The sequence below is a fragment of the Hevea brasiliensis genome, chromosome 7, assembly GCF_030052815.1.
Source record: "Hevea brasiliensis isolate MT/VB/25A 57/8 chromosome 7, ASM3005281v1, whole genome shotgun sequence".
Lineage (NCBI taxonomy): Eukaryota > Viridiplantae > Streptophyta > Magnoliopsida > Malpighiales > Euphorbiaceae > Hevea > Hevea brasiliensis.
Genome location: NC_079499.1, coordinates 90,017,017 through 90,161,195, shown reverse-complemented (window position 1 = coordinate 90,161,195; position 144,179 = coordinate 90,017,017). Strand labels below are relative to the sequence as shown.

Genomic DNA, 144,179 nt, shown 5'->3' with positions numbered 1-144,179 from the left:
AATAAATAAAACTTAATGTTTATCCATAATAATGATTATAAGCATTACTCTCCAAAATTCCAGAATATGAAAACTACTCACTCATGAGTTTAGCAAACATCATGATAAAAAGGTAAAGATAGTAAAAAGAAACCATATAGAAGAAATAAAACAATAAAAATCTATTTAAGGAGATAGAATGAAGGAACCGAAGAGAGTTTGCAGCTTTGATCTTGTGGAACTTCAACTGGAAAACTCCTCTTGATACTGATATTCTTCTCCTCTAAACGGCTGGAGAGAGTGCAGAATGCGAGTTTCTTTAAAACTCCTAAAAATTGCTGTCAAAGGATCCCCTCCCCTTATTTGATGTTTTCTGCTTCTATTTATAACAGCTGTTCTAAGGTTAGGTCATTTTGAGTCCAAAAAGCTTTAGGAGTCTGATTTAAATGTGCAAACAAGAGCAGGAACTCGAGTTTAAAAACTGATTGCCGCATGGTACATGGCCTGTGTGTCACTACATGGCTCCAGGCCATGTAACTTACTGGAGTGGAATTGCAGAGTCTTGCATTAGCACAGAGACTTACACGGGTTTGCGCTGGCTATATGGGCCTGGTTACACGAGCCGTGTACTTTTGTTCTCAGAAAGTTCTTCAAGCTTGTGCCCGCAGAGACTTACACGACGAGTCCTTGCAGATTACACAGGTCCAATTACACGACCCGTGTACTTGTGTTTCTCCATTGGCTCTCTATCTTTCATCTGGCAGAAGTTTACACGGGTCTGTGGCTTTGCTTACACGGCCCGTGTACTTTGTATCAACAGAAATTTTGAGTCTTTTGACCTCTCCAAGCTTCCCTTTTTCATTCCTATACTATGGGGCTTCACCCAAACACCTGAAATGATGCAGAAAACATAGAATTAAGGGTTTGAAAATAGAAATTACAAAAAGTAATGAAATCAACTACTATGCATAAGATTACTTACCTAAATGCTATGAGATAGTATACAAATATGCTTAAAAACATCTATACAATTCAAGTGTATCAGTTCTGAATGTCGTCTTAGGTACATCAGACTCCTTTACCCTCGGTTGATGATACCCCAATCTAAGGTCAATCTTGGAGAAAATACCTACTCCCTTTAGCTGATCAAACAAGTCATCAATCCTGGGTAAAAGATATCTATTCTTCACAGTCACCTTATTTAATTATCTACAATCCACACACAGTCTAAGTGTCCCATCCTTCTTTTTTACAAATAATACTGGTGCTTCCCATGACGACACACTAGGGCGTATAAACCCTTTATCCAGTAACTCCTGCAACTAAATTTTTAACTCCTTCAATTCTATGGGTGCCATCCTATAAGGAGTAATGGACACTGGTGTTATACCAGGCATAACCTTTATAGCAAACTCTACTTCCCTCTCTGGTGGTAAACCAGGCAACTCCTTAGGGAAAACATCTAGAAAATCACATACAATGGGTATGTCATGAAGGTCAGGCCTAGCCTTCCTAGTATCAATCACATGTGCTAGGTAAACTTCATAACCCTTTCTTATCAACCTCCTTATAGTAGTGGCTGATATAAAATTAAACAAATAATTCATCCTTTCCCCCATAATAGTGATCTCCTCATTATCAGTAGTCATCAATGTGATTTTCTTTAAACAGCAATCCATCATAGCTTGGTGATGTAACAACTAATCCATCCCAATATCACATTAAACTCGTAAAAGGGTAGCTCAATAAGGTCTGCAAAAAACTCATACTCCTGAATCCTCAAGGGACAACCCCTATAAACCTTATTCACTGTCACACTATGGCCTAAAGAATTGGTGACTAGGACATCCTACTCAATGGTTTCAACCCTTAAACTCCTCTCTATTAGGATGGCAGTGCACATGTAAGAATGAGTTGAACCTGGGTCTATCAATGCATGCACCACGGAGTCAAAGACAGAAAATGTACCAACTATGACATCAGGTGTGTTTTGTTCCTCTTTGGCTCAAATGACATATGCATGGGCTAGCACTCTAGTATATGGTCTCTCCACTGTCTCAGATGCAGGCCTCACAGTGCCCCCAACTGCCTCAGATCTCCCAAGCTTCCTACCCCTCTGTGCAGTAGGAGCTAACATCTCTGTCTATGCTGAGGGGATAGTTCTCCTAGGATAGTCCCTTTGGAAGTGGTTAGTGGCCCCACATCTATAACAAGCTCTAGTCAATCCCCAACATTCTCCTCCATGCCTTCTCCCATAGTGTGTACATGCTGCTGGTACTGGACCTCTCACTGCTGGTATTGGTGTGCTAGCCACTGATGTTGCCAACTGGCCTTTCTTAAATGTGAACCTGGACCCCTGTTCTGGCCTCTGAGTCATTGCCTGACTATACTGCCCCCTGGGCCTCTTACTGGCTGTGAATATGGAGTTAGACTAGCCAAAGCCTCTCTTCTGCTATTGACCCCTCCTATTCTGCTCACTAGCTCAAACTCTCTCCACATTCATAGCTGCTGCCACCAGTTAAGTGAAATCTATAAGCGGCAATCCCATAATATGAAGTCTGATACTATCATTGAGGCCTTCCTTGAACCTCCTGCATCTCTCTGCCTCTGTGGGAATGATCTCCCTAGTGTACCTACTCAGCCGGATAAATTTCCGCTCATATTCAGCCACCGTCAGTTATCTCTGCCTCAGAGTAATAAACTCTCTCCTCTTATCCTCCAAGTAAATATGGCTAAAGTACTTTTTGAACTCTGCTAGGAAAAAATCCCAATTCACCACAACTGGTTGTACTACCCTGATCACTGTGTCCAACCACTGGTAGGCAGCCTCCTGCAATAGTGAGACTACACACTCCAAACTCTGATCCAATGTGCAATGCAACTACTAAAAAACTCTCTCAATCCTCTCTAGCCAATACTCTATAGTAACTAGGTCATCCTCCCTTTTTCCTCTAAAATCCATAGCCCTATACTTTCGGAGCTTCTCCAAAGGTGATTTTTGTGCAAGTTGCATCTAAGCTCCCATCACTTGTCTGAGTAAATTGACTATCTGCTAAAAAAACTGCTATTGAGATTCTACAGGCAGCTCAATAGCTACTTGTGCTACAGAATCTCTCATGCCTCTAACATTACTGCTTTCTGGGGTGTGACTCTCCACTTCCTCTTCAATAACCCGAGGAGCATTAGGATCCATTCTACCAACCTAAAATAGACAAGAGAGTAGATCTACATAAGAGACACCTCCATCCCTGGTAGATGCAATGCATGTTCACACACATATATTATAACTTATTATTTAGGTCTAGGAATGCCTAAACCTTGCTCTGATACCACTAAATGTGACACCCCCTTTCCTAGCCTATAGTGAAACCGAGAAGGAGATATTACATTCAGTGCACAGAGCATCTATCTCTGTACCATTATTTATTATCCTTCAATTTCTTATAAATTTATTTACAATAATTTATCTGTTTTTGTTAAATGGAGAAACTGTAGGAGTTTCTCCTAAATTTTAACAATTCACTTATTAAAATATTATTCATACCTGTTAAACCTCAATTTCCATATCATTTCCATCACATAATAATCATCAAATTTCATCAACATCAATTGTTCACCCAAGTTGCATATGCACCTGAAATATCTTTAATTTACAATTTTATTAACCAACTCATGTGGCTAAATTAAACTTACATACTTATGATTACAGTCTCTAAAATAAAGTCTACATAATACTTATTACAACTTAATTTCACACACACACATGAGTAAAAATATACAATGAGGATGATTATGATGAATCTATCCAAAAGTCCGAGGTAAGGTGACTCTGGACTTTTCTACAGATCCAATCCACCTTCTGTCAGCCAAAATCTACTCTTTCTCTATTATACTTGTGTGAGCAAATAAATCTTCATGCTAAGTAAAATAGCTTAGTGGTGCACTCTTAATTTAAAACAAGATAATTTTCACATTAACACATAATATGCTCATAATATTCATACAAGAGTATTTAAAAATTTAAGAGTAATTTTATAACATCATGATATAAATATAGGTTAATAAATCCATACTTGTTAATTCTACCATTTAATGATGTTAAATGCACTTTATTAACTCAACAATCCTTTAGGTTCACCAGTCAGCATTTATCCTAAGACAGACAGTATATAGACTGGATAATGGGACTCACAGCGCTGACCACTCGGTGGTTTTGATTGGTACAACATAGGCTTACATTCTCGATCGACCACTCGGTGGCTCATTTGGTATAACACCGCTTTCATTCTCAGATCGACCACACAAAGGCCCCGTAGTAGCATGCCCACTTATCCAATCTTATACTCACTGTCTAGGCTTACTTGGGCTCAGCTTTCTTAATAATATTAGTTCAACATTCTTTGTTCCCATAATTATCAAGATATGTGTGCCAACATCCTCATGTCATTTCCATATATGCATAGACTTTGCATTCAAGTATACCAAATACATGTACAACTAGCATTAGTGAAGAACATGGAAAAATCTTGCAAATTCCTAAATGTATATACTATTTTCCATCAAAAATAAGACCAAGTAAATACAAGAATTAGCTTATACTTTCTTCATAAGATTTTTAGATTTATATCTTAACTTTCATCTGAATTTGAATCACTTAATTCTGATTTATAGATCACAAGTTATGACCAAATAAGTATGATCTGTTTGTGATCTGGTCATATCTACCTTTTTCTTCTAGAATACAGGGTAAATTATGGATAGATTTTAGAACTCAATTTCAGTCAAGTTTTAGTCATAATTTGTTAAATTAGTCTCATAAAAGTTATTTCTCTATGTCTTAGCTTTCCAACAAGGTAAGATTCACCTCATTTGGAATTTTATACAGTGAGTTATGTCCAAATAAGCAGAATATGTTCATATGCACTTTATCCAGATTTTAGGTTTTGTGACCTAAAATCTAGCAATTATTGAAGGTGTTTACACACAAAATTAGAGTAACTTGTCTTCATGAAAGTTTTGGCATTATATCTTAACTTTAATTTGCCATAAGTTTTAGGTCATCTGGAATTATAGAACTCAAGATATGGATTAAAAAGTCCAGTCTGGTCAATTCGACTAGACTGCTTAACATGTCTATTCACTATGCATACTTCAACATGTACCAAGAAACATGATTCCCAATAGGCACTATATCATTTACACACACTAAGCATCATTTTTCTATCTATAAAATAGACATTTACATTCAATTTAGCTAAAACCCCTAAATGGCATGAAAACCCTAAGTAATAAATTAAGGAGATATTAAGAGTGCACATACCAAAATTAGGCTTTTAATCTTTACTTAGCTCTTTAAATTTACTTCTAACCTTATTGTCCTTTCTTTTTTCCTTATTAGCTTGGACCAAACTTCCTCCTTGAAGAAATTCAAAAAGTTCTCATCTCAAATCATATTTATGCCATGATTATAATATGATAACATAAATTCATGCTTGCTAAGCTCAATTTTCCCTTACCTTGAACTTTTCTCCAAATTGATTACTTGGTAACCTTTCTAAATCCTTCAAATTTCTTGCTTAAAAGATGTGTTTTCTCTAAATTGAAGCTTAATTATGCTATTGAAGTGATGGGGGTTAAGAAATTGGTAAGAATTCAAGCTTGGAAGAAAGAACATTGGTGGAACGGTGATGATGAAGTGTTCGGCCAACCAAGAAGATGAGGAAGAAGATGGTGATTTGTCCCTAGCAACTAGCAAGAGATATTTGTATTATTTTAAATTAAAAATGGCAAACTTATAAATATTGTGAATAGCAAACTTGTAAATATTTATAAATTCCTAATCATTAAGCTTGACTTTTTAACTAATTATGCTTAATTTTCCTAATCATGATTAATTAAATTAATCCAACTTCATTAACTTAATTAATCACATCTTTAGTCAATGTTTGACTTTTAAACTTAATTGACCATATTTTTCTCTTATCGATTTACTATTCATCTTTTCCATAATGCTCGATAAGTCCATAACTCCGTTTTTCACCTTGGTTTTTAATCTACTTATTTGAACTTATTTCCAAGTCATATTTAATCCTCAAATTTTCTTTGAATAACACTATTTACAAGCCAATATTAGTACTCTCTAAGGCTAGGGATTATAGGAAGTTATAATTCTTTCCCTCTAAAAATAAATTTTATCCCCGAAATTTACTTGATTCAAATAACTATAGATATTATTGTCTCATGATCTCTTCGCTTTCCCACGTTGCTTCCTCCTTTTTGTGGTTCCTCTAAAGCACTTTCACCAATGGAATTTTCTTATTTCTCAGTTCCTTGATTTCTCGTGCTAAAATCTTTACTGGTTACTTCTCATACGTCAAATCAGGTTGTTTGTTAATGGTCTTCTCTGATAAGACATGTGAGGGGTCTTATCTGTATTTCTTTAATATCAAGACATGGAATACATTATGAATCTTATCCAACTCAGGTGGTGAAGTTAGCCTGTAGTCTACCAGACCCATACGCTCAAGAATCTTGTATGGACCGATAAACCTAGGACTTAACTTGCCCTTCTTCTCAAATCTAAGAACATTTTTCCATGATGACACCTTCAAGAAGAATTTATCGCCAACCTCGTACTTAATATCTGTTAGTAGTATGCCCTAGAGCATATCATTTAGTATGTATCTTATACATGTTTTTATTAATAAAAGGCATTTTCACTTTTCCGTTTACATAATATATTTATGTGTAATAGAAAAGGTCCATTGATATTTTGTTAGAAATTATATTCTTAAGTTGTTAAGAATATGAGTGACAGTATTTCTAGCACAAAGTATCATAAATTGGTTCTTAATCAAAGATATTTCACACAGGACATGACTTATCCAGAAAGATTGTATTCATGTTAGTTCCCAATGTATTTACATGAGATATAAATAAGATAGAATAGTGAGTCTCGTGCCATATAATAAACATGATAGGCACTTATACATGATAATTAGGTCGAACCAGTGACATTTATGACAAGCACATGGAGTTTACTCTTGTTAATGCATTGTCATAAATCATATCAGTGCATATAATCTTTAGACCTGAGATAGCACAGTTATCTTGTATATAGGTGGTTTGAGTTTGATACTGCTTTCATACTTGTACTGTGTATGGGTATATGGGCATGTGTTGGCTCATACTAGTTATATATGGAGGTAGGTGTTGATCAAGATGGAATCTGTTACCCTAAGTAAATAGGGATAAAATCCTATGTTCATTTAATTGTTCTTGATATTTCAAGTTCTTGGCCAGGACAGATAGATTTAATCAGAAAAGAGTTTTTGATGAGAAAATCTTTTTAATCAAGAGCTAGAATTAAAAGAGAACATAATATTCATAGCAAATGGGGTTTGACATAAACCATAACTCTAGCTCGAATTGGGATTTTATAACAGAGAGATTCTAGTGCATGGTAACATATGATTATAGGTTCATTTAAGGTAAACCTTATTACTGATTGGGTGGCTATGACATGCTATACTAGTTGTTAACCATAGCCTATGAGCTGCATAAAATGATTTAGAGAAATCATTTATGGTAAGAAAGAGTTATGATGACATTAAGAGTTGATATCATATCTCATTGCCAATTAGTGACGAGACTAGTAAGTCACACACATACACAAGTAATCACCAAGTTAAATATGATTTAATTAATTAATTAAAGAGTTTAATTGATTAATTAAATAGGTTTGGTTTGTAATTAGATTGCAAAGTCCCTAGCATGGCTTAAAACCAAATCTAGGTTATTGGATTTATAGTATAAGTTAAATTTATATTTAAAGTATTTAAATATGAATTTAATTATGAGAAATTAATTAATATAGATTAATTAATTAATTTATATTTGATATAAATTGATTAGAAGAAGAGAAATAATTATTTTGGGTTGAGAACTCAAAATTAAGACATAAGGGTATTTTGGTCATTTCACAGGGTGACATGTGGCACCATGAGATGGTGACACATGGCACTACACATAAGCTTGCCAATTGTCTTTTAATCATATAAGATGATCAAAGTCAAGATTAAATCTGAGTTTGACACTTGGCACAATGTGATTAGGTCAATTAAACTAAGAGTCAATCAGAAGGTGACATGTGGCAAGGGTTTTAAGTGGTGACCTAGCTACATAAGGGAAAGGATGAAAAAAACAAATAATAATCTACTATTTCTTCCAAAGGTGCCACCACCCTTGGCTTGTTCTTTCTCTCTTCTTTTCATCTCTCATTAATTCAAAGAGAATTGCCAACATTCTCTTGAATTAAAAATACTAGAAATCGTTTCTAGTGTCCTATATGCATCTGTAGCATCTCTAAAGGCAAAACCAAAATTTCTAATTGATTCAAAAGGCTTGAGAAGCTATTCAAGGGGCTGCCATTGGTGATCTTGGTGTGGACAAGCTAGAGGGACAACATATGGTGTCCTAGGCACATCCCAAAGGTGCCAAACACAACTACAATGCTTCAAAAGGTTAGTGCACTTGTTCTTGATCTAATCTAGGATTCTAATGAATTAATTTGTTAATTCTAAAATCTTATATGGCAAATGTAGATCCAAAAATATATTAAAAGAGTTTTAATATATTTTTTATCATTGAAATCAAATAGATAAAAATAAATCTTGAGTGATGCATGAGACCCTAGGAGAAAAAATTTTGAATTCAATGATCTAAACTTATGTTTTTCATGCTTCCGCTCCTTCAATATCTTTCCTCTTTAAATCTACATAGGACTTCTATCTATCTACAGTGGCTTTCAAACTATCCTTGATGATCTTTACCTTCTTCTCAATTTCCCTCACCAAGTCTGGTCCTATTAATTTATCCTCACTAAGTTCAGTCCAACACAGAGGTGTTCTACATTTTCTTCCATACAAAGCCTCATATGGTGCCATCTTTATGCTTGATTGATAACTATTATTGTAGGCAAATTCTATCAATGAAAGATACCAATCTCAACTTCCTTCAAACTCAATAATGCAACTCCTAAGCAAATCTTCAAGTATCTAGATCACTCTTTTCTAACTGACCATCTGTTTAAGGGTGGAAAGCAGTACTGAAATGCAGCTGAGTGTCTAAAGCTTCTTACAACTTCTTCCAAAATCGCAATGTAAACCTTGGATCTTTGTAAAAAATGATTGATGCAGGCACTCCATGTAACTGAACTATCTCATTAATGTATAACTCAACTAATCTCTACAATGAGTAGTTGGTCTTAACATATAGAAAATGGATATACTTAATCAATCTGTCAACTATCACCCATACAGCATCATGCTTCTTTTGTGCAAGAGGGAGACCAATAATAAATTCCATGGTGATGTGATCCCATTTCCACTCTGATATCGATATTGGTTACAGCAATCCTAATGAAACTTAATGCTCTGCCTTAACTTGCTGACATATTAGGCATTTAATCACATAATCTGCAATGTCCCTCTTCATACCAGGCCACCAATAATGAGTTTTTAAATCTTGATACATCTTTGTGCTCCCTAAATGCATGGCAAAAAAACTACTGTGTGCTTCCTTGAGAATGCTCTTCTTAATTCCCTCATCATCAGGTACACATATTCTTCCTTTATAATACAAATAACTATCTCCCTTGATCTTATATTCATTCTCCTTCCCCTCTTGAATTTGCCTTATGATGGTTGCTAGCTTTTCATCCTGTTTCTGGGCCTCTTGCACTTGTTGTAGCAAACTAGGCTTCACTTACAACTCGGCTATAATAGCTCCATCTATTGCTAAAGTCAAGTGGGCATTCAAAGATCTTAAGGCTGTTATGGACTTTCTGCTTAAAGCATCTACTACTACATTCGCCTTCCCGAAGTGGTAATCAATAATATAATCATAGTCCTTTAAAAACTCTATCCACCTTCTCTGTCTCAAATTTAACTCCTAAGTTGGCAAGTATTTAAGACTCTGGTAATCTATATATATATAACACTTCTCACCATATAATGCAAACACAATTGCTACTAGTTTCAAATCATGTGTGGGGTAATTCTTCTCATGTGGCTTAAGTTACCTAGAAGCATAAGCAACTACCTTCCCTTCCTGCATCAATACACATCCTAATCCATTCTGAGAGGCATCACTATAGATCACAAAGTCTCTCCTCGATAATGGTTGTGTAAGGATAGGAGCCTCTGTAAGCATCGCTTTTAGCTTTTCAAAGCTTGCTTGAAATTTATCATCCCACTAAAATTTAATATTCTTGTGCAAAAATTTAGTCAATGGTGATACTATGAGAGAGATCTCCTGTATAGCCAGCTAACCCTAAGAAACTTCTAATTTCTATCGCATTCTTCAGTGGTTTTCAATTTACAGTAGCTTGTATCTTTTTGGGATCTACCCTAATCCCATCAACTGACACAATATAGCCTAGAAAGGTAATCTCATGCAGCTAAAACTCACATTTAAACAACTTAGCATATAGCTGCTTCTCCATCAAGGTCTGCAATATAGTCCTTAAATGCTCTTCATGCTCTTTCTGGTCTCTAGAATACACCAGTATATTGTCAATAAAGACCACCACAAACCTATCTAAATAAGGATGGAAGGTACGGTTCATCAGGTCCATAAATGCTGCTGGTGCATTGGTTAGCCCAAATGGCATAACCAAAAACTCATAATGTCCATACTGGGTTCTGAATGTCATCTTAGGTACATCAGACTCTTTCACCCTCAGCTGATGATACCTCGATTTGAGGTCAATCTTGGAGAAAACACCTGTTCCCTTCAGCTGATCAAACAAGTCATCAATCCTGGGTAAAGGATATCTATTCTTCATAGTCACCTTATTCAACTATCTGTAATCCACACACAGTCTAAGTGTCTCATCCTTCTTCTTTATAAATAATACCGGTGCTCCCCATGGTGACACACTAAGGCATATATCTAGCAACTCCTACAACGGGATTTTTAACTCCTTTAATTCTGTGGGTGCCATCCTATAAGGAGTAATGGACACTGGTGCTGTACCAGGCATAACCTTTATAGCAAACTCTACTTCTCTCTCTGGTAGTAAACCAGACAACTCTTTAAGGAAAACATCTGGAAAATCACATACAATGGGTATGTCATGAAGGTCAGGCCTAGCCTTCCTAGTATTAACCACATGTGCTAGGTAAGCTTCACAATCCTTTCTTATCAACCTCTTTGTAGTAGCGGCTAATATAACATTAGACAGATATTTCATCCTTTCCCCCACAACAATGATCTTCTCAATATCAGGAGTCCTTAATCTGATTCTCTTTAAACAATAATCCATCATAGCTTGGTGATGTGATAGCCAATCCATCCCCAAGAACACATCAAACTCTTAAAAAGGTAGCTCAATATGGTCTACCAAAAACTCATACTCTTGAATCCTCAAGGGACAACCCCTATAAACCTTATTCACCATCACACTATGACCTAAAGGGTTGGTAACTAGGATGTCCTGCTCAATGGTTTCAACCCTTAAATCCCTTTCTACAGGGATGGCAGTGAATAAGTAAGAATGAGTTGAACCTGTGTCTATCAATGCATGCACCATGGAGTTAAAGAGAGAAAATATACCAACTATGACATCAGGTGCATCTTGCTTCTCTCTGGCTCGAATGGCATATGCACTGGCTGGCACTCTAGTATCTGGTCTCTCCACTGTCTCAGATGCAGGCCTCACAGTGCCTCCGGCTACCTTAGATCTCCCAGGCTTCCTACCCCTCTGTGCAGTAGGAGCTGACCTCTCTGTCTATACTGGGGGGATAGTTCTCCTAAGGCAGTCCCTCTGGAAGTGGTTAGTGGCCCCACATCTATAACAAGCTCCAATCAATCCCTAACTTTCTCCTCCATGCCTTCTCCCATAGTGTGTGCATGCTGCTGGGACTAGACCTATCACTGCTGGTCCTGATGTGCTAGCCACTGATGCTGTTGGCTAGCCTCTCCTAAATGTGGACCTGGACTCATGTTTTAGCCTCTGAGTCAATGCCTGACTAAACTACCGCCTAGACCTTTTATTGGCTATGAATGTGGAGCTAGATTGGCCAAAGCGTCTCTTCTACTGTTCACCCCTCCTACTCTGCTCACTAGCTCGAACTCTCTCCACATTCATAGCTGCTGCCACCAGCTGAGTGAAATCTATAAGCTACAATGCCATAATATGAAGTTTGATACTATCATTGAGGCCTTCCTTGAACCTCCTGCATCTCTCTGCCTCTGTAGGAACAATCTCCCTAGTGTACCAACTCAGTCGAATAAATTCCCGCTCATATTCAACCCATGTCAGTTGTCTCTACCTCAAAGCAATAAACTCTCTCCTCCTGTCCTCCAAGTAAATATGGCTGATGTACTTCTTTTTGAACTCCACTAGAAAGAAATCCCAATTCACTATAACTGGCTATACTACCCTGATCACTGTGTCCCACCACTGGTAGGCAGCTTCCTAAAATAATGACACTGCGCACTCCAAATTATGATCCTGTGTGCAGTGTAACTACCGAAGAACTCTCTCAGTCCTCTCCAGCTAATACTCTGCAGCTGTTGGGTCATCCACTCTTTTTCCTCTAAAATTCATAGTCCCATACTTTCAGAGCTTCTCCAAAGGTGATTTTATGTGCGGGCTGCATCTGAGCTCCCATCACCTGTCTGAGTAAATCGACTATATGTTGAAAAAACTACTGCTGAGGTTCTGTAGACTACTCAGCAGCTACCTGTGCTACAGAATCTCTGACACCTCTAACACTACTGCTCTCTGGGACGTGACTCTCCACTTCCTCTTCAATAACCCGAGAAGCATTAGGATCCATTCTACCAACCTAAAATAAACAGGAGAATAGATCTATATAAGAGACACCTCCTTCCCTAGTAGATGCAATGTATGTTAACACACATATGTTATAACTTATTATTTAGGTCTAGGAATGCCTAAACCTTGCTTTGATACCACTAAATGTGACACTCCCTTTCCCAGTCTACAGTGAAACCGAGAAGGATATGTTACATTTAGTGCACAAAGTACCTATCTTTGTGCCATTATTTATTATCCTTTAATTTCTTACAAATTTATTTACTATAATTTATCTATTTTTGTTAAATGGAGAAGCTGCAAGAGTTTCTCCTAAATTTTAACAATTCATATGTTAAAATATTATTCATTTCCTGTTAAATCCTCAATTTCCTGTTAAATCCTCAATTTCCATGTCATTTCCATCACATAATAATTATCAAATTTCATCAACAAAAATTCTTCACCCAAACTGCATATACACCTGAAATATCTTTAATTTACAATTTTATTAACTAACTCATGTGGCTAAATTAAACTTACATACTTATGATTACAATCTCGAAAATAAAGTTTACATAATATTTATTACAACATAATTGCACACACACATATGAGTAAAAATATACAATAAGGATAATGATTGTATCTATCCAAAAGTCCAAGGTAAGGTGACTCTGGACTTTTCTGCAGATCCAGTCCACCTCCTATCAGCCAAAATCTATTTTTTGTCTATTACACCTACGCGAGGAAATAAATCTTTGTGCTAAGATGAATAGCTTAGTAGTGCACTCTTAATTTAAAACAAGATAATTTTCATTATGCACATTAACACATAATATGCTCATAATATTCATACAAGAGTATTTAAAAATTTAAGAGTAATTAAATAACATCATAATGTAGGTCAATAAATCCATACTTATTAATCATACCATTTAATGATGTTAAATGCACTTTATTAACTCAACAATCCTTTAGGTTCACCAGTCAGCCTTTATCTTAAGACAGATGGTATATAGACTGGATAATGAGACTCATTACGCTGACCACTCGGTGGTTCTGGTAGGTACAACACAGGCTTACATTCTTAGTATTGACCACTCTGTGGCTCTGACTGGTATAAAACTGGCTTTCATTCTTGGTACTGACCACTCAGTGACCTTGACTAGTAGCATGCCCACTTATCTAATCCTATACTCACTGTCTAGACTTACTTGGGCTCAACTTTCTTAATTAACATTAGTTCAACATTCTTTGTTTCCATAATTGTCAAGATATGTGTGCCAACATCCTCATGTCATTTTCATATATGCATAGCCTTTGCATTCAAGCATACCAAATATGTGTACAACTCGCATTAGTGAAGAACATGGCAAAATCTTGCAAATTCCTGAATGTATATATTATTTTCCATCAGAAATAAGACTAAGTAAATGCAAGAATTACCTTATGCTTTCTTCATAAGATTTTTAGATTTATGTCTTAACTTTGATTTGGTTTTTGAATCACTTGATTCTGATTTATAGATCACAAGTTATGATCAAATAAGCAAAATCTGGTCATATCTGCCTTTTTCTTCGAGAATACAGGACAGATTCTGAACAGGTTTTAGAACTCAATTTCAGTCAAGTTTCAATCATAATTTGTTAAATTGGTATTCATGAAAGTTGTTTCTCTATGTCTTAGCTTTCCCACAAGGTAAGATTCACCTCATTTGGAATTTTATACAGTGAGTTACAGCCAAATAAGTAGGATATGTTCATATGCACTTTATCCAGATTTCAGGTTTTGTGACCCAATTTCTAGCAATTATTCAAGGTATTTACACACAGAATTAGAGCAATTTGTCTTCATGAAAGTTTTAGCATTATATCTTAACTTTAATTTGCCACAAGTTTTAAGTCATCTGAAATTATAGAACTCAAGATATGGATTAAAAAGTTTATTCTAATCAGATTCGGCCAAATTGCTTAACATGTCTATTCATAATGCATACTTCAACACATACCAAGCAACATGATTCCCAATAGGCACTACATTATTTACACACACTAAGCATCATTTTTCTATCTATAAATTAGACATTTACATTCAATTTAGCCAAAATCCCTAAATGACATGAAAACCCTAAGTAACAAATTAAGGAGATATTAAGAGTACACATACCAAAATTAGGCTTCTAATCTTTGCTTAGCTCTTCAAATTCACCTCTAATAAACCTTATTGTCTTTCCTTTATTCCTTGTTGGCTTGGACCGAACTTCCTCCTTGGAGAAATTCAAAAAGTTCTCATCACAAATCATATTTATGCCATGATTATAATATGATAACATAAATTCATGCTTGCTAAGCTCAATTTTCCCTTACCTTGAGCTTTTTTCCAATTTGATTACTTGGTAACCTTCCTAAATCCTTCGAATTTCTTGCTTAAAAGATGTGCTTTCACTAAATTGCAGCTTAATTATGCTATTTGAAGTGATGAGGGTTAAGAAATTGGTGAGAATTCAAGCTTGGAAGAAAGAACAATGGTGGAAGGGTGATGATGAAGGATTCGGCCAACCAAGAAGATGAGGAAGAATATGGTGATTTATCCATATCAAGAGATATTTATATTATTTTAAATTCAAAATGGCAAACTTGTAAATATTGTGAATTGCAAACTTGTAAATATTTAGAAATTCCTAATCATTAAGCTTAACATTTTAACTAATTATGTTAATTTTTCTAATCATGATTAATTGAATTAATCCAACTTCATTAACTTAATTAATCACATCTTTGGTCAATATTTGACCTTTAAACTTAATTAACCAAATTTTTCTCTTACCAGTTTACTATTCATCTTTTTCATAATGCCCGATAAATTCATAACTCCGTTTTTTACCTTGTTTTTTAATCTGCTTATTTGAATTTATTTCCAGGTCATATTTAATCCTCAAATTTTCTTTGAATAATACTATTCACAGGCCGATATTAGTACTATCTAAGGCCAGGGATTATGGGAAGTTTTAGCGTCTGCCACCACATTTGCTTTTCCAGGGTGGTACTGGATGGTGTAGCCATAGTCCTTTAGAAGCTCTATCCATCTCCTCTACCTCAAATTTAAATCCCTCTGTTGAAAGATATACTATAAAATTTTATGGTCAGTGTATATCTCACACACTTCACCATACAGCTAATGCCTTCAGATTTTTAGAGCGAAGACTACAGCTGTCATTTCCATATCATGAGTGGGGTAGTTCTATTTGTACTTCTTCGACTGCCTCGAAGCATAGGCCACCACTTTACCATGCTGCATCAAAACACACCCTAACCCAACTCTAGAAGCATCATAGTACACTGTATATCCTTTTCCACTCACAGGTAAAGTCAACTCAGGGGCTGTAGTTAAACAGTCTTTAAGCTTCTAGAAGCTTTCCTCACACTCATCTGATTAGAAGAGCGGGACATGCTTTCGAGTCAACCGTGTCAGAGGAGCTGCTATCCTAGAGAAATTCAGCACAAAGCACCTATAATAACCTACTAGGCCTAGAAAACTCTGCACCTCGATAATGGTGGTGGGCCTAAGCCAATCAGTTACTACCTCAATTTTCTTGGGATCCAACTGAATACCTTCACTAGAGACCACATGTTCCAAGAATGAAATACTCTCTAGCCAGAACTCACACTTCAAAATTTAGCATATAGTCGATGCTCCCTCAAGGTCTACAACACCATCCTTAAGTGCTAAACATGTTCCTCTTCGGTCTGAGAATACACAAAATTGTCATCTATGAAGACAATGACAAAGTGATCCAGGAATGGCCTAAACACCCTATTTATTAGATCCATAAAGACTGCTGGTGCATTAGTGAGTCCAAAAGACATCACTAAGAACTCATAATGACCATATCTAGTACTAAATGCTATTTTTAGCACATCCTTACTCCTGATCCTTAGCTGGTGATAGCCCAATCGTAGGTCTATTTTTGAGAAGTACCTTGCCTCCTTATAACTGATCAAATAGGTCATCAATCCAAGGGAGAGGATATTTATTCTTAATTATTACCTTGTCTAGCTGTCTATAGTCAATACATAACCTCAATGACCCATCTTTCTTCCTCATAAACAAAATGAGAGCACCCTAAGGTGATGTACTTGGTCAAACGAATCCCTTATCCAGAAGCTCTTGCAGTTGCTCCTTTAGTTCTTTTAGCTCTACTGGTGCCATCCTATAATAGGGGTGAGCAGATTTCAGTTCAAACCAAAAAATCAAATCGAACCGAATCAATTCGATTCAATCGGTTCGGTTTTAAAATTTAATCGGTTCAGTTTTTTATTATAAAAATTTTGGTTATTTTGGTTTGGTTTGGTTTTGAAGAGAAAAAAATTGATTAAATCAAACCGAATCAAATAGTAATTTTATATATTCAAATCGAACCAAATCGAATCAAATCGATTTTTGAATTGATTTATTTTTATGTGACATTTATGAATTATATTTAATTATATATATATAAATTGTTTAATTTCATTGATTAATGGTTATTAGGTTCAAATCAAAGTCAAAATTAGACCAAATAACTTAAATATCAAGTCTAAATTAAAAAATCAATCAAAAATCAAAATCGATCGGTTTGAACCAAACTGAATCAAAACAGAGCAATTTGATTCGATTCGATTTTTTATCCATTTCGGTTCAGTTCGGTTTCTAAAAAATGTAATTCGGTTTTCATAATTTAATTTGATTTGGTTTGGTTTAAACCGAATACTCACCCCTATCCTGTAGAGTGGCATAGAAATGGGATTTGTACTTGGCACAATATCTATGCAAAACTCTATCTCCCTATCCGAAGGCAACCCAGAAAGCTCCTCAGGAAATACATCCACAAATTTCCTAATAACAGGTATATTTTCCACACCTTCAATAGTTATTTCTCTCACTAGCGCCAAATACCCTTGATAACCATGCCTCAATATTCTAGAACTAATGGTTGAAACTAGGTTGTGTGGAGCTAGTGGAGCTACACTTCTGTTGCCATCAAAGCTAAATTTTTCTACCTCAAGAATATAAAAATACAGCTTCTTATTTCTGTAATCCAAGGTGACATAATGAGTTGACAACTAATCCATGCCCAAGATCACATAAAAATCCATCATTGGTAAGGGAACTAAATCTATCAGGAGGATCTTTCCATCAATTACCACTGGACTGTCCGAAAGAACCATATCTACATTGATATTATCACTAAGAGGGAAAGCTATAGATAGGGGACACTCTAAAGTGGTAAGATTTTTACCCAATCTCAGAGTGAACACAAGGGAAATAAACAAGTGCATAGCACTCGAGTCTAGTAAAACACATGCCTCAAAAGAACAGACTAGAAGAATACCTGCTACCACTACATTTGAAGCCTAAGCATCATGGTGTGTCAAGGTGAAAACCTAAGCCTGACCTCTGCCCTAAGATGCAGAACCCTAAAATTGACTCCTTCCACTAGATCTGCTTCCCAAACTATGTCCTCCCTGACCATGGCCCTGCTGGCCACTAAACTAGCTGCCTGCCATACTAGAAGTACTAGGGAGTAGCTGGCCCAGTGCATTAGCAACAAAACCCTAACACCCCATTTGATGCTCACTAAACATAGGGCACTCTCTAGTAAAGTGACCCAGTTGGCCACATCTGAAGCATCCTCCTGAACTCATTAAGTAAGGTCCTGAATGTACTCTCCCACATTATGTACAAGGGCATAAAATAGGACCCTGAACTAGATCCAAAACTACTGTAGCCCGAGCTCTACCCACTGCTAGAACCATACCCCGATCTGAACCCCTGAGATTTATGTCTGAGCCCACCTTTCTTATTACCTATGGTTTTGCCACTGTAGTGACTCTGGCTGCCACTACCCATAGTACTCATATAAGGCATACCAAATGACCCTTTAGCTTTGTTCTTCTTTGTTCTACCTTGATTATCACCTGTATAGTTGATCTCTTTTTGTCGGGACCTATTTACCACCACATCAAAAGGTTAGTCCAATAGCATAGCCAAGTTTGCATATCTCCTATCCAGTCTTTTCAAAAATCTCTTCAACTTCATATTTTTAGTGGCCACAGTAGTTGGAGGATACCTACTCAATTTCAGAAACTTAGAGGCATACTCATCTAATGATCTACCATTCTATCTCAATGCTTTTAAGGCCCACTGTTTCTTATCCTTGAAGCTCTCTGGCACAAACCTATTTATAAACAGCTCTATAAACTGTGCCCAAGATAACCCTTCAATTTGAGGGAGTACATAATCAGTCATCCACTGCCTCAGCACTAGGCCCAAAACATGTTATACACATTCAATCAGTCTCCTATCTGACAACTATAGCTCTACCCTCGCCTATTTGCAATAGTCCGAAAATTTATATGCATCCTCTATAATGTCATAAACCCTAGGCACTAACTTTTTAAAATTAATTTTCTGCCTATATGGTTCAGTTCTCTAAACTGGGGGCTGTTATTGAGGAGGGTGAGCCATATATAGGGCCACCATATTTATAGTCCTCTGCAGACCTGCCAAGGTGGCTGCCATCAGATCTATAGGGCCCTAGGCCATAAATGACTATTCTTGAGGTTGTGGCTACTCTTCCACCTGAGCAGCCCTTGGTCTCCTCCCATGCCTTTTTGGGGCTGGTGCCTCATCCTATACCAATATCTCATTTGGCACTTCTGGCTCTGATGCCATGGCAACTCTCCTACATCTATGCATTCTTCTTGAAATTCAGCTGTATTAGCCCATAAAATCAAAACAAAATACTATACATGTCTGTATATTCATGAACACATGCAAATGCATAAAGTAAAAACTAGATGCAAGGATAACAAATCAAGGACAATTATGGACCCTATACTCCACATGTGACCTCTTAAAAGACTCTATTTTAAAATCTTAGATGTACACTTTCCCATAAATCTAGAGCCTAAGCTCTGATACCAACTTTTCACTACCCGAACTTTAGGCCAGATAGGCATTAAGACTTGAGTTAGGATAAGGCCCCCCGAAGCCCATAGTAAGCCTAACAATTCCTAGCCTAATTAAAAAGCCCATAAATATTATTCAATTTTAAGAAAACAAACAGACAGAGTTTGACTATAAATTAGACCATCCAACGGGGAGCATTAGTTCGCCCAACCTGTAAGCACAAAATATCAAAATCTAGGGAGCTCAACTCACCCTCACAATCCTCCAAGTAAATACATAATAAAATGTGAGCTCAGCTCCCTCATCCAAAGAAAAACTCATCTCATGCATCCAAGAACACCCACATAATAATTTTACAACACCCAAAAGATTAAGTTATTACAATCCCAGACAAGATTAATATACTACTGGTACATGCGGAGTTCTATAAGATGAAGTAAGAAAAATAAAATACAAATAAGTTGCTGGTGGTAAACCTGCGAGAAAAAAAGTAGGAAATTCTCAAAAAGTCCACTGTCACCTGAGGAAAAATAGTTAAACAGAGGTGAGCATTCAATTCATAAAATAAGATATTGATTTTAAATACAATTTTTATAACTATTTAAACCTAATGCATTCCTATATATGAAATGTAACATACACACATATTTCTAAACAATTCAAATAATATTCACATAAAAGATAATTTGGAGTACTCACACACCCATGTGTCACATCAATACACATATATATGGGAGTTGATACCCTATATAGATTTCTTAATTCCAACACCTACCAGAGAGATCAATTCGAATCGAACTTTCTCTTAATAATCCAAATGTGGGGGTCAACGAGATTAACTCAAAGCCTTACTCACCCCGACTTATCAACATATAAGGATCGGGTCCTAGTGAGTCAAGCTTCAGCCGCGACTACCCATCCTACCCATATCCATAATCACAGCACACGCACGCCAACGTGTGCACAGAGCTCTAAATTATCCTAAGGCGATATCCACAATAAATTCATTAAATAAATATGTAATACAAAGTGTTCCTAGTAATTAACTATATACATATATTTATAAGTGAATGTATGGGCATGCCTTTAATATATAATAATATTGAAATTATAAATAAAATCAATATCTACTCACTGATCAACCAGAGATGACTGTGGCAACTGAGCAGAAGAGAAGGGTTGACTCTAATCACCTAAACAATTTTATTCATGAAGTTTTATTAGTATAAACACAAAACAAGAATTTAAAGAGTCAAGGACATTCTATTTTAAGTCGAAAATCTGACAGAGTTTTCCTTGTATAAGGACCTACACAACCTGCAAAGTAACTCAAACAACACTTCTAAATCCAAAGGCCTCAGGCCCACATCACAACAATATCATACCAGACAACTCTTGAGCCTGCCAAACCAGACAATTCTCAAGTAACTACACAATTTAGCTATAAAGCTTAAAACTAACATTTTGCAAAAACCATGCAAATAAATTTTAAAAATTCTATAAACATGCCCCGCAATCCTTAGTAATGCTATTATGCTATTGCAAAAGGAATTACAGTTTTCTGGCTACCCACAAATATTTTATGAATTTTTATCCTAAACTCAACATTAGGCAAAAAGGGCAATATGGAGTTCGAGTTTACCTATGTTAATTCTGACATTTGGAATGTGTCTCAGGCATCTGAAAATGGTGGAATGCACTATAATATTGACCCACTTCTGAAGTGAGTCCGGCAACGCACCTGTTCAACCCAAAAATGTAGTATCAATCGCCGATGAAATTTTCTCAAAACGAGAACACCTACGCAAAACCCACAACACTAGAAGTTAGAATATATTTTTTATTTAGTTAAACAGACTCATTAAAGACCTGAAAAAAATACTATAAAGTTCGTGGGACTCACCAAAATTTCGATATTAGAAAAATTCTAAATTGGTGTCACTGTGAAGCTCTCACCGAGTGGAGTGTACAGGTGGCCTCGAAATCTTTGTGGGGTTCACGATTTGGGAGAAATCTAGCCCAAAAATCAAAATAGGCTAAAACTTCCTAGACTTGATTCGCACAAATCGCCCAATGAATATTAGTGACATAGGTGTCTATGGAAAGCTCTCAAAGAGTAGAACACGAAGGGGACTATATCCGATCCAATTAGTGGTTGGATCAGCCGAAATCAGCCTAGGAAGATGAAGCATTCCGTGGAGGAGAGAGAAAGTTCTAGGCGCATTTCTGGTCAAACGATGGTTCAGTGGCGGTGGGGGAGACCAGTCGAAGGTGCGCTAGGGAAGGGGGAGCAAAGGGAGGTGGCCGGCCGATGGTGGCGGAAGGAGGAGAAAGAGAAAAAGAAGAGAAAAGAAAGGGAGGGCATGACGCGCGAGAAGAAGAGGGGAGGGGAAAAAGAGACCAGTCCGATTCGGTCCAGTTTGATTCAGCCAGTTCGATATAAGGTACTCGAAATTTAATTTTTTTTACTCTGTCTTAGGACCCAAAATGAGACCAAAAAATTCCAAAAGAATTACAAAAAAATTAAAAAAAATTTGTGGAGTCCAAATATTTTTTTAAAACTTGCCACGTGATCTTTAAATTAATTTTTAAAAATTGTTAAAATTAATTGCCTTGAAAAATAAAAACCCAATTTTGAAAACTCATAAAATTCAAATTAATTATCATAATATTTAATACATTAAAATTTATAATTTATACATAAAATAATTATTTATGGTTCAAGTCGGTCACATAGACCAAGTGTTTAAATTTTGTTTTTATGGTTCAGCAATAATTATTTGTTTAATTAATGCATATATTATTAATTTGATGAATTTTTCAAGTCGGTCACATAGATCAAGTGTTTCAAAATCCTACATAAAAGAAAATGGCATTATGAAATTTTTAAGAAGCAAATGCAAGACTCTATTGAAATAAACTACTGGCAAAGAAAAACCCTATGAAGCTCCATATTTGTTTGAAAACTTCCTTTAAAAGAAGTAAAAAAAAAAGATCATAAAACATATCAATTCAATAAACAATTTGAGCAAATTACCAATTTGCTTTAAAATGTGTTAGCAAATCCATCAGCTATCTAACCTAAAACCATTACTATAGTAGCATCTCTATAAAATAAATTGAATAGGATATAAGCCTACCAGAATGTGCATGCGTGTCTATGTGTTATAGTGAAAGAAACCATTTATAAAGTAACACTTTATTTAAAAAATTTTTGCTACATTTTAGGTAAAAAAAAAAAAAAACTTCATCACAAATGACAACAAAACAAGTGGACTACTGATCAGTAAAGAAATATACCTTGGGGACAATCCAATATCTATTAAAAACAATAACAAATAAGTAAACCATTGTAGATACCATATTTTGGACAAGCTTTAAATGCATAACTTACCAAGTCGATATCCCATTTTAATGTTTTATTCGATCCCCGCCGATTGCCTGACGCTAAGTCATTTTCTCTGCAGTGGTAATGATCTGAAGATAGGCAATAAATTTGATCTCATGAATCCCAAAGTGTTTTTCGATCTCTCCATCAACCAGATTTGTTTTGATTTAACCTTTAGACCTTCGAACCATCTTTATATTTTTATTTTCTAATCTCTTGGCATTCAAAACTCTGAATTGCGGGAAGCTTCGCTATTAAGTATCTAATCAAGTCATCATTTTGTCCGATCTCTAAATATGTGATCCTAAAATGAATGTGGACTAGGACTCAATTTTGAATCATTAATGTTTTTAAGGTTTTCTAGTCTCATCCTCATGAATAATGTTTTTCGACCTCTTTAAGCAGTTATGTTTTATAACTGATCTTAAGTTCTATGGAATTAGCATTCATACTTAATGGGGATGTTTTCTCGATCTCATCACAAAAACAAATTTATTTCAAAGTCGAAAATATACAAGTCATTCGGCAGGAGGATCTTCCTTAGCCTGCTCTTCAGTTACATCTGCAACATTTACTCTCTTCTTTCTCTCTTATTCGCCCTCACTCTTAGCTTCAGCACCCGGAGTAAGTTCCTAAAGCCAAGCAAAGTCCTCGATAGGATAACGTTTGACAAGCTCGGTAAAGAGATCACTATGAGCTTTCACATAAGCCCTAGCTTCCTTCGTTAGAGCCTCCTCATCCTTCGCTTGAATCTCTTTGGAGAACTTAATCCGGACATCATCAAGCTCCTTTTCTAACCGAGCTGCCTTCTCCTCATAAGACTTTGTTTGTTCTTCTAGCTCGATGACTCGAGCATTCGTGGCAGAGAGTTGGTTCTGCATTGACACCATGTCTTGAGACAACCTCAACATCTCACTCTTCATAAGATAAACCTTCTCTCTGACCAAGTGCTAGGTCGCCATTGCTTTCGAGCTCAAGCTTATTGAAAGGCTGGGAAGATCATCAATATTTTCAGGACCCATTCTGGTCCGATCCTTAGGGAAACAAATCGTGGCACTCAATACTTTTGCCAAATCATGATTGCCCCGCACCGATTTGTTTTTCTCCAATGATTGGAGTAGTATTCTAGTGGCTTGTGAAAGAGATCGTCCAAATGGAGCTCCCTGTCCTGAGGATCCGCCCTCTTAAGCTAAAGCGATCGGAGGTTGGGGAGGAGTTTCAGATTAGGCAGGAGGCTCCACGGCAAGGATTTGGCCCTCTGGGATAGATTGATATTGGATTAGAACCTCTGAGCTCATCTCTTCAGTTCGGGCTCTCTTCTGAGCTTCAAATCTCTTCATTTCTAATACCTTCCTGCTGAGCTCTTTATTTCGCTTCTGAGCTTCCCTCGCTGCCTCATTTTCTAGCCACACCTGCATAAAAAAAATGAGATTAGTGAGATTGCCAGGGACTAAGAGATTAAAGATTCAGGTTTTACCCGTCTCGGGACCCAGTTCAGAGAGTTGTAGCTCGTAGTCCTCACGGGTGATCAATCGCATCATCCACCATTTCAGCTCAGCCATAACCACATTTGGACATGAGTATTTATGAACGGTTGCCTGATTCATCAATTCTTCAACCATGGCATCCTCGTCTTTGTTTAAATTGAGCTTCTTTGGCACTTTGGGAACCAAATAATTCCAGCAATGTGGAACGCCCTCAAAACCATTCAGATCCTTATATTTAAGTGTGAAGAATCGATCTTTCCAGTTCTTCAGCAAGGAAGGAGATCAGTAAAGAGCCCGCAGTTCAGTTTGGCTTGGAAAAACTAGTATTCGTTGTCCTTTCGCTGAGTAAGCCTATGTAATTCAGCAAAAACCTTCACCGTAGGATCAAGTCCCTTAGCTTTGTAAAGACCTCTAAAGGCCACCATAGTTCACTAAGAGTTTAGATGCACTTAGGCTATATAGACATGATGAAACTTTAGAACAGCTTTGTAAAATTCATCCAGGGGAAATCAAAGCCTAGCTTTTAATTGTTCTTCATACAACATGATCCGGTCGGTCTCATCAAAGAAGTGATCAGCTCACAGACTTGCATGGCATTTTATCAGCTCGTAAGAGTCAATCTGGAGGTTGTATTCTTGGCTAATCAATTAGAGATTGGCTTCCTCCAAAATTGATGGCAGTTTATCCATAAGTAAATTTTCTTTTCTTGGAGCCGAAGTCTGAGCCTATTTTGATTTAATCAGTTGACCAGAGACCAGAATAATAGCTATGGTGACTACAGGCAGCCCACTTGACCTGGCTGCATCGCCTTCGTCTGATGTCCATGAAATATGGATGGAAGGAGGGCTTACAACTCTCTAACCTTCGACACTGCTCATTTTCAAACAACAAAGATAAATATGACCGAAAAAATATCAAAACCCTTACCAAAGTGTAAGTCATCGCTGAAAAATACATAAGTATGTAAATGGCTAACACCCCCCCCCCCCTTCCTATTTATACCTGCCTGAGCATTAAATGCTCACGAAGCCCTGAGTGACGCATCGGTTAGCGGAATCTGACCGTTTCGATGGTTGATCCCTCATAACCGACCTTTAGCTATCCGATCTCCCTGCCATGTTTCTGGAATTCTCTTTTGATGAGTCATCGAAATTCTCTTGCTGTCATCGGATGATACTCTCATAATTCTTTGATCATCGGAATCATCCATTTTCAAGTGATGGGCAAAGAAAATGATCGAAAAAAGATCGAAAAGGTCATCATGGTGAGAATTCTTGCCGAAAAAGTTAAAATCAGAGAAGTGGCGCATGGGGAAATTAACCAGAGAGAGAAGAGTGTTAGTGTGAAAATGACAGGCTCCCCTCCCACATATATATAGGGCCTTGACATTTAATGCCTACAAAACTCAATACGGCTCATCGGTAATTAAAGAATTTATTGTTTTGACCAATACAGGTCAAATGCAGAGGAAAGACGGAAAAGAACCAGGGAATAGGAAGAGATCGAGAAGGAAGAAAAGACTGGACGCAGAAAAGTGTATAGAGATCAGAGGGCTCGGGGAGTCAAATCACTTTTAATAATAACCCTTAATTCATAAGAATAATTCCCCTACCGTCAGATCCAAATCAGTTAAAGCATTTTGGGTACAATTTAGCTCTCACCACCCGTTTCATCTGTAAGGATGCACCCTTCGCCATCAAATTTCAAATGGTTAAGGCAGCCTAGTACGTCTCAACTTACACCATTGATCAAAATTGTAAGGATGGATTTGAGGCCCTCGGATCAAAAGTAAATAACAGATTCGACACTTTTTGTTCCCAGCCCTTAGATCAATTTTGTAAGGCAAGACCCCTAATCATTGGATTAAAGAATGAAAGGACATAGATCCTGAACCAAATCCCGACCCTCAATCTTGATTCTCTTTAGTTCTAAGACATTGGATCACGTCCTTTTAAATCCGAGCCTTCCATCTCTTCCTACTGGAATTCTGACCCTCTATTTTGAGTACTCATTTCTTATAAATACATGCATGTAATACTATAATGGGGGAGAGCGATTATCATTAGGAAACCTCTGAATTTCGATATAGTTTTATCGCCCTTCATTCTAAAGCTCTTGAAATTCTTAGAGACTTTAGAAACGAGTTTTCTAAAGGATCTTTTCACTAAAGCTACAGGTTTTGCAATCCATATCCTTAGCAATCATGCACCATCTTGAAAGCCCAATCGCAAATCGTCGTTAAGGCCTCATTGTCATCTCCTTCGGCAGTCCAAAATCACTCCGTCAGCTCAGTTATAGCAGCTCCAGAGTTCACAGAGCATCGGTATTGAGTCATCCATTGTTTCGACTCTCTACAGGTAAGTGTTTAACTTGTCAATCTCTAAATATCGCTAGTTTGTGTTCATGACATGAGTATTCTTAAGGTGCCTTGTCACACTGAGTTTTCATAATAGGGTCGTATCAAGTTTGACTTTTGTCATAAATATTATATTTGGCCTCCTATCATTTGCAAGTCTTATAGTTATCATTACTTTTAATTCTTTTTATTTCATATGAGAGTGAAAGTTCAAGTCACTAACACTCCATAAATACCATAAGGAGCATGGATAAAATTGACGACTTAGAAATTTTTTATCGGAATAAATAAGGAAAATAATTAGATAAATAGATGTAGTCCAGATCGATATAAAAGGTTTGGATGAGTTGTGAGGTTGGAAACTGAGATTAGCCCGGACAAGTAAATTATGAGACCAAAAAATATCAAGGCAAGCCCGGACGATAAGCTATAAGATCAGAAAATCAAGACAAACTCATATTATAAGACACAAAACCCAAATAAAAAAGTTTGGACAATAAGATATAAGGGTGGAAACAAAGGAGTTAGGATAGGGTAGAAATCGAGGAATTATGCAGAAGATCGACGAAGAGTTCAGATCAACATTCGTGACTTTTAAATTTACTTTTCAAAATAGGGAGTTCAGAAGAGAGTCCTTTCCTAGAATTCCTGTAACTTAACCTTTTATAAAGTGTCCAATAATATATCAGAAAGACCGAAAGAGAGTCCTTTCCTGAGCTCTCAAATAAAAGAGATCGGGAGAAAGTCCTTCCTGAAATTTCTTAGCCAAAGTTCTAATAAGAAATATTTTAAGAGATCAGGGGAGAGTCCTTAACTGAATTCTCTTAGCTAAAGTTCTAATAAAAATATTTTAAGAGATCGGGAGAGTATCCTTTCTTGAATTCTCTTAGCCAAAAGTTCTAAAATATTTTAGGAGATCGAAAAAGAGTCCTTTCCTGAATTCTCTTTGCCAAAAGTTCTAAAATATTTTAAGAGATTGGAAGAGAGTCCTTTCCTGAATTTTCTTAGCAAAAGTTCTAATAAGAAATATTTTAAGAGATCGGGGGAGAGTCCTTACCTGAGTTTTCTTAGCTAAAGTTCTAATAAAAATATTTTAAGAGATCGAGAGAGAGTCCTTTCCTGAATTCTCTTAGCCAAAAGTTCTAAAATATTTTAGGAGATTAGGAGAGAGTCCTTTCCTGAATTCTCTTAGCCAAAAGTTTTAAAATATTTTAAGAGATCAGGAGACAGTCCTTTCTTGAATTTTCTAGGCCAAAGTTCTAATAAGAAATATTTTAAGAGATCAGGGGAGAGTCCTTACCTAAATTCTCTTAGCTAAAGTTCTAATAAAAATATTTTAAGAGATTGAGAGAGAATCCTTTCCTAAATTCTCTTAGCTAAAAGTTTTAAAATATTTTAAGAGACACAGAGAGAGAGTCCTTTTCTGGATTCTCTTGGCTAAACTTCTAATAAAGTTGTTTTTTATAAATTAAGGGAGATCGAGAGAGAGTCCTTTCTTTTCTAGCCCTGATACTCTCATTATAAAATTCATATATTCTAAACAATGGGTCTGCAGGAGAATCCTTCCAAAGAATCTCGAATCTTATATTGAGGCCCGATGGAGAGTCCTCCTCAAGGCCCTCATATTTATATTATTAGGGTAAAGTTCTTCCTTCAGTACGGCTTAATCAAAAAATATCATAATTCCTTAAAGATGAAATGATATGGATAAAGGTTTCACTAGTAATTATGCCGATGATGGAACCTTCCTCTATTAACTGAGAGTCCTTATTAATAAAGAGAATTCTTTAGGTTTTAATTAATACATCCCTTTTGAATTAGAGTCCTAATTTAAAGGAATGAAAATCTATACCCATATTGGTTCTCCAAGTATCCATTACACACACCGCACCCTCAGATATTTGAATGCTAATGATGAGGTACATAATGTGTGAGCCGAGAGTCCTCCTCACTCGTTATGAATCTTTAGGAACCAAATAACACCTCTTCGGAATTATAGTCCTAATTCGAAGAGGAAGAAATTTAATAAAATACTTAACAAATTAAATAAACACAACATCAATTCACTGTAGGGTCATCCCATATACTCGTATTCTTGGGAAACCTAAAATGGTGAAATATCAAACATTCTTTTTATTAATAATAGGGACCAACATTATAATTCTAACCCCAAAATTATCGATCTCAAATTATGAAGAGCACATCGTTAAATCTGCTTACCCTCATTGAGGGGTGAGGTGGGGTGCCTAATACCTTTCCCACCCGTGAATGGACCCCGAACCTAGAATCTCTATTTTAGAAGTGGTTTTATAAACTTTTATTCTCACAAATAGTTTCCTTTAATTTCCTTCAAAATTAAAGTGGTGACTCCTCACTTTTTCCACTTCGGTGAGAACCGTCCGACGATCGCAAAACCCTTGCGATAGCCTGGCGACTCCACTGGGGCTAACCCAAAATAACCCCAGTTTAGAAGTCCAAAAAGCATATTTAATCCTGTGCTCTTATAAATTAAAATTGATAATTATGGAGCTTAACTTATGAAATCAAAAGTCTAAATATTTTGATCATTACCATTCTTTCTAACCATTTTGTTTATTTTGATTATTTGATTTATTGTAGTAATCCTCATTTAAATTCCCCTGAATAAGGAAGAAGTAAATATGTCCCTTCACACACTGATTACTTACATAATTTCCTCACACACTTTAGCCCTACATCTAGGCTTTCTTACCCTTTTAGAAGTAAGAGGGAGTCATGTAGCAGTACCCGTGGGTTTTACCCCGTTAGTATCTGTGAAGGCTTCTGCTTAAATTGGAACTCATTCCACTTATTGTGATACCAGTGAATTTTTCCCATTAGTATTATAATGATGGAATGAGGCTCTAATGTTTACAGTAGGGATAATTTGGGGACCTTTGAACTTTAGAAAGTTAGAACTCAGGCCAAAACTATCACATTAGTCAAAGACCATATTATGCCACCCTTCAAAGTAGAACCTTCCAATTAGTTAGTACTTGCTCAGTGTTACCGCTCCCTTGTTTTATGACAAAAGGGGCATAATTACTCTTGCTCCACTCTTTCTTTTAACTTTTGGTTTTCCTTTCCTAATGTGAAGGTAATTTCGAATTACGCTGTTAAGATAATATGCACGCCTTCCTACTTTGATAGGTGTACAAATATTATCGCCCTAACAATATAATTTAAAATTATCTAAATCTATTTTGCTGACTTATTTTCTTTGCAGGTATTATAAATTAGTGTCTGCAGAGGGTAAGGAAAACTTTAAAATGGCATCTTTGAGTCAATCAGCTGAAGAGGTTTCAAAATAGAAACAGAATGCTCAATAAAGATCCAGATTAATCCATGACTCAGAATCTTTACATACTAATGAAATAGAAGCAAAAGGCCGTCCATTGCCTCCATTTGATCCTAGTAAAATTGAGATCAGAATAGCTAGTCTTAATGATTTATTAAACAGTTGAAAATCATTGCCCAATCATGCCCGAGCGAAGTTTTGAGGAAAAGTATGGGAAGATTACCTCTTTGACACGGGTCAGAGCATAAACTCCTGCACTAAAGGCCATGTTATCTACTTGGAATCCCAGTTATAGAGTATTCTCTTTTAACAATATTGATACGACACCAACGGTAGAGGAGTATCAGGCACTACTAGAGATCCCTAATGTAGCTCGGAATCGCATTTATCTCCATCTTGATCATAGACAGACGTGAAAAATGGTTCGTGCACATAATAGGAGTCCTTGCAGAAGATGCGAAAGTAATGGAAACCGTTAAGGAAAACTCACATGGGTGGCCTTGGACTTACATTAAGAAACATTTGGACCAGCATATTCAGGGTAAGAAATGGGACAAGGCTTTGTCATCACTAGCTCTGGGAATTTATGGACTAGTCTTATTCCCCAGACCTCTGGGAATTGTAACTCATAACGCCACGGAATTGTTTTGGGCAGTAGAGAAATAGAATGTTAATCCAATACCTACCGTCCTTGCTGAAACCTTTTTGACTCTGACATATTGCCGGCAATAAGGTAGGGGAGTCATAAAATGTTGCTTCCAGTTGCTGTATCTTTGGATCCTCAGCCATATCTATCCACTGGAAACTAAGGGTTTAACCTAGTACTCCGATCAGCCTATCATTGAAAAGATGGTGAAGTTAGCAATAAGTCAAAAGAATGAACAACAATGGCAAGAGTAGATTCTAAGCTTTAATAATCACAGTTATTGCTAGAGAAAGTTGTGGACTACAGGCCAACCCGTCTTGATCAGTATAGGAGATTATCATTTTATACCTTTGGTAGGGCTAACCGGATGCACGAGTTATATCCTAGCTATGGTAATGAGGTAATTCGGCTCGACTCAATTCATTCCCAATATTGAAGGGTTCCATCGAACTCATTTCTATCATGAACCCGGTAGAGAGGACGAAGTGAAAGCCTTATGCAAATCCTGAGAAAAGGCAATCTTGATGGAACGGTCACCTAAAGGGCCAAGTACAACAGAGGGGTATCTCCTATGGAGAAACAAGAGGGGCAAGGAGTATCAAGTCTCCAAACTAATAGGGTCCAAGGTTAGCATGTCTCACCAAGAAGTCCGCTCAGAATAAGTTAGTACCGGATTGGTTAGTCCTCTCTAGAGTTTAACCACTGAGAACCAGTAACTGAAGGAACGCATAAAATAGTTAGAAGAACAACAACAAATTCTAAAAAATGAGATAAAAAGGCTTAGAGAAGGAATGAAGGCAGGGGAGGCAAAATATGAGGGACAGAAAATCCAATGGGAAAAAGAGAAAGCCTTGCTCCAAAGCATGGTAAAAGAGGCAGGGATACAAAATGGCAAGTTACGGGAAAAATTGGAATATCATGAGATACTGGTGGAAGAATACAAATAAGAAAACAAAAGGAAGAAGCTTGAGCTTAAGGATCAGGCACAATTAATCAACGATATCTCAAAGGAATGTGCCAAAGAAAGAAAAGAAAAGGATAGACAAGTCACCTTCTATCAAGAACTACAAGGAAATGTTGATCGATTAGAAAATATGATAACACAAGGGAAACAAGAGCTACTACTAAAATCCGAATATGCTTTAAAGACATTCAATCCTGCAAAATAAGAAGCAAGATTATATGAGTACCTCAAAAGATGTCATTGTATTTTAAGGAGCCTTTCTAAGCCTAGGCAATAGCACAACACTATGTATGCTTTAAGAATAATAGAATCGTGTTTTGGGACCTTAAAATTTATGAATGAATAGTATAACTCTCGTGGGATTTATCCTAGTTAGAGCTATGCGAAAAGACGTATGTGCCATATGAATAAGTATCATAGCCATGCATACGCACCTTCATTCATGGTTGGACTATCAAATGATGCCATTATAAAGATTGATGTGATTCACCCTCAGCAGACACTATTTTGGCAATTACTTACCGCAGTATCCTTTAATCAGTTAAGGCATTGGTCACGGTAAAATTATTTTAAGAAATAAAACTGATAATACATTTTCTCTACAGGAAACCAATATTGCTCCCAACAAAACAAATCCGATTGAGCAACCAGTTGTACCAAGAAGAGTTTACTTAACAAGATCTCGAACGAAGAGGATAATAAAAGAGCAAGAACAAGTACAGAACTTGCAGGGACAAGTTTCAGAATTAAGGGAACAGATCTCAGAGCTAATGAAAATGATGAGAGAAATGTCCCAAAGCAAAGAAACCACCCGACTAGCATTAGAACCAAATCTTCTAGTAATTCCCCCACTTATAACAATAATTGATTCTCATGCCCAAAAGCTTCACGATCAAGCCTCAACTTCTTTCACATTCCAAACTCTCATCCCTGACCCAAAAATCACCTTCAATCTAACATTTCCAAGCAGTGAATTACCTGTCCCCTACCATTAGGCTGTCCCAAATGCAGAATTTCATCCTTCAACACCAATCCCTTTAGTTTACCCTACAACTAATCTTCCAACTAGGGGAATAGTTTACGCAGTAGGGGGAGAAAATAAAGAGAAAGAGAATGAGAAATTGTCTACTCTAAAGGAAAGACTAAGAGCTATTAAAGGGTTGAATATGTATGGCTCAGTTGATGTGTCTTCACTGAGGTTAGTACCAGATGTAGTGGTACCACCAAAGTTCAAGGTCCTAGAATTCGACAAGTACAGAGTGTAACACCCCTAAGTTCGGTAGTGCGTTCTACTACTCCGGTGACCAGTGCTGTCCGGACAGCTAGGATGCCTAGAACTACACTTCAATATGAATGAGGAGACATAAATAATGAAATACAAGAAAAGAAAATCAAGAAAAACAAAGGAAAAATCATAGCAAAGAAATGTAACCAAGTTAAGCGAGCCGAAAACCCTAGCGATGGGTGACCGCACCGGGAAGTCACGGCGTGAACCGTTGACTAGCCCTGGACTGCGAGGAACCCTGGAAAACATTTTAGGACTTAAATAGACCCTTGTTGAAGAATAAATATCATTAGAAATATCAAAGAAAAATTAAATAATTAGTACAAAGAAAAGTGAGAAATCGAAAAACAGACAAAACCAGATATTCAGAAAAATCGAATGCAACCGAACAGGGCATTATGGTCATTTGACATCCCGAATTGTCTTTTGACCTAAATGTCCATTAAAAATAAATAATATTACACTTAGAAAATAAAATGAAAAATTAGTTTAGTGGTACCTAAAGTAAATAGCAAAAATGAAGGGTTTAATGTGAAATAAGTGGAAATTCAACATATTATATGATTTAAAGTAAGTAAGTGGACCACTAAGAATCATAAAATGAATTAAAAATAAGCATAAGTGGGCAGATTGCTCCACTAAAAGATCATCTTCAACATTGAAACCTCCATTTGCCGTGAATGAAAAACTCCCCAAAATCCTCCATGGCCATGTTTCAATCAAGCTCCATGCACTCCTCCATTTCAACTCCAATCACCTAGGGTTCTTCATTAAAGTTTGTCTACACATCACAAGGAAGATTTTGATACCAAATTTAAGAAGTTTAAGCAAGGTTTAACAAGCTCCAACCATAAGGTAAGTTAGCATTTTTGAAGATTTCTTTGATAAACTTTGTATACATGTTATGGGTGTTGGTTTTGTGAAGGAAATTTTTAAGTTTGAAGAGTATTGAGATATCCATTTTTGGGCAGCCATGTAATCATGTATTGATGAAGTAATTGTACATATATTCGATGAGAATTATGTTAGTTATGATGATTTAATAAACCTAGTGAATTACTTCATATTTATATGGTGATTTTGGCACTTGGATGGGAATTGATGAATTGTAGGACAATTTGGTGTTGAAGAAGATTTTCGGCAGCTTGGGGACACTTGAATAAATGTATGTATTCATGGAAGTGTTGGCAGAATATTGACATAGAAGGATTGATGGATATGTATATGAACTTGTTGTGTAAAGTATATGCAAAAATTTGTAATGGTTAGGTGTGTATGTGATTGTACTTAGAACTTGTAAATTGAGTGTTAATTGGTGTATTGAGGATAATTGTAATCTACCCAAAATGATGTTAATGTAAAGGGGAATGTGTTTTTGGTAATGTACCAAAACAGATTTGGTAGGGAAGTAAACATATTGCAAGGTAAATGTGTGTAATTGATGTGTGTTAAGCAAAGTAACCAAGGGCAGTGTACATTTTAGCCAATAAGTTTAAATGTGTAACCTCAATTGGTATGAGACCAATTGGATGTGGAACTAGGCACAAAATGTGCCAACTTTCATTGAGAAAACATACCAAAATTCTGCTTGCAAGGTGACCTAAGAAAATGACCAATTCGGATTAGGTGCAATTAGGACCTGAAAAATGACCAATTGGGCAGCAGTGAGTGTTTAGACCATAACTCACTCAAAACAGGTCTAATTGACCTGAAATTTTAACCATGAATAGTTAAGACCCATACCTACAAGTCTTATGAAGACACCAAAACCCAGAAATGACCATAAGCAAGTCAAACAACTTGCACAAGTTCGGGTCCAAAAACTGGCCGAACCAAAGTTGACCAAATTGACCTAAAAATGACCTAATTTGATACCATTTGACCAGCAATAGTATAATGACCATAACTTGGTCTACTTAACTCGGATTAACCTAAAATTTTGTACCGCGGTCCATAAGACATAGATCTACAAGTTTGTAGTTTTGACCGAAACCCGAAAACCGAGGGAACTAGGTCGTCCGGCTAGGTCAAACTAGTATTCCGGAATCCAGCAAGTTGCATTAAAATGCACTAAACAAGGAAACGAGTTTGGCAAAACGTGCCAAACCTAAAACCCTATCGAGTGTGACATATTAATGACACTAAAACCTAATTTACCTAGAAAATATCGAGGGTCGGTATATTAGGTGATTTAGCAAATAAAGGTATTCAGTGAATTGTTTAGCGAACATTATCGTTAGAGGCAAATTAATTTAGCACTGAAACACTTCAAATTGTGTTTCTCAGTTAACAAGGACTCAGCAAAAGGGAAAGAAATATTGAGTCAAGACCAGGAGACAAATATCAGAGGTTTGTGCACAACAACTGTTTCTTTTGAATTATTTTCAATTGAAATAAATATTGACTATTTGTATATTATGGTTTCAAATTGTGGAAATGTGTTTGATGGACACTTATTGATTGAAAAATATTGTGAAAGGATTGAAACTGTGAGAAATTGTTTGAATGATATTGATGGATACTCATTGCTTAAAAAGCATTGTAAATGGTTTGAAATTGTGGAAAAATTGGTTTAGTGTGATTTGTGAAAATTGAAGTTAATTATGAATTGTGTTGCCATTTTGTGAATGAAATTATGACTTGGGAAATTATTGGATTCTCACGAATCATTTGAATAAAATATTTGGAATTGATTTTGTATTCACACTTAGCATGACAGTATCATATCATTCCTTCTCCATTTATGGAGTTGTGATCGTTTATTTCCTTCTCCATTTATGGAGTCGTGATCGTTTATTTTTCCCTCTCTGGTTTACTAGTTCAGGTGATCGGATGAGTACTCATTATATAGCTAGCTCCCTTCCTCATTGATTTCGATTAGTGGGGTTGTGATTGCTTTGTCGTGGTGTACAACGCGGCATTGATCGGAAATTTGTGTCATGACTTAAGTTGTGAATGAATTGGCAACACTGTATTATTAAATTATTTGACTAAATTGTGTTATTATGCGATTTGATAATTTGTGAAATGGAGTTTAAATTCTTATTGACATTTACTGTCTTTTGAATTTAACTATGTTTCGATTACTGAGATTTAATGTGATATTATGTTAAATTCTTTATGACATTTATTGTCTTGAATTTAATTATGGTTTTACGTATCCATCATTTATTTGAATTATGAATTACGATTTAAACTTGTATTTGGTTAATCTTGTGCACCACTGAGACATTGTCTCAGCGATAGCTTTTTATTGCTGTCGCAGGTAGAGAGACAGACAGGGCAGCAGACTAGGCTGCTAATACCGTCAGTGAGAGATTTTTGGGTATAGTGAGTATACTATATTTGGCATTTTTTACTGTAATGTATATTCACTGTATGTATATTTTGTTTTGGTTTTGAGCAGTTGTAAATTCAAATTGTACCTTGAAGTTGTAAATTAACTATGAGTTATTTGACTTGTAAAAATTGTATTATATTTCCTTATCTCAGACTTTGAAAAATTTCTATGGAATTGAGTTGATAAATTGTTGTGTTGAGAAATGTATTGAAGTTGAGATTTGGAAAATTATTGAAGTGCTTTTTACAGGTTTTCTGAAGAACTGTTTTGTCCAAAATACAGATGGTACTTTGCCAAAATTTTTACAGGAATTCCAAATAAACCAAATGAATTAGTTGTTTCACTTCAATTCACCAAAGTTTTTAATACCTGTAAATAGTGCTCACCACTGTAAAAGAAGTAAGAAAAGTTTTTAAAATCCCTTGTAGTGTATTTAATGGGTTATCAGTAGACGGAGTTAATAATTCATTAGGTATACTACGGGATCATGTTATGCCTTACAGAGGGGTAGGGTGTGACACAGAGGAAACTCTAACCCCCGCACACCTAAATAGCCAAGATGTCCGCTCTTATGGAAGTTGACAGACTCTTAGTGCATTTCTTTCATGAAAGCATCTCAAGAACAACTTTGCATTGGTGCATACAATTGGATAGGAGTAAATTACACTCCTGGAAAGATTTGGTAGATACTTTCCTCAAGCAATATAAATTCAATTGTGATGTCGCCCCTACACGGAGAGACCTCCAAAACCTAGTGCAGAAAGAAAGGGAGAGCATTAAAGAATATGCCCAGAGATGGAGAGAAAAAGCAGCTGAGGTTTATCCTCCTATGACAGATAATGAATTGTATTCTTTGTTTATTGAAACATTGAAAGCCCCATATTTCAACCTGATGATTGGGAACACTTCTAATAGCTTCTCTGATATTATCTAGACGGAGGAAAGGATTGAAGCAAATCTCAGGTTGGGGAGGTTATAGGAAGTAGCAGGGGAAAGCTCTTCAAAAAAAAACTACTAACTTTGGGAAAAAGAGAGAAGGGGATGTACACTTCATTTCCAAGCAAACTCACTTATCACCCCAAAAAAATTTTCACCCATACCCTCTGGTCCAAAGCCTAGTGGTGGCAAACGTTCCTCCCCCATTCCCAAATTATCCTCATCCTTGCCCACAATATCCACCCCAAGCTGCTTATAATCCTAAACCACCTACCCAACTTACTCCATTCAGACCACCTGCTCCTCAACCTAGCCCAAGACCATCAAGGAATCTTGACCTGCCATTACCTCTCTCACTCAGTGAAATCTACTGTTACTTATTGGGCATTAATCAGATAGTGCCCATCCCACTAGACCCCATCCAGTTGTGATATCCCAAGTGGTACGATGCTAGCACTAAATGCGAATATCATGGTGGAGCTATGGGACATTCAATTGATAACTGTGGAGCATTTCGTGGAAAGGTGCAGTCCCTAATTAGGAATGGGTGGTTAAGAATTGAAGGAAATGGTTCTGCTCCTAACGTGACTTCAAACCCACTGCCCAATCACGACTCAGGGAGGGAGAATGGCGTAAACATGGCAGAGCCCATTGATGAGAATTTGAGTTTGGGAATGAATCAGTTGATCCCCTATTTCAACGAAATTTTCATCATGGCAGTACGAGAGGGGTATATAAGCCCACAAGGATCCGATTCTAAAAATGACTGACCCAGTTCAGGATGTCCCTACCATAATGGGATAGTTGACCATGAGCTAGAAACTGTAGTGAATTCAAGAAAGAAATTCTGAGAATGCTATCACTCAGAATCTTGAGGTATCGGTGGAAGTCAAAAATAGAAGATGAAGTAAATACAGCCAGATTTGGTGAAAACACCTCAAGTTTTAGCCTAAGAATGGTTTTTTCTGCACCAACCATACCAACACCACCAGTACCACCCCTCACAGTCATACGAACCCCACCACAACTACTAGTTACCAATACTCATGCTGTACCTTAGAATTATAATTTTTAAGTTTTTGCACAAAGTGCATCTAGCAACACTTCTACTCCTACCCTCAACCATACCTACGCTCAACCCATCACCACCCCTAAACCATATTTCACCCCCTATGCTCACATCAAAATGACCTATACGAGCCCCTCCAATGATACTGCTCTCTAATTCACACCGAAACCTCTCTTAACAAATGACTCACCCCTACCAGATCAAGAAGTAGAATTTATCACTAGAAGTGGGAGGTGTTATGGCACTAATGAAAAGAAAAGTAAAGGGAAAGTAGAGGTAGGAGAGTCACCCGTGAATGTAGAAAAGGGGGGGAAAGTGGTAGAGAAAGGAAAGTCCGATGAAAAGAAAGAGGAAGATGAACTGTTGTTACAAATCATGAAGCAGAGTGAGTATGACGATATCGAATAATTAAAGAAGACACCTGCTCAAATCTCCTTGCTGTCATTAATATTGAGCTCAGAAGTGCATCACCATTCCTTACAGAGGGTTTTGGACAAGGCCTTTGTAACCCCCGATATCACACCAGGGCAATTTGAGAAGATAGTTGGACAAATTCAAGCATCCAATTTCATCACTTTTTCAAAAGACGAAATAGACTTGGCTGGCTTGAAGCATACCAAAGCTCTATATGTGACAATTAAGTGTAAAGGATGTATGGTCGCTAAAGTCTTGATTGACAATGGCTTGGTACTCAATGTCTTCCCTAATGCAACCCGGGCAAGAGTCCCAATAGACCCATCTAAGGTGTGTCGAAGTGCCACGATTATGAGGGCATTTGATGGCACGAAGAGAGATGTACTAGGAAACATAGACTTGCCACTTTAAATTAGGGTATGTACTTTCGATGTTATATTTTAGGTAATGGATATTGAACCAGCGTACACTATGCTGTTAGAAAGACCCTGAATCTATTCAGCAAATGCAATGCCCTCAACTCTACACCAGAGGATCAAATATGTCATGAATGGAAAAATCATCACAGTTAGAGGAGAAAAAGCTATGCTAGTCACTAAGCCCTAGTCATTTCCTTATGTGGAAGTAACTGAACGATCCTTAGAGAGTTCATTCCAAGCATTGGAATTGCAAGGGACTGCCCTAGGAGATGGGGGAGCTGCGGCCATGGTTGCAAAAGTGATGCTGAAAAATGGCTATGAAGAGGGCAAAGGATTAGGCGCTACCTCACAAGGAATTGTCGAACCCGTGTTAGCTACTCAGAGAAGTGGTCACTCTGGGTTGGTATATGATAACGATGCCTTGACTGACAGAAGGTTCTGGATGAGGAACATGCTCAGAGATTGGAGATTCAACAAATCACTTGGAATGATGAAAAATGTTCTGAAAACCGTAGATGTTTTTACCAGGCCAATCATTGAAAACATCGAAGAAGAGGATGGAGAATCTCCCTCAGAGCTATCTATCAATGTTTTACACCAAGATCCCATGTCTGAAGTGCTAATCTCACTGACCGTTGAGGGGCAAGAGCTTGATAATTGGGAAGCTGAGGATATCCCTATGCTTTATTTTGAGAAAAGTATATTTTGTTACCAACACTTGATTACTCCATCCATGGTGTCAAGTATGATTCTGTAAATGGACCTTTTCTTATGATTAAATAATTAACAAATTAATAGCGCACTTTCCCAAGCTCTGTGTCCAATATTTTCTTTTAAAAGTTCATTGTTAAAATCTATTCTTTAATATACTCCATTTTCATTTCTTCAGGGCCATTGACCAACCCAGCCATAATAATCCAATCAACTCTGAAATTCCTTGTGTTAACTTTGAGAATCCCATAATCGCCATTGACACAAGTGATTCCAAAGAAGAGTCTGTGAAAGAGTAGGGGAAAGCGAATGAACCTACTCTGGTACCCTGTGGAGATGAAATGAGTACCTTAAATTTAGGGACAGAGGAAAATAAAAAGGAACTCAAAATAGTGAATAACGAAGAACTAGAAGACATGATTCAATTGCTAAAGGAATTCATCGACGTATTCGCTTAGGGTTATGATGATATGCCAGGATTGGATCCCTAAATAGTCACACATAAAATTCACTTAATTCCTAGGATAGTCTCAGTTAAACAAAAATTGAGGAGAATGAACCCTAACACACTGCTCAAGGTCAGGGATGAAGTTAAAAAGCAATACGATGCCGAATTCCTAGAAGTGGTAAAATACCCTGAATGGGTAGCTAATGTCATCCCCGTAATGAAGAAGGATGGTAGGGTAAGGGTATGTATTGACTACAGGCACCTTAATAAGGCAAGTTTGAAAGATGATTTCCCTCTCCCACATATAAATGTGCTAGTGGATAATGCCACAAGATTGGGGAGATGTTTATATATAGACAGAGCCTCAGAGTATAATCAGATTTTGATGGACAAAGATGATAAAGAAAAGACTGCCTTTATCACCCAGTGGGAAGTCTTTTACTACCGAGTGATGCCCTTTGGGCTAAAGAACACAGGGGCAACTTATCAACATGCTATGGTCACATTATTCCATGACATGATGCACAGAGAAGTGGAAGTTTATGTGGATGACATGATCATTAAATCCAGAGGGACTGAAAGCCATGTACGGGTATTAAGAAAAGTATTCGAAAGGCTCAAAAAGTATCAATTGAAGCTAAACCCGGCTAAATGTGTGTTTGGGGCAAGATCAGAAAAGCTGTTGGGATTTATAGTGAGTGAGAAAGGAATAGAAGTGGATCCAGACAAAGTTTAAGCCATTTAAGAAATGCCATCCCCAAAAATGGAAAGGGACATGCGTAGTTTCCTTGGGAAATTGAACTAAATCTCAAGATTCATCTCTAATCTCACAGCCAAAGCTGAACCCATTTTCAAGTTACTCAAGAAGAACAATACCACTAAGTGGGATCAAGCTTGTCAAGAAGCTTTTGAAAAGATTAGGCAGTACTGATCAAATTCACCAGTATTGGTTCCTCCGGTGACAAGTAGGCCATTAATTTTGTACATGGCAGTTCAACAACACTCAATGGGTTGTGTTCTGGGACAACATGATGATACTGGGAGCAAGGAAAGAGTCATTTACTATTTGAGCAAGAAATTCAACGAATGCGAGTCAAGATACTCATTCCTAAAAAAAACTTGTTGTGCTTTGGCATGGACAGTGAATCGACTCAAATATTACATGTTAAATCATAAAACATGACTCATCTCCGAAATGGATCTAATCAAGTATGTATTTGAAAGTCCGTTCATACCTGGAAGAATAGCAAAATGTCAGGTCATACTTTCTCAATATGACATTGTCTATATGACAAGAAAGGCAGTAAAAGGAAGTGTGATAGTTGATCTCCTGGCTGAAAACCCAATCAATGATTACGAGGCTTTGGATTTTAAATTCCCAGGCAAGTATATTAATGCAGTAGGCGACCATGCTGAGGGACTGGATGATGTGTGGGAAATGTATTTTGATGGAGCAATCAATTTATCCAATAATGGGATTGGAGCAGTACTGGTAGCCCCAAATGGGAAACATTTCCCAATAGCTGTTAAGCTAAGATTTGGCTATACTAATAATGTAGTAGAGTATAAAGCCTGCGTGAGTGGCTTACAGGCTGCCATTAAAATGAAGATAAGGAAATTAGAGTTGTACGGGGATTCAACTCTAATCATTTACCAAGTCAAAGGGGAATGGCAAACTAAAGACCCGAAACTGATCCTGTATCAGAAATATCTCCTTGAACTGATCAAGGAATTTGAAGAGATTTCTTTCACTCACCTGAGCCATGACAAGAACAAATTTGGCAACGCCTTAGCTACTTTAGCTGTGATGACCCAGATGGAGGAAGGGCAAATAACGCAGTTATTACAAATTAAAGCAAGGAGTGAGCTAGCATACTGCTTTATGATTGAAGAAGAAATATACGACAAACCCTGGTATCATGATATTCAGGTGTACATCAAAAATAGGGAACACCCTCCTGGGGCAAGCAGAAATGAAAAAAGAATGATCAGAAGGTTAGCGATGGGATACTTCCCCAGTGGCAAAATCTTGTACAAGAGAAGCTCCAATGGTGAGTTATTGAGATGCGTGAATGCAAAAGAAGCAAGGAGAATTCTTTTTGAAACCCATGAAGGGAACTGCACTACTCATAGCAATGGGTATATAATGGTAAAGTAAATCTTAAGGCAGGGTTACTTCTGGACCACTTTAGAAAAAGACTGCATTGAGTACTCCCGAAAATGTCACAAGTGCCAAATTTATGCTGATCAGATAAATGTCCCGCCTCATCAGCTCTATAATCTTGTCTCACCATGGCCTTTTGCAATGTTGGGTATCAACGTAATCGGTCTAATTAATCCAAAAGCATCTAATGGACACAGGTTCATTTTGGTGGCCATCGATTACTTTACTAAATGGGTTGAAGCTACCTCATATGCTCACATCACTCAAAACACATTTCTGAAGTTCCTTAAGAATAATATTATCTGCCCGTATGGTCTTCCCGGTGAGATTGTCACTAACAATGTCAAGAATTTAAATGGTCTGAAGATTCAGAAGATGTGTGATCAGTACAAGATACGACATCTCAATTCATCACCATACCAACCCCAGATGAATGGAGCTGTGGAAACTACCAATAAAAATCTCAAGCAAATAATCGGGAAGATGACCATCACTTATAAAAATTGGCATGATATGCTTCCCTTTGCCCTTCATGCTAGGACGTCAACTGGGGCAACTCCATATTCGCTGGTATACGGGATGGAAGTTGTTTTGCCAATAGAGGTGGAAATTCTTTCCCTAAGGATTTTAAAAGATACAGAATTGGATGAGATAGAATGGGTTCAATCAAGGTTAGATCAGCTGAATTTGATGGATAAGAAAAGATTAACAGTAGTATGCCATGGGCAGTTCTTCCAAAGAAGAATAGCTAGAGCATTTGATAAGAACGTACGCCCGCACGAATTCCAATCAGGAGATCTAGTTTTAAAGAAGATCCTCCCAAATCAAAGCGATTCCTGGGGCAAGTGGTCACTAACTTATGAAGGGTCTTATGTGGTTAAAAAAGTATTTTTTGGCAGTGCACTGATCTTGACTCATATGAATGGGGAAGAATTGCTAAGGCCGGTGAATACAGATACTATAAAAAGGTATTATGCATAAAAAAAAAAAAGTGGGGGTGAAAACCCGAAAAGGCACTTCTTGCAAAATGAGGAAAAAAAGGCAAAAACCCAAGAGGGCATCTTCTGTAAAATGAGTGAAGGGTGAAAACCCGAAAAGGCACCCCGAAAAAGAGAGCTAAAAAAAAAAAAACTAGGAGTGAAAACTTGAAAGGGCACTTCTAGTCGGAAACGGTGAAGAAATAATGAGGGTCTCGAGATCAAGGGAAAATAAGTTATACAAAATGCTTTTTAGAAGGTCACTTGGAACGCTGGCGATTGAGGGACTTCAAAGTTAACTGAGGGCATTTGTGAGATTTATCTTTGTACCCTTTTCTCTAAAAATTGTATGTTTATTCTTTTGATTATAAAACCATAGTATGATTATCTTCTTACGCCATGAATAAATTTGTGCATATCTCTTCTACCTTGGTTTATGCACTATTAATTTGTTGAAAGCTTTCTTATAAGATGAGAATTTAAACACAGGTAACTTCATATATTTTATTTTGAGATTTATAGGAGGGTAAACGATTATCAGGCAACCGGTGCATCTAAGAGCGAAAACCCAAAAGGACGCTCCTAGCAAAATGTGAGAAAGAAGGTGAAAACCAGCAAGGGCACTTTCTGCAAAATGACTAAAGGGTGAAAATCTAGAAGGACGCCCTGAAAAAGTGAGTAAAAAAAAAATTAGGAGTGAAAACCCAAAAGGGTACTTCTAGTTAGAAACAATGAAGAAATAAGGAGGGAGCTGGGAGAAAATCATGGGCCAAGCTTTGAGACTTGTTCTGACCTTTTCCATTAATCGTTTATCTTCGAGACCTTGTTAAGTAAACTTTGCTTGGATAAACACCTTGCATCAGATTTGCTTTGTGAGCATTAAAGGTACATACATAAAACTTATCTACAACAGTTGGTTAAGTCGGCTCTAAGTTGATTTTAATTTCCAGTTATCAATCTCTGGATTCAAGATCCAAGTTGACTTTAATTTTTAGCATTTTAATTTCTAATCATCAACCTCAGGATTCAAGATCTAAGTTGATTTTAATTTTTAGTTATCAACCTCTGGATTCAAGATCCAAGTTGATTTTAATTTTTAGCATTTTAAATTCATGTCATCAACCACTGAATTCAAGATCCAAGTTGATTTTAAATTTCTAGTTATCAACCTCTGGATTCAAGATCCAAGTTCATTTTAAATTTCCAGTTATAAACCTCTGGATTCAAGATTCAAGTTTATTTTAATTTCCAGCATTTTAAATTCATGTCATCAACCTCTGGATTCAAGATCCAAGTTGACTTTAATTTTCAACATCTTAATTTCTTGTCATCAACCTCTGAATTCAAGATCCAAGTTAATTTTAATTTCCACTTATCAACCTCTGGATTCAAGATCTAAGTTGACTTTAATTTTCAGTATTTTAATTTCTTGTCATCAACCTCTGGATTCAAGATCCAAGTTGACTTTAAATTTCCAGTTTTCGACCTCTGGATTCAAGATCCAAGTTGATTTTAATTTTCAGGATTTTAAATTCATGTCATCAACCTCTGGATTTAAGATCCAAGTCGATTTTAATTTCCAGTTATCAACCTCTGGATTCAAGATCCAAGTTTACTTTAATTTTCAGCATTTCTTATCATTAACCTCTGGATTCAAGATCCAAGTTGATTTTAATTTCCAATTATCAATCTCTGGATTTAAGATCCAAGTTTATTTTAATTTCTAGCATTTTAAATTCATGTCATCAACCTCTAGATTCAAGATCCAAGTTGATTTTAAATTTCTAGTTATCGACCTCTGGATTCAAGATCCAAGTTGATTTTAATTTCCATCATTTTAAATTTATGTCATCAACCTCTGGATTCAAAATCCAAGTTGATTTTAATTTCCAGTTATCAACCTCTGGATTCAAGATCCAAGTTGACTTTAATATTCAGCATTTTAATTTTCTGTCATCAACCACTGGATTCAAGATCCAAGTTGATTTTAATTTCCAGTTATCAACCTCTAGATTCAAAATCCAAGTTGATTTTAATTTCCAACATTTTAAATTCATGTCATCAACCTCTGGATTCAAAAACCAAGTTGATTTTAAATTTCCAGTTATCGACCTCTGGATTCAAGATCCAAGTTGATTTTAATTTCCAGCATTTTAAATTCATGTCATCAACCTTTAGATTCAAAAACCAAGTTGATTTTAAATTTTCAGTTATCGACCTTTGGATTCAAGATCCAAGTTGATTTTAATTTCTAGCATTTTAAATTCATGTCATTAACCTCTGAATTCAAGATCCAAGTTGATTTTAATTTCCCACATTTATCGACTTCTGGGTTCAAGTCCCAAGTTGACTTTAATTTTCAGCATTTTAATTTATTACCATCAACCTCCAGATCCAAGATCCAAGTTAATTTTAATTTTCAGCATCAACCTTTGAATCCAAGATTCAAGTTGATTCTAATTCCAGCATCCCATTTGCCCAAAATATGGTTCAAAATCTTTTCATGATTCCTATGAAAAAGAATTTCATTCCCTTTAATAGAAAACATGTAAAGAGGGGTAGCTGTAGACACCATATTTTGGATAAGCTTTAAATGCGTAACTTACCAAGTCGATCTCCCATTTTAATGTTTTATCCGATTCCCATTAGTTTCCTAATGCTAGGTCATTTTCTCTGAAGTGGTAATGATCTGAAGATAGGTAATAAATTCGATCTCATGAATCCCAAAGTGTTTTCTGATCTCTCCATCAACCCGATTTATTTGGATTTAACCTTCAGACCTTCGAACCATATTTGTATTTTTGTTTTCTGATCTCTTGGCGTTCAAAACTCTAAATTGTGGGAAGCTCTGTGATTAAGTATCTAATCAAGTCATTGTTTTGTCTGATCTCTAAATATGTGATCCTGAAACCAATGTGGACTAGGACTTGATTTCGAATCATTAATGTTTCTAAGGTTTTCTGGTCTCATCCTCGCGAATAATGTTTTTAGACCTCTTTAAGCAGTCATGTTTTATAACCGATCTTAAGTTCTATGGAATTAGCATTCATACTTAATGGGGATGTTTTCCTGATCTCATCACAAAAACAAATTTATTTCAAAGTCGAAAATATACAAGTCATTCGGTAGGAGGATCTTCCTTAGCTTGCTCTTCAGTTACATCTGCAACATTTACTCCCTCCTCTCTCTCTTGTTCGCCCTTACTCTCAGCTTCAGCACCCGGAGTAAGTTCCTTGAGCCAAGGGAAGTCCTCGTAAAGATAACGTTTGACAAGCTCGGCAAGGAGATCACTATGAGCTTTCACATAAGCCCCAGCTTCTTTCGTTAGAACATCTTCATCCTTTGCTTGAATCTCTTAGGAAACTTAATCCGGACATCATCAAACCCCTTTTCTAGTAGAGCTGCCTTCTTTTCGTAAGACTGTAACACCCCGTTTGCATAGCCTGGTAGATTTCACTGTTCCGGTGACCGGTGTCAGTCCGGACAGTTAAGGGGATTAGAACCACACTTAAGACAACTAGATAAGCCACAAACACAAATAATTAGTAATGTTCAATTAATTAAGTATAAATAAGAAAAAAAGAACATAAGAAGTTAAATGAGCCGAGAGTCACAGTGATGGGTAACCTTCTCGGAAACAACTGCGAAGTCATTTTAAACTCAAATTTCGAACCGTAAAAAGTGACGCTGCGGTCCTTAGGACCCTTATAAACACAGTGGAAAAGAAAAAATCACGAAAAAGATCTGTTAAGCCAGTCAAATAATTAGGTCAGAGAGCCGAAAGAAATATGGAATTAATTGCAAACCGGGTTGAACCGGCGAAGGACAATTTGGTCAGTTGACCCCGAGAGCTGACTCCTGACCTAACTGTCAAATAAAATTAGAGAAAAGAAAACTTCGGGATCGAGAATTAAATTAAAGAACTAATAAAAAAAAGAGAAAATGGAAAAGTTAAAAAAGTGTAGGAAGATGACATCATGCATGATGCCATAAGTCATATAATTAATAAATTAATTAAATGGATTTTTAAGTCTTCCATAAGGATAAAAACAAAAGAAAAGAAAAGAAAAGAAAAGAAAAGTAAAAAGCCTCATCTTCCTCCCATTTACGTTTCTCTCTCACTCACCATTGTAAACCTCCATTAAAGCTTGCTTCAAGCTTTGAAACCACCATTAAACCCCAAATCCTCCCATACTTGCTTCATAAAAACTTGATTTAATCACTTGAGAGGAAGATTGGTCATCAAAGAATTGAAGAAAATTGAGAGAAAGTGAAAGTTCAAAGACACCTAATAAGGTAAATAATGCAAACTTCAAGTTTTTAGTTTAATTAGTGTATGTATAGCATCAAGAGCATAGAAATAAACTTAAAATAAAAAAAAATATGTGTGAGGGACTAAAGTGAAATTCGACCAGCATGTGTATAGGGGTATATTTGTATGGTTTGATAGATTTAAATACATATGTGAGCTTGTTTGAGATGAAGAAACATGTATGTATGCATGGAATTAATCAAATGCAACAATTTAGTGTGGTTAGGGTTTGGAGGCCTAGGGTTTTGAGGCAAATTTTTGAGAAATGCATAAATGATGACTTTGACCTAATGTTAGATGAAAAATGATAAAAAATGACCAAAAGAGATGTGTGGAAATTGTGAGAATGGAAGTTAAATTCGTAGGGCAAATGGTCATGCTGCTGGCAGCATGACCAAGCCAACTTTGAAGGACCAAAACGGAAATTTTACAAGTCCAATTGATATGCCACCAATTAGGGATGAAAATAGACATAAAATAGCACAATTTTCATTAAGGAACCATGGCCAAAAACTGACCAAAACTTAGTGAACCAATTGACCAAAGTGAAATGAGAGCAGGCTGCCACTGCACAAACTGACCAAATGAACAGTAATTGTTCATTTGGTCATAACTCGAGCTAGGAAGGTCAAAATGACCTGAAATTTTACCAGTAATTAGATAAGATATAGATCTAAAACTTTCATGAAGAACACCAACCCAAATTATGCCATTAACCTAATCAAATGATTGAGCAAAGTTTAGTTACTAAACCTGCAAAACTACAGATTTCCATTTGAACAGTAAAGTTCCAATGGCTATAACTCTCTCTAGAAAACTCCGATTTAGGCGATTCTTGAACCGATGGAAACCTAAGACGTAGTAGAACATTTAGTATGAAGGAAATTAGATCAAATTATGGACTTAACTTGATCAAATTATTGAACGAAGTTGGATCAAAAATCTGCCAGAACCTAAATTGCAGTATGAGCGATTGCGTGAGCGATAATTGTATTTTGGCTATAACTTGAGCTACAAAACTCCAATTGGGGTGATCCAAAAATGAGAATACACTTAAGACAATAAGGAACATTTCTATGAAGGAAGTTTTACCAAATTCCAACAGTAAAAGGGCCAATGAAACAGTGCAACTTAGGACTCCAAAACCAAAAATTGGCAATTTTGCCTAAAAGACCTAAGTTTTGAGAAAATGACCAAAACCAACAAGTTTAGTGACCAAAATGTGGTATGTGGGTGAATTTGGAATTCCCATACCTATTAAGCCTTAGAAAGTCAACAATTTGACTTGAATAATGCAGTGAATAGTAACCCAAAACACAAAAATTTCGAGAACGTCGAATTTAATACGTTAGAACTAGGTAAATGTGAAGCTAAATTTATTTTGGATTTGTGTTAAGTTCTAGTAATGAAACATTGTAAAATTGTGTGTTTCAGTTGAAAAGAATATCGGGAAGGAACCCGAGGAACCAAGTCGAGGCTAAGGGACGACTCGCTTGAGGTTTGTGCACAACATCTCCATACTTTAAAATTCATTGATAAAGTGAACGAAATATGTATTTTACTTGTGCTTTGGAATTGTTGAAAGTTTATTTGTGACATTATTTATGATGTTTTGATTTAAACTGTGAAAGTTATTATGTATATTTGAAATAGCAATGTTTAGCAAATTGTTAAGATAAGTTTTGAAACCACAGTGTCATGACCATATATTTGAACACCTCACTAGCACGACTAGTGGGGGTAATTAGTTTCGAATTTTGATTCCTTCTCTGGAGAAGTGTTGAGGTGTGCCAGTAGAAGAGGATGTGAATGGATATCCATATATTTGAGCTAGCTAGCCTTGTGATGTGATTTCTCTTTAGCCTCTGGTTATTGAGATTCTATTTGTTTCGAATGGCATGATCTAACTGTGGGTTTTATGAAATGTGTTTTGATACTTCGAAATGAACGTGGTTTACATTAAAATCTCATAATTCATGTTTTGTGTTTAATGCTCATGTTTAGTCAAATTTTTGAATAAATGTGATTTTATTTTTGCTTAAAGATTATTTTAGTATGTTGTGCACCACTGAGTCCTAGCACTCAGCGATAGCTTTTATTTCTGTCGCAGATACAGAGACTAGAGGAGCAGCAGACTGAGCTGCTAAAGATTGAGGATCATTCAGCCTAAAGTCTTCGGGTATAATTTATACCCTAATTGTAAATATTTCTTTTGATGTATATATTGCACATAAATGTATGGACATGTAAAAATGGGTCTTGAGCAGTTGTATAAAATTTGTATAAAGTTGTAATATATATATTGTAGTTTGAAATTCTCTTAATGTAAATTTTGTAATGATCTATTTAAATTGTTTTGTTCCTAATAAAATATGAAAGAAATGGGTTGCTAGTATTTTGATGATCATTGGACAGTGAATTTGAAATTTGAAAGTTGATAAATGTGTTGAGAATTGATTGAGATTGAGTATGAAACTGAAGCAGTTGTTGAGGAAAATTTTTAGAAGTGCTTTTTACAGGTATTTGAAGAACTGTTTTCTCAAAATACAGACAGAACTCTGTCAAAATTTTTATAAAATTTGCGGAAAAATAAAATGGGCCAAAATTTCCAACTAGCCTTCCACTTAATTACATGTTTTAAATACTTATTAGAAATGCTCACCACTTATCAAAAATAAGAAAATTGTTTTAAAATCCCTTGTAGGGTACTTAATGAGTTATCGGTAGGTAAAGTTCGGTAGTTCATTAGGTATTCTACTGATGCATGCATTTTAGATCATCATTTAGGTGTAATTTTTGCACATAATTTACCCTTGTTCATAGCTATTATTATAGATATTAGCATATATTTAGTCAATTTTATAATTTTCACACTTCTTAGTCTAATTTTTGGAATTTACTTGTTTTATAGGTTAAATTTGGAGAAACTTGGTGTATTTTGATCAGAGTAGCCATTTGGAAGAGATTAGAATTGAATTGCAAAAATTTTTGAAGTTGAGTAAAAAAATGGCCGAGAGCGACACAACCTGCAGCACAACCGAATTAGCTTATGTCGCAGGTTGTGTCGAATCATTAGATATTCAGGCAGATTGTTGCACAACCTGCAGCACAACCGAATTAGCTTATGTCGCAGGTTGTGTCGAATCGTCAGATATTCGGGCCGAGAGCTACACAACCCGCGACACAACCGATCCAGCTTATGTCGTTTTTACTGGAAATGGCTGACGTGGCATTTGCATTACTCTGACTTTTTACCTCACTTTCTCTGGAACCTTCCCCCTTTTTACCCATTCTAGGGCAGACCCCTAACCCATATAAAGTCTCCTTTATCATTTTCTTTCCAAGAGGGAGGAAGGGAGGCAATTTTGGCAAGAAAAGAAAGTGAGAAAGAGGGAGCACGTGAAGGGCATTTCTGCAGCAGCAGCAGGAGCTCGTTCTGCACTTTTCTGCAGCAGATTCTTCTGCATTTTTCTGGGTTCTTCTATTCCTTAACTTAGATTTCCATTATTTCTTCATTTATACATTTGGGTTTGTCTTGAAACTATGATTAGTGAGTAGTTGTTTGAGATTCTAGAGATGGGTTTGTAAATATTGTTTTGGATTGTGGTTTTGAACTGATTTAGCTATTTAAATGAAGATTGTGATATTTTGATTTATTGCTTGTGAGCTTGTTGCCTTGCTTGATGAATGGGCCCTCATTAAGTTAAGCTTTAATCCTTAATAGATGGACTGAAAAGTGAATATTAGGGATAGATAATCTTGCAATAAACTTTGTTTTCTTGGTGTTAGAGATAAGCTAGGAGAATTAAGAGGACTTTCCAAAATCAATTAGAGCTTTAATTGGGTTTTTGTTAGGTTTGAAATACCATGAAAACAGGGTTTGATTTAATGAAAACCAACTTTGAAATGCTTGAAAAAGGTTTCAAAAATTTAAGAATTGATTTCCCTCAAAATTGCAATTCTCATGTGTTTGGCTAAATTAGGGATAAACCACATGCAAACAATATGGAAAATCCAATCTCTAGAATCACTTTAATTTTTATTGAATTTAGATTTAATTCCTCCAAATTTCATAAATAGCAAATTTCAATTTAAATCTTGGTAATCTAGTTTAATTAATTTAGTTAATTGTTTGATTTAGTTTAAATTCCTCAAATACCAATTTTAATTTCAAATTTCATTTTACATCTTTAAATTTTGTCATTCTAATTAGCTTATACTTTTATTTCCAATTTAAGCACAATTCCCTGTGGGATCGATATCATTTTTAAAACTATACTACTGTGACCCGTGCACTTACGGACAACACCGTATCAAGTTTTTAGCGCCGTTGCCGGGAAATTGTTTGTTTTTAAGTTGGATTTTAATTGTTTTAAGCTAATTAGAATTTTTATTTTCTTTTATTTTCACTATTGTTCCTTGTGTTTTTCAGGTACTTTTCTTGTTTATGAGACGATCGAAAAGCACAAGTGACACTGAATTGTTGTTCAACCCAAAAATTGAAAAATTCTGCCGAGCTAACAAAAAGGAATACAAGAGAAGAAAGGAAGCAGAAAAAGAAGAACAACAAAGATTTGAGCAAGAGGTGACAATAGAAAATATGGAGAATCAAAATAGAGCTATTGGTGGAGATAATAGAGGAAATGAGCAAAATAGGCAAAATAAAGTGGTTAATCAAAATGACCCTCAGAGAAGATCCATGTTGGATTATGCTTTTCCTAGATGTGCAGATGTGAGAGATAATAGACCTATCATTGGAGCTAATCAATTTGAGTTAAAGACTGGTCTCATTCAAATGGTTCAGAATTCACAATTTGGAGGTAGTCCACTTGAAAATCCTCATTCTCATTTGAAGAAATTTTTTATGATATGTGGCACACAAAGACAGCCTGGAGTTTCAGATGAAGTGATTCGGCTCACCTTATTTCCATTTTCTCTTCGGGATTCAGCATTAGAGTGGTATGACTCACTTCCACAAGCTACTATAGCTACTTGGGAGCAGCTATCTCAAGCTTTTCTATCTCAGTTTTTCCCACCTGGGAAGACCACTCATTTGAGGAATTTGATGGTAGCTTTTAAGCCAAGAGATGATGAAACTTTGTATGAGTCTTGGATGAGATTTAAGGAGCTTGAAAGGCAATGTCCTCATCATGAAATACCCAAATGGATGATTGTTCAGAATTTCTACACCAGAGTTACTCCAGCCATAAGAAACACAATTGATTCACAAGCAGGAGGAGATTTCATGAGAATGACAAGTGAAGAATGCTATGATCTATTAGAGAAGATTGCTCATAATACCCATTTGTGGGGAAATCCTAGAGCACTTGAGCCAAAGAAAGCTGGGATTTATGAACTTGACTCAGTTAGCTATATGAATGCAAGATTTGATCAGTTGACTCAGCTTCTTAGTGATTTTTGCACAAAGGCAACAAACTCAACTCCTACAACTATGCAATAAGTTGCCTTCACAGATGGAACTCAAAGTTGTGGAGTTGATTACTCTTCTTATGGTGATGATTATTTGCAAGAACAAGCTGCTTATGCAGGAGGTTATCAACAAAAACCTATGGGAAATTCTTACTCTAATGTGAACAACTCAACATGGAGACCACAAGCAACTTTTGCTCAACAAGGCCAAAGCTCAAATTATGCTCATAACCAGCAGTATATGTAGCAAAATAGGCCTCAATTTTAGCCTACAAGGCAGCCACAACCTGGATATCAAGCAAGAGCACAACAATCCCTTCCACCTCATGAGCCGAAGCCAACCTTGGAAAGCATGATGGAGAAATTTTTTGCTGAACAAAGTAAGATGAATAGCAAATTGGAGGAAGAAATGCAACACATGAGACAAACCATGGATCAATTACAAGTCCACAACCGCATGTTGGAGACTCAATTGGCTCAACAAGCAAGCTCATCGGGAAGCAAATCCTATGGGAAACTACCTAGCCAACCACAAAACCCTCATGAACAATGTAAGGTTGTGACCTTGAGAAGTGGTAAGAAAGTTGGTCAAGAAAGTGAAAATAAGAGAGAAGAAAAAGAGAGCACAAAAGAAGAAAATTTAGTTGAGAGCAAGAAAAATGAAAAAGAAGAAGAAAACAAAAGTGAGCAAGATGAGGGAGAGAAACCATACATCCCACCTGAACCTTACAAGCCCACCCTTCCCTACCCTCAAAGATTCATCAAGCATAAGCTAGACAAACAATTTGGCAAATTCCTTGAAGTGCTAAAGAAGTTGTATATCAATGTGCCATTCACTGAGGCACTATCCCAAATGCCAAGTTATGCCAAGTTTTTGAAGGAGATTCTTTCCAACAAGAGAAGGCTAGAAGATTATGACACCATCAACTTGGGAGAGCAATGCAGTGCTATAATTCAGAAGAAGTTACCTCCCAAACTCAAAGATCCGGGTGTGTTTTCCATTCATTGTCATATTGGTGATAATTGTGTGGCAAATGCCTTATGTGACCTTGGAGCTAGTGTCAGCCTAATGCCTCTTTCAATATATGAGAAGTTGAATATGGGAGAGTTGAAGCCCACAAATATGTATCTTTCATTGGCTGACCGTTCAATTAAGTATCCAGAAGGCATTCTAGAAAATGTGCCTATCAAGGTTGGGAAATTCTACATTCCGGTGGACTTTGTCATTTTAGATATGGAAGAAGATACAAAGTTCCTATCTTATTGGGAAGACCCTTTTTGGCAATAGCTGGTGCATTAATTGATGTAAAGGGTGAGAAATTGACACTTAGAGTGGGAGATGATCAAATGATTTTCAACATCAATCCTGCCATGAAAAGGAAACATGAAGAAGTTGAGTCTTGTTTGCGGGTAGACATTATTGATGAGATTGTTCAAGAGCATTTCAGAAAAAGCTATCCCCAAGACCCTCTTGAAAATTGCTTAGTCCATGGTAGGAGCATTGATGATGATAATCACAACATAGCTGCTTTTGCACAACACTTGGAGAGCTCTCCACCACATCCTGAAGCCACAATTTTTCAACTTGAAGAAGTGCAAACTTTGGAGATCAAACCACCATCATTAAAGGTAGAGGATGCCCCAAAGGTAGATCTTAAACCTCTTCCTTCCAACCTCAGGTATGCTTTTCTTGACCCAATGGAACATATCCTGTTATAATTAATGCATCTTTGACTGATATTGAGAATGAAAAATTGTTGAGAGTTTTGAGAGAATATAGGAGAGTTTTGGGTTATGCAATTGATGATATAAAGGGAATTAGTCCAATAGTCTGTATGCATAGGATTTTCCTAGAGCCAAATAGTAAACCTTCCATTGAACATCAAAGAAGATTGAATCCTACAATGAAGAATGTTGTGAAAAAGGAAATCCTGAAATTACAAGCTGCTGGACACAAAAGACTTTTGCAACTTGATGAGTTAGAAGAATTGAGAATTGATGCTTATGAAAATGCTAGGATCTATAAAGAAAGAACTAAAAAATGGCATGATAAGCATATCAAGAAAAAGGACTTTAAAGAAGGAGATTTGGTTCTCTTATTCAATTCAAGGTTGAAATTTTTTCTAGGAAAATTAAAATCAAGGTGGTCCGGTCCATTCAAAATTGTGAAAGTTTTACCTCATGGTGCTGTGGAAATTTTTGGTGAAAAATCTGGTAATTTCAAGGTAAATGGACAAAGGTTAAGGCACTATTCAGTTGGTGAGCCAATTGAGAAGATAGCAACTTGCTATCTCTCTCATTCTCCATAACATCTTGAGTGAGTATGGTCAAGCTAAAGACCTAAACTTAGCATTTTTTGTGCATAACTCACAATTTTTCATTGATTCTTTATTTCTTTCATATATATGTTTGTTTTAAGTTTTTTCTATACTCCTTATTCAGAGTTTAACATTGTTCTAATTTCCTTGTGCAGATGGGATGCAATGCATTGCAAGCAAATGAGCAAAAAAAAAAATTTTTTTTGGTTTTAGCTTTAAATTCTAGTTTTAAATTTGTTCACTTACCATTTTCATCTTTCTTTTGTTGAGTATTTACTGGTGCATATTGCTGGATTCATTGCCCTTTTTGTTAATTTTAAGAGAAAAGTTTTCCAAACCTTGTCATCTTGGTTTAACAAGAAAATTATTTGAATGTGGATGTGTGAATTTATGCTTTGAAAAATTATTTTTTATGAGTGTTTGATGCACATAACAAGTTGAACTATTAGAATTCATGTTATGAAGGTTTAATCATTTGAAATCTAATTTGTTTTACTTTTTTAGGCACTCTCTAAATCTGTCAAATTTGGGCAGTAGATTGCACAACCTGCGACATAACCGGGTTTGCTTGTGTCGTCGCTTGTGTTCACTGGGCACAGTTTTGGGCAGATTGTTGCACAACCTGCGACATAACCGGGTTTGCTTGTGTCGTCGCTTATGTTTGCTGGGCACATTTTTGGGCAGATTGTTACACAACCTGCGACATAACCCCCCTATCCTTATGTTCTAACTTGTGTCGCCTGTTTGTTTTGCAGGATAAGAACTCACTTCACCAGAATGGGCCAGCAGCTACCCCAAGCCCAAAAGCCCACTAACCCATTTTGATGTAAAAAAAAAAAAAAACATTTCATGTCTTTACTTTAGTTGCTTAATTAATTAGTTTTTTTTAGTAACTTGTTTAGTTAATATTTTGCTTGTGTTGTTTTTCTTTTACTTGAAACATTTGCTTATTCAGTTTATTTTTTTATTTTTAGTTGCTCATACGAACATTTTTTTGAATCTTTAGTACTTTGCTCACTTGCTTTGATTTGCTATTTTGGATTTACACTTGATGGCTATATTTTTGAGCTTAACTTCCCTATTTCAACTTTTTGAGTTTAATTGATTTAATGAATTCCATTGCACTGTTTCTTTTGCAATGAGTGCAGCAGCTGTCCAAATTTTATTTAATTAAATTGGCTGCACTTCAATGAGGTAACAATTCTCATCTCAGCTTGTGTCACTTTCAACACAAGTTGTGCTATCGCTAATGCAACAGGGTAATAATTCTTTATGCACATATGAGCCACCCATTTTCTGCACATATAGCCAAATTATCCCATTCCTTGCACTCTTTTAACATTGAGGACAATGTTCATTCTGAGTATGGGGGAGAGGGTAAATTTTTTGCAAAATTATTTTTCCTTTTTTACTTGCATATAGTGACATACTCATTCATTACTTCATACTTATACATATTCACATACATACACTTGCATATAGCTTCATACACTTAGTTACGCATACTTAGTTACATATAGGTTGACTATACATTTATACATTGATGCATTTCATTTATTCATTTAAAATTTTTGAATTTTTAAACCAGTCTTTGAATTCCATAAGTTGCTTATTCAAGCAATCCAACTTGCCTTTAGATGGTTAGTGGAATGAAAGTTCCAGCTGGGTACAAAGTTTTAAGCATTATTCTTTCTCTTACTTAATAGCTGAAAATTAATACATTCATCTAGGTATGCAGATTCTGATTAGTTATTTTGAGTTTTGAGTGTCCGAATAAGCCTTTAAGGAAGAAAATGGTCATTGTCGTCTCACCATTCCTAGAACAAGCATCTTAGATCTTTCAAAGCGAAATTTTTAACTTGCATTTGATAAGAATATGATTTAGGCATTCCTTCATATTTTAAACCTCACATTTAGCCTTAACCTACCTTAATCTCATTTCAACCCTTGCAAACCCCCTTGAACCTTAATTCCCTAATTTCTTTGGAACCCAAATCTTTTACCTAGCCATTAAACCTAAACACTACCACCTATTATGAGAATAATATTTTAGCAATTAAGTGCATAAAAAAATAAAATAAATAATGATATAAAAAAAAAACTTGGAGGATTGAAACATCTTGAATAGTGCTAGAGTAATTGTGAAAAGTTGATAAAAAAAAATGGTCACCAAAATATCCCAAAGGTAATTTTGGGTGTGACATGAAATAGGGACGCATACAAAATAAAAAAATATATTATAAAAGTAGTCCCTTTATTGTGATAGCACTTGAGATTCATTGTGAATTTCTTTCCTCTTGATAAAAAAAAATGGATGCACTTCGAGTTTCATGATTAATATTATTCTCATATTTTGTTTTCCTTATTCCCTTTCTTTGTTAACACAATTTTACCCTATTTTGACCTCATTACAACCCTTAAAAAGACCTAATGATTCTTTGAAAAATGCTTGTTACATTAGTAGAGTTAGATCTTTTATGCTTGCATATGGGTTTGGCAATATAATCTTCCATACATTACTCACCATCTATTTGAGACACATTGGCTATCTATTTCATTTAGGTTTGTTTTGGCACAATTGACTCTTGTAGCTGGTTGGTATTTGTTGCTTGGGTTGATTGGTTAATTCTTAGCTATTTTGTAATTATTGAGAGTGATTGCTTCATTCTTTGTGCTTCGCTGACGGGAACTTGGAATGTTGGTGGCTAGGGGTAAGTTGGTGGTTTGGATTTGTGATTTTTGTATTTTCAAAGACTGACTATATTCCCTTCCAAATGAGTTTTAATGAAATTTTGCTTGGGGACAAGCAAGAGTTTGAGTATGAAGGAATTTGATGCATGCATTTTAGATCATCATTTAGGTGTAATTTTTGCACATAATTTACCCTTGTTCATAGCTATTATTATAGATATTAGCATATATTTAGTCAATTTTATAATTTTCACACTTCTTAGTCTAATTTTTGTAATTTACTTGTTTTGTAGGTTAAATTTAGAGAAATTTGGTGTATTTTGATCAGAGTAGCCATTTGGAAGAGATTAGAATTGAATTGCAAAAATTTTTGAAGTTGAGTAAAAAAATGGCCGAGAGCGACACAACCTGCAGCACAACCGAATTAGCTTATGTCGCAGGTTGTGTCGAATCATCAGATATTCAGGCAGATTGTTGCACAACCTGCAGCACAACCGAATTAGCTTATGTCGCAGGTTGTGTCGAATCGTCAGATATTCAAGCCGAGAGCTACACAACCTGCGACACAACCGATCCAGCTTATGTCGTTTTTACTGGAAATGGCTGACTCTGACTTTTTACCTCACTTTCTCTGGAACCTTCCCCCTTTTTACCCATTCTAGGGCATACCCCTAACCCATATAAAGTCTCCTTTATCATTTTCTTTCCAAGAGGGAGGAAGGGAGGCAATTTTGGCAAGAAAAGAAAGTGAGAAAGAGGGAGCACGTGAAGGGCATTTCTGCAGCAGCAGCAGGAGCTCGTTCTGCACTTTTCTGCAGCAGATTCTTCTGCATTTTTCTGGGTTCTTCTATTCCTTAACTTAGATTTCCATTATTTCTTCATTTATACATTTGGGTTTGTCTTGAAACTATGATTAGTGAGTAGTTGTTTAAGATTCTAGAGATGGGTTTGTAAATATTGTTTTGGATTGTGGTTTTGAACTGATTTAGCCATTTAAATGAAGATTGTGATATTTTGATTTATTGCTTGTGAGCTTGTTGCCTTGCTTGATGAATGGGCCCTCATTAAGTTAAGCTTTAATCCTTAATAGATGGACTGAAAAGTGAATATTAGGGATAGATAATCTTGCAATAAACTTTGTTTTCTTGGTGTTAGAGATAAGCTAGGAGAATTAAGGGGACTTTCCAAAATCAATTAGAGCTTTAATTGGGTTTTTGTTAGGTTTGAAATACCGTGAAAACAGGGTTTGATTTAATGAAAACCAACTTTGAAATGCTTGAAAAAGGTTTCAAAAATTTAAGAATTGATTTCCCTCAAAATTGCAATTCTCATGTGTTTTGCTAAATTAGGGATAAATCACATGCAAACAATATGAAAAATCCAATCTCTAGAATCACATTAATTTTTATTGAATTTAGATTTAATTCCTCCAAATTTCATAAATAGCAAATTTCAATTTAAATCTTGGTAATCTAGTTTAATTAATTTAGTTAATTGTTTGATTTAGTTTAAATTCCTCAAATACCAATTTTAATTTCAAATTTCATTTTACATCTTTAAATTTTGTCATTCTAATTAGCTTATACTTTTATTTCCAATTTAAGCACAATTCCCTGTGGGATCGATATCATTTTTAAAACTATACTACTGTGACCCGTGCACTTGCGGACAACACCGTATCATCAACGGGATCATGTTATGCCATACAGAGGGGTAAGGTGTGACAAAGACTTCTTTTGTTCTTCCAGCTCAACGACCTGGCATTCATGGCAAAGAGTTGGTTCTGTATTGATGCCATCTCTTGAGATAGCCTTGACATCTCCCTCTTCATAAGATAAACCTTCTCTCTGACCACGTGCTGGGTTGCTATTGCTTCTAAGCTCAAGCTCATTGAAAGGCTGAAAAGATCATCAATATTTTCAGGACCCATTCTAGTCCAATCCTCAGGGAAACAGATTGTAGTGCTCAATACTTTTGCCAAATGAAGATTACCCCGTGTCGATTTGTTCTTCTCCAATGATTGGAGCAGTATTCTAGTGACTTGTGAAAGAGGTCGTCTAGACAGAGCTCCCTATCCTGAGGATCCGCCCTCTGAAGTCGAAGCGATTAGAGGTTAAGGAGGAGTTTCAGATCAGGCGGAAGGCTCCACGACAAGGATTTGCCCCTCTGGGATAGATTGATTTTAGATTAGAACCTCTAAGCTCGTCTCTTTAGTTCAGGCTCTCTTCTGAGCTTCAGATCTCTTCATTTCTAATACCTTTTTGCTGAGTTCTTTATTTTGCTTTCGAGCTTCCCTTGCTGCCTCATCTCCAGCCATACCTGCATAGAAAAATGAGATTAGTGAGATCACTAGGGACTAAGAGATTAAAGATTCAGGTTTTACTCGTCCCGGGACCCAGATCAGAGAGTTGCAACTCGTAGTCCTCACAGGCGATCAATCACATCATCCACCATTTCAGCTCGGCCATAACCACATTTGAACGTATTTATGAACGGTCGCCTAATTCTTCAATTCTTCAACCATGGCATCCTCATCTTTGTTTAAATTGAGCTTTTTTGGCACTTTGGGGACCAAATAATTTAGCTACTTGAAATGCCCTCGAAACCATTCGAATTCTTATTTCTAAATGTGAAGAACTGATCTTTCCAGTTCTTCAGTGAGGAAAGGAGATAAGTGAAGAGCCTGCAGTTCGGTTTGGCTTGGAAAAACCAGTATTCGTCATTTTTTCGCTGAGTAAGCCTATGTAATTCAGGAAAAACCTTCACCGTAGGATCAAGTCCCTTAGCTCGGCAAAGACCTCTAAAGGCCACCATAATTCACTAAGAGTTCGGATGCACTTGGGCTATATAGACATGGTGAAACTTTAGAACAGCTTTGTATAATTCATCTAGGGGAAACTGGAGCTTAGCTTTTAATTGTTCTTCATACACTATGATTCGGTCGGTCTTGTCAAAGAAATGATCAGCTCACAGACTTGCATGGCATTTTATCAGCTCGTAAGAGTCGATCCGGAGGTTGTATTCTTAGCTAATCAATTGGAGATTAGCTTCCTCCAAAATCAATGGCAATTCATCCACAAGTAAATTTTCTTTTCTTGGGGCTGAAGTCCGAGCCTATTTTGATTTAGCTGATTGACCAAATACCGAAATAATGGTTGTGGTGAGTATAGGCTACCCACTTGGCCTGGCCGCATAGCCTTCGTCTGATGTCTATGAAATGTGAACGGAAGGAGGGCTTGTAACTCCCTGACCTTCGGCGCTGCTCATTTTCAAACAACAAAAATAAATCTGACCGAAAAAAGATCAAAACCCTTACTAAAGTATAAGTCACCGTCGGAAAATACAATAACTGAGAGAGAGCATTGATGTTGTTTGGGGAATCATAAAACAACATAAGTATGTAAATGGCTAACCCCCCCCCCCTTCCTATTTATACCTGCCTGAGCATTAAATGCTCACGAAGCCCTAAGTGACACATCGGTTAGCGAAATCTAACAATTTTGATGACTCATCAAAAGAGAATTCCAGAAAAATGGCAAGGAGATCGGATAGCTAAAGGTCGGTTACGAGGGATCAACCATAGCAAGTAGTTTTGAATCAAAGAGATCGGTCGACGAGTGTGATTTGGGAGATCAGATCAGACACAGTTATAAGAGATCAGGAAAAATAATGCAATAATAAAAAAAATAAACAATCAATTTTTAATAAATAAAATTTTATTTCATTTCCAAAAGGTCAGATTACATCATTTGGGCAATCTTTCAATATCAACAATTACAAATTTCCCTTCACTACATTCTACCTATCTTGCTCCTATAGTTCGGACCACTCCTGATTCCAAAATGACGTTCAAAGAGATATGTGGAGATCGGGAGGGTAGCTCTCGTCTACTATGGTAAAGACTATGGAAATCTCTGTGTCATTGTCGATGTCATCGACCAAAATTAAGCCTCAATCGGTACCCTTGACATGGTTAGGAGCCAAATGAACTTCAAGAGGCTGTCACCAATATTAAGATTGAAATTAGTTGTCCCCTTGTCCAAGATCTATCTGCAGATCATACCAGTAAACTGATTGGAGACTAGCACGGTAGTTAGTTTAGACTCTGATTGGTAAATTAGTCTAGTTCTCTCGCTGTCATCGGATGATACTCTCATAATTCTCTGATCGCCGAAATCATCCATTTTTAGGTGATGGGCAAAGAAAATGATCGAAAAAACATCGAAGCGGTCATCATGGTGAGAATTCTTATCGGAAAAGTTAGAATAGGAGAAGTGGCGCATGGGGAAATTAGCCAGAGAGAGAAAAGTGTAAAGTGAAAATGACAGGCTCCCCTCCCACATATATATAGGGCCTTGACATTTAATGCCTACAGAACTCGAAGCGGCTCATTGTTAATTGAAGAATTTATTGCTTTGAAATACAGGTCGGATGCAGAGGAAATACGGGAAAGAATCAGGGAATAGGAAGAGATCGGGAAGCAAGAAAAGACCGAATGCAAAAAAGTGGATAGAGATCGAAATAATAAGCCTCAAATCAGTCAATCATTATGAGAGTTCGGGTAGATCGAGGAATGACTTATAGAGATCAGAGGGCCCAGGGAGTCGAATCACTTTTAATCATAACCCTTAATTCATAAGAATAATTCCCCTACCGTCAGATCCAAGTCAGTTAAAGCATTTTAGGTATGATTTAACCCTCACCACCCATTTCATTTGTAAGGATGCACCCTTCGTCGTCGGATTTCAAACGGTTAAAGCAGCCCAGTATGTCTCAACTTACATCGTTGATCATAATTATAAGGATGGATTTAAGGCCCTCGGATCAAAAGTAAATAACAGATTCGGGACTTTTTATTCCCAGCCCTTGGATCAATATTGTTAGGTAAGACCCTGATCGTTGGATTAAAGAATGAAAGGACAGAGATTCTGAACCAAATCCTGACCCTCAATCTTGATTCTCTTTAGTTCTAAGACGTTGGATCACGTCCTTTTAAATCTGAGCCCTCCATCTCATCCTGCTGGAATCTTGACCCTCTATTTTGAGTACCCATTCCCTATGAATACCTGCATGCAATACTGTAGTGGGGGAAAGCGATTATTGTCAGGAAACCTCTGAATTTCGATATAGTATTATTGTCCTTCATTCTGAAGCTCTTGAAATTCCTAGAGACTTTAGAAACAAGTTTTCTAAAGGATCTTTTCACTAAAGCTATAGGTTTTGCAATCCATACCCTTAACAATCATGCACCATCTTAAGAGCCCAATCGCAGTTCATCATTAAGGCCTCATTGTCATCTCCTTCAATAATTCAAAGTCACTCTGTTAGCTCAGCTATAGCAGCTCTAGAGTTTGCAGAGCATCAGTATTGATTTATCCATTGTTTCAGCTCTCTACAGGTAAGCGTTTAACTTGTCAATCTCTAATATATCGCTAGTTTGTGTTCATGACGTGAGTATTCTTAAGGTGCCTTATCACACCAAGTTTTCATAATAGGGTTGTATCAAGTTTGACTTGTGTCATAAATATTATCTTTGGCCTCCTATCATTCGCAAGTCTTATAGTTATCATTACTTTTAATTCTTTTTATTTCGTATGAGAGTGAAAGTTCAAGTCGCTAACACTCCGTAAATACCATAAGGAGTATGGATAAAAGTGACGATTTAGAAATTTTCGATCCGAATAAATAAGGAAAATAATTAGGAAAATAGATGTATTCCAGATTGATGTAAAAGGCTCGAATGAGTTGTGAGGTCAAAAATCGAGATTAGCCCGGACAAGTAAATTATGAGACCAAAAAAAATCGAGGCAAGCCCAGACGATAAGCTATAAGATCGAAAAATTAAGACAAACTCGGATCATAAGACACGAAACCCGGAATAGAAAAGTTCGGACAATAAGCTATAGGGGTGGAAACAAAGGAGTTCGGATAGCGTAGAGATCGAGGAATTACACAGAAGATTGACAAAGAGTTCAGATCAATATTTGTGACTTTTAAATTCACTTTTCAAAATAGAGTTCAGAAGAGAGTCCTTTCCTAGAATTCCTGTAACTTAACCTTTATAAAGTGTCCGATACTATATCAGAAAGATCAGGAGAGAGTCCTTTCCTAAGTTCTCAACCAAAAGAGATCAGGAGAGAGTCCTTTCCTAAATTCTCTTAGCTAAAAGTTCTAAAATATTTTAAGAGATCGAGAGAGAGTCCTTTCCTGAATTTTCTTAGCCAAAGTTCTAATAAGAAATATTTTAAGAGATTGGGGGAGAGTCCTTACCTGAATTCTCTTAGCTAAAGTTCTAATAAAAATATTTTAAGAGATCGGGAGAGACTCCTTTCCTGAATTCTCTTAGCTAAAAGTTATAAAATATTTTAAAAGATCGGGAGAGAGTCATTTCCTGAATTTTCTTAGCCAAAGTTCTAATAAGAAATATTTTAAGAGATCGAGAGAGAGTCCTTACCTGAATTCTCTTAGCTAAAGTTCTAATAAAAATGTTTTAAGAGATCGAGAGAGAGTCCTTTCTTGAATTCTCTTAGTCAAAAGTTCTAAAATATTTTAAGAGATCAGAAGAGAGTCCTTTCCTGAATTCTCTTATTCAAAAGTTCTAAAATATTTTAAGAGATTGGGAGAGAGTCCTTTCCTGCATTTTTTAGGCCAAAGTTCTAATAAGAAATATTTTAAGAGATCGAGGGAGAGACCTTACCTAAATTCTCTTAGCTAAAGTTCTAATAAAAATATTTTAAGAGATCGGGAGAGATTCCTTTCCTGATTTCTCTTAACTAAAAGTTCTAAAATATTTTAAGAGATCGAAAGAGAGTCATTTCCCGAATTCTCTTGGCCAAAGTTCTAATAAAGATGTTTTGTATAAATTAGGGTAGATCGGGAGAGAGTCCTTTCCTTTCTAGCCCCAATACTTTTATTATAAAATTCACCATATATTCTAAACAATGGGTCTATGGGAGAGTCCTTCCAAAGAATCCCGAATCTTATATTGTGGCCCGATGGAAAGTCCTACTCAAGGCCCTCATATTTATATTATTAGGGTAGAGTTCTTCCTTCAGTATAGCTTAATAAAAAAATATCATAATTCCTTAAAGATGAAACAATATGGGTAAAGGTTTCACTGGTAATTATGCTGATGATGGGGCCTTCCTCAATTAACTAGGAGTCCTCATTAATAAAGGAAATTCTCTAGGTTTTAATTAACACATCCCTTTTGAATTAGAGTCCTAATTTAAAGGAATAAAAATCTATACCCATATTGGTTCTCAAAGTATCCATTACACACACTGCACCCTCAGTTATTTAAATGCCAATGATGAGGTACATAATGTGTGAGCTAAGAGTCCTCCTCACTCGGTATGAATCTTTAGGGACCAAATAACATATCTTCGGTATTAGAGTCCTAATTCAAAGAATGAGGAATTTAATAAAATACTTAACAAATTAAATAAACACAACATCAATTCACTGTAGGGTCATCCCATATACTCGTGTTCTTGGAAAACCCAAAATGGTGAAATATCAAATGTTCCTTTTATTAGTAATAGGGACCAACATTATAATTCTAACCTCAAAATTATCGATCTTAAATTATGAAAAGCACATCGTTAAATCTGCTTATCCTCATTGAGGGGCGAGGTGGGATGCTTAACACCTTCCCCACCCATGAATGGACCCCGAACCTAGAATCTCCATTTTAGAAGTGGTTTTATAAAATTTTATTCTCACAAATGGTTTCCTTTAATTTTTCTCAAAATTAAAGTGGTGACTCTTCACTTTTTCTACTTCGGTGAGAATCGTCCGGCGACCGCAAAACTCTTGCGACAACCACTAAACAAAATAAAACTATAGGAAGTCTTTTAAGAGGAAAAGGTAATTTATTCCTCTACATACAAAGCTCCGTATTGATAAAGCTCCCATCCAACCTATAATGTCATTTAAAATATTAGAGGTGATATTTCTGAAGAACTTCATACTCATCATGGCAGTCAAAACATAATTTAATTCTCTCCTTACAAATTTGATAAGTTGCTGAACACAAAGTCAATTCAAATCACCTAAAAACCTTTCTTTTAAAATATCTTTTATTATCATGGTGATAATCAGGTAAAAAAAACTTCTTGTAATGTAAAACTACATTGACACAATAATCAAAACAATCACCATAACATGTATTGTTGTTAGCCTCTATGATGATTCTATGAAAATAATTGTGAAGACTCATCAATAAACCCAATTTAATCTGCCTTTGCTTTAATCAATAGCCTATGAATATGGCTAACAGTGCAACAAAGCTAAGCATAGAAACATCCTTTGGAAACCAAGCACTAAAGTTATCCACCCTATTGATTGCCTTAAGTTCACTCCAAGTCATTTAATCAGGAACCCCGAGTAATAAACTCGAAAACCCAGTATGGAAAAGAGTATATCACAGGGTAGCAGACCAAATGCTTGCTACATGGAGACCTGGAAGAAAGCTAAGGCAATAGATTATCTTCTTTGATAACATTTGCTTTATATTGAAAGGCAAGGTATCCACATTTATAATCCGTCCTCCGTATAAGGAGTAATAGACAAACAAAGGACCATTGGGGTGCCAACTTTCACACCAAAGATGGAATTTTTTTTTTTGGTTTTTCCTATCCCCCAACAAATTTGATAAATTACCTCAATTAACCTCAAAATCATTTCTATAATATAATCAACTTATATCTGACATAAGAAACAGAATTTCAACTGAAAGAAATGAAGGAACGGAAGCGTAAAAAACACAAGTTTATACCATTGAATTTAAAAATTTTCACCTAGGGTCACATGCATCATGCAAGATTTATTTTTATCTATTTGATTTCAATGATAAACAACATATTAAAACTCTTTTAATATGTTTTTGGATCTGTATTTGCCATTTAAGATTTTAAAATTAATCAGATTAATTTTAGAACCCTAGATTAAATCAAGAACGATTACACTAACCTCTTGATGCACTGCAGTGTGTTTGCGCCTTTGAGATTCGTCTTCAGGACACCAGATGTTGTCCCTCTAGCTTGTCCACACCAAGAACACCTATGGCAGCCCTTGAACAGCTTCTAAAGCTTTTTTCTATTAATTAGAAATTCAAGTTCTGCCTTTTAAGAGATTAGAGATGTAAACAGGACACTAGAAACAATTTCTAGTGTTCTTAATTCAAGAGATTGATGGCTAATCTCTTTGAATTGATGAGAGATGAAGAAGAATAGATGAAAGCCTCAAAGTGGCGTGACAAAGGAGAGGAGTGGCTGCTAGTTATTTTCTTTTCATAACCACACTTAAATAGCTAGGTTCACACATTAAACCCTTGCCACATGTCACCCTTTGATTAGCTCTAGGTTTAAGTGACCCAATCACATTGTGCCAAGTGTCAAACCTATATTTAATCTTGATTTTAATCATCTTACATGATTAAAAAAACATTTGGCAAGCTTATGTGTAATCCCATGTGTCACCATCTCATGGTGCCACGTGTCACACTGTGAAATGACCAAAATGCCCCTGTGTCTTAATTTTGAGTTCTTAACCCAAAATAATTATTTTTCTTCTTCTAATTAATTTATATCAAATATAAATTAATTAATTAATCTCTATTAATTAATTTCTCATTAATTAAATTCATATTTAAACACTTTAAATATAAATTTAATTTATACTACACATCCAATAATCTAGATTTGGTTTCAAGTCATGCTAGGGACTTTGCAATTTAATTGCAAACCAAACCTATTTAATTAATCAATTAAACTCTTTAATTAATTAATTAAATCATATTTAAATAGGTGATAACTTGTGTATGTGTGTGATTTACTAGGCTCATCACTAATTGGCAATGAGACATGATATCAACTCTTAATATCATCAGAACTCTTTCTTACCATAAATGATTTCTCTAAATCATTTTATGAACCTCATAGACCATGGTTAACACCTAGCATAGCATGCCATGGCCACCCAATTAGTAATAAGGTTTACCTTAAATGAACCTATAATCATATGTTACCATGCACTAGAATCTCTCTGTTACAAAATCCCAACTCAAGCTGGAGTCATGGTTTATGTCAAACTCCATTTACTATGAATATTATGTTCTCTTTTAATTCCAGTTCTTAATTAAAAAAATTTTCTCATCAGAAACTCTTTTCTGTATAAATCTATCTGTCCTGGCCAGGAACTTGAAACATCAAGAACAATTAAATGAACATAGGATTTTATCTCTATTTACTTAGAGGAACAGATTCCATCTTGATCAACACCTACCTCCATATATAACTAGTAGGAGCCAACACATGCCCATATACCCATACATAGTACAAGTATGAAAGTAGTATCAAACTCAAACTACCTATATACAAGATAACTGTGCTATCTCAGGTCTAAAGATTATATGCACTGATATGATTTATGACAAAACATTGACAAGAGAAACTCCATGTGCTTGTCATAAGTGTCACTGGTTCGGCCTACTTATCATTTATAAGTGCCTATCATGTTTGTTATATGGCATGAGACTCACCATTCCATCTTATTTGTATCTCATATAAATAACTTGAGAACAAACATGAATATAATCTTTCTGGATAAGTCATGTCCTTATTATGAAGTATCCTCGATTGTGAACCTATTTATGATACTTTGTGCTAGAAATATTGTCACTCATATTCTTAACAACTTAAGAATAATATTTCTAACAAAATATTAATGGACCTTTTCTATTACACATAAATATATTATGTAAACAGAAAAGTGGAAATGCCTTTTATTAATAAAAATATGTACAAGATACATACTAAATGATATGCTCTAGGGCATACTACTAATAATCTCCCACTAGCACTAGAGCCATTCATTACAATATCTTAGACCTATCTTCTCAAGATGTCGGTCTAACTGAGTCTGTGGTATAGGCTTAGTGAATGGATCAGCTGGATTTTCAGCTGATGCTATTTTCTGCATGGATACATCGCCTCGCCCAACTATTTCTCTGATAATGTGGTAGCGCCTTTTTATGTGTCTGGATTTCTGGTGAGACCTTGGTTCCTTAGCCTGTATGACTGCTCCATTATTGTCACAGTGTAGTGGAACTGCTGACTCAATGGAAGGAACTACTATAAGTTCTGTCACGAACTTCTTTATCCAAACAACTTCCTTTATAGCATCTGATGCAGCAATATACTCAGCCTCTGTAGTGGAATCTGCAGTCGTGCTCTGTTTGGAACTCTTCCAACTGACTGCACCTCCATTACAAATGAACACATATCCAGAGGTAGACTTTCTATCATCGATATCTGATTGGAAATCAGAATCAGTATAACCATCCAATTGCAAGTCTCCACCTCCATAAATCAAGAATAAATCCTTAGTTCTTCTCAAGTACTTAAGGATATTCTTGATGACTATCGATGTTCCAAACCTAGATTGGATTGATACCTGCTAGTCAAACTAACAGCATATGCGATATCCGGCCTAGTACACAACATTGCATACATTAAACTTCCAATAGCCGAAGCATATGGAATCCTGGCTATCTTATCTCTTTCTTCAGGTGTCTTTGGAGACATCTCTTTAGAAAAGTGGATACCATGTCTCACTGGTAACAATCCTCTCTTGGAATCAAGCATGTTAAACCTCTTTAACACCTTTTCCAAGTATAAACTTTGGGATAGACCAATTATTCTTTTCGCTCTATCTCTATAGATGTGAATCCCAAGAATATAGGTTGCCTCCCCTAAGTCTTTCATGGAGAATGTATTTGACAACCATACCTTTATAGTCGTCAACATACCTGTGTCATTACCCATCAACAGTATGTCATCCACATATAAGACAAGGAAAGTGATAGCACTGTCACTAACCTTCTTATATACACATGGCTCATCCTCATTTTTTATAAAACCAAAGGATTTAATGGCTTCATCAAAACGGATGTTCCAACTCCTCGAAGCTTGTTTCAACACATAAATGGATCTCTTTTAGCTTGCATACCTTAAAACCATCTTGGGATTCAAAACCCCTAGGTTGTTCCATGAAAATGTTTTCTTCAATGTATCCATTGAGAAAAGCTGTTTTGACATCCATCTGCCAAATCTCATAATCATAGTATGCAGCTATTGCTAATAAAATCCTAATTGATTTAAGCATGGCAACAGGCAAGAAAGTCTCCTCATAGTCGTTTCCTTGCCTTTGGCGAAACCCTTTCGCTACTAGCCTTGCCTTATAGGTCTCTACCTTTCCATCAGAACAATTTTCTTCTTGAAAACCCATTTGTTCCCTATAGGTACAATACCTTCAGGTGGGTCAAGAAGATCCCAAACTTGATTCTTATACATGGAATCAATCTCGGATTTCATAGCATCAATCTATTTTGAAGAGTCTATATCTGATATAGCTTCTTCATAAGTAAGTGGATCATCTCCATGATCTACTTCTTCATGAGTAGACAACTCTTGTTCTTCTTCATGAAGAAAACCATATCTCACTGGTGGGTGAGATATCCTGGTTGTTCTACGAGGAACAGCTGTAGATGTTTCATCAATGGGTATAGGTTGACTAGATGGATCTATATCCATCTGATCTTTTGGTTGGTCAGAATTCTCCAATTCTAACTCTATTTGCCTTCCTTTGCCTCCTTCTTGAACAAACTGTTGTTTAAGAAATGTGGCATCTCTACTTATCACAACCTTTTGTGAAGTAGGAAAATAAAAATAATATCCAAAACTATCTTTTGGATATCCAACAAATCGACCTTTTTCTGATCTGGTCTCCAATTTATCCGTATTCAGCTTTTTAATATAAGCTGGACAACCCCAAATCTTAACATACTTAAGACTTGGTTTTCTTCCATGCCATATCTCATAAGGTGTGGAAGAAACTGATTTTGATGGAATCCTATTCAGAATATACAAAGCCGATTCTAATGCAAATCCCCAAAAGAAGATTGGCATATCAGTATAGCTCATCATACTACGTACCATATCGAATAGGGTACGATTTCTCCTTTCAGATACACCATTCAGTTGTGGCATTCCTGGAGGAGTCAGCTGAGAAACAATGCCATGCTCTCTCAAGTATTCATCAAATTCAGTACTCAAATATTCACCTCCACGATCTGATCGAAGAGCTTTAATACTCTTTCCTGTTTGATTTTCTACTTCAGATTTAAATTCCTTAAACTTTTCAAAAGATTCATGTTTGTATTTCATCAAATACAAATACCCAAACCTTGATTTATCATCAGTAAAGGTAATAAAATAATGAAAACCCCCTCTAGCCATTTCTTTAAATGGACCACATACATCACTATGTATTAGCTCCAAAATATTTTCAGCTCTTAGCCCTTGTCCAACAAAGGGTGATCTAGTCATTTTGCCCTGAAGGCAAGATTCACAAGTTGGAGTAGGCTCAGAGCCCAATGAGGATAGAATCCCCATATTCTCCAGTTTTGCAATCCTATCTTCTGCAACATGACATAACCTTAAGTGCCAAATATATTTTGAACTTGAGTTGGTTTTCACCATGGCATTGCATTCTTTTAGATCACTTGAATTCAATTTGTGTTTGTCATTATTATCCAAATAATAAAGACCATCATTCATATAACCCGAACCAACATATTTATTTCCAAAATAAATATTGCAAACATCATCTGTGAACTGAAATTCATAGCCATTTCTAGTCAAACTAGATATAGAAATGATGTTCTTAAAAGCATCAGGTACATATAAAATATTATCTAAACACAAAACATGTCCAAACATGTAAAAAGATTTAGATCCTATGGCTAAAGCTTCAACAGTTGAGCCATTGCCAATTTGGACTCTAATATCTTGAGCATAGTACTCTTGTTTGCTAGTTCACGCATATCATTAGAAATGTGAGAACTGGCACCAGTATCTAAAACCCAAGCTGTAGATGAACTATGAGTATCATCAGAATCTAAATAACAAGATATGGACATACCTTCCGAAGGTGTATCCTTCTTGTCCTTCAGAGAAGCAAGATAGTCTGGGCAGTTCCTTTTCCAGTGCCCATCCTTTTGGCAGTGGAAACACTTTCCTTTGCCTCCATCAGCTTTAGTATTCCTTTTTTGTTTAGCTATTTTCTTGGAAGGACCAGGAATCTGAGGTTTCTTTTTCTTATTGCCCTTCTTCTTGTTGGACTTTCCAGCATAAGAAGATGCAACCAAAGCTACCTCTTTTCCTTTATTGCCTGGCATATTCTTTTGGGCAATAACCTGCTGAGTAAACCAGCTAAGGTGCATTCTTGTTTAGTCATATGGAAATTTGTCAAAAAATTCCCAAAAGACTCAGGAAGGGACTAAAGGATCAAATCCGTCTGTAGTTGGAAATCCATGTTGAAGTCAAGATGTTCCAACTGCTCAATCAGCCGAATCATCTTGTGGACATGATCCCCAACATTACATCCCTCGGACATCCTCATACGGAATAGTCATCTAGATATCTCATACCTAGCATTCTCTTTGTGCTCACCATACAACTCTTGTAGGTGAAGGAGGATCTCACTCGCACTCTGCATGTTCTCATGTTGCTTCTGTAACTCATTACTCATGGAAGCAAGCATGTAATACTTAGCTCTCATATCATGCTCCTTCCACTTGTCTAAAGTTTCATGTTCCTCTTGTGTGCCCTCTGCAGGTAAGGGACCAGGAACATTTGAATCTAGAACATATCCTATATGTTCAAGGTTCAGGACAAGTTTCAAATTTCTTAGCCAATCAGACAGATTAGGTCCTGTCAACCTATTGTGATCAAGTATGCTTGCAAGGATATTGGATGGTGGTGGTTGTTTTGTGCTCATTTTTATCAGAAAATTAACTACAGAAAATAACCAGATTAATTAGTAAATGTATCATGTAATTAACCAAAATGATTATGGTCTTTTAATGAAATTGGTCCTCCCACTAACTTAGCGAATCCTACACTTCCAAAGTAGAAAACGGAAATCCTAGTTGGATAAATTTCTAGTGGGTGATTGAATTCTTATAATTTTATTGATCATCCTCAGGTACATCCATTATTGGAATTACAATAAACTATAAGTGAGCAACTCCTTGCCCATCACATCTCATGTGAGGTTCAATCCTTTGCCTAGCCCCTAATGCTCAAAATCTCAGGTACATCCATTATTGACTTATCTTGCATTAGTTAAGTTGATCCCATTGAGCCAGTAATTATGCAAATAATTTTAATGTCCTCAGGTACATCCAATATTGGCCACTAAACCATTTACATATTTACAACATCTCATGCTTAACAATTATTCTTAAGAAAATCTCTTAAATTAATTGCATCTTATGCAACTATTTAAAATTTCTTAAAATAATTGCCCCAATGGAGGGCCTATGTTATAATTACTTTAATTATAGCATTTCCAACTTAATCATTTGTTTGGAAGATTTTATGGTCATTCTAATTAATATTAAGGTCTCACTTTGCACATTATCCAATTAGCATGCATATATCATATAATAGCATACATTCCCATACATCTCATGCATTCATGGATAAGCAATAAATATGGTATGATCATGGACTTTCTAAGGGATTCAATTCTGAGCCACCAAGAATTGAATGCCACCAAGAATTGAATCAGGGCATTCCTAGGTGCATTTCATTCATTCATTCATTTTACAAGAGTTGCTGAAGGAGTACATAATTAACACTTGATCTTGAAGTCCTCCCACTGGTCCCACCAATGCTCTTGATCTCCTTGAACTTCTTGTAATCCAATATTACATGGTAATCCTTGGCATACCAAGGTGAATTTACAAGAACTTAAATAAATGAAATTACAACCCAAAAATTATTACAAACTTAATAATACATGCCCAAAATAAATTAAAATAAATTAATTAATTTACAATCCCAAAGAAACATAAAAGAAATAAATCCAATCACATTGGTCTTTTATAGTCCATGATCATCCATAATGCATATCACTATTTAACAATTAAATAAAACATACATACTTAAATTAAATTGAATATCTCATATTCAACTTAAAAAACCAGATTTGAATATGATTCAAATAAATTTAAAAATTCAGATTTGAATCTCATTCAAACAAATTTAAAAATTCATATTTGAATCACATTCAAACAATTTTAAAAATTCAGATTTGAATCACATTCAAACATTTTTTAAAAAATCAGATTTGAATCACATTCAAACATTTTTTAAAAAATCAGATCTGAATTTTATTCAATCAATTTAAAAAAATCAGATTTAAATATGATTCAAACAACTTTAAAAATTCAGATTTGAATCACATTCAAACAACTTTTAAAATTCAAATTTGAATCACATTCAAACAATTTTTTAAAATTCTAATTTGAATCATAATTTAATTGTGTGATTAAAATTCTAATTAAACAATTTAATTAGACATAGGATGAGCTTTTAGATCATACAACAATTATAAATTAAAAAGCAAACCTTGCGCCACCTTGAAGAACCATTGTTGCCGCCACCAATGGTGGCTTCACCATGTGTGCCGCCACATATCCATTGCAACCAGCAATGGATCAATCATCTCATGATCAAATCACACAATTAAATCATATAATCAATAATCTAAATGGCAAATATAGTAGCTCTGATACCAATTGAAGGAACAGAAGCGTGAAAAACACAAGTTTATACCATTGAATTCAAAAATTTTCACCTAGGGTCACATGCATCATGCAAGATTTATTTTTATCTATTTGATTTCAATGATAAACAACATATTAAAACTCTTTTAATATGTTTTTGGATCTGTATTTGCCATTTAAGATTTTAAAATTAATCAGATTAATTTTAGAACCCTAGATTAAATCAAGAACGATTACACTAACCTCTTGATGCACTGCAGCGTGTTTGCGCCTTTGAGATTCGTCTTCAGGACACCAGATGTTGTCCCTCTAGCTTGTCCACACCAAGAACACCTATGGCAGCCCTTGAACAGCTTCTAAAGCTTTTTTCTATTAATTAGAAATTCAAGTTCTGCCTTTTAAGAGATTAGAGATGTAAACAGGACACTAGAAACAATTTCTAGTGTTCTTAATTCAAGAGATTGATGGCTAATCTCTTTGAATTGATGAGAGATGAAGAAGAATAGATGAAAAGCCTCAAAGTGGCGTGACAAAGGAGAGGAGTGGTTGCTAGTTATTTTTCTTTTCATAACCACACTTAAATAGCTAGGTTAACACATTAAACCCTTGCCACATGTCACCCTTTGATTAGCTCTAGGTTTAAGTGACCCAATCACATTGTGCCAAGTGTCAAACCTATATTTAATCTTGATTTTAATCATCTTACATGATTAAAAAACATTTGGCAAGCTTATGTGTAATCCCATGTGTCACCATCTCATGGTGCCACGTGTCACACTGTGAAATGACCAAAATGCCCCTGTGTCTTAATTTTGAGTTCTTAACCCAAAATAATTATTTTTCTTCTTCTAATTAATTTATATCAAATATAAATTAATTAATAATCTCTATTAATTAATTTCTCATTAATTAAATTCATATTTAAACACTTTAAATATAAATTTAATTTATACTACACATCCACTAATCTAGATTTGGTTTCAAGTCATGCTAGGGACTTTGCAATTTAATTGCAAACCAAACCTATTTAATTAATCAATTAAACTCTTTAATTAATTAATTAAATCATATTTAAATAGGTGATCACTTGTGTATGTGTGTGACTTACTAGGCTCATCACTAATTGGCAATGAGACATGATATCAACTCTTAATATCATCAGAACTCTTTCTTACCATAAATGATTTCTCTAAATCATTTTATGAACCTCATAGACCATGGTTAACACCTAGCATAGCATGCCATGGCCACCCAATTAGTAATAAGGTTTACCTTAAATGAACCTATAATCATATGTTACCATGCACTAGAATCTCTCCATTACAAAATCCCAACTCAAAATTGAGTCATGGTTTATGTCAAACTCCATTTACTATGAATATTATGTTCTATTTTAATTCCAGTTCTTAATTAAAAGATTTTCTCATCGAAACTCTTTTCTCAGATAAATCTATCTGTCTCTGCCAGAACTTGAAACATCAAGAACAATTAAATGAACATAGGATTTTATCTCTATTTACTTAGAGGAACAGATTCCATCTTGATCAACACCTACCTCCATATATAACTAGTAGGAGCCAACACATGCCCATATACCCATACATAGTATAAGTATGAAAGTAGTATCAAACTCAAACTACCTATATACAAGATAACTGTGCTATCTCAGGTCTAAAGATTATATGCACTGATATGATTTATGACAAAACATTGACAAGAGTAAACTCCATGTGCTTGTCATAAGTGTTACTGGTTCAGCCTACTTATCATTTATAAGTGCCTACCATGTTTGTTATATGGCATGAGACTCACCATTCCATCTTTTTTATATCTCATATAAATAACTTGAGAATAAACATGAATACAATCTTTCTGGATAAGTCATGTCCTTATTATGAAGTATCCTCGATTGTGAACCTATTTATGATACTTTGTGCTAGAAATATTGTCACTCATATTCTTAACAACTTAAGAATAATATTTCTAACAAAATATCAATGGGCCTTTTCTATTACAAATAAATATATTATGTAAACGAAAAAGTGGAAATGCCTTTTATTAATAAAAATATGTACAAGATACATACTAAATGATATGCTCTAAGGCATACTACTAACAAGAAAAACTAAGCTTCCACATGATAAAATAAAACCACCAGATAATCATTAAAAATTCTCAAAATAAAATAAAACCATCAACAATAATTACTAAAACTATAGAAGGAAAACAAAACAAAATAGGATAATAGAAAAAGTAAATGAACAATTAAAAGAAAATAATAGAATTACAGCAACAAAGATAATAAAATTTATATGAAAGAAACTTTAAAATAGAATAAGGCTTATCAAGAACTAAAGTAATAAAACAAAGAACAAATTGTTAGCACACTAGATAACTACTCAAAACTAAGAAGACAACCATAACATCATAAAAAATAAATCAACAAAAGGTATAAAATTAACATCTATAACAAAAAAAAATATATGAAGAAAGATAAATACATGACATACCAAGAATTGAAGAAAGAAAACCAAAAACCCAATGATAGAAACACAAAACAAAAACACTAAGGAAAAAAAAAAGTAGACATTTTAAGTAGAAATTAAAAATGTCAAAATGTCAAAACAATTATAGAAACATACAAACATAGTACTAAAAGCATGGAGGATAACATCATTACCAAGAGCATGCTTAAAAGAAGAATAGTGGGTTCACTATTTGGCATGGAAAAATCGGTAATCAAATAAAAAAATAAGGTAAACCTAATGAAATGAAGAAGAACATGAAATCAACTATTACCCATCAAATCAAGAAGAACTAAACCCACTTGAAGAAGTAAACAAGTGTAGAAGGAGATGCTCTACCACAAAATAACAAATGGTTCGCATGAGATAAGGGAAAAAGCCAAAACAAAAGGGAGAAGAATTCAGTAAAAAAAGGAGAACAAAGATGGGAAATGGCAAGCAAAAGGTTGGAATGGCATCATTTTCCCTAGACGATGCATGAATTAGGGATGGAGAAGAATTTAGTGTGGAGGGGAGGCAGAAAAAACAAAAAAAAAAACATTACCCTTAAAACAAAACGACATCATTTAATGGAAGAAGTTGAAAAAAAAAACATAAAGTTTGAGTAAATAACCAAATCACTGCTGAAATTGATGTTATTCCTTATAACAATGAATTTGGATGGAAATTAATGTTATTTAATCGATAGTCTAATAAGGGGTTACTCCAATGGCAATGATCCGATGAAGTCTATATTATTGTATAGGCAAACGATTAATTTTAGTCTTTCTCCAAATGAGTTTACTACACCTTTTCTACTCAGTGCTTGTGCTTCAAAATCAGCATATTGGGTATTCGTGCTTGTCCACAGCCACGTACAAAAGCTGGATACTGGGTTTCATATTTGTTTACTAAACAGCCTGATAAATGCATACGTTACCTGTGGGTTTACTTAGTCTGCCCATAAAGTGTTAGATGTTATATCTGATAGGACCTTTGTTTCTTTGAATTTGATTATTGGTGGGTACGCCACTGTGGGTTGGTCTATAAAAGCATGAGAGAATTAGGTGTGGAACCTGATGAGTTTACCATTGTTAACTTGTTTTCAGTCTGGTCACAAGGCTATGATATAGATTTGGGAAAGTTTGTGAGTTTCTTTACTGAGATTACGAGGTTGAAGATAGATTTAATTGCGAGAAACTATCTTTTAGATGTGTATGCTAAGTGTGGGCTCATGCAATCAACTGAAAGAGTTTTTTAGTGGATGCCTGATAAAATTGCCATCTCTTGGACTTCTATAGGTAGTGCATATGCTGAAGCTAAACATGGATTTGTTGAATTGGTCCAGCGAAATTTTGACCAGATTTCGGTGAAAAATGTGATTTCTTTAAGAAAAGAAAGAATTTTTGTATTTCTGAATCTGTGTATTACAAGATTTATAGGGTTCTATATATACAAGTATAATTGAGTTAAGAAAAAAAAGAAGGTTGGTAATAAAAATAAAGCCTAGATTAAAGCCTAAATCAAGGTCCGTAATATTGGGTTAATGACAAAATATTGGGTCAATAACAGCTTAATACAATTAACACAAATGTGACAGTTGTATTCTAACATCCCCCCTCAAACTCAAGTAGGCAAAGTATTTGCTAACTTGAGTTTGCAAGATAAATTGTGAAATCACCCAAGTGGATGAGCTTTGGTGAAGATATCTACCGCCTAATCAGTAGAAGGAACTGAAATGAGACAAAGCTTGCCAGTCACATGGTGGTGATGAACAAAATGGCAATCAATCTCAATATGTTTAGTTCGTTCATGAAAAACATCATTGTGGGTAATTCAGATGGCACTTTGATTGTCACAATAGATGTTTGTTACAGCATTATATTGAGAGACACCCATATCCTTTAATAACCATCTTAACCAGAGAAGTTCAGAAGTAGTGTCAACTAGTGCCCTGTACTCTTCTTCCATACTGGATCAAGAAACTACTGTTTGCTTCTTATTATGCCAAGATATAAAAGAATCACCTAGAAAGAAACAATAGCCAGTTGTAGATCTTCTATCGGTAGGATCTCCAGCCTAGTCAGCATCAGAATATGCTTTTAGTTCAAGCGATGATTGAGCAGAAAAATGAAGACCATGGAACAATATACCTTTGATGTATCGAAGGATTCGAACTACAGTACTAAAGTGAGAAGTGCGAGGAGCAGCCATGAATTGGCTAACAATATGAACTGCATATGTTATGTCTGGTCGAGTGGCAGTGAGATAAATAAGACTCCCAACCAACTGCCTGTAGAGTGTTGAATCCTCCAAAATTGTTCCATCCGTAGGAGAAAGTTTCACATTTGTCTCAAGAGGAGTATTAGCAGTTTTATTATCTGTCAAACCTACTCAACATAGAAGATCAATGGCATATTTGGCCTAAGACAAATAGTAGCCTGTGCTGTCAGAATAGACTTTTAACCCAAGAAAAAAACTAAAACGACTAAGGTCATTCATTTTAAACTGAGTACAAAGAAAATTTTTCACCTCTTTAATACCTTGCAAATCATCACCTGTGTCGCACCCTACCCCTCTGTAAGGCATAATATGATCCCGTAGTATACCTAATGAATTACCAACTCCATCTACTGATAACCCATTAAATACACTACAATGGATTTTAAAAACTTTTCTTACTTCTTTTATAGTGGTGAGCACTATTTACAGGTGTTAAAAACCTTTTTGAACTGAAGTGATAGAACTAACACATGTGAATTATTTGGAATTTCTGTAAAAATTTTGACAGAGTGCCATCTGTATTTTGGATAAAACAGTTCTTCAGAAAAACCTGTAAAAAGCACTTCAATATATATTTCCAAATCTCAACTCCAACATGTTTCTCAACACAACATATTTCTCAACTCAAATCCATAGTAATTTTTCAAAGACTGAGATACAAGAAATATAATACAATTTTTACAAGTCAAAATAACTCATAATTTATTTTACAACTTTAATGTACAATTTTATTTTACAACTGCTCAAAACCAAGAACACTTTATACATACAGTGAACATACATTACAATATAAAATGCAGAATATGGTATACTCAATATACCCGATGATTTCTCGCTGAATGTACTAGCAGCCTAGTCTGCTGCCCTGTCAGTCTGTCTACCTACAACAGCAATGAAAAGCTATCGCTGAGTAAATTTTACTTAGTGGTGCACAATAACAATTTGAAATGCGATATATAAATCTTTTGTTGACAGTTCACAAATCAAATGATTCACAATTCCATTTCACAATTTCCAAAATTCATCTAACACAAATTTGATCAAGTAATTGAATAATACCGTTTTGCAAATCAATAACACAATTCGATCAAATAACTAAATAATACCGTTTTGCAAATCAATAACACAATTCGATCAAATAACTGAATAATACAATGTTGCCAATCGATAACATAATTTAGGCCATGACACAATTTTTCCACACATGCCGTGTTGTACACCACGACAAGACACACTCACCCCAATAATCGAAATCAATGAGGGAGGAAGCTAGCTAAATAATGAGTACTCATCCTCACTCACCTCAGACTGGCAAGTCAAAGAGGGAGGAACATAATCACACTCACCCCAGACTGATAAGTCAAAGAGGGAGGAATATATCACACTCACCCCATAAATGGAGGAGGAACATGGTAACAGTGTCATGCCAAGTGTGAATCAAAACAATTTCAAATCACAATATTTCATACAAACCATAAATCACATTTTATCTCAGTATTTCCATTTGCAAAGTTGGCAACACAATAATTTACAAATAATATTCCCAAAACCAAAGCAATCAAAACTTATTCATAACTCATTTCTCCACATAAATTTGCTAGTAAAAGTAGTGAATATAAAAGTATTGTGCACGGACACAATTTAAAACTATAATGTTGAATTAAATTTTTAAGTAGAAAATGAGAAGTCAAAATTATTGTGCACAAACACAATTTAAAACAATAACACATAAATAATCGTAATTTATTTCAATTAAAAAATTCAAAAGAAATACTTATTGTGCACAAACACAATTTAAAACAATAACATACAATTAATCATATGAAATATTATTCAGAGTAAAATCAGTTGAAAACTAGTTGTGCACAAACACAATTTAAAACAATAACATATAAATAATCGTAATTTATTTCGATTGAGAAATTTAAAAGAAATACTTATTGTGCACAAACATAATTTAAAATAATAACATATAAATAATCATAATTTATTTCAATTGAAAAATTCAAAAGAAATACTTATTGTGCACAAACCTCTAATAATTGTCTCTTAGCTCTGACTCAGTGTTTCCTTCCCCTCCCTGAGTCTTTGCTAACTGAAAAACACAATTTGAAGTGTTTCAGTACTCATTTAAACTGTCTCTAACGATAATGCTTGATAATTAATTCACTGAATTCATTTATTCGCTTAGTCAACCTACTATGTCGACCCTTGGTACATTTTAGGTAATTTAGGTTTTAATGTCATTAATATGTCACATTCGATAGTCTTTTAGGGTTGGTACATGTTACCAAATTCATTTCCGTGTATACTGCATTTTCTTGCGATTTGCTGGATTCCGGGATACTAGTTTGACCTAGTCGGACGACCTAGTTCCCTCAGTTTTCGGATTTTGGTCAAAACTATAAACTTGTAGATCTATGTCTTATGGAACGCGGGGCAAAATTTCAGGTCATTCTGAGTTATGTAGGCCAAGTTATGGTCATTTTACTATTGCTGGTCAAATTGCACCAAAATTGGTCATTTTAGGTCACTTTAGGTCATTTTAGGTTCGGCCAGTTTTTGGACCCGAACTTGTGCAAGCTGTTTGACTTACTTATGGTCATTTCTGGGCTTTGTTGTCTTCATAAGACTTGTAGATATGGGTCTTAACTATTCATGGTTAAAATTTCAGGTCAATTGGACCTGTTTTGAGTGAGTTATGGCCTAAACACTAACTGCTGCCCAAATGGTCAATTTTCAGGCCTCATTTGCACTTAATCCGGATTTGGTCATTTTTCAAGCTACCTTGCAAGCAGAATTTTGGCAAGCTTCCTTCATGAAAGTTGGCACATTTTGTGCCTAGTTTCACCTCCAATTGGTCTCATACCAATTGGAGCCACACACTTAAAGTTATAGGCCTAAAACACAAACTGCCTTATTGCAATTCTTGCATACATATCAAACATCACTTTTAACACTCACCAAACTTAACATTCAAACTAATTCTGGTTGTACCATGACCTAAACATAATTCACAACACATTATAGGTCATTTTGGCAGCTTACAATTACATTCAATGTGCACCAACAAGTGTAGAATTTGCCCAACTAAATTTACAACAATTTAACTCCATAACCAAGCTCATTCATATGTCCAACCTTCACACCACTATACATACATTCAAACTGCCATAACAACCAACACATTTTAACATCATTATTCCATAAACCAAGCATGAATTCCAACATTCTTCAAGAGTTAACAAACTACCACAATGGTACACTTACATTCTATTACTTTCCAAGTTTTAAATCTCATTTTACATTTACATACGCTAAGTATACATCACCCAAACAATTTCCTACACAATATACATTTAATCAATCATTTAATTCACCATTTACAAGCACAAATAACCTGTCTTCAAGGTATTTCCATGGCTGCCAAAATTACACATTCCCATTCAACATCAAACCTCAAAAATTTCTTCATAATTCAAACACCCATAACATGCTTACAAACTTTAACAAAGCAATATTCAAAAACTCAAACTTACCTATGGATGAGACTTCTTAAATCTTCACCAAAACTTCTTTTTTCTTGCTTCCTACATGCTGCCCATGTTGTGTAGAACAAGTTTAATGAAGAACAATTGGAGAAATTGTGGCTTGATCATTAGGAGTGGAGCTTGCATGCAAGGTGTGGCCATGGTGGACAATGGAGAGAAAATTCAATTCGGCAAAGTGAGGATTTGAGAGGAAGAAGACATTAGTGGAGTAATCTGCCCACTTAGTGAATTTTTAATTCCCATAGTGCTCCACTCATGCTAGGATAATCATTTAATAAGTTTTAAGTGATAATTACTCCATTTACACTCCATTTTTGTTATTTACATTAGGTACCACTAAATTAATTTTTTCATTATATTTTCCAAGTGTAATATTATTTATTTTTAATGGAAATTTAGGTCAAAAGACAACTCGGGGTGTCAAATGACCACAATGCCCCTGTTCGGGTTGCATTCCCAATTTTTCGATAACATCGGGTTTTGTCCGTTTTTTGATTTCTCACTTTTCTTTGTACTAATTATTTAATTTTTCTTTAATATTTCTTATGATATTTATACTTCAATAGGTGTCTTTTTAAGTCTTAAATATATTTTTCAGGGTTCCCCGTGGTCCAGGGCTAGTCAACGGTCCACGCCGTGACTTCCCAGTGCGGTCACCCATCGCTAGGGTTCTCGGCTCGCTTAACTTAGTTGCATTTCTTTACTATTATTTTTTCTTTATTTTTCTTGTATTTTCTTTTCTTGTATTTCATTATTTAATGTCTCCTCACTCATATCGAAGTGTAGTTCTAGGCATTCTAGCTGTCCGGACAACACTAGTCACCGGAACAGTAGAACGCACTACCGAACTTAGGGGTGTTACAACCTGTGATAATCATATCATCCACATATAACAACAAAAGTGTATATCCCTTATGAGTCTTGTGAATAAAAGGAGCACTATCAAAAGAGCTAGAAGAGAAACCTAATTTGCTGATTATAGAGCTGAATTTTGCAAACCATGCTTTAGGAGGTTATTTAAGTCCATATAAAGCCTTTTGAAGATGGCAAACTTTACCAGGTGGATGATCATAACCAAGTGGAAGTTGCATGTAAACTTCCTCAGAAAGATCCCCATTGAGAAAGGCATTTTTCACGTCCATCTGAAAAAGTGTCCATTTACGCACAGCTGCAATAGCTATGAGGCTACGAACAGATGTGAGATGAGCTACTGGAGCAAAAGTCTCTTCGCAGTCAATACCATACTCATGAGTGAAGCCTTTTGCTATTAATCATGCTTTGTAACGTTCTACTAAACCATCTACTCAGGTTTTGATTTGATAAATCCATTTGCATCCTATAGCAATTTTACCAGGCGGTAAATCAACCAAGGTCCAAGTGGAAGTCTTTGTTAAGGCCTGCAGTTCTTCTTGCATTACTTGTTGCCAAAGAGGATTAGTATTGGCTTCCTTATAAGAAGAAGGTTCATGCAAAGAAACTATAGCAGAATAGCGGTGATAACCATGAAGATAAGATGGTGGGTGACATACTCTAGAAGGTACACTATCAGAAGAAGTATAAACAATGGGTGGGAACACAAAATCCGCAGATGTACTAGATCTCTCAGATGTCACCATAGGTTGATCATTTGTTTGTCCTGCATTAAATATGTTAGGGGAAGGAGTTGCATCGTCATTAAGAGGAGAAGATGTATCAGGAAATAACTCCACTGATAGATTAGTGAAGAAAGGGGAACTATTTTCTGGACACTGAAACTCAGACAATGTGGAAAACATTTTATGTTCCCAAAAGGTAACATGACGAGAGATACGAAGACGTTTAGAGATAGGATTCCAACATTGATAACCTTTATGCTCAATGTCATAACCCAAAAAACAACATAACCGTGCACGAGGTTCTAATTTTGAGCATTCATGTGGTTGAAGAAAAACAAAACAAGCACACCCAAAAAGGGTACGTACAGTGTCAAGAATGTGTCTATGTTTATGTTCTACATGACCATTTTGTTGAGAGGTGCCTGGACAAGATCGATGAACAGTAGTGCCATGTTGAGAGAGAAGATTGAGAAAGCCAGTATCTTTATATTCCATGGCATTATCTGTTCGAAGAGTTTTAATGGTATAAGAGAATTGAGTTTGAACATAAGCAGTAAAATTAGAATAAATTTGAGACAATTAAGAGATATTTTTCATAAAGTAAATCCAAGTAAATCTAGAGTAATCATCCATAAATATCACAAGGTAAGTGGCACCACCCATGGTGGCAACTGGAGATGGACCCCAAATATCAGTATGCACAAGATCAAAGATTAAAGAGTTAATAGAATCACTATTATTAAAGGGTAAAGCATGATGCTTACCAAGTTCACATGAAGAGCAATCAAAATTCTCATACTTAACATTTCCTAAAAGACCACTAGAACATAAAGATTTTAGTCTAGAAGGAGAAACATACCCAAGTTAAGAATGCCAAGTAGTAGAACACATGAAGGTAGCACATTGAGATAAAGAGATAGGTACAGATGTGGCTTATGAAGGAAGGTGAAGAGATAACAATTCAAACAAACGATCAAATTTACGGCTGGTCCCAAGGATCTGTCCTATCTGCGGATCCTGCACATAATAACCATGACGAGAAAAATATAAATCAAGACCAAGATTGTAACATCCTCACTTTAGCTAGTCCATACAGTCTACTGTTCAGGCGACCAATGTCAGTCTGGGCAGCTAGAATATTTGAAATTATAAATAGACTAGAGTGAGGAGTTATAAATAAACCAAATAATACTCATAAAAATCAAGAAAATTTTTAGGAACGAAATACACTAAGGTTAAACAAGCCAAAACCCTAGTGATGAGTAACCCGAAGTGGAAGTGATGGTGAAGGCCGTTAGTAACCCTAGACCCAGGGAAAACTTTATGAAATAATTTTTGGGACTTCAGGAAAGGATCATTGGGGTTCCCATGTCAATAGAATGTTAAGAAAACACAAGGAAAAATTAATCAATCGGTACACACAATTTTGACTCGTTAAGCCAAACGGAGGGTATTTTGGTCATTTCGTCTTCAGATATGATTTTTGACCACCTTGTCCATTTATATAAGTGAATTATATGACATAAAATATGAACAAACATTGATGAAAATTTAATTAAAAATGAATAGCAAAGGAAAGAAAAGAAAATGAAAATAAATTGGATTTATTACCTAATCCTTAAGTAAGCATGAGGTCATTAAAATCTTAGGCTAATCAAAATTCAAGAAATACAATTATAACACATAAAAAATAAAGAAAAGAGGGCAGAAATATGGAGCAAACCAGTAGCCTCTCCCTTCTTCAAAAACGTCACCCATGCTCTCTCTCATTCCTCCATAGCCAAGCTTTACCAAGCTTGATTTTCTTGGTTTTTACCCAACTAAAGCCTAAGTTCCCAACATGAAAACTTATTCTTTCCTCATAGTAAAGCTTTTGGGAGCAAAAAGAAATTAAAAGGAAGAGTTCTTGCAAGCTTTGGATTAGCTCCATTAGAGGTTAGTAACTAAACTTGATTTTTATCTTTCAATTCATGTTGAAGGAGTGGTATTTGATGCAAATTTACAAGAAAATTTAGTAAACATCATGTGTATGTCTTGTTTAAAATACCAGCAGCCTTGAACTTGGTAGGGTTTTGAAGAATTCTTAGAATTAAAATGGTATTGTGGCATATCTTGCTCGGCTACACTGTAGACAGGTAAGGGGTGTCACATTTAATTGGTATCAGAGCTGCTCGAGTGTCTTCTTTGGCGATGGTGGGGCAAACCTCAGCGAGGACACTGAGTTCCGAAAGGCAGGGAAGAAAGGTCCCTTAGGCAAATCCCACATTGGCAAAGCACGGAGATGGTCTTAGGCTTAAAAAGTAATGATATATAAGATGGGGGAACTAATCACTAGAGGCGCCTTTTGGTGGAATGGCTTGGAGAGTTAGAAGAACTCCAGGGTTAAGCGTGCTCGCTTGAAAGAAATCCTAGGATGGGTGACCTCCTGGGAAGTTCTCCATCCCACTTATGGGACAAAACCGTGAGGCTTATGGCCAAAGCGAATAATTCCTCTAGTGGTTGGAGCCCGATCGTTACAAAGATCACATAATTGTCCAACAGAAATAAGATTGAGTGAAAGCATAGGAACAAGAAAGGTATTAGGTAAGGACAAAGTTGATGTAGAAATATTTCCAACATGACTAACAGACAAGCATGAGTTATCGATAGTATGAATAACAGGAGAATGAGATATGGAATTTTTGGTTTTGAAAAGATGTGAGTCAGCAGTCATATGGTTACAACAAGCAGAGTTAATGAACCAAGAAAAAGATGTACCTGGGGTGACTAATAATGCAGAAGAGATGGAAAAAACAGTGATGCAATGGGCTAGAGCTTGTTTTAAAGTATCAATATTTATCTGGTTAAGAAGCTCATCTAAGGTAGATGTGTCACTAGAAGACCAACTTTCAGCGGCAGCAGCAGTAACATGGGTAAATGCCTTACCAAACTTAAATTTGGATTGATTATTTCATCCAATTCCCTGCTTAGATTGCAACTTGAAGCAATTAGAAATGTGATGTCCTGGTTTGTGCCAATACCTGCAAGTCACTTTATTTTGCGATTGAGAAGATGCTGGAGTAGCTAACACTATGTCAGTAGTGATGATAGACTGCTGAGATTTCAAGGTAGCAAGATGAGTTTCTTCAGATAATAATTCTGTAACCACAATCTCAAGTTTGGAAAAAGGATCCCTATGTAACAGAGAGGATCTCACTGACTCAAATTCATCATTTAAAGCCAAGGTAAATTGATAAACCCAAAATTCATCTCTTTCTTTAGCATAAAGTTCAACATCACGAATGTCATGCCAGAGTGGTTCAGATAATGACAATTGGTCCCATAAAGCAGTCATTTAAGACAAAAAATCATTAATGGACAGACTTGGTTTTTATGCGATTGAGAGTACCATAAATTTGAAATCGATGAATAGCATTCGAAGTGGAGTATCGCTTGACTAACAAGTCCCAAACTTCTTTGGCAGCATCAAATCACCCAAATTGGAGTTTGATGGATGGAGCACAGGTGTTGCGTAGCCAAGTAAGAATTTGATGATTCTTCCAATCCCATTCCTCAAGACGTTCAGCATATTTGGATTCATCTTCATATGCGATCTTAGTGGGTTTAGTGACATTACCGATGACAAAACACCATAATTTTTACTATGGTATATGTTACTATTCCGGTGACCGGTATCGGTCCGAACAATTAAGGGGATTAGAACTGTATTTAAGACACCTAGTTAAGGCCTGAACACAAATAATTAGTAATTGTCAATTAGTTAAGTATAAATAAGAAAAACAGAACATAAGAAGTTAAATGAGCCGAGAGTCACAGCGATGGGTGACTTTCTCGGGAAGGATTGCGAAGTCGATTTAAACTCAAATTTTGAACCGTAAAAATGTGACGCCGCGGTCCTTAGGACTATTGCGAACACAGTGGAAAAGAGAAAGTCACGAAAAAGAATTGATAAGCTAGTCAAATAATTAGGTCAGGGATCCGAAAGAAATATTAAATTATTTGCAAATCGGGTCGAACTGGCGATGGACAATTTGTTCAATTGAGGCCGAGAGCTGACTCCTGACCTAACTGTCAAATAAAATCAGAGAAAAGAAAATTTTGGAATCGAAAATTAAATTAAAGAACTAATAAAAAATAAATAAAAAAAAGGAAAAAGGAAAAGAAAAAAGTGATGACATCATGCATGACCTCATGCATGATGCAATAAATAGATAATTAATAAATTTAATCAATTTGATTTTTTGGTCTTCCATAAGACTAAAAACGTAAAGAAAAAAAAAAGAAAGAAGAAAAAAAAAGAAATAATGACATCACCCAAGGTGACATAAGCATGATGGGGTAAATAAATTCTAATTAATTAGATTTTTTACCAAGTCAATTTTAATAGATAAATACATAAAAAAGTAACAAAAATTAAAAGAAAAATAGTGGTCTTCCACCCTTAGCCGTAGCTCTCTCTCCCTTTCTTAATTTTCTCTCAAACCTCCATGAAAGAGCACCATTAAAGCTTGATTCAAGCTTGATTTTCCCTACACATAACCCTAAATTCCCCCAAAATTTTCCATAAAAGCTTACTATCTCAATTAGAAAAGAAGATTGAAGAAACAAAGAAAAGGAAAAAAGAAGAGAATTGAAGAATTGGACATCCAAGTTAAGGTTAGTAATTTAAGTTGAAAATTTTAGTTTATTATTTGTGTGTTTAGCTAAATTAAACTAGAAATCAACTTAAAAATCAAAAGAAAACTATTATTGGGGACTAAAGAGAAATTCTGCCAGCATTAAGGAGTATTGATATTTCATGAATTTGATAGAATTGAAGTGGTAGTTAAGTTAAATTAGGTGTATAAAGGTTGATTGTGAACTTTAATTGCATTAGTTAAAGAAATTGTGTAAATTAGGATTTTTGGCATTTAGGGTTTGGGAAAAATTTAGAGAAAATTTTTAATTGATGTATTGGAACCTAATTTAGGTTTGAAATGGTCATTTGGAATCATTTGGGGTGTGTTTGAATTGATAGAACCAAAGTGCAATTCGGATTTGTTAGGATTCATATTCTGGCAGCTTGACCTAGGTCCCTTTCAGGGACCAAAACTGAAAATTTACAAGTCCAATTGGTATGAGGCTAATTGGGAATGAAAATAGACATAAAATGGAACATTTTTCATTTAGGAATCATGCCTAGAAAGTGACCATAGCATAGTGAACAAATTGGCCAAACCCGGAATTAGGCAATCTGACCTGTATAAAAATGATCAAATGAATAGTATTTATTTATTTTGCCATAACTTGGGCTAGGCAGGTCTAAATGACCTGAAATTTTACCTGTGGAAAGCTGAGATATAGGCCTAAAGCTTTCATGGAGAACACAAACCCAAATTATGCCCTTAACTAAGTCATTTGGCTACCCAAATTTGGCGACTTAAAACTGCCAGAACCAGTTTGGTGCCCAGAAATCTGGGTTAAGTCCAATCCAGCAGCCATGATTCAAATGGCTATAACTTGAGTTACAAAACTTTAATTAGAGTGATTCAAAAAGGAGAATAAATTTAAGACAATAAGGAACAATTTCTATGAAGAAAACTTAGCCAAATTCTAACAGCAACATGACGAATGGAACAGTGCAACCTAGGACACCAAAATTAAAAATTTACAATTTTGCCTAAAAGACTTAAAATTTGAGAAAACAACCAAAACCAACAAATTAGGTAAGCAAAATGTGGTATGTGGGTGAAGTTGGAATTCCTATACCTATTAAGCCTTAGAAAGTCAACAAATTGACCTGAATAGTGTCATGAATAGTAACCTCGAAATTCAAAATTTAAAAAACGTCAAGTTTAGTATATTAAAGATAGGTATAAGTAAATTTGAATTTATTTTTGGATTTACGATGAGTTATGATACTGAAACACTATGAAACTGTGTGTTTTAGTTGAAAAGAACACCGGGAAGAACCCGAGGAATCGAGTCAAGGCCAAGAGGCGACTCCCTTAAGGTTTTTGCACAACTAACTATTTTGTTACTTTTCACTTCTAAATTGATTTGAACAAGTTTATTTTATGATTTATAATTTTGTTTTGTTGAGGATTTTAATCTGTTGAATGAAATTGTATAAATTAAATGTAAATTTTCTTATGTATTTAAGGATTTATTGCATGGTTTTGAGGATAGTAAATTTTAAGTTTGATGTGTTGCCAACCTTGAGCATGAATTTATGATGATTAAATATGTTGATGATTTGTAAACACTTTATAATTAGAAATTGTTTTGAATATGATTTGAAACCACAGTTGACATGGCAAAATATGTTGTGAATTCTCATTAGCTTGTCTAGTGAGATATCTCCTCCACTAAATAGAGCGAGTTCCTTACTCTCTAGCTTGCCAGTTGGAGAAGAGTTTGAATGAGTACTCATATATACTAGCTAGTCTTTATTCATCCCTTTTAGCCTCGGTTATTGGGAGAGTGTGAAATGTCGTGGTATATAACACGGCATCTATTTGAATTTTGGGTCATAGGTTCAACTGTGTGAATTATTGGCAACGCCCTTTAAATTATGCATAGTTTAATAAATTATGGTTGAAATAAATAATTTGTCAGTGATTCAAAATATCTTCGTATTGTTTCGGGATTTAAAAGAAATGTAGATAAATAGTTACTATTTGATCAAAATGTTATTCAAATGAATAATTTGCATAAATGAATATATTGATTTCTGAATGTTATGAATTTTGAAGAATTTAGAAATTTTAAATTTTTATTTGTTATGAATTGTCAAGCATAACTTGTATTAAGTTTTAAATTATTAGTTGTGCACCACTGAGTTCACCACTCAGCGACAGCTTTGTATGCTATCGCAGGTGAAAGAAAATATAAAGCAGCTGAGCAAGATTACTAAAAGGCATAGTGAGACTATCTTCGGGTATATTATAGATATACCCGAGTACTTTAGATTTTGATGTAATTCTGTAATTGTATGTATGAAATTTACTTTGAGCAGTTGTACCAACTCTTTTGTAATATATTTTTAGATTGTAATGAAATACAAATTATTATAAGGTTATCTTGAGATTTTATGTATTTATAAAGTTTTGCACTACTAAATTTTTAATGATCCCATGAATGTAAATATTAATTTTGTTACCTTAATGAGAGGTTTCAATGTTTGATTTAATTTAAACTGTATATTGAGTTGTTTGTGCTGATTTGTGAAATGAGATTGAATAATGGAATTGTGATTGAGAAAAATATTGGGAGTGTCTTTATTTTCAGGTTTTAAAGAACTGTTTTCTCAAAAATACAGACAGCACTCTGCCGAAATTTTTATAAAAATTGTAGAGATTTTAAATATCTAAAAATTTAATTTATGTTTGGACTTTAAATAAAGGTTTTTAAAATCTGAAAAAAAAAATTTACTCACAAATTTTAAAATGAACGAAAATTATTTTAAAATCCCTTATAGTATATTTAATGGGTTACCATTAGGCGAAGTACGATAATTCATTAGGTGTACTACGGGAGCATGTTACATCTTATGAGGAGTAGAGTGTGACATGTTTTAGTGGTATCAGAGCTAGTTTTTAAAGTAAATTTTGAACTGTGAATTTGAAATATTTTTCAATAAGTATAACTGCTTGAATATTTGATACATATAGTACATTTACATCATAAATATGAACTAACGGGGAGAAATCTCCTTGTGTTGGTTGTACAGGAAATAGAAAAAAAAAATCCTATGAATAGATATGGACAAGGGGGATAAAATGGTAGAGCAGTCTGATACGGCTAATGTACAAGGAGAGGCCCTAGTTTCGTAGAGCGTTGGAGGTCCAATTGCACCAGTCCCTTCTATACAAATTACTGCACAAACGGCTCAACAGATGGCCATGTTCTTTCAGCAAATGGCTGATAATCTGTCAGCCCAGGCCCAAGTACAAACCCAACCCCTCAAGAGTAGCATGAAAAAGAGAAAAGTGGAAAACCCATCAGTCAAAGTTCGAGTAGTAATTTGGGAAAGAGAAAAGATTTTGAGGGACCCCGAGCTCCTAAGTATGACAGAGGCGGATCTTCAGGGCGGAAGCAATCAAGAACCATTCGTCAAAGAACCAGAATTTCCTACCCTATCTGTATCTGTGATGTTTGTGGAAAATTTCATGGGGGTATTTGCCATAGGGTCACTGGAGCCTGCTTCAATTATGGTGGAATTGGACATTTCGCCTGAGATTGTACTAGCGCATGTCGATTTATGCCACATACTACACCAGAGGAATTAGTTCAAGATTCTGATTTTAGGGCTCATTAATAGTTAGTAGGGGCAGAGGTAGAAGTAGAGACAGCACTTCGGGTAATCATTGCACAATGGACCAACCCGAGCAGAGGAATACATTAGAAAGAGGGAACGCCATGCATCGAGGGGAAAAAGCAGAGACTTCAGATGTAGTTACCGGTATGTTCTTAACTTGTGAAAGGAATAATTATGTACTATTTGATTCTGGCTCTACTTGTTTATATGCTAATGCTAAAATCATATGTTCTACTGCTATTCCCTTGCATAGAGATAAATTTTAATGTGTTAGTAATTAGTCTTTTAGGACAAGAATTGCGATAATAAGTGTGATTGGAATTAATTTTGGAAAAGTTTCTAGTGAGAGACATCTCTTAGACTATGATAAATTATAAAGTTAATTAGTAAGCCTAATTAGGTAAGGCAAGAGGACCAAAAAGTAAGTTATAGCAATATATCTGCCCTAGATGGAAGTAAAGGTACTATTGTTGATAGATGTCAGTAAGTACCATAATCAAAATAAGTTTAAGATATTAGTGGATTTGAAAGAAATAAGACATAGGAAAGTTTGATCTATTGGGATGTATCGTAGTAACTATGCAATATTCTTGATGTTTGTGCTGTAAGCTGTAGATTACAGTACTGACTTGAGATTTATTGTGTAGAGCTACGTACTACCCAATAGTACTTAAGGATAAGAATAGTTATAAATGACTTTCGGTTTGGTACAAATATACCAGAATAGAGTTTTATTACTAGAACTGAGTTTGAAAATCCTAATTCGGGATTTAAAACTCTATAATTAGAATATCAAAAGATCATAGTTGCAAGGTAGTGAGAGTTAAAGACTCTGTTACCCTAGCAGGAATTACAGTACATCAAGAATTGTTATGGGACTAGAGATTTTAGCATAGTAAAAATTTTAAAATAACACCTATAGGGCTAAGTCATCCAGTCTCCGATATGGGGTTTATAGTTGTTCTAGTATTGCAATGGATCTTTTGCTCAAAGTTTAGTAAGGAACAGTATTCTATTTGTGTAGCAGTAAGACATAAAATATAATTTTGTTCCCCTATAAGAGATAGAATGCTATGGATGACAATTATAACTTATAAAACAATTAAGAAATAATATTCTACTGATAACAGTAATTCGATAGGAACTAGTTGGCCAGGTATTCTTTAGGAAGAGCACAATTTTATTGTGCGGATCATAAGGATTAGATTAGAATTAAAGCGAAACTTTTGAATAGCATGGGAAACAGGAAAGTCCAGTAGACTCCCTTCTTAAGATTACAAAATTGTTTATGGTTGAAAAAAAAAGGGTAATGATCACAAACCAGCGGAAAATAAGCTATAGAATATTGATAGATAAAAGAGTTGTGGAAGTAAAAATTAGAATAGTTGGTGCGAATGTAATAAAGAAATGTTATGAATATTAGTTAAAGTGTTGACTAGAATGGTCAGAGGACCAAATCAAAGTAATATTAAAGTATAGTGGATTTATTAGGGATGATAAGAGGTGCTAAATCATGACTCGACAGTCAAGTTAAGGAAGAAGATAAGATTGAGGAATAAAATAATTAAAGTTAAGCTGTGAAAAAAAAAAAAAAACAAATAGAATAGTAAGAAATGAGAAAAACACTAGATGAGAAATTGCCACCAGGGCAAACAACCTACTTAAAACACGTAAAGATATTCTGAACTATTTTATCAAGAAGGAAATAAGTTAAACAAAAGCAAACAAGATAGTGCAAAATGGCACATAGGCCTCGGTTATAAATGGAGATGGTAAGATAATGGTTATGGACCTATGGCTAATAAAGAGATAAGCAATTCATATATGACCAACAAGGTCATTAAAAAAAAAAGACTACAAAGGAAAATAATTGCTAAAACAACAACAAAAAAAGACTAAAATATTCTAAACTAAATTGAAGGTTGCATCAAATGATCAAGAGATTTGATAAGAAAAGAGTAAAACTAAGTTCTCACCCATAGGATCATACGAGGTCCTAGAAAGAGTGGATCCACTAGCACACAGATTTGCTTACCTCTAAAATTGAAATGAATTTAAATCTAACTTATGACAGAAGCTCATAAGAAACTTGGCACACGAGGTGAGCAATCGATGAGTAAATAGTATTAGTTAATGTGCTAAGGAACCATCATTTAGGCCAAGAAGCTACTTAGGAGCGTGAATAGGACATGAGAAGACAGCACCCACAACTGTTCAGAGACTGATACCAGGTAAAATTTTGAGGACGAAATTATTTTTAAGGGGGGGGGGGAATTATAACACCCCTATTTGCATAGCCTGGTATATGTTACTGTTCCGGTGACCGGTATCAGTCCGGACAATTAAGAAGATTAGAACTGTGTTTAAGACACCTAGTTAAGCCCTGAACACAAATAATTAGTAATTATCAATTAGTTATGTATAAATAAGAAAAACAGAACATAAGAAGTTAAATGAGCTGAGAGTCACAGCGATGGGTGACCTTCTCGGGAAGGATTATGAAATCAATTTAAACTCAAATTTCTAATCGTAAAATATGACGCCTCGGTCCTTAGGACTATTGCGAACATAGTGGAAAAGAGAAAATCACGAAAAAGAATTGTTAAGCCAGTCAAATAATTAGGTTAGGGATCCGAAAAAATTATTAAATTATTTGCAAATCGGGTCGAACGGGTAATGGACAATTTGGTCAATTGACGCCGAGAGCTGACTCCTGACCTAACTGTCAAATAAAATCAGAGAAAAGAAAATTTTGGAATCGGAAATTAAATTAAATAACTAATGGAAAAAAATAAATAAAAAAAAGAGGAAAAAGGAAAAGTAAAAAGTGATGGCATCATGCATGACCTCATGCATGATGCAATAAATAGATAATTAATAAATTTAATTAATTTGATTTTTCGGTCTTCCATAAGACTAAAAACATAAAGAAAAGAAAAAAAAAGAAAGAAGAAAAAAAAGAAAAAAAAATAATGACATCACCCAAAGTGACATAAGCATGATGGGGTAAATAAATTCTAATTAATTAGATTTTTTACCAAGTCAATTTTAATAGATAAATACACAAAAAAATAACAAAAATTAAAAGAAAAATAGTGGTCTTCCACCCTTGGCCGTAGCTTTCTCTCCCTTTCTTAATTTTCTCTCAAACCTCCACGAAAGAGCACCATTAAAGCTTGATTCAAGCTTGATTTTCCCTACACATAACCGTAAATTCCCCCAAAATTTTCCATAAAAGCTTACTATCTCAATTAGAAAAGAAGATTGAAGAAACAAAGAAAAGGAAAAAAGAAGAGAATTGAAGAATTGGACATCCAAGTTGAGGTTAGTAATTTAAGTTGAAAATTTTAGTTTATTATTTGTGTGTTTAGCTCAATTAAACTAGAAATCAACTTAAAAATCAAAAGAAAACTATTATGGGGGACTAAAGAGAAATTCTGCCAGCATTGAGGAGTATTGATATTTCATGAATTTGATAGAATTGAAGTGGTAGTTAAGTTAAATTAGGTGCATAAAGGTTGACTGTGAACTTTAATTGCATTAGTTAAAGAAATTGTGTAAATTAGGGTTTTTGGCATTTAGGATTTGGGAAAAATTTAGAGAAAATTTTTAATTGATGTATTGGAACCTAATTTAGGTTTGAAATGGTCATTTGGAATCATTTGTGGTGTGTTTGAATTGATAGAACCAAAGTGCAATTCGGATTTGTTAGGATTCATATTCTGGCAGCTTGACCTAGGTCCCTTTCAGGGACCAAAACTAAAAATTTACAAGTCCAATTGGTATGAGGCTAATTGGGAATGAAAATAGACACAAAATGGAACATTTTTCATTTAGGAATCATGCCCAGAAAGTGACCATAGCATAGTGAACAAATTGGCCAAACTTGGAATTAGGCAATCTAACCTGTACAAAAATGACCAAATGAACAGTATTTGTTCATTTGGCCATAACTTGGGCTAGGCAGGTCTAAATGACCTGAAATTTTACCTGTTGAAAGCTGAGATATAGACCTAAAACTTTCATGAAGAACACAAACCCAAATTATGCCCTTAACCAAGTCATTTGGCCACCCAAATTTGGTGATTTAAAACTACTAGAACCAGTTTGGTGCCCAGAAATCTGGGTTAAGTCCAATCCGGTAACCATGATTCAAATGGCTATAACTTGAGCTACAAAACTCCAATTAGAGTGATTCAAAAAGGAGAATAAATTTAAGACAATAAGGAACAATTTCTATGAAGAAAACTTAGCCAAATTCTAATAGCAACATGACCAATGGAATAGTGCAACATAAGACACCAAAACTGAAAATTTGCAATTTTGCCTAAAAGACTTAAAATTTAAGAAAACAACCAAAACCAATAAATTAGGTAACCAAAATGTGGTCTGTGGCTAAAGTTGGAATTTCCATACCTTTTAAGCCTTAGAAAGTCAACAAATTGACTTGAATAATATCGTGAATAGTAATCTCGAAATACAAAATTTAAAAAACGCCAAGTTTAGCATATTAAAACTAGGTATAAGTAAATTTGAATTTATTTTTGGATTTACGATGAGTTATGATACTAAAACACTATGAAACTGTGCGTTTCAGTTGAAAAGAACACCGGGAAAGAACTCAAGTGTTGTCCCAAAATAGTCCAAGAGGGGGGTGAATTGGACTTTAACAATTTTTCGGCTCTTACTTGTAGCCTAATGAAAAATTGTGGCTTTGTTCAACTAGGTGCTTCTTTACATATAATGAAAGTAATATGTATTTCAACAATGTGTTCCTAAGTTGCAATTCAAGCCTCAATCAATATTTCTAGCAATATCTAACAAAACATGCATCATACAATATACAACTAATTTCTCAACCCACTCAATATGTCCTCAAGTTTATCAATTCAATCTATTCAACCAACATTCAATATCATGTATAAAAGGAAAATTTAAATTGCACAAAAGTAAGGAGATCAAGGTTAGAAAGATCAAACACAATGATTTTTATAGTGGTTCGGCTTAACTAGCATACATCCACTCTCTCAAAGAACCCTCTTTGAGTCTTCTCTCCACTATTTGCTCTTTTGAAGGCAAGAGACCAAAATCCCTTTACAACTTTTCAACACCAACCTTTTACCAAGGTAGCTTGAAACCTTCATAAGTGCTATCTCAAGCACTTTCTCTTTCCCAAGCTTCAATAGGTGCTTATACAACCTCTCTTAAATGCAACTTAATGTTTTGACACTTACTCTTACTCAATACAAATCAAACTATAAAGATGAGATGAGTTGATTTGCCAATGGTAGCTCAAAATCTTTAAAGCTCTTGAATGAAAGCAATAAATGAAAAATCAAAGTTGGAGTTCAAATGTAAGCTTTCATCAAACTAAAATGAAGTAAAGAAGGTTTATTTATAGTCCCAAATCATTTTAGACCGTTTGAAACCCTTTTGGAATGTTATACACACTGCCCAAGACAAAATGGCTGTTATTTTGTCCTTCTGTGCGAAGTTGAGCAACTCTGATTGTTTAGCAAACTAATGAAATTTTGGCAACAGTAGTAAACTGGTTAGTAAACTAATTTTTTTAGCAAACACATTAGCAAGCTAAAAATTTTAGCAAACCAGTTAGCAAACTAAGTCAACAGCTGCATGTCTCAACTTGCAATATTAAATAAAATGATTTAGACTTTTTAAAAAAATGTTCCAATAGTAGTGTCCAAGGTCATGATGAGAAGAAGTAATCAGAAAATAAAATTTCATTTTTGAGCTCCATTTGACTAAATTCTCATCTATTCTTTTAACATAAGACCTAAGACTCAATCTCTAACTCTATGACTTTCATACCTTTTCTTTGAGTCTTGGCTTTCATAGTCTTGATCTTTTCTCATTTTGGATTTGTCTTGAAATTCCTTTGAGTATCCTTTCTCCTTAGATGCAACTTCAAAGATACTTTAGGAATAAGACAAAGAATCTACACATCACTTTAAAGTTGGGTTAGATAGATTCTCTTTGAGTTTTGTTATCATCAAAATCAATGCTCATTTTGAGCTACACGGGGTCAACAATCTCCCCCTTTTTGATGATGACAAAACTCAATTGAATCAACAATAAAAAATAAAAGTGTGTGAAAATTTATGTGAGTATGAGAATCCAAGTAGTATAGTATGCCGAAAATGCTCCCCCTAAATATATGCACATAATTTCCAAGAAATCTATTTTCTGTACATAAGCTCCCCCTGAGTTTATGCTATAAAGCATGTTCACAATTTTCTCAAAAAGAATTTCCATTTGTCACAAGTATAAACACAGGTATAAACACATATCCATCAACACAAGTATCAACACATTCATATCCATCCTATAAACACATATTCACATATCCATATCCATCAACACAAGTATAAACACATATCCATATCCATCCTATCCATCCTATTCTCCCCCTTTTTGTCATCAATCAAAAAGGAAACAGGAGAAAATAACCCAAAAAGAATTATGTTAGCCCAAATTTAAACGCAGTAAGGTGAACAGTAGCAAACTAAAAACCAATAGTAGCAAACAGACTAGTAAACTAAAAATGCAGATAGGAAACTAAAAATCCTGATGAGATGGGAATCATTTAAGTCTTTTGCTCTAGCGAGTTGATTTGGAAGGCACCAACTTCTTCCTGGTGGGTTTAGCAGCAGGGGGCTGAGATGCTTGGTCAGCCAATTGATCATCCTTCTGTGGCTCATCTTCATCAGATGGTGGTTGAAGAGCAGCAGCTAGTGACTGATATGGATTTGACATGGTCGACTTAGTTCTTTTTCTACCTTTCTTGGCTGCAGGGGCAGCAGCTGCAGATAGTTGAGATGGAGCACTTGCTTGGTGATCTTTTAGAGAGGCTTCCTGTTGCTGCGTAGGGGCAGCAGCAGGTTCAATAGGGGATGCACTTAGAGGTTCAACAGGTAGCTCACCTTCAGGTTCCACAACCTTTTCACTATCATGCTCAGTGGGTACACCAGTTGCAAGACCAACTTAAGGTTCAATGACCTGTTCACTAGCATGGTCAACAGGGGCTTCTACTGCAGATGCAAGCTCAGATTCAACTACTTGATCATTTTCATGTGCCTCAGCAGCTGGAGACTCACCAACCTTATTACTTTCACCCTTACCAGTACTATAAGCAGAGACTTGAGTATCAGCCTCAACCTTAGTTGGGAAACCAGTTTCCTTGGCCTTCTGAAGATCCATTATTAGCTTCTTTAATTCCTCATTTTGAGTAAGCAAGTGACTCACTTTGTAGTCAACCACATCCACAAATTTTCTCAGAAGTTCAATGGACTGATGGGTTAAACTGAATTGCTCATTAATAGCAGCTTTTAGCCCTTGAAGCTCACTCATAAATTCATTTGTGGAATCTGAACCAACCTTAGCTGAGGAAGAACCACCTTTTTCAAACCTTTTCTTTCTTCCATCAGTGTCAAAGTGAATTTCTCTAAGCATAATCAAATCAGTCTTAGAACTTTCCTTAGAGACATTTATATTCAGCTCTTTAAACACAGCAGTCAAGAGATGTGCATAAGGCAATTTTCCAATTCCATAAGCTTTGCACATGTTCTTAAAAATTAAATAAGCCAAATTCACCCTCACTTTGTTAACAATGTGCCATATTATACACATGTCCAGGTGACTCAAATAACCATAGCTGCCAGACTTAGGACAGAAAATGTAGTTCACCATACTGTGAATGTTTTTAATATGTTGAAAAGCTTTTGTGCTAATGGACTTTTCATTTGTGGCAGTGTTGGCAGGGAAGACTTCATTTTCAAACTCAACCAAATTAAAGCCTGCCACCCTAGCAACATCCTTATGTGTGGAAATTTTATTTCCATCATTAGGCAAGTTCAAAGCCATAGCTATCATTTCAACAGAGACACCATATACACTGTCATTCAAAACAACCTCAAATTTGTCCTCATCATCAACTGTTCTTAAAGTCCTATAAAAATCTTGAAAAAGTCTAGGGTAATATGCATTTGTACATTCACAAACATCCATCCATCCTTGAAACTCAAAAAGTTCTTTGAATTGAAAATTTACCTGATTAAAGTACTCCCAATTGATAAATTTGCAATCTAGCAGTGCATTATCCACTGAGCTCGAAGATTTGACGGCGCCCATTTTGCGTTGGGTATCAATCCCTCGCATTTTTCGCTTTTTTTTCTTTTCTGGCGTCGATACAGTGGGTTCAACAGCAATGGATGGGTCGGAAGACCCACTAGTTGATTTCGATTCAGGTAAGTTTTTCTTCCCTTTCAATTTCTTTCGTAATGTAGCGACAGGGATATCATCGAAGGCTGATGAGGATGACGAAGCAACAGCAGCAATAGGAGACTTGCATTTAGCACTAGCCATTGACACAAAAAAAATGGTGAAATTGAACACTGGCTTTTCGGTATGTAAAGAGTGGAGAAGAAAGGAGAGACGAGAGGTCTGATGGGTTTGGGTATATTTTGCCGGAAAGCAAATGGGTTTGTTTTGGAGGTGTATTGTCATGAACCAATGCAGAGGAGAGAGAGGGTGACGGTTTCGTGTGGCAGAGGGTTTAAGTTCTCTTGAGTCCTGCGCTTTTCTATTCCAGTGTACTTTATCTGAACCTGTTTTCTTTCCTCTTTTTTTTTTTTATTTCAAACAAGTCTATCTGTCTTTATATGCAAAAATATATATTTCTACATGTCTGACACAGCACTGAGAATGTGATATCAAATGTGAAAAGATAAATGCATTGCTGGACACGCAGAGAATTTCAAGCACAATCACCTTTTGGTTTGAAATTTGAACAGTACACGATATAGCAAACTAATTTTAGTCACGCAACATTAGCATACAACTTAGTTATCTAATTTCTCGAGTACACAAACAAGTTAGCTAATGTTCTTTAGAGATTTCTCAGCAAACTTATATCACAGCAGATCACTCACACATTGGATAAAATGAAATTATTATGAATTAGATTTCAAGCAAGTGGTTCACACATACCTATTTCCCTTCTAATTTTATAAAAGGTTTCTTCATTAAGTGGTTTTGTAAAAATGTCAGCAAGTTGATTTTCAGAGGCAACAAACTCTATTTTGATATTTCCATTTTGAACATGATCTCTAATAAAATGATATCTGATCTTAATATGTTTTGTTCTTGAATGTTGGACTGGATTTTTGATCAAGTTTATGGCACTTGTGTTGTCACATCTAATTGGAACAAGATTATATTTTAAACCAAGATCTTCCAATTGTTGTTTCATCTATAAAATTTGAGCAACACAACTACCAGCAGCTATGTATTCTGCCTCAGCTGTAGATAAAGCTACTGAAGTTTGTTTCTTACTGTGCCAAGAAACTAGTGCAAGACCAAGAAATTGACAAGTACTTGAAGTACTTTTTCTATCCAGCCTACTTCCAGCAAAATCGGAATCACTATAACCAACAAGATTAAATGATTCACATTTTGGATACCATAAACCAATTGAGTATGTACCAATGAGATATCTAAAGATCCTTTTAACTGCACTTAGATGGGATTCTTTAGGACACGATTGAAATCTTGCACACAAGAAAACACTGAAGTGTATGTCTGGTCTAGATGCAGTAAGGTACAAAAGAGAGCCAATCATACCTCTATAAAGCTTGGTATCCACTTCTTTACCTTTTTCATCATTGTCCATTTTAATTGTTGAACTCATAGGAGTGCCCATGCTCTTCAAATCTTCCATCTTGAATTTCTTTAGCATATCCTTGATGTACTTTGATTGATTTATGAAGATGCCATCTTTCATTTGCTTAATTTGAAGTCCAAGGAAGAATGTGAGCTCACCCATCATGCTTATTTCAAATTCATTCTGCATAATCTTAGAAAAATTCTTGCAAAGAGATTCATTAGTAGCACCAAAAATTATATCATCAACATAAATTTGCACAATGAGCATATCATTATGATGCTTCTTAACAAAAAGTGTTGTATCCACTTTGCCTCTCTGAAAATCATTATGTAAAAGAAATTTATTAAGCCTTTCATACCATGCTCTAGGAGCTTGTTTTAAACCATATAAAGCTTTAGTAAGTTTATAAACATGATTTGGATGCTCATGACAAAGCCTGGAGGTTGTTCAACATACACTTCCTCATCAATATAACCATTTAAAAATGCACTCTTGACATCCATTTGATAAAGCATAAAGTCCTTATAACATGCAAAGGCACACAACATTCTAATAGCTTCAATTCTAGCAACCGGAGCAAAGGTTTCATCAAAATCAATTCCTTCCTCTTGGTTGTAGCCTTGAGCCACTAGTCTAGCTTTGTTTCTAAGAACATTGCCTTTTTCATCTATTTTGTTTCTAAAAACCCATTTAGTACCAATAATTGAATGATCTTTTGGTTTAGGCAATAAATTCTAAACTTTATTTCTCTCAAATTGATTTAGTTCTTCTTGCATGGTAAGAATCCAACTTTCATCATTTTGAGCATCTTCAAAACATTTAGGTTCAGTTTGTGAAACAAAAGCGACATTACCAAAATATCTTCTTAATTGTGCTCTAGTCATCATCCTCTGAGATGGATCATCAATAATGTCTTCTTGGGGATGATTTCTATGGAATCTCCATTCTTTAGGTAAATCTTCATGTTGGGACTCATTTACTTGTAATTCTTCCAAATTTGGCATTTCTTCATTGATTTGATCTTCATTGGCATTATGGACATCTATTGTGGTTTCTCCTTGAGTTTCTTCATCTTTGTCATCAATTTGTTTCACTTCTTGACTTGATATTATATTTTCTTTTCCAAAAACCTGCTCATTATTATCATCACAAACATTTTTCTTTCTGATAGAAGGGTTAGTCTCATCAAAAAAAATATGAATAGTTTCCTCAATAGCTAAGTTTCTTCTATTGAACACTCTATAGGCTTTACTCTTTATTGAATACCCAAGAAAGATTCCATCATCGGATTTAGCATCAAATTTCTTTAAGTTATCCTTCTTGTTATTTAAAATATAGTACTTACAACCAAATGCTTTATAATATGAGATATTTGGTTTTCTTCCTTTCCAAAGCTCATAGGGGGTCTTTTTCAAAATTGGTCTAATCAAAATTCTATTCAACACATAGCAAGATGTATTAACAACTTCAGCCCAAAAGTACTTTGGCAAATTATTTTCACTCAACATAGTTCTAGTCATTTCTTGCAAAGTCCTATTTTTCCTTTCTACTACCCCATTTTGTAGTGGTGTTCTAGGAGCTGAAAAATTATGGTTGGTTCCATATTTATCACAATATTTCTCAAATAAATGATTTTCAAATTTAGTTCCATGGTCACTTCTTATAGATGAGATGCAAAAGCCTTTTTCATTTTGAACCATTTTACTAAAAGAGGTGAATTTTTCAAAAGTTTCATCCTTGTGAGCAAGAAAGAATGTCCATGTGTATCTTGAATAGTCATCAACAATAACTCAAGCATATGTCTTCTCACCAAGACTGGTAGGAGATACGAGTCCAAACAAATCAAGATGAAGCAATTCTAATGGCCTAGTGGTTGACACAATATTTTTAGATTTAAAAGATGCTCTAGTATGCTTTCCTAGTGCACATGCTCTACATTGAAATTGATTTTCATAATTAATCTTAGAAAGACCATTAACAAGTTCTTTCTTAGACAATTTTGAGAGTGTATGCATGCTTGCATGACCCAGTCTTCTATGCCATAAATAACTAGAGTTATCAAAAGATACTAGACATGTACCATGATTAGTTTCAAAATTATTCATATTAAGTAAGTAAACATTATTAGATCTATAAGCAATGAACAATGTGTCATTATCTAAGTTATTGATTGTACATAGAGAAGAAGTGAACTTTACCTCAAAACCTTTGTCACAAAGTTGGCTTACATTTAGCAACTTGTATTTCAATCCTTTAACGAGAAACACATCTTCAATACAAGGTTTGGTTCCAATTGTGTCATTTCCAATTATTTTTCCTTTCCCTTTATCTCCAAATTTTACATATCCTCCATCTTTCATTGTAATTTCTGAAAACTTGTCCTTTTCACCGGTCATGTGCTTTGAACAACCACTATCTATATACCATTTATCACTTTCCTTCATCCCTTTGAAACATACCTCATTGTCACTTTCTTCTTCCTTTTGTGAACTCTCAACTTTCTCTTCAAGTGCCATCATACAAAGAAGAGCAGTCTCCTTGTCACTTGATTCATTATTTGAAGATTCTTCACTGTTACTCCAAACTACTTTCATAGCTTTCTTGCTTCTATCTTCTTTTCCTTTCTTCTTTTTGAGTAATGGACATTTGGGCTTGATATGTCCAGGTTTGTGACACTCATAACATACAACTTCTTCTTTTGATTCCCTGAAATGTTTATCCTTGGGAGTATATTTTTTCAAGAATTTCTTGTATTTGCTTCCTCCCTTCTTGAAAGCTCTTTTGAATTTTCTTGCAAGCATAGCCATTTCATCATCATCATCACTTGAAGCACTTGAGTTGTCACTTGAGTCAACTTTGAATGCAACTCCTTTCTTCTTATCTTCATCCTTGTTTGACTTGAGAGCAATGCTTTTCTTCTTCTTTTGCTCAATTTCAACTTCATCTTTCTTATATACCATCTCATGTGCAATGAGAGATCCAATGAGTACATCATAAGTGAATGTTTTGAAATCCTTGGTATCTTGGATAACTGTTGTCTTTGCTTTCCAAGATTTTGGAAGTGATCTAAGAATTTTCTTCACAAGTTCAGCTTCCTCAAATCTTTTACCAAGTGCTTTGAGAAGATTTACAAGATCAGTAAACCTTGTACTCATATCCGCAATTGATTCTCCTAGCCTCATTTTAAACAGCTCATAATCTCGGATAAGAAGATTTGCTTTGGACTCTTTGACGATATCAGTTCCTTCATAAGTGACTTCAAGCTTATCCCAAATTTTCTTAGCAGATTGACATCCTGAAATACGATTATATTCATTGAGGTCAAGTGAGCAATGCAAAATATTAATAGCTTTAGCATTTATAGAAATTTTCTTCCAATCATTGTCATCATATTCATCTTCATGTTTTGGAACTTTTGTAGTTCCTGGACCATTCTTTTGAGGAACATGTGGACCATTTTTAATAATTCTCCATGCATCAATATCTACAGATTGTATGAAATTTCTCATTCTTACTTTCCAAAATGAATAATTAGTGCCATTGAAGAGTGGTGGTCTAGTGATTGAGTAGCCTTCAGCTAATGGTGTGGGTATACCGGTAGTATTGCTAGATGAACTAGGCATTATGGATCACTCTAAGGTTGTAACACCCTAAGCAAGAGAGACAAGCTCTGATACCAATTTGTTGTCCCAAAATAGTCCAAGAGGGGGGTGAATTGGACTTTAACAATTTTTCGGCTCTTGCTTGTAGCCTAATGAAAAATTATAGCTTTGTTCAACTAGGTGCTTCTTTACATATAATGAAAGTAATATGTGTTTCAACAACGTGTTCCTAAGTTGCAATTCAAGCCTCAATCAATATTTATAGCAATATCTAATAAAACATGCATCATACAATATATAACTTATTTCTCAACCCACTCAATATGTCCTCAAGTTTATCAATTCAATCTATTCAACCAATATTCAATATCATGTATAAAAGGAAAATTTAAATTGCACAAAAGTAAGGAGATCAAGGTTAGAAAGATCAAACACATTGATTTTTATAGTGGTTTGGCTTAACTAGCCTACATCCACTCTCTCAAAGAACCCTCTTTGAGTCTTCTCTCCACTATTTGCTCTTTTGAAGGCAAGAGACCAAAATCCCTTTACAACTTTTCAACACCAAGCTTTTACCAAGGTAGCTTGAAACCTTCACAAGTGCTATCTCAAGCACTTTCTCTTTCCCAAGCTTCAATAAGTGCTTGTACAACCTCTCGTAAATGCAACTTAATGTTTTGACACTCACTCTTACTCAATACAAATCAAACTATAAAGATGAGATGAGTTGATTTGCCAATGGTAGCTCAAAATCTTTAAAGCTCTTGAATGAAAGCAATAAATGAAAAATCAAAGTTGGAGTTCAAATGTAAGCTTTCATCAAACTAAAATGAAGTAAAGAAGGTGTATTTATAGTCCCAAATCATTTTAGACCGTTTGAAACCCTTTTGGAACGTTATACACACTGCCCAAGACAAAATGGCCGTTATTTTGTCCTTTTGTGCGAAGTTGAGCAGCTCTGATTGTTTAGCAAACTAATGAAATTTTGGCAACAGTAGTAAACTGGTTAGTAAACTAATATTTTTAGCAAACACATTGGCAAGCTAAAAATTTTAGCAAACCAGTTAGCAAACTAAGTCAACAGCTGCATGTCTCAACTTGCAATATTAAATAAAATGATTTAGACCTTTAAAAAAATGTTCCAATAGTAGTGTCCAAGGTCATGATAAGAAGAAGTAATCAGAAAATAAAATTTCATTTTTGAGCTCCATTTGACTAAATTCTCATCTATTCTTTTCACATAAGACCTAAGACTCAATCTCTAACTCTATGACTTTCATACCTTTTCTTGGACTCTTGGCTTTCATAGTCTTAATCTTTTCTCATTTTGGATTTGTCTTGAAATGCCTTTGAGTATCCTTTCTCCTTAGATTCAACTTCAAAGATACTTTAGGAATAAGACAAAGAATCTACACATCACTTTAAAGTTGGGTTAGATAGATTCTCTTTGAGTTTTGTTATCATCAAAATCAATGCTCATTTTGAGCTACACGGGTTCAACATCGAGGAATCGAGTCAAGGCCAAGAGGCGACTCGCTTAAGGTTTGTGCACTCTAAATTGATTTGAACAAGTTTATTTTATGATTTATAATTTTGTTGCGTTGAGGATTTTAATTTGTTGAATGAAATTGTATAAATTAAATGTAAATTTTCTTATGCATTTAAGGATTTATTGCATGGTTTTGAGGATTGTAAATTTTAAGTTTGATGTGTTGCCAACCTTGAGCATGAATTTATGATGATTAAATATGTTGATGATTTGTAAACACTTTGTAATTAGAAATTGTTTTGAATATGATTTGCAACCACAGTTGACATGGCAAAATATGTTGTGAATTCTCATTAGCTTGTCTAGTGAGATATCTCCTCCACTAGATGGGGCGAGTTCTTTTCTCTCTGGCTTGCCAGTTGGGGAAGAGTTTGAATGAGTACTCATATATACTAGCTAGTCTTTGTTCCTCCCTTTTAGCCTCGATTATTGGGAGAGTGTGAAATATCGTGGTGTACAACACGGCATCTATTTGAATTTTGGGTCATGGGTTCAACTGTGTGAATTGTTGGCAATGCCCTTTAAATTATGCATAGTTTGATAAATTGTGGTTGAAATAAATAATTTTTCAGTGATTCAAAATATTTTCATATTGTTTCGGGATTTAAAAGAAATATAGATAAATAGTTACTATTTGATCAAAATGTTATTCAAATGAATAATTTGCATGAATGAAAATATTGATTTCTGAATATTATGAATTTTGAAGAATTTAGAAATTTTAAATTTTTATTTGTTATGAATTGTCAAGCATAACTTGTATTAAGTTTTAAATTATTAGTTGTGCACCACTGAGTTCACCACTCAGTGATAGTTTTGCATGCTGTCGCAGGTGAAAGAAAATATAAAGCAGCTGAGCAAGATTACTAGAAGGTATAGTGAGACTATCTTCGGGTATATTATAGGTATAACCTTGTATTTTAGATTTTGATGTAATTCTGTAATTGTATGTGTGAAATTTACTTTGAGCAGTTGTACCAACTCTTTTGTAATATATTTTTGGATTGTAATGAAATACAAATTATTATAAGGTTATCTTGAGATTTTATGTATTTATAAAGTTTTGCACTACTAAATTTTTAATGATCCCATGAATGTAAATATTAATTTTGTAACCTTAATGAGAGGTTTCAATGTTTGATGTAATTTAAACTGTGTATTGAGTTGCTTGTGCTGATTTGTGAAATGAGATTGAATAATGGAGTTGTGATTGAGAAAAATATTGAGAGTGTCTTTATTTTCAGATTTTGAAGAACTGTTTTCCCAAAATACAGAAGGCACTCTGCCGAAATTTTTATAAAAATTGCGGAGATTTTAAATATCTAAAATTTTAATTTATGTTTGGACTTTAAATAAAGGTTTTTAAAATCTGAAAAAAAAAAATTTACTCACTAATTTAAAAATAAACGAAAATTATTTTAAAATCCCTTGTAGTATATTTAATGGGTTACCGGTAGGCAAAGTACGATAATTCATTAGGTGTACTACGGGAGCATGTTACATCTTACGAGGAGTAGGGTGTGACATTTAAAATGGTGCCAATAGGCTGTGATACATCAAACTTCTCCATAAAAAAAAAAAAAAAAAAAAAAAAAAAAAAAAAGAATTGTCTACACACAGAAATTGTGATAGACCAAATGAAGCCAAAATGAGAAAAGGCCAAAGTGAAATGAGCGCTGTGAATAAAGACTATTGAATCAGAGATGGAATAACAAGACAAAAATCTATCAAGTCAAACAGCTCTGATATCATGAGAAAAGAAAGAATTTTTGCATTTCTGAATCTGTGTATTACAAGATTTACAGGATTCTATATATACAAGTATAATTGAGCTAAGAAAAGAAAGAACGTGGGTAAAAAAAATAAAGCCTAGATTAAAGCCTAAATCAAGGTTCGTAATATTGGGTTAATGACAGAATATTGGATCAATGACAGCTTAATACAATTAATACAAATATGACAGTTGTATTTAACACTTGGAATTCAATGATTTCTTATCATGTTCTAGGAGGTCAGTGCAGGTAAGCTCTGGATCTGTTTCATGAGATGCGTAATTTGAAAGTGAAGCAGGATGAGGCTACCCTACTTTCTGTTCTTTCAGCCTGTAGTCAAATTGTTGATACAATAATGGGAAAGAAAATCCACAATTACATACATAGCACTTATGGTATACCTACTGTTACTCTTAAGGAACTCAATTATAGACATGTATGCAAAACGTGGCGCCCTTAAAGATTACCATGCGTGTCATTAACAAGATGCCAAATAAGAATTTAGTGTCCTGGAATGCAACTGCTGGGGCCCTTGCATTGCATGGCCATGGATTAGAGGCAGTCAAGCTCTTTGAAAGATGCAAGATGAAGGTATTTGGCCTGACGAGATAACTTCACAACACAGGGCCACATGACTTTGACAAAATGAGCGCTGTTTACCGGATTGTACATGAAATTGAGCATTATGCAAGCATGGTTGATCTTCTTGGGCGAGGAGGTCGCTTAAATGAAGCTATTAGGCTAATAACAGGAATGCCAATGAAGCCTAATATTGTGATTTGGGGTGCTTTACTTGGAGCATGTAGGAACCATGGAAATGTTGAGATAGGGAAACAAATCCTAAAACAGTTGCTGGAGTTGGAGCCATACAGTTCTTGGATTTATGTGCTTCTCTCAAATTTGTATTCTGATGCTGGAAGATGGGAAAACATGAAGAACATTAGAAAACTAATGAATGACCATGAGATCATCAAGTGCAGGGCAATTAGCTCAGTTGAGGTTGAGGCCTGCGTTTATGAATTCATGGTTGATGAGACGAGACTTAAAGTTTCAAGCAATGTATACTCCATTCTTGATTAACTAACTGATCATATGAAGTCAATAGCTTACTTTTGCAACATCTCGAGTCTTTTTTCAGAATCACAGAAAGTGCAGTGACAACATGCCTTGAAAGTACATTATCCGAGAATAAACAAGGAAAAAACTACTACTGTAAGTACACAAACTCACGCAAGATGGATTTCTTCCTGCAATTTACATGAATTGTGCTGAGATATCTTCATTTTACATTCTTTTTTTTTTATTTACATGCTTTCTGCTGTGACGCTCGTGCTCTTTAAATATCTGAAATATCCTTTCTACATTGAATCATGCATGCATACTGGCATTAAAAGAGCAGTAGATGAATTTTTGCTTAGACTTAGTTCATCATAAATTCAAGACATAAATATATGAGATCTATATTTATGTATAGGGACGGAGCCAGGGTTGGGTCAAGGAGGGCATTGGCTCCTGAAATTTCAAAAATTTTCAAAGATTTAATCGCAATTTAAAAAAAAAATTCTATTCTTATATTAAATTTTGATGAGTATGAGACCTTGAGAGTTTTAAAAGTTTTAATTGAGTTTTATAGTAATTTTATATAAATTTTATTTTATAATTATGAAACTGTTATCATCATTAGTTAATCAATTATTTTTATCAACACCTAAGTAAGTACATTTTAATTGGCCCCCCTAAACTAAAATTCTAGCTCCGTCACTGTCTATATATATATATATTTAATCAGTGGATTTCACCATACATTTTGCATCTTGTATTCATAGTAAACCGAGTTTAGGTAAAAAAAATTATATTGAGGAGATATCTAATAATAATAATATATTTGGACAATAAATTTTCAGTATTAGCCAAGAATTAATTAAGACCACTGAGGCCATAAGCAGGTTATTGGATAAGCGATATCCAAATATATTTACTTATTTCATCTTAAATTGTTATGAAAAACAACCAGGATAGCAAATAAAAAATTGCTTTCTTCTGTGAATACAAAGTTTTTTGTTATTTATGTATTTATTTTTTACCACTCAATCTGTATCATGTGTACTACATGCAATAATGATACAAATTTTTAGATGATTCAATCTACTTATAATTTTTCTTTTCTATTTATATTCAACCAACCAATTTAATAATCATCATCATCTCCCACTACATAAATACTGTTAAATGAAAAGTGGGAATTGGTTCCCCTTTTCTTGAAAACTCGAGTAATTCTGTTTCTACTTAAATCTTTCTACTTTTACCATTCTTAATTTTTAGGGTTTGTTTGAATGGGGTGAAGGGAAGTTTAGTAAGATAAGGTAAGGTAAGGTAAAGGAAGATATAATATAGTAAGGTAAGATAATAGTTTTATTTATGTTTTACCATTATTAACTTTTAGGTTTTGTTTGGATGGGGTGAAGGGAGGTTTAGTAAAATAAGATAAGGTAGGGTAAAGAAAGATAAAGTATGATAAAGTAAGATAATACTTTTATTTATGTTTGGGAGGAAAGCAATGTAAATGAAATTTTTATAACCTTGTTTTGTTTTGTTAAATGGTATTGGAAAATAAAGTTAAATATAAAAATTACAAAACTATCATTTTTATGAAACTTATTATTTTATAATAAGAAGAGATATTTTGGAGATTTTTTAAAATTGATATGGATAATATAGGAAATCAAAAAATAAAAATTTTTTCAACCCTCCCCAACCCACCAAATTAGTGGATTATAAATTGGAAGATTTGGGTGGGGGGGTGGGGGTTGTCGGTTATTCCCTGCCTATCCCTCAATCCTCCGTCTCAAACAAGCAAAAAATTCCTTAAAATCATCCCTTATTTTCCCTTACCAACATAATCCCTCAATCCAAACAAAGAATTAAATGCACTTAGAAGTTTGAAAAAAAAAAAAAAAAACAAATAGTGTTCAATATGGTTCTAGACAAATAATGGGTGATTTTGATTGAGCTAAATCCTTAATCCTCAAGGAAAGGGAATACAAAAGGAACTAGTTTTCAAATTGTTTTCTTGTAGGGTCAGGAAACTAAAAATGGCTTCATGTACATACATATAGTTTTCTTGTTTAGAGTTGTAGGTGTAGTTCATGAACACTTTTATAATATGAATAATTGGCAGCATTAATCTATTATATAATAGTTTTATACTTGTTGAGTTTTCCATTATTTTTCTTGAAGTTAGCTGCTTGGCATGAGTTTATAGTGTCTTGGCTTTATTGCTCATGTGAGAAGAAAAGTAACAAGGGAATGCATTTATTAATCTTTTAATTTTTTTTTATCAATATTTATTAATCTTTTAATTATGCTCGGGATTTTTTTTAACAAATTGAGAATAAATTTCATTGATAATACTTAACTTTAGGGGTATGTAATAATAAAATTGTAACACCCCAAAATTTTAAATTTTATTATTTTATGAGTATTATTGATATTTTAATTTTATTTAAATTTTAAGAAATTATTTGAGATTTTTCGGATTTTAAAAATCGGGTTCGATTTTCCGAAAATATAAACTTTGATGATTTTTAAAAATTAATTTAAACACCACGTGGCAAAACTGAAAATATATTTGGAGTCTACGAATTTTTTTGAGTTTTCTGGAAATTTTTTCGGAATTTTTGAACCTCATTTTCGGTCCCAATGCAGAATAAAAATTTAAAATTTTGTATCCTGAATCGAACCGATCGAATCGAACCAGACCGGATCGGACCGGTCGAATCGGACCGGCCTTTTCTTTTTCTTCCTTATTCCTCCCCGCGTGTCCCGACCCCTCTCCCTTTCTTTCTCTTCTTCTCCCTCCTCCCTCCTCCCCTTGCCACCCCGCCACCTCCCCTGCCACCCCAGCTCGCCGACGCGCCGCCTCACCCCTCCCCCATGACCAGCCGCCGCCTGGAACGCCAGAAAACAGCGCCCGAAGTAGAGCAACGCGCGCGCGCGACCGTTCGACTTCCCGGCCAAAATCCGGCCGATCCGGCCACCAATCGGACCGGGTCTTGTGTCTAAACTCATCTACTCATTGAGAGCTTTCCATAGACACCAAGAACACCGAAATCCATTGAGCGGTTTGTCCAATTTTTGCCCGTGAAATTTTAGCCCATTTTGATTTTCGAGCTATATTTCTCGCAAACCGTTAATCCCATGAGAAAACCGAGAGTACCAGAGCGCTCCACTCGTCGAGAGCTTCGTAGCGACATAAATTTCAAATTTTTCCGACACCATTTTTTGATGGGTCCCACGAAACTTCGCAGTGTCTTTCCGAGCATTAAATGAGCTTAGAAAATTCTGAAAATTTTATGTACTAACCCCTGTATTGTGGGCTTCGTGTACGTATCCTCAATTCGCGGAAATTTGACAATTGACTGGGTCTGTGAATTTCTGGCCAGACAGACCCGTTACCGAAAAAGTCTACGAATTGGACCGAGGTTTTGGCTACCCCCCCATTGTCAAATGTCCGGAGCGCGTCCCCAGAGTCGGAATCGGAAAAGGTAAACCCGAACCTTACTTTTTCGTAATTTTCTAGTGCTTAAATAGGATTAAAAATTCATAAAATATTCGTGGTAGCTCAGAAAATTATGATTCTTTTTGCAATAGCCTAGTAATATTGCTAAGGACCGCGGGGCAAAGTTTTAGAATTTTTAGAGCTTATTTGAGCAATTTTTGCAAAAATAATCAATTATAAGGACTAAATTGAAATTTTACATACTGTGATGGATGACTGATTTGATGGGCCCAGGAGAGGCTGTGTGATGTGATTGAATTGTGGATATATGGATTGTGGATTTAGAAGTGTGTTTTGAGCCCTTTTGCAAGTTGGGTAGGTCTTAGGTATAGGGGAGACTCTGCCGGATTTTCAGCACGACTTAGGACGTATTTGGTCTTTTCTTGATTTGTATTGAGTCATTTGTATTAAAAAATTGTAATGTAATTGTCAGGTGAGCCGGGACAGCCTTCTTCCTCCGCCCAGCCGCCACAGTGATCGTTGTCAAGTCTGTGAGTAAAATATTAATTTTAATTGTAATTTCACTATTATTATATGTTCAAGCATGCCCATGCATCACTTATATGCATATATCTATGTAGATAAACTTTAGGCACGATTTATGTTGCATTCATAACTGTGAAAGTGCCATGTACGTTGTTGTGGTAATTTGGAGCAGTGTGCGTGCGTGTGATGTGGTGTGGACTATGGATAGGACGGGTAGACACGGCTTGAGATCTTCGCTGGGACCCGATCCTTCGGGGTAGACACGGCTTGAGTTCTTCGCTGGGACCCCGATTTGGTTTTTAAGTGGAAGTCCGAGCTGAGTTCTTCGCTGGCACAGTTGGAATTTGTCACGACCCAACCTATGGGCCGGACCGGCACTAGGACCTGGGCCAGCTTAAAGCCCCCGAGGCCCGTAGTAAGCCTAACTATTCCTCAAATCCATAACCAGGCCCACAATTTAGGCCCAATATGCATATAAAATAATTTAAATCAAACTGTTATAATTTCATTTCGGGCCAACTTAGCCCAGAAATTTTCAGAAACTAAAATCAGGGGAGCCCAGCTCAACCCTGTTACCTCATTTACAAACTGTTTAAATACCATACAAATCTTCATTTATTAATCTTAAAAATTTAAGTTCACACAACCTCTACCAAGGTCCACACTATTTCTAACACATGCGGAGTTCTAGATTTTTAATTTAGAAAAGATAGTAAAACAATTAAATAATTGACGTTAAACCTGCGAGGAAGAAACCAGGTTGCTCTGTAAAATAACTCCTCCTGTGGCCTGGAAAAATATTGAACAGGAGTGAGCGTTCGACTCAGAGAGTAAAATATCAATTTTAACCATAATCTCTATAACTATCTAAAACTAATGCACCCTGTAGAGTGAAATGCAACATCAACAACATTTTCACATCATAACATCAAAAAGGTAATTTGGAGCACTCACACACCCTGTAGTATCAATCATAACATATGGGAGCTGATCCCCTATGCAGCTCTCTTAAATCCAACCTGGTGCCAGCGAATTACTCAAGCTCGGACTTCCACTTAATAACCAAATCGAGGGTCCCAGCGAATTACTCAAGCCGTGACTACCCCTCGAAGGATCGGGTCCCAGCGAATTACTCAAGCCGTGACTACCCCGTCCTATCCATAGTCCACACCACATCACACGCACGCCAACGCACGCACACTGCTTCAAATTACCACAACAACATCCAACGCACATCAACAGTTATGAATGCAACATAAATCGTGCCTAGAGTTTAACTACATAAATATATGCCTATAAGTAATGCATGGGCATGCTTGAACATATAATAATATCGAAATTACAATTAAAATTAATATTCTACTCACAGTACACCGATGACTATTGTGGCTGCTGGATGCAGAAAAATAGCTGACCTCGATCACCTAATAATTAAATTATAAATTTATTAGTACTAAGTTAAGATAAAACTCTAAAGAGGCAATAGACAGCCTAATTCATGCCGAAAATCCGGCAGAGTCTCCCCTATACCTGGGACCTACCCAACCTGCAAAAATGCTCAAATAACACTTCTAAATTCTCAATTCCCACAATCACATCTCATCAATATCACATGGCCCCTCCTGGGCCCTCCAAATCAGACAATACTCAAAATCTTAAAAATTACGTTTTAGTCCCTATAATTGACATTTTTCAAAAATCCACTCAAACAAGCTCTAAAAATTCTAAAATTTTGCCCCGCGGTCCTTAATAATATTATAAGGCTATTGCAAAATGAATTGTAATTTTCTAGTCACCCATGAATATTTTATTCAAGAATTTTACTCAATTCCATAAGTTTCCAACAGCTAACATATTATTAATTCAACCCAATTTAATATTCACATATTTAAACCTCCATCCTCAAGCTTCAACCAATCATATAAAATTTAAACATCTTAATTTCAAACAATCTTATATGCCTATATGCTAAAAATTTAACTAAAATCCATCCATATTTCTCAAAAATATTCTACGATCACCTAAAAATTCAACTAACACCATAGAATATCTCCAAATAATTTTACTTTCATCATATATTTTTCTTAGAATTTTTCTCTAATTTTTCCTGTTTAAGAAACACTGTATTTATGCTCTACAGACAGAGAAATAATAAAAATTGTCTTACCCGAAGTTTATCTGTGTCTCAAAAATTCTGAAAATTTATGAGGAAGCCTCTGGAAGTTGAACCATCTCCATAGCTCACCGGAGCCACCGCCGACACCACCACGCATGGTGGCCGGCCGCCGGTCGCCGACGACATTTGCCGGGTCTGATCATACCACCATGTTCCTCTCCTCTTCCTCAGTCCATATGTGGTCTCGGATCGTCGATCCAACGGTCGGATCGTCGTAGATCTGACGAAAAAGCTTGAAAAACCCAAAACTTCTCTCCTCCATATCTCACTCATCCGACCTCCATTTGCTTCAAAATTGGTATCAAAAGAAAGCTCTCGGAACAAGCTTTCCAACGCCACTGGAATCGCCTCGATCGGACGTCGGATGAAGCCAAAATCGCGCCGGAAAGCCGCTGCCCACTGTGCGCGCGTTTTCTCTCTCCTCTCCCTCTCTTGCCGCCGTTTCTGGTGGTCCTGGTGGTCGCCGGAGGGTCGCCGGCCGGTGTATGGTTAAAATTGATATTTTACTCTCTGAGTCGAACGCTCACTCCTGTTCAATATTTTTTTCAGGCTACAGGAGGATTTTATTGTGGTTAACCTGTTTTTCTCCTTCGCAGGTTGTTTATCAATATTTGTGTAATTTTATTTACTCCTAGAATTTCCTCATGTGTTAGAAATATTTAAATGATTCGGGTTTGTAATATAAATTGTTTTGTGGACCTGTAAAATTATTATATGCATGTTTGATGGACTGGATGAGGGAGCTGAGCTCCCATTTATCTTTATGTTGATTTGGGTATGTGGAGGTTGAGCTGAGCTCCCCAATTGATGATATATTTTGTTTACAGGTCGGGTGAGTTAAAAACTTCCAGTTGAAAGGTCCACTTTATGGCCGGACTCCGTCCGGTTGATTTCTTGATATTGGGCCCAAATGGGCCTTAGAGTTGGATTAATGAATAGTTAGGCTTACTACGGGCCTCGGGGGCTTTAGGCTGGCTCAGGTCCTAGTGTCAGTCCAGCCCATAGGTTGGGTCATGACAAATGTAGTATCAGAGCTTAGGCTCCAGATTCATAGGGAAAAATTGTCTAAGTGTTTGGAAGAGTCTACTAGGAGTCACATGCGGAAAAATAGGGTCCACATTCGTCTTGCATTGTCATCTTTGCTTCTAGTTTCTGCTTCATATATTATGTGTAAATATGAGTCTATAGAGCTATGTAATGAGTAATTTTGAATTTTGTGGGCTAATGCTGCTGAATTTCAAGAAAATGCGTAGAAGCAGGAGAGCTGCCACTGCACCAGAACCAGATGTGCCTGACGAGGTGTCAGCACAGGATGAGGTGCCTACCCCGAGGAGGCGGGGTAGGAGGCCTAGAGCTGCTCAAGTAGAAGAGCAGCTGCCACCAATTCAGGATCAGTCGTTTATGGCATAGGGTCCCATGGACCCCATGGCAGCTACTCTAGCTGGGTTGCAGAGAACCATTGACATGATGGCGCAGTATATTGTCCACCCTCCACAGTAGCAGCAGTCCACCGCACCAAGAGGGGAACCTTACAAACAGATCATCAATTTCAAGAAGTTAGTGCCAGGTACTTATGATGTGTCAGATGATGCATATCGGTTTTTGGATTCCTGCAGACAGGCAGGAACAAAATTACAGTTGACTGATAAAAGACTTATAGAGTGTATGCAGCATGTAATGGGGCCTACGCCTAGACAATAGATGAATGATTACATATTACCTCAGAAGGAGGGTTTGTCGTGGACTCAGTTTGTGGAACTGTTCATCAATCGGTTTGTACCAGAAAGTTACAGAGATCAAAAACAGTGGGCCTTTGAGGCCTTAAGACAGAATGGCAGGTCTGTAGATGAATATGCTACAGAATTTCTAGAACTAAGCAGGTATGCCCCTACAGCAGTATCTACAGAAACTATGAAGGTGAAGAGATTCCTAAAGGGGCTGAACAGGAGGTATGCAAACCTGGCCATGATGTCTGATCAGTCTTTTGATGTAGTAGTTGATCGAGCCAGACAGATAGAGATTAGCTATGCTGTGGATGACAGCGGAAGAGCAAAGAAAAATAGAGCAGAGGTTTCTTCAAGTGTTCCCCACATGGGTACTACAGATAGTGGTGGCCAGACTACTTACAGAGGAAGAAGCAGGAATAAGAGGAGTGGTTTTAGACACAAATCCCGAGGGTTCAGACTAGGGTACGGATCTAGCAGTGGTCACAGTTCAGGGTACAGCAGTTCTGGGTCTGGTTCAGGATCCTCCTTGGCACCATGTGCACAGTGTGGAAGAGGACATTCAGGACCTTGTATGATGGGTTCAGGAGTATGCTTCAGGTGTGGCCAACCAGGTCACTTTGCTAGGGAATGCCCCGTGTTCAGCAAGCCACAGATAGGGTCACAGGGTTCTGTTGCAAATGTTCCTCGTCAGTTGTATCCGGGTGCTTCCAAAGATGGCAGCCGATCGCTGGGCCAACAGGGCCGAGGACAAGGGGGACGTGGATTTGGAGGCAGATCAGGAGGTAGAAGTCAATATCAGGGTTCTGCCACTCAGGGTAGGGGTCAAGCTCAGGTTTTCACCCTGACCCACCAGGATGCTCAAGCTTCCAATGTAGTTGTGGCAGGTATTCTACTAGTCTGCTCCTATGAGGCTCGTGTTTTGATAGATCCGGGTGCTACGCACTCATTTGTCTCGCCTGTGTTTGCCATGAGATTGGGTAAACACCCTACAACCTTAGAATGTCCTTTGTCGGTAGCTACCCCACTTAGTGATAACATAGATGTAGATATGATTTTTCCGGGTAGCCCAGTAGTAGCGGATGGAAATATTCTCCTAGCAGACTTGGTTCCTCTACCAGTAATGGATTTCGATGTAATCTTGGGGATGGATTGGTTGGCAACTCATTATGCCACTTTAGACTGCAGGAACAAGAAGGTGTATTTCCACATACCCGGTGTGGAAGAGTTTAGCTTCGATGGTGACAGGAGCATGGCTCCATATAACTTCGTGTCAGCAATTAGTGCTAGAAAAATGTTGAGGCATGGATGTCAAGGGTATTTGGCATTGGTGAGAGATACCTCTGTAGAAGGTGTCAACATGGAAAATATTCCTGTTGTCAGAGAATTCATGGATGTCTTCCCTGAAGAGCTTCCAGGATTGCCACCGGAAAGGGAAATAGAGTTCTGCATTGATATTGTGCCGGGTACAAACCCCATATCAATGCCGCCTACGTGATGGCGCGCCAAAGAAAATTGAAGGAGCTAAAGGAGCAACTACAGGAGCTTTTGGACAAGGGTTTTATACGTCCAAGCACTTCACCCTGGGGTGCTCCTGTTCGATTTGTGAGAAAGAAGGATGAGTTATTGAGTTTGTGTATTAACTATAGACAGCTGAACAAGGTGACTGTGAAGAACAAGTATCCACTTCCTCGGATTGACGATTTGTTTGATCAGCTCCAAGGGGCTAGATTCTTTTCCAAGATAGACCTGTGATCAAGCTACCATCAGTTGAGAATCAAGAATGAGGACGTGTCCAAAATGGCATTCAGGATAAGATATGGTCATTATGAGTTCTTGGTGATGTCTTTTGGACTCACTAATGCACCAGCAGCCTTCATGGACTTGATGAACCAGGTGTTCAAGCCATTTTTGGACCGTTTTGTCATCGTATTCATAGATGACATTTTGGTATACTCTCGGACCGAGGAAGAACACGTGTGGCACTTGAGAATGGTGTTGCAGACTTTGAGGGAGCACCAGCTATATGCCAAATTTTCAAAATGTGAATTTTGGCTAGAAAGCATCTCATTCTTGGGACACGTGGTTTCTAGGGAAGGTATTCAAGTGGATCCCAAGAAAATTGAAGCTGTAACTGATTGGCTTAGGCCTACAACAGTCACTGAGGTGCGAAGTTTTCTGGGCCTAGCTGGCTACTATAGGCGTTTTGTGCAAGATTTTTCCAGGATAGCAGCTCCCTTAACTAAGTTAACTCGGAAGAATGTTCCATTCATTTGGACAGATGACTGTGAGAAGAGCTTCCAGAAGCTTAAGGAGTGTCTAACCACCGCCCCTGTGTTGACACTACCTATGAGTGGTGAAGGATACACCGTGTACTGTGACGCCTCCAGAGTTGGCCTAGGGTGTGTTTTGATGTAGAATGGAACAGTAGTGGCTTATGCTTCAAGGCAACTGAAGAGGCATGAGCAGAACTACCCACCCAACCCATGATTTGGAAATGGCGGCTGTAGTCTTTGCACTAAAAATCTGGAGACACTACTTGTATGGTGAAGTGTGCGAGATATACACCGACCACAAGAGTTTGAAGTACATCTTCCAACAAAGGGATTTAAACTTGAGACAGAGGAGATGGATGGAGCTTCTGAAAGACTATGATTGCACCATCCAGTACCACCCTGGGAAGGCCAATGTTGTAGCAGATGCTTTGAGCAGAAAATCTTCTGGCAGTTTGGCGCACATTTCAGTAGAGAAGAGACCGTTGATTCAGGAAGTACATGAGTTGATGGATCAAGGTTTAATCCTAGATCTGTCGGATGAGGGGGTATTGTTGGCTCATTTTTCAGTGAGGCCAGACTTGCGAGACAGAGTTAGAGTTTCCCAGCACAGAGACCAACAATTGATGAAAATCATAGAAAGAGTACAGCAAAGTGAAGGTGGTGAGTTTGGGTTTGCCAATGATGGTGCCCTTATGCAAGGTTCTAGGATATGTGTGCCCGATGTGGACAATCTCAGAAATGAAATCATGCAAGAGGCACACTATACACTGTACAATGTACACCCAGGCTCCACCAAGATGTACCATGATGTGAAGGATAGCTATTGGTGGAATGGCATGAAGAGAGACATAGCAGACTTTGTGTCCAAGTGCTTGACTTGTCAGAAGGTGAAGTTTCAACATCAGAGACCGTCAGGGAAGCTGGAAGAGCTCCCTATCCCAAAATGGAAGTGGGAAATGATTACTATGGATTTTGTGACTGGGTTGCCTCGTACCACGCGAGGATATGATTCGATATGGGTAATTGTAGACCGTCTAACCAAATCAGCTCACTTCTTGCCTATGAAGACTACATATTCTATGGCATAGTACGCCCGACTCTACATTCAAGAAATAGTCATATTGCATCGAATTTCGGCTTTCATAATATCTGACAGAGAGCCCCAGTTCACTTCTCGATTTTGGAGAAAGTTGCAGGAGGCACTTGGCACACAATTGAACTTTAGTACTACTTTCCACCCTCAGACAGACGGACAGTCCAAAAGGACAATCCAAACACTGGAAGACATGCTTCGCATGAGTGTTTTGGATTTTGGAGGTCAATGGGATGATCAGCTAGCTTTGGTGGAGTTTGCCTACAACAACAGTTACCATTCCAGCATAGGGATGGCACCCTATGAGGCACTATATGGAAGAAAGTGTAGGTCTCCTCTGTGTTGGACAGAAATGGGAGAAGCGAAGGTGCATGATATAGACTTAGTGCAGTACACTTCAGAGATAATTCCTTTAATCAGGGAACGGTTGAAAACAGCTTTCAGTAGGCAGAAGAGTTATGCAGACCCCAGACGGAGGGATGTGGAGTTTGCAGTAGGCGACTATGTATTCCTGAAGGTTTCTCCGATGAAGGGAGTCATGAGATTTGGAAAGAATGGCAAGTTGGCACCTCGGTATATCGGACCTTTTGAGGTTACTGATAGAGTTGGAGCAGTTGCCTATCGGTTGGAGCTACCACCCAACCTTTCTCATGTTCATCCTGTGTTTCACATCTCCATGCTTAGGAAATACATTCCAGATCCTTCCCATGTACTACGGCCGGATGTGATAGAGCTAAAAGAAAATTTGACATTTGAGGAGCAACCTGTAGCCATAGTGGACTACCAAGTGAGACAGCTAAGATCAAAACAGATCCCTATGGTTAAGGTTTTGTGGAGGAGCCGGTCGGTGGAAGAGTGTACCTAGGAGTCAGAACGAGACATGCATAGCAAGTACCCTTACCTGTTCAATGTATAATCATGTGCTTTATTCTGCCTTGTGTAAAATTCGAGGATGAATTTTCTGTAAGGGGGGAAGAATGTAACGCCCCAAAATTTTAAATTTTATTATTTTATGAGTATTATTGATATTTTAATTTTATTTAAATTTTAAGAAATTATTTGAGATTTTTCGGATTTTAAAAATCGGGTTCGATTTTTTGAAAATATAAACTTTGATGATTTTTAAAAATTAATTTAAAGACCACGTGGCAAAACTAAAAATATATTTGGAGTCTACAAATTTTTCTGAGTTTTCTGGAATTTTTGGACCTCGTTTTCGGTCCCAAGGCAGAGTAAAAATTTAAAATTTTATATCCTGAATCGAACCGGCCGAATCAAACCGGACCGGATCAGACCGGTCGAATCGAACCGGCCTTTTCTTTTTCTTCCTTCTTCCTCCCCGCCCGTCCCGACCCCTCTCCCTTTCTTTCTCTTTTTCTCTCTCCTCCCTCCTCCCCTTGCCGCGCCGCCACCTCCCCTGCCACCCCAGCTCGCTGGCGCGCCGCCTCACCCCTCCCCCACGACCGGCCGCCGCCTGGAACGCTGGAAAATGGCACCCGAAGTGGAGCGACGCGCGCGCGCGACCATTTGACTTCCTGGCCAAAATCCAGTCGATCCGGCCACCAATCGGATCGGGTCTTGTGTCTAAACTCATCTACTCGTAGAGAGCTTTCCATAGACACCAAGAACACTGAAATCCATTGAGCGGTTTGTCCAATTTTTGCCCGGGAAGTTTTAGCCCATTTTGACTTTCGGGCTAGATTTCTCGCAAACCGTGAATCCCACGAGAAAACCGAGAGTACCAGAGAGCTCCACTCGTCGAGAGCTTCGCAGCGACATAAATTTTGAATTTTTCCGATACCATTTTTCGATGGGTCCCACGGAACTTCGCAGTGTCTTTCTGAGCATTAAATGAGCTTAGAAAATTCTGAAAAATTTATGTACTAAACCCCGTGTTGTGGGCTTCGTGTAGGTATCCTCAATTCGCAGAAATTCGACAGTTGACTAGGTCTGTGAATTTCCGGCCAGACAGACCCGTTATCAAAAAAGTCTCCGAATTGGACCGAGGTTTTGGCTACCCCCCCATTGTCAGATGTCTCGAGCGCGTCCCTCGAGTCGGAATCGGCAAAGGTAAATCCAAACCTTGCTTTTTCATAATTTTCTAGTGCTTAAATAGGATTAAAAATTCATAAAATATTCGTGGTAGCTCAAAAAATTATGATTCTTTTTGCAATAGCCTAGTAATATTGCTAAGGACCGCGGGGCAAAGTTTTAGAATTTTTAGAGCCTATTTGGGCAGTTTTTGCCAAATGATCAATTATAAGGACTAAATTGAAATTTTACATATTGTGATGGATGACTGATTTGATGGGCCCAGGAGAGGCTGTGTGATGTGATTGAATTGTGGATATATGGATTGTGGATTTAGAAGTGTGTTTTGAGCCCTTTTGCAGGTTGGGTAGGTCTTAGGTATAGGGAGACTCACGGATTTTCAAAGACGACTTAGGGCGTATTTGGTCTTTTCTTGATTTGTATTGAGTCATTTGTATTAAATAATTGTAATGTAATTGTCGGTGAGCCGATGACCTTCTTCCTCCGCCCAGCCGCCACAGTGACCGTTGTCAAGTCTGTGAGTAAAATATTAATTTTAATTGTAATTTCACTATTATTATATGTTCAAGCATGCCCATGCATCACTTATATGCATATATCTATGTAGATAAACTTTAGGCACGATTTATGTTGCATTCATAACTGTGAAAGTGCCATGTACGTTGTTGTGGTAATTTGGAGTAGTGTGCGTGCGTGTGATGTGGTGTGGACTATGGATAGGACGGGTAGACACGGCTTGAGATCTTCGCTGGGACCCAATCCTTCGGGGTAGACACGGCTTGAGTTCTTCGCTGGGACCCTGATTTGGTTATTAAGTGGAAGTCCGAGCTGAGTTCTTCGCTGGCACAGTTGGAATTAAGAGAGTCAGATAGGATCGCTCCCATATATATTATGATTGATATTACTGGGTGCGTGAGTGCTCCAAATTACCTTTTTGCTGTTATGATGTGAATTTATTGCCGATGCTGCATTTCACTCTACAGGGTGCATTAGTTTTAGATAGTTATAGAGATTATGGTTAAAATTGATATTTTACTCTCTGAGTCGAACGCTCACTCCTGTTCAATATTTTTTTCAAGCTACAGGAGGATTTTATTGTGGTTAACCTGCTTTTCTCCTTCGCAGGTTATTTATCAATATTTGCGTAATTTTATTTACTCCTAGAATTTCCGCATGTGTTAGAAATATTTAAATGATTCGGGTCTGTAATATAAATTTTTATGTGGACCTGTAAAATTATTATATGCATGTTTGATGGACTGGATGAGGGAGCTGAGCTCCCATTTATCTTTATGTTGATTTGGGTATGTGGAGGGTGAGTTGAGCTCCCCAATTGATGATATATTTTGTTTACAGGTCGGGTGAGTCAAAAACTCCCCGTTGAAAGGTTCACTTTATGGCCGGACTCCGTCCGGTTGATTTCTTAATGTTGGGCCCAAATGGGCCTTAGAGTTGGATTAATGAATAGTTAGGCTTACTACGGGCCTCGGGGGCTTTAGGCTGGCCCAGGTCCTAGTGCCGGTTCGGCCCATAGGCTGGGTCGTGACAAAAATACATCAATTTAATTTATAACTTGGATCTTTGATTTAATTAACATGAAAGTCATTTTTACCTCAAATTTTTCCCACTTTCTTTCAAGGGTGAGCAGATTTCGGTCTAAACTGAAAAATCGAATCAAACCCATTTAATTCAGTTCAATCGGTTTAATTTTAAAATTCAACCGGTTCAGTTCAGTTTGGTTATTTTCATAATAAAAAAAAATTAAACCGAACCAAAATTAGTATTATATATATATATATATATATATATATATATATATATATATATATATATATATATATATATATATATTATGATACCCCTTACCCATCTACTATGTAGCAAAGCAAGATATGCCACACAGTGTGCCGGACCTTTTTAATTCATTTATTTATAATTTTGATTAATCTAAATTTTTCGTAAATTTTATAGAAAATTCGGTAGAGTGCCGGCTGTAAATTGGAAAAACAGTTCTTCTGAATCTGTTAAAAATATTTTCAATATAATCATAATTTCAATCTCAGTCAACCACTAACATCTTTCCACAATTTCTCAAATGACATCAATATTTCAAAATTTTAATTCATTCATACCATACTCAACTCCATAAGAAAAACTCAAATTATTACTGAACATAGTTCATAAATAATTACATCAAAAGCATAATTACATGAGTTTAAATTATACATAACAAAAGTTTACAAATACAAAAGACCAAAAGTAGCCTAATGTCCTACCAATGCACTGCATATGTGAGGTGACTCTGGACTCTGTGTGCAGATCTGAAAGCTCACCCGGTATGAGATCTGCTGGACTCCCTAGCTATATCTCCAATACCTGCGCGTTGCAAAAGCAACGCGCTAAGCAATTCTGCTTAGTGGTGACAATATAAAATAAAATAACATTAATATGCAGAATGTATGTTTACATTTTAGGTAGACTTAATTTTTGGCATTTATTGCAGTATTAGTCGATTAAAGTTTTGTAAGATTCATTATCATTGCCCGAGTAACCCATACTAGTCGACTGAACTGGATAAACGGATAAACTGGCACTGGGTACTAAGTACCTCGAACCATCACACCATCTGTCACATCCCGACTTAGCGGGCCCCAGCTCAAGCCCCTCTCTGGGTGGCCATCTTGCCGGCGTACCCCCCTAGAGGCCGGCGGTGCGACTCACAAGGTACTGTCCGCTTTGGTGGAGTTCAATCCCTTCGCCCTGCAGAGCTAGGATTCGAACCCTTATCACCTCACGGGTTTGCTTCGCCTCTTACCAACAATTGATTAATGGACCTAAATGTGACACCCCTTACCCGACTACAGTGTAGCCGAGCAAGTTATGCCACTCAGTGTGCCGGAGCACTCTATTTTATCTTAATTCATTTTTATCATAGTTTTGAAAATAATTTGTGAAATATAATTCATTTATTGAAATTGTAATTTATTTGAGGTTCCGAAAATTTTTAAAGAAAATCCGGCAGAGTACCGGCTAAAAATGGAGAAAACCGTTCTTCGGAACCTGTGAAAAACACTTCCTATATTCTTATTCATTCATCTCAACTCCATTTATCAAAATCTCAATATTTTTCAGTTCACATTCATTTCTCAATCATTCATTTCATGTGACAATCATATATATATCACAGATAAACATTCACTTTTTCATTTACAAACACAATTCTCATATTTACATGAGCATCAAATTACATTTCATAAGTTCATTTACACATGAAAAAAAATAAGATCAATTACAAAATACCAAAATGACACCTAGTGTCCTACCAATGCACTGTAGCCTATGAGGTGACACGGATACTATGCTGAACTGCAGGATGGACTTACCCAATGCGGGTCTCTCGCTCTCGATCAAGATCTTCGCACTCACGCTGCAAAGCGACGCGCTAAGCATAAAGCTTAGTGGTGCAAATAATAAAATAGAAAGAAATAATATGCAAATAAAAATCATAATTTCTTAGCCATTATGTTCATAAGAACTGAATAATTACCAACTTAATGTTTAGTCGAGGGCTAATTACGTTTTATGATATTAACTTCTTCATGCATTTTGTTTATTTATTTTCTTCATGATCTTGAGTTTCTTTGTATTCTATCGTAATCATTTCTGATATTTAATTTTCGTATTTTCTTTAACAATCAGTTCAATTACAGTTATACTTTTCCATGCCCAAGTAACCTATACAAATTGACCGGACTGGATAAACGGGTAAACTAGCACTGGGTACCAGGTACCTCGGGCCGTCACACCATCGGTCACAATGTGTCTTCCGGTGTAAAGCAGAATGGCTAATAAGCCATATAAGCAATAAGGCATAAAGCCAAGTAAAACATCATAATCGATAGCCATAGGCTATCACATCACGTAATGGCAATGAAGCCATACATCATACGCAGATCTTGCTATCAGAACCCTATTGGCATGCCAACCTATCCAAACCAATCACATTAGGCCTACTAGGGCATTTGATACTTTTGAATTCTTCAATTTTTGAATTTCAAGTTTTTATGTCACTATTCACTTCAATAGTCAACAAAAAGTTGACTTTTGCATAGATCATAGGTGCATTGGTTTTAACACTCCCAATGTACCACATTTTGCATTTAAAACTTATTGGTTTTGGTCACTTTCTCAAAGCTTAGGTCATTTTGGCAAAATTGCCAATTTTCGGTTTTGGTGCTCCGAAGTTGCACTGTTCTATTGGTCGATCTACTGTTGGAATTTGACAAAACTTCCTTCATAGAAAATGTTCCTTATTTTGTCTAGTTGAATTTCTTTTTTTGAATCACTCCATTTGGAGTTTTTTAGCTCAAGTTATGGCCAAAATAAGTTTCTCGTTCACGCAATCGCTCATGCTGCACTTTTGGGTTTTGGCAGATTTTGGTCCAACTTTGGTCAGTAATTTGACCAAGTTAAGTTCATAATTTGGTCTAACTTTCTTCATATGAAATGTTCTACTATGCCTTAGGTTTCCATCGGTTCAAGAATCGCCTAAATCCGAGTTTTCTAGAGAGAGTTATAGCCATCCAAACATTACTGCTCAAATCAAAATCTGCAGAGTTGCAGGTTTGAACAGTGACTGTGACTGCCATTTGGGTTAGGTTCTGGTCATAATTTGGGGTAGGTTTCTTCATGAAAGTTGTTTGCCTATGTCTTAACTTGTTTCTGTAAAAATTTCAGATCAATTGACCAAATCTACAGTGCGTTATGGCCAAATGAACAGTTACTATTCATTTGGTCAATTCTGCAGGGGCTGTTGCAGGGTGTCCGGATTGGGGCCAAGTTTTGGTCCTCTTGCTTTGGTCTTTTGGGCATGGTTTCTTCAGAAAAAATGTGCCATTATAAGCCTAGTTTCATGCCCAATTGGCCAAACACCAATTGAACCAACACAGCCCAAGTTACGGCAGTGCAAGTGGACTGAATTTTCAGTCCCTCTACTGCTGTCTTTAGGTAGCCTTCCATTTCAGTTTTGCTATGCATTAACTCACTTCAAATTATGATTAACTTGCCTTAAATGGTCACTAATTGACCACTAGAATGTCCATTAATCAATTCAAATGCCAAGTCCAATTTTCCACTCCCAAACCCTAGCTCAACAATTCAAAACCATGTATAATCATTTCATTTATGAATTCACTTATAAGTTACACTTTAAGGGCAGCCATACTTGCTTATTAGATTCCCAAAAATTATCACCATATCACCTTAACCTTGGCTGCCCAAAATTTAGGGTTAACATACCAATGTCTTTTATCAAAATTTCTTTGTCATTTAATCACCTATATAGCTCTTAAACATGAAATTGAAGTGAGATTTAAAGTTTAGGGCACTAACCTTATTAAAGCTCCCACTTGAGCTTGTCAATCTTTAAAATTTCTCCCTCTAATGGCTGTCTAAATATGATTTAGGGTGTGAGGATAAATTTTAGTGAAGTGAGGATGAGGTTTTATGGTGTAAAGGGTGAGGTTTTAGCAAGAAAAAGAGAAAGTTTCAATGGAAATTGTGAGGGAAATAGGGGCTGCCGGAAATGGAAGAAGATGAGCAGAAAAATTTATCAAATTTTAACTCCTTTTTGACCTTTTTTAATTGGTTTAAGAGTGCTTGTTGAAATTTGATTGGTTGGGAGAAAGTGAATGACATCATGTGATGTCATTATCCTTAATTTCCACTATTTTTCTTTTCTTTTCTTTTCTACCACATTTCAATTTAATTTTTAGCAATATTTATTCATATTTTGAGTCATAATAATTATTTACTTAACTGGACAAGTCGGCCAAAAATCACCTCTGAAGGCGAAATGACCAAAATGCCCTCCGTTTGGCTTAACGGGTCAAAATTGTCTGTACCGATTGAAAAATTTTTCTAAATATTTTCTTGGCATTCTAATGCCATGGGAACCTCAATGACCCTTTTCTGGAGTCCCAAAAATTATTTTATGAATTTTTACCCTGGGTCTAGGGCTCCTAGTTGCGAGAACCGCAACTTCCCTCCGGTTATCCATCGCTTGGGCACCGGCTCATTTGACTTGGTTGTATTTTATTTCTAAAATTTTTTACTAAATTTTTCTTATTAATATTTGAGTTAATTATGATTCCTGACTTTAGTTTAAATATTTTTCCAGACGTTCTAGCTGTCCGGACCGACACCGGTCACCGGAACAGTAGAATGTACGGAGTTGTTACCGGGAGGGTGTTACACCATCGGTCACATTATGTCTCCCAGTGTGCAACAGAACAGCTAATAAGCTGTAATAATCATCAGGGATAAAATTCAAGTATAATAACTCAATCAACATAGCCAAAGGCTATTTTATCACAGAATGGCACATGAGACCATAAAACACAGAATGGCATAAAGCCATATGCAGTACTACTAACAGAATCCTATTGGCATGCCAACCTATCTAAACCAATCTTGTTAGGTGTACTAGGGCATGTTATACTCTTAAATTATACAATTCTTGAAATTTAAGTTTAGGTGTTACTATTCATTCTATTAGTCAACAAAAATGTTGACTTTTACATAGACAATAGGTACATTAGTTTTAATACTCCCAACATACCACATTTTGCATTCTAAAATTGTTGGTATTGGATACCAATACCATTTCTAAGCTTAATGTTAATTGTTCAAAATTTTCATATTTCAAGCCTTGTATTTACTATTTCATTAGTCATTTTTGCAGTGGGAATTTAGCAAAGTTGTCAACATGAAAGTTGTTCCTTATTGTGTCTAGTTATATTTCTTTTTTTAAATCACTCCATTTGGAGTTTTGTAACTCAAGTTATGATCTAAATACCATGACTGGCCGAATTGCCAACTTCCCAGATTTTCTAGACTGACCAAATCTATAGTGTTTTGTACAGTGACTGCAGGTCACCTTTTGAACATGTTATGGTCAAAATTTGGGTTAGATTTCTTCACAAAAGTTGTAGGTCTATGTCTCAGCTATTTGCTAGTAAAATTTCAGGTCAATTGGACCTTTCTACACTAAGTTATGACTAAATGAATAAATACTGCTCATTTGGTCATTTTGCCCAGGCAGAATGCAGGTCACCCGGATTAGGGCAATCTTTAGGTCAACTTGATTTGATTTTCCAGGTATGGTTTCTTCACCAAAGTTGTGCCATTATGTGTCTAGTTTCATGTCCAATTGGCCTTGCACTAATTGAACCTCTACAACTCCAGTTATTACTGTCCAAACCTGCCGGACTCATACCCAGTCCTGCAGGTCACCAAGGGCAGCCACACTAACTTCAATTCCCACTAAACCAACCACTTCATTTCTTATTCATACATAACCAAATAGTCACTAATTGACCATTAAAACCTACTTTCACCATTACATGATCAAAGTCTCAATTCCATCCCAACCCTAACTCAACTATCTCAAAACATGCATTTAACTTGCATTTCATTATTCCACTCAAGAGACTAATACTAGGGCAGCCATACTACCATTTTAGTTCCATGAAATCCTCAAAACCTTACCACATCCAAGGCTGCCGAAAATGTGGGATGGGCACACACATGATATTTATTAAATTTCTTTGTAAATTTACACTCAATCATACTCCTTCAACATGAATTGAAAGAGAAAAGGCAAGTTAAGTCACTAACCTCTTATGGAGCTAATCCCAAGCTTGTAAAAGTTCCTCCTTTCTACTTCTTTTTGTTATCTTTAGCTTGCCTAAGGTGTAGTGAATTTTTTTTGTGAAGACAAGTATAGCTTTTATGGTGAAAAGCTTGAAATACTCAAGTTTGAAAGAAAAAAAAATGGTAGAATGCTTAGGAAGAGATTTTCGGCTGCCATGGAAGGAAGAGGAAGATGAAGTAATTTTTTTTGTCTTCCTTATCCCTTATAAAATGTTTACTCAATTTTGATTGGTGGAAGAATTATAATGACATCATAATGATGTCATAAGTCCAATTTCTCTTATTTTTCATCCTTTTCTTGTCTATTTAATTTTAATTCAATTTTTAGTAATATTTATTCACATTTTTGTGTCATAATAATTATTTACTTAACTGGACAAGTCGGCCAAAAATCACCTCTGAAAGCGAAATGACCAAAATACCCTCCGTTTAGCTTAACAGACTAAAATTATCTGTACCGATTAAAAAATTTTTCTAAGCATTTTCTTGGCATTCTAATGCCATAGGAACCTCAATGACCCTTCTCTGGAGTCCCAAAAATTATTTTATGAATTTTTCCTCGGGTCTAGAGCTCCTAGTTGCGAGAACCGTAACTTCCCACTAGGTTACCCATCACTAGGGCACCGGCTCATTTAACTTGGTTGTATTTTATTTCTAAAATTTTTCTCAAATTTTTCTTATTAATATTTGAGTTAATTATGGTTCCTCACTTTAGTTTAAATATTTTTCCAGACGTTCTAACTGTCTGAACCGACACTGGTTATCGGAACAGTAGAATATACGGAGTTGTTACAGGGAGGGTGTTATGTATATATATATATATATCTCAAGAAAACTCTAAGATTTTTTAGTTCTAATTTTTAAATTTTTTTATATATTTACTCTTAAAATTTAATGTTAAAAATATGAAATCTTATAAAATTTAATTTGATTGATTTAAAATCGAATTAAATTAATATTTATCTATTTAATTTAATTTAATTATCTCTTAATAATTAATTTAATTCATGATTCCATTTAAAATCGAGCCAATCATTTACACACTCCTTCCTTTAATCTAGCTAACTTAGCATCAGCATCTTAGTTGGCATGGGAAAGAATGTCTCTAGTAGCCATCAATTCACAAAAGAATTTCTACAAAATGCCGACACTGTCAGCACTCTCCTAAAGAACTTCCCGGGCCTTTTTCTAGGAGAGTGCAATTGAAAATTTTAAACACTAAATAAGGCGAGTACAGAAGTAATTATTAGATTGGGTGATTTCGTACAGTGTGAAAGAGAGAGACTGAGAACCGCTGCTAAAAGTACGGTCCTGTGTTCAAACAGTCAAAAAACTATTAAAAAAAGGTAACGCAACTATTAGTAATGTCTGATGTGCTACTGTACCCAAAGCCAATTTGTCCCTGCTGGACATCAGTTTTGACAGCGTCGAGTTCTGGACTATCGTCCAACAAGAGTACAAAATTATTAAAGTAGGCATATAAAAAATATTGAAGCTCGTACAGCAAATCAAAATTTACCTTTGGTATAAAAGTTTAAGTTTAATTTTTTAAATATTAAAATAAGTTTGGTATATAAGTTTGAATGTTGAAATTTTCGTTTGGTAACTTTTTAGAATTAAGTTTAATTTTCTTGCGATTTGGTATATGTAATAAATACTTCAAAATTTTTATATATTTTTTTTGTATTTAAAAAATAAAATTAATTAGATGGAAATTAACGAAATAATTTTAAATATAATTTTAAGATTATCATTCAATTTTATTTTAAATATAATTTTTTAATATAATTTTATTATATATTTAGATTCTTATTTAATTCTTAAAGCAAACCAAACATATCTTTAGGATTTTATTGTCCCCTTTTCAGGGTTGGCAGATGTCAATGAAACATTAAGCATCATTTCTCCTCTCTTTTCTCTTTTTTTTTTTTCTTTTTTCTTTCATATTTTTTTAGGAGCTACCGGGAGTTTCTCACCGATGATTACCTCTAGATCATTTTTCTTTTTTTTTTTTTTTTTATTATTTTTTTCTAATAAACTCTCATATATATATTCGTTTAGAACATATTTGAATTTTTCTCTTCAGATTTGTATCATTTAGGAATAGATATGAGATTTTCTCTCTAATATTGATGTCATAATTCTACTTATTATTAGGGTTTTATTCTTATCCTCTTAGAGAAATTTTGCTTATTTTTTTCAAAATTTGAATAGGCTATTCGGCAATTTGAGATACAGTGTGGATCATTATTTTCTTTTGGTTGGAAACTTAAGTATGGGTAATAATCTTCTATCAATGAAATCTGGTAATGCTATCTATTCCCCATTGACATTTGGTGGTTTAATATTTTCTTTAGGCCATAGAGGTAACAAGTTTCCAAAAGGATAGTATTGCAGAAGATTTCTTTGATCGTCTAAAATTAAAAAAAAGACCAGTTATTATCGAAAATTTATTTTACTCTATTCAGATCATCTTTGAGAACATTATACTGTACTCATCTTATTATTCTTATTAATTAATTGCTAAATTTTATTTAGAAAAAAATAAACATTGAAGCTCCAACATTGTTCCCTTTTGAATTATGGTTTATTTGTAGGATGTGAATGAAAAATGTGTAAGGAGTAAAATTAATAAATTCAAAATAAAATACGGTCCGTAAAGATCAATTAATTTGTATTGTTGTTTATTTTATATTCATGTGATAGCCGGTTGTACAAATCTTTAGTATACTGTCATTTTGGCTAATATTTATGATGAACAATAAATATGTTGATAATGTCTAATATGAAACATTTTAAAATAAAAGTATTAGTTTAAAATGAATTTAATTTAAAATTAGTTCAAATAATTAAATGTGATTAAATGTCTACTGTATTTTAATTTATAATGTCCAAATTTTATTTAGTCATTTACCATGTGAAAGGACTTGAATATGGTAATGGATATAAATTAGTATGATTATAATTGTTTAATTTAATTTTTTTAATAATAAATTTTATTTATTTAATTTAAAAAGTTTATATTTATTGTGTTTTATATGTAGATGTGAAGATATTGGAAGTAAAGAAAAGTGTTGGGTTAAAGAAATCTGAAGTATACAAAGAAACTGCATTGAATTGATTTTATTAAAAAATGTTTGTAAACCATCAGCTTTTAATGTACTTTTATGTTATGTAAAAATTTATTTCAGTATTATTGATGTGAACCATTAAAAATCTTTATGATAGTCAGCAGAATTCCTCTCATCAGTAGCTAGCTAGCCTCAGCCTAAGTTCGAAGCATTCCATTCTCGACTGGTAACATGAATGAGCCAGCAAGTTAGCTAAGATAATCAAATTTAACGACGAGCTATTAGATGTGTACCTTAAAATAGTGATCGACAAGGTGCTTGTAAATCTTTGAAGAGGCTACTTTCTTTGTAGCTCTACCTATAGTAGTTGCCCTAGTGAGATATTCTGACATCTCCCTCACCTGGACATCATTCAATGAAGCCCTAAGGGGAAAGAACTTTTGCATTGTAATGTGAGCAATTCCCTCTGGACTAACGTTAGAGATCTATCGCAGAATTAACTCCCTGGAGGCCATTGCAGCATCCCTTTCAAATAATGAGACTAGTGGTCGAATATATGTAGATGTACGACTGAAGTAAGAGGAACCAAGGAAGCAAACACCTCTTCAACTATCTTAGAAGGTTGAATGGTTGACCTTCCTCTCTCTACTTGTCGAGATTATACCGGTATCATTCCCCTTCACTAATGAAAACAAATCAGATTATGCCAGTATCATTCCTCTTCACTATCGTATCCCACCCTGATGCATACTAAGAAAACAATGTCAAAAACCTCATCCGAGGTCAATGATGGCATAACACTGACATCTGTAGGGAGCGAGTGAACCCCTTTTGAGCCAAACTCTCAATTAGCATTGGGAAAACTAGGTGCAGCCCCTAAAGAAATCCTTCCAACCCTTTTATTGAATCATGCAAACTGACCAGAATTCTCCGATGTTCCCAAAAACTGAAGTTATAAAAACTTCTAACTCTTCTATAAATGAAAAAGTATTTGAAAACACAGACTGATAGGTCCTTGTCGGAATTCACTCAAATTCTTAAAGGTTGTTATTATTCCAATAGAATCGGGAGATATATTTGAAGTAAAACAGCGATAAGCCTTAAAAATGGCATGTTGTCAAGTAGCTGGGGGAAGCCAAAGGTCGCACTCTAGTTGTTTAATGGAAAGGATGAGATCTCCATTGTCCTTCCATACTAAAGTATGACCGGGAAAATTGTTATCTACTAAACAACGCTCGAAAATTTAAGAAACCAAAGAACATGAAAGGACAAATAGGTCTCATGAGACCTCAGTTATAAATACATAGATATTCAACGTGTGATTGTTCCAACTTTTATGTTGCTAGTCTTACGTATTATTCTTTGTCATTTGCACGTAACTGAGGATTTAATGACAAGAAAATCTTGAGGAAATCAAATTTAAAAAATTCAAAATCAAACAATTGATTACCTTAAACCTAACCTCAAAAAAAGGTGTAAACTTCTCTTCTCCAAATGAGGCATCAAAGCTTTCCTCTCAAGCCGAACTTTAGGGGAAGAGAATTTCATGGTGGATAAGGACAATCATCATGCAGAATAGAAAACTTATGTTTGGATTAAATTTAAAATTTCATTATTTTAATTAGAGAAGAATAAGGTTTTGTTTAGTATAAATAAATTTCACTAAATTTTGTGATTTTTTTAAATGAAAATTCATTTGCAATTCATAATAACTAATTCTATAAAATTTGTTATAACTAAAAAATTCCATCAAAATAAATGAAATTTGAAAATAAATTTCAAATTTAAAATTATATATATTTTAAGTTACAAAATTACTATTTTTTTATTATATATTATTCTATGTTATTTTCTTTTGTCATTCATGTTCTCTCATTTGTCTATGACAAACACTGACATAAAAACAGAGTCATAGAAACGGACACAAATGCTAACACAAACAAATACTAACACATACACGAACACATGGATATAGGCACGGACACCAATAGACATATATATATATATATATATATATATATATATATATAAACATCGACACAACATAAATACATAAATACAGATATACATAGATATAAATGCAGACACAGACAAAACTTAAATATAAATACATACATAGAAATATATAGATATAGACAAATATAGATGGGCACAAATACAAACATGAACATAAATATAGACAAACAGACACATATGCATAGACTTGAATATAGATAAACATAAATATAAACATGAACATAAATAGACAGACATGAACACAAACACATATAAACTAGACAAATAGAGATATAGATAGAAACAAATACATATATAGATAAATTCAAACATAGACATAGATAAATACAAATATAAATACAGATACAAACACAGATATAAATAGGCAGACAACAAACACAAGCAAAGGTAGACAGAATCATAAGTTAAATGTTCATTCTTTTAATTTAAAAAAGAAAAAGGAAAGAAGATATATATGCATTAACAGATATAGATAGATCTTTTTGAAAAGGCTAAATGACAAAAAGAAAAACAAAACCTTTATGTGAATCATCAATTTTAATCAATCCTTTTAATTTTATCAATTTATTCATAAGCTTTTCATATTATTTTCACTTTAGAATTTAATTTAATTAAAAACAATTAAATTCGTCAATTGACAAATTATTCAAATCTTTTCATTTTTATATTGTCATTTTGGATGATATATTTAATTTATTATAATTTGTTCAATGATTTTAATATTTTAATTAATTTTAACAAACTTCCTATTGATAAAAAAATATATATAATAATTGAGTAATATATCTAATATAGTTATCTTAATTTTAATTTTTCCCCCTTTTTCTATTATATTTTTTAATTTACATCTTTGTTATCATTTTATCTTGAATTTAAGACCTGACAAATAAAAAAATTCAAATATTTAAACATAACATATTAATAAATAATATAAGTAAAATTTCAATTATAACTTTCAAAATAATAAGTATCTGATTTAGTAAAATAATATTTTATTTGATTTATTAATTTGAGAATAATTGCTAAAATGAAAAAAAAGTTAAAAAAATAATTTACTAATATTAATAATGTTGACAAATATTTGAATTATTTTTATCAACTAAATCATCTAATTATGCTAATTGCTAAAATTAAAATTAATGTGAAAATTTTTGACTAAATTGATAGAATTAAAAAGTGTTGCTAAAATTGAAAAAATTATAAAGGTTTAGATTTTTTTTAATCATTTAGCCTTTTGGAAAAATAACATTTTAAAGGAATTTTTTATTCATATGAAATGAAAAATTTTTTTCATTTAAAATAAATTCCATATTTAATATAAAATATACTAAATGCAAGAAAAGAATTTTATCTGGAATTGTCGATTTTTATACCACATATACACAAAGAAGTGCAGTGATTTCTTGAAATAGAAAAGATTTTTTCTTTTATTAAATTCAATTACAAGTAATATAAATTTTATCATAGAATTAAACTAAACATTATTTTAAATGTACCAATACTTCATATCTAATATTTATCTAACTAAAAAAAACTCATCAATTTTTTTTTCAATTAGTTATACTTTATCAATTTAATGTTTTCTTAATATATATTATGGAAAAATCATTAACACCGTAACACATTATTATTATTATTATTATTATTATTATTATTATTATTATTATTATTATTATTATTATTATTATTATTATTATTTGCAGAAAAGTGATGGCTTGAATATAGAGGAATTGTGATTGAGGAACTTTCTTGGCAATGATAAAGGCAAACTTTACAATGTGAATTCATGAATGGGCTCAAAGATATAATTAGAATTATAGTCTTCATTGAGAAGAACCTAAAAGATCTAATTGGAAATTATTTACATTAATTAAATTCTATTTAGGGTTTTGTATACATAAATAATTGCAATTATAATTTGTTTATGCTGATTGATGGGTTTTACTATTTTCTCTTGCCAACCATGTTTTTCCTTCATTTGTGCAAAAACAAGACCTTGCAATGTCTTGTTTCCTAATACCTTTAAAAACATTCATTATTTTTATAAACAAATTCATTGCGCACATGGAAATTCATAATATCGAAAGGCAATAAAAATAATTAATGTCTATATTAGTTTTATGGAATTCATTTATCATCAATTTCATACGAAACATGAAATTTAATTAAATTCTACAAAATTTTATAGAATCGAATTAAACTAAACATGGCCATCAATTCATGCATTGTGAAGAAAAAGGGATTCAAGTCATTAAAAAAATTGAATAAAATGATAAATAAAGGCTCAAATCTGATGATGGGATGGACATCTTCAAAGAAAGAGGCACAAAGGTGAAAAAGGAAAACTTTTAGAAAATGATAGGTTAAGAGAGTAGTGGAGCCTCAATCTAAGTGCCAATGTGTTAGAAAGTACGTCAAATAGTAAGAAAATTTTAGGTTGAAGTCAAAATACTCTCATTTTAGAGGAATAGAAAATGATACAGTCATGCTAACTAAGTTGTTCTAGAATACATAGACTTTTGTCAGGTTAGAGAAGAGACCCAGTCCACTTTCCAATATTGATAGATTGCATATGGATGTTTGACACTTGGATGGAGTTCTATGCAGCTAGTTACATAAGATAGGCAGGAGTTGATATAATGACTTCAGCAAAAAGTAGACTAGAAGCTCATAATATCATGGAACTAAGAAGTACAGGTGCTTTTATCACAGAGAAAAGTCTTGCTAATGCTTCAATGGCCAAATAGGATCAGTAATGATTTCCGATAAGGTGCATGCCAAGGTAGTAATTTCAGAAGGGCGCTTCATGAGGCATTTTATGGCAGGAAGTGTAGATTCTTTCTATGTTGGACAGAAGTTGGAAAGGCTAGAGTACATGATTTAGATATGGTGCAGTACACTTCAGAGATGGTTCCTTTGATTAGGGAACATTTAAAGACAGCTTTCAGCAGGCAAAAGAGTTATACAGATCCAAGGTGAAAAGATGTATAATTTGCAATGGGTGACTATGTATTCTTGAAGGTTTCTCTTATGAAAGGGGTTATGAGATTTGGAAAGAAAGGCAAGTTGGCACCCCATTACATAAGACCTTTTGAGATCACAAATAGAGTGGAAGTAGTTGCCTATCAGTTGGAGTTGCCATCAAACCTTTCTCATGTCCACCCAGTATTCCACATTTCTAGTGAGAGCAATTGCCTATCAGTTAGAGTTGCCACCAAACCTTTCTCATGTCCACCTAGTATTCCACATGTCTATGCTTAGGAAGTATGTTCTCGATCCTTCTCATGTACTGCAATTAGGCACAGTGGAGTTAAATGAGAATTTAACCTTTGAAGAGCAACCAGTTGCCATAGTAGACTATCAGATGAGATAGTTTTGGTCAAGGCAAATCCCTATGGTTAAAGTCCTATGGGGGTGTCAATCTGTGGAGGAATGCACTTGGGTGTCAGAGCGGGATATGCATAGCAAGTACCCATATTTGTTTGATATGTAACTCTGTGTCATTATTTTGCCTTGTGTAAAATTCAATGATAAATTTTCTGTAAGGCGGAAAGAATGTAATGCCCTGAATTTTTAAATAATTATTTTATATGTACTTATATGATTTTTGACTGGTTGGTGGGCCTAAGAGAGGCAATATGATGTTATTATGATGTGGGCCTGAGGCCATTGGATTTGGAAGTGTTGTTTGAGTTGCCTTGTAGATTAGATAGGTCCTAGGTATAGGGGAAATTCTACAGGATTTTCAGTATAAATTAGGTGTCTTTTAACTCTTTAAAGTCTTATTTTGAGTTAGTGCTGATAAATTTATTATGTAATTATTTAGGTGATCAGAGTCAGTCATCCTCATACACTCAGCTACCAAAGTGATTCATGGTGTACTGTGAGTCGATATTGATTTTATTTAAAATTTTAATATTATTATACATATAAGACATGCTCATGCATTCACTTATAATTATATGTATATAGCTATTATAGGCATATTTTGTGTTGTATTATTATTATTTGATGAAATTGATATGGGTGTCGCCTTAGGGTAATTTGGAGCTGTGTGCATGTGTTAGCGTGCGTGAGGTGCAGTACTGGATATGGGTAGGATGGACAGATCGGCTTGAGCTAGTCTCACTTGGGGCTTGGTCCTTGATAAGTCGAGGTAAGTATAGCTTTGAGTTGATCTCACTGACCTCCGCATTTGGATTATTAAGAGAAAATCGGGCTCGAGTTGATCTCGCTAGCAGGTAATGGATTAAGAGAGCTATATAGGGGATCAGCTCTCATATATATATTTGATTAATGTGACACACGATTGTGTGAGTACTTTAAATTATTCTTTGTATGAATATGTTTTGAACTTGGTTAAATATGTTGGTATATGCTGCATGTCATCTTTAGGAATGTATTAGCCTAGATAGTTATAGAAATTATATTTAAAATCAATATCTTACTCTATGAGTCGAATGCTCACTCCCGTTCACCCTATTTTTTCCAGGTTACAGGAGGTTCTCTTTCTTTGTGATTAACCTGCTTCCTTCCTTGCAGGTTTACTAGCAACAAATACTAGTAGTTCATAGTATTGATTAAAAATCTAGACACTGCATGTGCTAACTATATTATATTTGACATGGGACTGTAAAAGATTATTTGTTTCGAAATTATAAACCTATATTTATGCATGTGTGGTTAAATGGGATGAATATATACCTTAGATAAGGGAGCTTAGCTCCCATTTGATATAATTGTTATGTTGAGGATTGTGGGGGTGAGCAAAGCTCTCCAAATTTATATATTTTGTGATCACAGATCTGGTGAGCTAAAACTCTCCATTGGGTAGTCCAGTTTATGGTAGGACTCTGTCCAATTGATTTCTTGAAAATGGGCTCTAGATATGGGCTTTATGGTTGGGCTAAAATCAGTTAAATTTACTACGGGCTTTAGGAGCCTTATGCTTGTGGCAGCCCATAGTACGAACTGTGAGGGTGCAGAAGAAGGGCCTAAGGCCAGAAGTCCAGGGGCACAGGAATGAACTGATCCCACATCGAAATGGGAGACAGAGTTAGTGGTGCTTATATTGGGAAGTCTTAGTCAACTGAGTAGCATGCTTTTGGGTGTGAAAAGCCCAAGAGACAAATCCATGAGGTTTATGGGGGCCAAAGTGGATAATACTATCCAGTGGGTCGAGCCTTACAGTTTGGTATCAGAGCCAAGTCTCCTCCAGTATGATGTGGTTTGGGGATGAACCAGGCAGAAGCTGGTGGGCTTGTGGCAGCCCATGATATGAACTGTGAGGGTGTAGAAGAAGGGCCAAGACTAAACGTCTGAGGCATAGGAATGAACTAATCCTATGACACCCCTCACCTGACTATAGTGTAGTCGAGCAAGGCGTGCTATATTCGGTGCCAGAGCACCCTATCTTATCTTACTTTATTCCTTTAATAATTTTGTTCTCGTTATATTTTAATATCAATTATTTTTCTAAGGAGCAACCAAGGGAGTTTTCCCTATTTTATCATCGTTTGATGTGTTTTCACTATTTACCTGTTTGAAAATTTCAATAATATTTTAAAATAAAAATCTTATCCATGCTAATCATAATTATCTCATCAATCATTCTCATAATTTTCTCATATTTCAAATCTCATCCATATATTTCAATTTCATAATCATTTCCATACATTTATATTCATACTCAATTCATATGTAAAAATTTTCAAATTACTTAAATTTACATGATTTATAAACTAATTACACAAGTTCATAATTTACATAATATACAAAATATATAAAATAACTTATATGAGCCCTATCTACATACATTGCTGAGGAGGTGACAACCTTGACACTTCTACAGATCAAAACTTCAAAATCTCTGTTTAATATTCGCTGGGCTTTACCTTCAGTACTTGCGCGAGGAAACAAATCAATCGCGCTAAGCATTTCTGCTTAGTGGTGCAATAATATAACAAAGAAAATAATATACAAAATACAAATAGAAATAAAAACATGATTCAGATAATTTAGATCTAATTATGCTTCAATATGGTTTTTAAAATTTAATATCCCCCTTTTTTTTTTCCTTAATTTAGTCCTCTTTGGAGGTGCTTAGTTCATAAGGTTACAGCAAGAATATACAATATACTAATATTTTAATAGCATTATTCTTAACTTAATATTATTATTCAAGGTACATTTGTAACATTTATTTAAATTATATTTTTATTATTAATCTTTTTGTATCATTTAATTCAATGCCTTCTAGGTTATCTTAAATTATTTCATAATAATTAAAGTTCCTAGTGCATTCAATAATAGATAACTTTTTTTTTATCATCAGTCCAGTTCATTTTAATTCTTTATAGCATTTTATTAATTGTTTTCTTTTATGACTTTGAGCCTCATTTTATTGTAATCATTCTTGTTCTTTATCTTGATATTTAATTTCCTTACTTCCTTTAATAATTAATTCACTTACATTTATACTTTTCCATGCCCAAGTAACCTATACAAATTGACCAGACTGGATAAACGGGTAAACTAGCACTGGGTACCAGGTACCTCGGGCCATCACACCATCGGTCATAATGTGTCTCCCGGTGTGCAGACAGAATGGCTAAAAAGCCATAAAAGCAATAAGGCATAAAGCCAAGTATAACATCATAATCAGTATAGCCATAGGCTATCATATCACAGAATCGCATGAAGCTATATGCAGTACTGCTATCAGAACCCTATTGGCATGCCAGCCTATCCAAACCAATCACATTAGGCCTACAAGGGCATATTGTAAAGTTATTTCTTGAATATTTGTACTTAACATGTAAGATTACTATTCATTTGGTTATTTAAGTCAAAATATTGACTTTCTCATATATAATAGTTACATGAGTTTTAATCACATAGATTTACCACATTTTGGTTCCCAAAAGTGTTGGCATTAGTTGCCAATCATTGCTTCTAACCAATGGAAAATAAATCCAAAATTTCAGTTTTGGGTGCTAGAGTTCACTGTTCCATTAGGCCATTCTACAGTGAGAATTTGACCCAGTGTTCTTGATCAAAGTTGTTTTTTATTGTATCTAGTTACATTTCACTTGTTGAATCACCCCATTTG

At 35.4% G+C, this 144,179-nt stretch overlaps 1 long non-coding RNA gene, 1 other non-coding gene and 1 pseudogene across 2 annotated transcripts; 1 reads left to right on the top strand and 2 right to left on the bottom strand.

The window, feature by feature from the left end:
• Positions 1-53,038: 53,038 nt before the first annotated feature.
• On the bottom strand, positions 53,039-53,145 carry LOC131181888 (small nucleolar RNA R71). Its single transcript, XR_009150362.1, has one exon. It is a non-coding gene; the product is annotated as a small nucleolar RNA R71 (small nucleolar RNA).
• Positions 53,146-78,022: 24,877 nt separating this feature from the next.
• LOC131181381 (pentatricopeptide repeat-containing protein At2g22410, mitochondrial-like) lies at positions 78,023-111,061 on the top strand (annotated as a pseudogene).
• Positions 111,062-115,418: 4,357 nt separating this feature from the next.
• On the bottom strand, positions 115,419-117,106 carry LOC131181549 (uncharacterized). The gene is made up of 2 exons (XR_009150080.1): positions 116,315-117,106; positions 115,419-115,736 (listed from the first exon to the last, which is right to left on the bottom strand). It is a non-coding gene; the product is annotated as an uncharacterized LOC131181549 (long non-coding RNA).
• Positions 117,107-144,179: the final 27,073 nt, after the last annotated feature.